This window comes from Mytilus galloprovincialis, chromosome 12 (genome assembly GCF_965363235.1).
Source record: "Mytilus galloprovincialis chromosome 12, xbMytGall1.hap1.1, whole genome shotgun sequence".
NCBI classification, from domain to species: Eukaryota; Metazoa; Mollusca; class Bivalvia; order Mytilida; family Mytilidae; genus Mytilus; species Mytilus galloprovincialis.
This window is the reverse complement of record NC_134849.1, coordinates 22,392,359-22,536,537: the sequence shown is the minus strand read 5'-3', so window position 1 is coordinate 22,536,537 and position 144,179 is coordinate 22,392,359. Positions and strand designations below refer to the sequence as shown.

At 31.0% G+C, this 144,179-nt stretch overlaps 4 protein-coding genes and 2 long non-coding RNA genes across 7 annotated transcripts; 3 read left to right on the top strand and 3 right to left on the bottom strand.

The window, feature by feature from the left end:
• Window positions 1-8,059: 8,059 nt before the first annotated feature.
• LOC143055256 (uncharacterized) lies at window positions 8,060-15,399 on the bottom strand. Its single transcript, XM_076228387.1, has 4 exons — window positions 13,615-15,399; window positions 12,561-12,758; window positions 10,727-10,888; window positions 8,060-9,697 (listed from the first exon to the last, which is right to left on the bottom strand). Exons 1-4 carry the CDS (start codon window positions 15,397-15,399, stop codon window positions 9,119-9,121), a joined length of 2,724 nt encoding a protein of 907 aa, XP_076084502.1. The 3' UTR covers window positions 8,060-9,118.
• A 12,731-nt stretch (window positions 15,400-28,130) lies between these two features.
• Window positions 28,131-40,394, top strand: LOC143054271 (uncharacterized). The gene is made up of 3 exons (XM_076227225.1): window positions 28,131-28,366; window positions 37,626-37,810; window positions 39,826-40,394. Exons 1-3 carry the CDS (start codon window positions 28,145-28,147, stop codon window positions 40,376-40,378), a joined length of 960 nt encoding a protein of 319 aa, XP_076083340.1. The 5' UTR covers window positions 28,131-28,144; the 3' UTR covers window positions 40,379-40,394.
• Window positions 30,924-33,272, bottom strand: LOC143054385 (uncharacterized). Its single transcript, XR_012971651.1, has 2 exons — window positions 32,962-33,272; window positions 30,924-31,111 (listed from the first exon to the last, which is right to left on the bottom strand). It is a non-coding gene; the product is annotated as an uncharacterized LOC143054385 (long non-coding RNA).
• Window positions 40,395-45,176: 4,782 nt separating the features above from the next.
• LOC143054293 (uncharacterized) lies at window positions 45,177-108,929 on the top strand. Of its 2 annotated transcripts, XM_076227253.1 has the most exons (8): window positions 45,177-45,222; window positions 63,256-63,350; window positions 91,040-91,157; window positions 92,355-92,776; window positions 97,745-97,913; window positions 98,727-98,923; window positions 101,638-101,686; window positions 106,078-108,929. In XM_076227253.1, exons 3-8 carry the CDS (start codon window positions 91,067-91,069, stop codon window positions 108,927-108,929), a joined length of 3,780 nt encoding a protein of 1,259 aa, XP_076083368.1. In that variant the 5' UTR covers window positions 45,177-45,222; window positions 63,256-63,350; window positions 91,040-91,066. The 2 variants fall into 2 exon arrangements, with proteins under 2 accessions (XP_076083368.1, XP_076083369.1); XM_076227254.1 differs by lacking the exons at window positions 45,177-45,222; window positions 63,256-63,350; window positions 92,355-92,776 and having other exon boundaries at window positions 91,038-91,157.
• Window positions 108,930-117,931: 9,002 nt separating this feature from the next.
• LOC143055253 (uncharacterized) lies at window positions 117,932-118,819 on the bottom strand. The gene has a single exon (XM_076228383.1). It carries the CDS (start codon window positions 118,817-118,819, stop codon window positions 117,932-117,934), a length of 888 nt encoding a protein of 295 aa, XP_076084498.1.
• Window positions 118,820-133,890: 15,071 nt separating this feature from the next.
• LOC143055007 (uncharacterized) lies at window positions 133,891-135,411 on the top strand. The gene is made up of 3 exons (XR_012971908.1): window positions 133,891-133,999; window positions 134,347-134,455; window positions 135,278-135,411. It is a non-coding gene; the product is annotated as an uncharacterized LOC143055007 (long non-coding RNA).
• Window positions 135,412-144,179: the final 8,768 nt, after the last annotated feature.

Genomic DNA, 144,179 nt, shown 5'->3' with positions numbered 1-144,179 from the left:
TTTATTAGTTTTATTAAAAACCCTAACTGGGCTTAATACAGAGAAACTAGGCATCAATACAGGGCCATTACAGAAAAACAGCGCCATTAAAGACAAACAGGGTCATTACAGAAAAAACAGGGCCATTACAGACAATATGTAATTTATAATAAACAGTCATATTTGGCTGTAATGTACATGTACTTAGTTGGTTAATAAATAACTGTACTCTTCCAATAAATAGCTACCACTATCGTAAGTGCTCTTATTATTATTCAAATTAGTTTTTAAGTTGTGACCACTATGAGGAAATTTGGCCTTCCTCTCTATAGCATTTTATTTCAGTTGTCCTAAGTTGTCAACATTTTAAATATTAAATTATTCCGTTATTTTTTTTAAATGTATACGAAAAGTTTTTATGATAATAGTGACGATAATAAAGTTGCAAACCGTTTATTCACACTGAAAAAACATAATTATAATGAATTTTTATTTTAAATGTTAATTTGAGAATTATGAACTGTGAATTAAATAGAAGTACGTGCATTATAATATCTACAAAAGTAAAATTTAATGTGTTTACCTGAAAATAGCTGAAAAGTTATATGTCCATATGTAGCTCGTGCGTGCTAAAGTGTGAACGAACAAACGAACGAACGAACAAACGAACGAACAAACGAACGAACGAATGAACGAATGAACGAACGAACGAACGAACGAATGAACGAATGAACGAACGAACGAACGAATATGAATGAACATACAAACGAACGAAAGGAATGTATGAACAAACGAATGAATGAATGAATTAATTAATGAAAGAACGAACGAATGAATGAATGAATGAATAAATGAATGAACGAACGAACGAACGAACGAACGAACGAACGAACGAACGAACGAACGAACGAACGAACGAACGAACGAATGAACGAATGAAAGAACGAACGGAGGAATGAATGAATAAAGGAATGCATCAACGAATGAATGAATGAATGAATGAACGAATGAATGAATGAATGAATGAATGAACAAATCAATGAACGAATGAATAAACGAACCAACCAACCAACGAACGAACGAACGAATGAATAAACGAACGAACGAACGAATGAATGAATGAACGAACGAACGAACGAACGGACGAATTAACGGACGAACGTACAAACGAACGGACGAACGAACGAACAAACGGTACAAGGACCGGACGGACGAACGAACGAACGATCATAAATGATCAAATGATCGAATGAACGAATGAACGAACGAACGAATTAACGAATGAACGAATGATTGAACGAACGAACGAACGAACGAACAAACGAACGAACGAATGAACGAACAAACAAACAAACACTAACGAATGAATGAATGAATGAATGAACGAACGAACGAACGAACGAACGAACGAACGAACGAACGAATGAACAAACGAACGAACGAACGAACAAACGAATGAATGAACAAATGAATGAATGAATGAATGAATGAATGAATGAATGAATGAATGAATGAATGAATGAATGAATGAATGAATGAAAAACGAATGAATGAACTAGTTTATAGCTGTACTCTTCTAATAAATAGCTACAAGTAACTAAAGAACTTTTATTATTATTTAATTTAGTTTTCAAGTTGTGACCATTTGAAATTGCCTTTTTACATTCTTTTCCAAAAACTTCTATAGTGCAACCTATATTCTATGCAGTTAAGCCATGTGAGCCATCTTGGTTTATGTGCGAGGTCATCAGATACATTTTTTTTAATAAGATATCCGAAGGATGATTTAGGCTAAGTTTGGTTTAATGAGGCTAGTAGTCTTGGAGGAGAAGATTTTTGTAAAAGTTAACGGACGTCGACGGAGGACCAAAGCTCACTTGCCTCTTTTGGGTCAAATGATTTAAAAAGGGGTTAAAATGGATAAGAAATATATTTAATGGTATGATTCTTCACTGAAATAAAATCGTTCTTCTCTCGAAAGTTCACCGATTTACTTGAGTAAAACACAATGCTATCCGGAAAATACATAAAAATAAGGAGATTTGATATGATTGCAATGACACAACTATCCACCAGAGTACAATTGAAGATGATGCTAGCAATTATATGCAATCGTACGGCCTTAAATTACCTACCGTGTTTTTCAAATCTGTATTGAAGCTGTAGTCTTAGTTTCCATCATTTTTAATACAAAGGACTTAAACTTGTTAATTGATGAATCATCTGGGCGTTCGGGAAGATTTTGAGACCAGTAGGTTCGGAGTTCAAAAATGCGTTTGGTATGGTGATGTGTATTTATGTGGTCTGTTATATATTGGAAGACAGCAACCCCATAGCCCAAAAACCAAGACATTTTATATCGCCCCTCGACAGTAAACATTCATTCGGGATATTTACCCAATCATCTGTACTTTTATCGGAAAAACAATATCAAAGATACAAAATATATGTAATAGTAGTGCGTTTAATATCTAAGGAATACTTATCAGCAAGAATCGAATCAACCCATTTGAAAAGCCAAATTTCTTACAAAAATGAAAAACATTAAAACAAAGCATAATAAAACATGTAAGTCGCATTAGAGCATTCAAGGATGAAACAGTCTTACTATTTCGAACGATTTTGATGTTTTCGGAAAATTAAACTACAGCTTAATCGACACTTCATAGTGCGGTGACAGAATGGGAAAAAGTCGATTATTAAAAGAGTTTAATTTCACTTCATGGTACACGGTTAAAAATTGGCACAGTCCTCTCAAGGCCATTGCAAAAATAATATTACAATAAATTTGGAAAACAATTACAATTTTTTTACATTTGTTGTTGTCGTTTTCAGTCTAGTGATTTACTAAAAGTCCTTGACCTAACTGGATGGTTGACTTGGTATATATTATCATATACTCAAGATCACAACAACGCACCACTTTTACCCAATAAACAGAATACTATAGTACTTGTATGTATAATTTTTTGTTTTAATGATAATTTTTTTTTATAGTAAACCCCTTAGATATTTTAAGCATACTAGCCTTGAATCCAACGGTTCAGCAGAGAAAATTCTTTTGTTAAAGTGGCGACAATGGTGTTTTCATCCATAATGAATTCACAAATTCAAAATGCTTTTTATAAAAAGTTAATCAAGAAACTGAATATCGAAGTAATTTCTATTGTTTTCAGATCGAATGATACAAAATTATAAATGGAAGTTTAAGTTGGAACAATAAAGTTCTGACAGTAACTCGTAGAATGTGAAAATCCCGTAAAATAGGAATATATTGTATTAGGGAAGATCGACCATTAAACCTGGGTATAAAAAATATAGCCATCTATACATTTTTGATCGCACTAAAAAAAGTGTGTGCGTTTCTTTGGTTGTTTAGTATAAACAAACTCTGTCAGACCGTACAGAAAAACATACACAAGTCTTACTGAATATTCCATCAACAGGATATGCAACAAAGGACATTGGGACAGAGAATAGGCACGATTACAGTCAATGCAAATATGGAACCAGTTGAGGGGACCAGTTTGACGATTTAACTTGAAATGTGTGTTATCTTTTTATCTTATGTTAGTTTTAATTACGATTTTGTCCAACTGATTAATTGGCTTTAACATCTTTTTCAATAATTGAATGTTGGACTTTTAATTGTATAATTTTAAGGACCAATTAAAACAGAATTAAAAAATACATGGAAAGCAGTTTAATTTTCAAGTCACATAAAACATCAATTATAACAACAACAAAATGCGTTTTATTTACTGGAATGACTGAGTTTTATTATAATCATGCACGTGTACATCAGTTTTCTTTTTAAAGAATATTTATTATTTTGTCAACTCTTGCTTTACTGATGATTGAATAATTGTTGTTCATTACTCTAATTCGACGACACATTTTCCTTATACAGTTACCTTCACCATGACAATTCTCGTTAGAAATTTATAAAAACAAAATCATGATCTTTATTGTGAATTATATGTTATCGTTATATTTAGTAAACCATTCATACGAGTAAAACAAAATCTCTTTGATTGACGGCCTATTTCGAAATGCTGCTAATCACCTCCTGAAGCCAAAGTCTTGATATTCAAGTCCTTTCAGGTGATAAGGTTGAGATCTCACAAAAATATTGAAACCGCCTCATTTTTGAACCTGCCTAAAGTCAGGTGCCAAGGCCTTTATTAGTCTTGTGTATTTTTTTTTATCATTATTGTGACTCAATTGTTCGTTTTTGTATTGGTGCCGATAGATATATTACAAAATATAAATTACAGCCATTTCCATTACATGGTACAAAAACGCTTCAAAAGTAATATGGCTTTCAAATATGTATTGTTTAGCGTTTATGATGAAAGTAAATACAGAAAAAAGCTTTGATTTACATTAAATTTATGGAGTATTGTTTTTATGACCTCTTTCTGTTAATAAAAAAAAACTTGTTTTGGTTTTATATACATACATACAATGTATGTATATAATTTGGAACATGGGGATGTTGGTTATCTTTTTTGTATTAGTTAGTATGTGCAACTATTGATATAGTTTATGTTTAATTAGAGATTATTAATCCAAAGTTCATACCTGATATGACATATTACGAAATGACAAAGATAAAAATCAAGGTGAAAAACAAAATCCGAGGGAATTGCATCACATACGAAGGGAAAGAGAAGAGGTTCATCTACAAGGTAATCGATCCTTTCTTTGCTTAAATTAACTGTCATACGAATCTACAGGCATTTTCAAAATTTCACAAACAAGAATAGGACACAATTGGGTATCTTTACAGATCATACAACTGTTTTGGTATACTAGTAATTGAGATCTAAGACTATGAAAACATGTAGCAGTTGGTTGAGACAGGGTCACCTGTTAAGTCAAGTCTATGCCAGTTTTTCAGTGAACCAAAAAGATAATTTGAAATGAGTAATGCCAATTTCAACTAAATGTATTTCGCAATATATGTTTACGTGAACGAATAATATCACAATTCAATGTGTTTACTTACAATATTATGGGATATTTAAAACAGGTAACTAAGTTAACACCTTAATTGCAATTTCGAAAGATTTGTCAAAGTTATATTATTTGGTCGACCATATTTAAGGAGGACGTCCTATAAAAAAAAAGTAAAGCTTTGAATTTTCTTTTGAAAACCAATTTATTCCTACCAATAAGCAATGTCCTTTAAATCAATATTTATGGGTGTTTTTTCTTTTTTATATAAATCTACTGTTTCAGTAGAATATTTTTTTTTAAATACTAAGGATTTTTATTTTATCCCAGGCATAGATTACTTTAGCCGTATTTGGGATAATTGGTGATCAGTGCTCTTCAACTTGTTTGGCTTCAAAACTATTTTGATCTGATCGCCTCTGATGACTAATTATGTATACGAAAGGTGCGTCTGGTGTATTACATTATAAGCCTGGTACCTTTGATAACTATTTAATACAAAAAGATCTTCCATAGCTACTACTAAATTTAAACTTTTAGCTTTCTCTAGGTCAGTAACATAAATTTGTAGAAAGCAAAATTGACCTAATATACAAATCATATATTCATAAAATAACATGTACATTTATCAAATGACACTAAGGAACTTTACAAATACGTATTTAGAATCTAAGAAAATCGAAATATTATCTTTAAAAAGTTAGAAACAATATCTAAATTGCAAAAAAAAACAAACATTAGGAACAGGTTAGGATCATTGTATCTTGCATACGATCTAATAATTAACCAATCAAACCAAAGAAAAGAGGTTGTCGATATAAAGAGAGATCAAGCAGAAACTATGTTTAAAACCGCCGGTGCATTGAATAACTAAAGTTCGTTTGTTATGCACTCTTTTTGTAACTTATTAAATTCACAAATCGGTAAATAAAACTCAAGCTACAAACTATTTTATATATCAGACTGAGTATGTATAAACATAGTATGTTTCTGTGTATAAATAAGAGTTGTTCCCCGTTTGCCAGTATCTTGTATTTTTGTTTGTAACGTCATCTTTGTCTAATAAAAAAACGTAGAAATTGGAAGCATTTGTGTTAATATATGTCCGCATATAATCGGCTCCGTCCTTGCTTCACGAGCTATTTCCCAAGTCTCTTTCATGGAGGAGACTCTAAACGATCAATGAATAAGGAATAATACATTTTTTGGAGGTTTTGTTATAAGAATGTTTGGCATTTTTACTGTTGAATTTAACCGACCGTTCATGATGCTGACCACAATGCTAGTAACATCGTTTGAAAGCAACAATCCATGACAAAAACTTATAACACAAAAAACAAATTACAATAGGTTCTCAACTCAACAATATCAGTTCAACGGAGTATATCAATTATACTATACAACAGTTCAACTGTAAATAATGTCTACATCTCAACATTTATTCAACTATGCATTTATATGAGCATCACGACCGGTGCTACATGTGGAACATGATCTGCCTACCTACCTAGCAAAGACAGATTGCTACGTTCTGTAAACCATGGGGAAATATGTGACCAAAGAGATTGATATTTGGTGCAAAGTCTGCGGAAGATTTGTTTGATGAAGCTATGCAATTCCGATATTCTTAAAACCGAGAGATGATATACTAATAGAAGGAAAAACTCTGGAGGAACATGATAAAACATTAGAAACAGTTTTGCAAAAAGCATGGGACTTTAAGGTTACCTATAAAAAGGAAAAGGGACAATTTTGAGTCAACCGAATTAGAATACAATACAGATTTACAACAGATGGGCTAAAATCAACAACAGACAAAGTGAAAGCTGTTAAAGATGGCAAAGAACCATAATCAAAAGAAGCTGTCCGGAGTTTTCTTTGATTGGATATTTCTCGAAATTTTTACCACGATACACAGAACTGACATCACCATTAAGAGAATTGACGAAAAAAGAAGTAAAATTCAAATAGGAAAAGCAGGGAAATGAAGCTTTAAAGACACTAAAGGATAGTATAACGGACGATAAAACAATGACATTTTTGATCTAAAAAGACCAATTATTGTACTAACAGAAGTTAGTTATTACGAAGGATTACTTGCACGATTATTTGAGCAACCTGTGTATTTTATCAGTAGACAAATGACAGACACGGAGTGGGAGAAAGTACGATAAAGTCAGACAGAGAAAGATGCCTTGGCAGTGAAATGGGCAAAAACCAGATTAAGTATTTATTTGTTAGGAGCGCCAATATTTAAGATAATAACTCCACATAAGCCGCTCATCCCTACGTTTAACAACAGTAAGGTAAAACTACCACTAAGAATTGAGAAATTGTTAATGAACATGCATAATGTAGATTATGAATAAGTATACAAGACAGGAAAAGACGAGCTAGATCCGTTGGATTATTTATCTAGACATCCATTGCTAGAAACCGAAAAAGACGAGACAGAACAAATAGTAAAACAAATATTAGATTTGGAACATGCAATAGTATTGAGCAAAATACGAGAAGAAACTTCAAATGATAAACGTTCTCAAGATGTTATGCAAAGACAAAAGAGAAAAGACTGGGAGAAACACAAATCGTGACTTGAAATAGCTACGAAATTCCAAAAGTCTGAAAAGACCAGTTTTTGTCTCGATTTGCATGAAATTCTCGACAAAGTCTTAATTTGTCTGAAATATGTATTTATATTCTCGACATTGTTCTCGACTATCTGTATTGTTTCTCGATTTTTCTCGACACTTTCTCGACAGTCTAAAATGTGTCTTGATTTGTCTTGACCTATTCTCGACTGTCTTGAATTTGTCTCGATAAGTCTTGACATATTCTCGACATTCTTAATGATGTCTGAATATGTCTCGACAAATTCTCGACATTCTTAATGATGTCTGAATATGTCTCGACACATTCTCGACATTCTTAATGATGTCTGAATATGTCTCGACACATTCTCGACATTCTTAATGATGTTTGAATATGTCTCGACACATTCTCGACATTCTTAATGATGTATGAATATGTCTCGACACAATCTCGACATTCTTAATGATGTCTTAATATGTCTAGACACATTCTCAACTATAAATTTCATCTGAATTGTGTATCGAGTAGGATGTGAAATGTGTGTTTTGGTTTCCACATTTTAAATGTTTTGACACTACGTTTCTGAATTTTTATAGAAGTCGTTATCCTCATTGCTTTTTAAATTGATAATACTGACCGAAACCAAATCAGGACATAAAATTGAGTGTCCAAAAAATAAATCAAACATATGCAAATTTATATAAAAGATATAACAAAAAACTGAATTCATCAAATATGGGTCCACTTTCTACATGATAACTTTTAAAAAGTACTCACAATGTTAAGGCAGATCATATGTAAGTTTCCTGAGATTCATTTTTTTTATACTTTGCTAAATTGAAGATTTTTATATGCTCTTTTAAAAAATATAATAGAAAGAATGGGCCTCTGTGCTATTTTTAAAACTATGAGTCATTGAAAAATTGTAGGATCATGCAAAAACACATTTTTGTGCAAAAAAAATCTATGAGATAGAACTTTCATTGAAAGAAATTGTGAGAAGATAGGTTTTATAATATGTATAAAGAAAAAAAAAGAAAAAGTGGTGTCACTGAACTGCTTTCTTGATACAAGTAAAATTTAAAAAAAATCCCAATCAGACCAGTAACTTTTTTTTACTACAAGAGTTATCTCCCCTTAAATGGCTCAGTTGAAAAAAAAATGTCTCTAAAACACAAAATGTATGGTATTTGTTTAAATATTTTGGATAATGTAATAATTATCTACCTATTGAAGGAACTCATTAATTACAAATTACTAAGAAATACTATAATAATATTAAGTCTTATATATTATTATTACCATTTTTTACAGGTGAAATACAGGTAAATGCGTTAAGGTGCAACTATTATTTTGGAAAAGTAATGCAAAAAAATGTTGGAAACGTAATACACCCTTTGAAAGGAATATCTCATAGAAAAAAGCAAAGTTGACTTCCATTTAAAAAATCTCTTTTTATCCATTTATTTTTTTCTTTTGAACAACTCGTTCTATATACAGCAAGAAAATACATAACAATGTACCTTTCCAAGTATATAAACTATTTATCTACTTCATACAAAATACATGTACATGTATAAATGCATACCTAAACATTTAAAAACCATATTTTATTGTCTTCTGAAGCAAATACAACTGGATTGCTTATTTTATCAAAGCTAAATATATGTGTGTCAATCTTTCTGTCATCGGTGACCAAGAATAGTCCAGATTGTTCCGGAATGGGAAACATCTCCAATTTTACCCACATGGTAGCTTTATCTAGATGGTTGTGTTTGAAAATCTTAGAAATTGTGCCAAAGCGACGGTTTGTCCTATGCGAAACACTAACACAATAGTCATGTGAGCGTGATGCTGTCGTCTGATGCTCTGTTGTTGAGAAGAAAATTTGTCTTTTTAACTCGGCATCCTGTCTTAGGCTGAACTTTAGATATGTGACCACTGGGTCTATGTCAAATAACTCATAATTTTGGTCATATATATTATTGTAATTGTCTTTTAGAATTGATAGATCCTCACTTTGCAATATGAATCTTTTCGTAGATGCTGTAGATATATCTTGATGGTGAATGGAGTTTACTTTTTCTGCCAAGCGACACAGACTTGTTTGTCTGCTGTAATTTATAATTTCACCACTCAAAATATTGTGAGAGCTCCAATCGTATATCTGAAATATGAATTAAGGAAATTAATTTATGCATACTAGAGTAAGTGAATGAGATGTGATAAATTGTATCTTAACAAGGCTGTATTCCTTAACTCTTGAAAGCCAAATCAGCAAATTGTATATAGATAATGTTAAATGCTGAAAACCATCACATATAGGGTGCTCATGTGAACCCTCATATGCAGTATCTCAAGAAAAATGCGACAACCATATAAATCATGTCCGTCTTGTGTTAGACTAAAAAAATTTGTGTTGACTTTTAAACCTGAAGCATTTGTTTACAACTGTCTTAAATAAGGTACCTGGTGTTCAGTTGTTGTCGTTTGTTGATGTGGTTCATTTTTCTTTTCATTTCTCGTTTTTTATAAAAATTAGACTGTTGTTTTCCTATTTTAATGGTTTTACACTAGTCATTTTTGGGAGCCCTTAGTAGAAGTTGTTTGGTATGAGCTAAGGTTTTTTGTGGAAAACCGTTCTTTGGTCTTTAATGGTTTAATTTTAGTGATAATTATGAAAATGCAACACACAATATAACTTGCTAATATGAACCTTGATTCAAATTTCACCAAGTATTTTGAGCGTATTGTAAGGCAAAACATAGATCCCTACTTATAAAATTTCATTACACGGCAACAAAATGCTTTGACTATCACTTGTCAAGGTGTAAAGTACAAACAAATATCAAGTCAATATCTTAAAGAAGATAAAAAAAAAAGGTAGAAAGTAATGATTTGAGTGAATTTTCAAAGTCCAAGGACGATAACTCTGCACATATTGTTTTCATAGTATTATTCATCTTTCTCAATACATTTTTAATCCCAAAATGAAAATTTGATGCAACTCAAAACGCCTTCATTTTATAACCTATCATCTATATAAAAGATGTTGTGGTCTGCTCGTTGTGGCTCATTATTGAAGGTCATACGGTGATTTATAGTTTTTAATGTTTTCGTCTCTGGTGGACAGTTGTCTCATTGGCAATCATACCACATCTTCTTTTTTATGTTATTCAATTCTGTTTTAACTTACCCGGTATGTCTGCATCACTGTTGATTCTTCATGTCCATGTTGTAAAATTTGTCTGGTCACCCAACTGTTTGCTCGTTCCAAAGGATAAAGCCATCTATCATACAATGGTCCATAGTCTTCATAACCCTCTGGGATATGATGTAGCAGGTGTGTTGTGATATTCTACAAATAAAAATATTTTAAACAAATGAAAAATTATAAATTCATTCGGTATTATATAGTACTACATCTGAAAAGAAAATTATATAAACCTTAATTCTGACTACAGTACTGACACTCGTTTAGTGTCTGTCTGTTATGATGTTACTGATGAAACTTAACACATCAGCTATACACAACTCCAGGATGTGTGTGAAGGAAATTATTGCAAGGGAAATAATTGAATGTGCTTATTTTAATTGATATTTCAACAAGCATCATGTTTAATTATTAACATCAAAGTCAAGGGTATCCCAAACTCTGTCTGAACGACAAAATGGCAGATATAAAATCATTCGGACAGACAGAAATTTTGAAATATTTTGTTTGAATATATATGTACAAAAACCCAGATTTCTCTTTCGGTCAGACAAACCCTAAAACAGTTTGGCACAGACTGAAAGTCCATTAATTGGTCACTGAGAGAGTTGGCTTTTTGAAATTATGTGACATCTTCTTACGTTGCATTTTTATATCATTCCACAATTTATCTGCCCTTTAATCGGTTTTTTTTAAATTATGTATACATTTATAAGGGTGCTATAAACAGTTTCATATAAACAACAGGGGTTATTCCCTGACTAAAAATAACCATGGAGGGAAACCCCTGTTTATTTACTCAATTAATGCTAAAGTAATTAGCTTTCAATTAAAAAAGGTTGAATATTGAAATAATTTTAAAAATTATATTAAATATACATGTTTTGAAGGCAGACAACACTGTAAACATCCTGTTTTTAGGCAGTGAAAAATTAAAACATATTTGCAGCCACTGTAGCTGTTTTCGGAGCAGGAGACCGTACTTTTCAAAGGCCTGGTTAAAACCTATAAATTTCATACAGTTTTGATTATATAAAATGTGCACGTCTGTATGGGTATGAACATAACCTGATTTCAGGTTTTTTATGTTCAAATTAGGCTTCTTTTTTAATATGATAAAAGTACACTTTCTATCAAGGTTATGAGAAGCTAGAGAACATTCTGATTCCAGTGATATCTAGTTTTATACAGGTATCTTTATAAATCAGTCCACCACTAAGGGTCACTTATGCATGGCCCCTCAAAATATGACATCATAGAAAAAACTGTTGATAGCACCCCAAGTACTTAAAATAAATAGTGCCTGATATTATTTGTTTTATTCAGCTCTCTAAGCATACTTTTGGAAAATTAGATCATAAAAATATACTAATTCTTATGAGGCAAAAATCTACAATCTGATTGAACAATTACAATTAAGGCTGTAAATAAAACTCCATCTACCTTAGCAGCTAGTACATGTAGTAGTAAGCAATCTTTAATTATGTGCAGAATTTTTTTTTAAACTGTTAAATTAATTTAAATGGTTAAAACAATCATGCCTTTTTTAATCAATAAACAAAATATCTTGTTTCAATTCGTTGTTTTTTTATCATTTACATTTCCTAGGAGAGGCATCAACAAAATGTTTTGAAATCTTATAAGAATTAACTTTATTTTGGTTGATCAGGGGTGTACGGATATTAACTGTAAGCCTCCTGCTGTAAATTGTGTGAGATAATTAAAATGATAAAGTAGATTATTATTGTTTACTTGATTCTTTCAATTGCAAATACGGATGAATATAGAACTCATACATCTAAGTAGATAAACTAACCTGCAAGGTCAAAGGAAAATCCCTTTCAAGTAACACCACTGCTGTACTTGTGTCTTCAATAAGTCCTTGAAGCTGCTCAGTTGTGTAGGATGGTTGTGTCAGTCTTTTGATCACTTCAAATAAATTGAATAAGGTTTCTTCTTGTGGCTTTGCTAGGAGGCCTCTGATACACCATGCTGCAATATTCTTGGTTACGAACTGAAATAAAGTATTTTTCTATATAAATATGAATAAAAGGAGAATATTCACTATTATTTGAGTTTGAATTAACAAATGTTCTAAAAAAAAAATACTTATATCATACAAGTATCTGTCATGACTGAATTAACTGTACTCTAATAAACCCAATACAATATTTACACATTTGACTTTTATCAAAAGTTCAAAATAATTTTTTATCTTTAATGACATTTATAATTGTCATAATTGATATTTTCAATAATTCTCAGTTTAGGGAACTTGACATATTTGTAATTGGTTTCCTTTAAATTCTATCTTCAAGTTAATCATTTTTTTTAGATCACTTTATTGAATATTTCATAGCATTTGTGCATGGTAACTGCATTTTGTTAAAATACAAAGATTCAAAGCATTTGGATGAAATGTCTATATATTACTAGATATATAGGGCATACTTTCAGTATATATATCAGAAATAAACAAAAGTTATACTTTTTTCCAGCTTTCAAATAATTATAATATTATCTAAAATTATTATTAATTATGAGTTATTATTCCCTCCCCTGAATGGTTGCTTTGACAAATACTAATTTTGATCATTGAGAAGCTCAATATTCCTTTAACAACACAACACTCTAAAATGTTTCGTCGATTTAAAAGAGTTATCTCCCTGTAGTGTAAGGTACCACCTTAACCTTGCATTTTGGAAATTTTGTATATATATGAATTAAACAGGATTTTTCTAAATATTGCTAAAATCTAAATTGCATTTTAGTCCCCAAAAAAAAGGTGCAATAATAAATGCAAGCAATAATTTCTGAACTTACAGTATTCATATCTAATTCATTAAATAAAATATTTTTATAATCAATACCTGTTGTTTGCCATGCATTGTACGCAGTGTCCATGCTCTGGTAAAATGGTCAGCAGGAGTATAATCAAAGCCTTTAGGGTATTTAACACTCTTTGCTCTGTTGTCAGCTAATTTAACATCCTGTTTTGTTAGTAACCAAGGAGCTGCTGGTAAAGGAGGCGCTTTTGGTGTTGGTTCAGGAACAGCTGTATCTACAGATGATTTCTTTGCCTGTTTGGATGGTCTCTCACATTCGATTGTTGATAATGATGGTCTTTTTGGCCAGGTTTCTTTAAATCGATTATAATCTTTTTCGCACTGGCGAACTTTAGGTCCATCAGATTTGCCTGTTATCAGATCAAGAATGTTGCTGATGACATCTGCTAATGTGTGCATGCCATCTGGTTGCATCTGATGCACCCTGTCAAAATATGGTAGGCGATGAAGTGGATGTATCCCTTTAAATCCAGTTTCTTTTTGTAGTTTACATTTTTGGTTATTGTTTTTTTTTTTGTCATATTCTTTTCTTATTTCCATTTCTTCTTCCCTTGAATATGCTTGTGGTTTGGGAGCAACCTCTTCAGTTTTCTTGGCAAATAATGTCTTGCCTTTCCGAAATGGCGAATCTGTGGGTAAAAACTCTCTGTTCGATATGTGCAATACTTTATTCACGGAACTGCTATGGACACCTGTATCTTTGCAGAAAAAACAAGCACGAATAGCTGCTTGACCAGAACAGTGTAAAAGTTTAGAAAAAGCTGGTATATCACATAAATACTGTAATAAAGCAATCTTTACATTTACTGGTGCATCTGTGTAGGCGTCATACAAGTTACATTCAATGTTTGATAAAAGTTCGTCAACTAAAACGTTAATATAAGGGTCCAGTGATTTTGGTTCTTTTCTACCATAGCCTGGAACAATACCTGCCAACATCATTGGTCCTAAAATATATCGCATTTCTTGTGGGAGTGTTATCCAGGTGATGATGAGAGGCCATATTGACTTCTGGACTGTTTGGTTCTTATTTGGATTCACACCATCAGCAAAAAGAGCCAATGGCACACAGTTCTGCTGTTGCTGATCTTTGAAGACTCCATCTGTCATCTGTTGTCGAAATATATTGCCATCTGTGTAGCTGCTTAGCCTGCCAGTTGTGTTAAGCTTGTTGGCATAAAGAATCTTTGCCAGGTTCCTAGTTCCATACCAACGAACTATGCGTGGTACTATAGGCATATATTGGAATGTTTTTTTGTTCCTGTTGTTTGAAAACACCAAACTTTCATTACAGTCTGGACAGGCAAGAATGGTACTGCTGATAGGAAAAATTTTACAGTCATTTGTACAGCATTTAAATTTTTCTATTGGCATCAGGTATGGTTGAATAATAGTGACAGCTTCACAATAAGTGGATGGCAGGTTGTTTGGTTGTGGTAGAACACACTTTTCGTGGTAAAGATACTGTGACAAAGCTGTCTTTGACATTCCGTTATTAGATGAAAATATGAATAAATGTTCGGCTATGGCATCTTTTACAGTTCTATTAGTTCCTTCATGGAGTGACTGATTTAAAATTAAAGTTTTTTTTAAAAGTTCCTTAGACTCTCTTACAATCTCAGGTTGTTCTCTATGAGTGTCTGATATTTCAGCATGGGTGTTATGGATTTTCTTTGAATGAGCTCGGAAAGTCTTAATGTTGACAAATTTTCCATTACACTTTGAACATGTGCATTGTCTCTTCAAGTTATCCATTAAGGTGATGGTATGGCTGTATACTTCATATGACAAAGATGTTGATGATGTCATCCTGCAATAGAAAAAAAAAATGACTGTAACTACTGCAGTGGTATATGGATCATGCAAATGACTTGAGAATAAAATAGAGAATTTAAATGGAAAATGTGTCCAGGTGACAACAACCCGATCAAAAATAACAATTTAGTCCAGTAAATCTAGCATAAATTTGACCCAAACCTGAAAGTAATTGCAACAGAAGATTCTAAACTTTTAATCTTTAGTATTATACCCCAAATATACACAGAAAAATTCCCATAAATTTTACTCAAGGAAGACTTAAAAAACTCTTACAAAAATGGTAGAAATATCAATAAAAATTGATACAAAATGATAATTTTTCCGCTTCTATTCATCAGAATGTTTGATTCTTGATTTTTTAGCGGTCTTTAGAGTATAACAAACAACTCTAAAGGTGTTTTCATATCTTTTATCAAGCTATTACCTAGATTTTTGTAATTCATTTTTTTACCATTTATTGAATTTTTCAACATGTCAAGTGGTCCGAGTACACAGTTATTTCGTAGTGCATTTCTTATGGACAATAAATAAAAATTAAAAAAATCCCACCTGCGCTTTCTAAATAATATTTTTACAGTGTGCTGTACTACTTTTGGGACAAATTATATCAAAATTATAGAAAACTTCATCAGCTCTTACTCAAAATATGGACAATTTTATGTTAAGGGGACTTGAAATGTTTTGACAGCTTCCGAAGTGCTAATTTGTGACCTTTTCAGCTGAACCTTATCACTACTTTACATTAATATTTATGACCCAAATTTTTTTACAGTGTCATTTCATCCCCCAACTTGCTATATGAGGCATAAAACATGGAGAAATAAATTTGGAAGGGGTATAACAAAAATTGACAAGTAACACACTGTCCACAATAAGGACTATATTCGTGGACAACGAAAATCAAAGGACGATAACTGTGTACTCGGACCTAATAGGATAGAAAAAGTTTACCAATCTTAATAAAACTTGGTATGACTAAAGCTTAATATATTCTAAGACTGCTTACAAAGTTTCATAGCAATAGGATATATATTAAAGACATTATGATTAATTCTATATTCAACTTTGCGCGTTAAATTCAGACGTTAAAATTGAGAAATTTCAACTATCAACATTTGAGGCTTTTAAAATTTAAATATTGCAAAAAAACACTTTCAAAATGCCTATTGCTATATATATATAATATGTCATGTAATTTAAAGCAATAGATTACTCATTTGATACATCAGACTTAGCATAATTATTCAAAAGTCAACTTTATATGAGCCTATGACTAAAAATGGAGGTTTTCCAATGAAGGGGGACCTTATATAAAGATGTAATATTTTCCAGCAATTTTAAATTTGTGAAGCTTTTTGATTAGAAATAATCCTTATACATGTTATATATGTATTTAATGTACTTTAAATGGACAGAACACTTACAAATAACATCATATTAATTTAAAAGGGTCTTAGGCCAAGTAAGACTAAAAATAATTTAGGGTCAATTTAGGCCGTAGCACATATTTACATTTAAAAATGCATATTTGAGCTATAGGAAATAAAAATTTGTGTCTTTTCTATCATTTCTATACTCAGGTGACATGATGCAATAAATCTGAGCACAAAAAGGCTCTTACATTCAACTGTTTAAGCAGACAGTATGGTCTGATACAAAGAATTTTCACTTTTTACACCGGACACAATTTTTAAACTAGATACCCCAATGATGATTGTGGCCAAGTTTGGTTTAATTTGGCCCAGCAGTTTCAGAGGAGAAGATTTTTGTAAAAGTTAACGACGCCGGACGCTGGACGACGCCGCCGGACGCCGGACAACGACGGACGCCGGACAACGACGGACGCCGGACGCCAAGTGATGAGAAAAGCTCACTTGGCCCTTCGGGCCAGGTGAGCTAAAAAATCAGTTGCAATTAGTTTGAGGTTAAAATTTAGTTTGACTGGACTAATTGAACTAAAATTATAAACTGAACTTTAACCATTAATTCCAGTGGATAGGATAGGATTAGTGTTTTTATACAAGTTATAAACAAAGTTTATAATTTAAAAACACATTTGGATCAAGACCACAGTGTATCAGTTTTTAAACAATCTTAATCTTCTTGTCAATTATTTTAATTGAAAAACAAAAATTATATCAAAAGATTTTTTTGTTGATGCATTCAAGAATTTGTATAGTTAGTCTAACTATACAAATCCTTGATGCATGAGATCTGAGTGTTTCTTGAGAAGACAACTAGCCCATATTTTCCTGTTTTTCATTAAAAATGTGGAAAATTTGTAATATGGCCTTAATGTAAATTTTTCAAACATTTACATATTTTTTCTTTAGTGGCTGTTATGTATACATACGGTTACCAATTGATGAGCTTTTAAATTCTAAGTTTATAATTTTAAAAACATTTGTGAAAAAAAATTGGAACTTTTTTGTAAATTATTAATTATGAAGGATTGAAGTGTTACATTTAATAATACATGTACTGGTTTGTTTAATATAGAGTAGAAACATAAACAAAAAAAAATCACAAAACCTCAAGGAAAAAAAGTCATTTTGATAAGATATAAAAAATAAATAATTATGAAACAAAATTAAAAAAATCAACCTACTAAATTGCTATACTAGTTCTGGTGCTCTTGTCATGGTTATGTGCCATATGAATATAACAAGGTAAAAATTATGGAAATATGCTTTCTAAAGGTTAAGCTTAAATTTTATACTTTTTTAATTTTGTGTAGAATTTGAAAGTAAAATTTAAGTTATAATCTAGCTTTTCTTGGACATAATGAAATTAAGTGAATCTCATCATCCACAGACTGACTGTGGATTTTCATAGATTACCAAGTCTTTTGATTCTGTTGAATTAATTTTTATTTGACAAATTTTGCAAATAAATTGTTTCACATAATCATATATTAAAGAATATTACTGGTTAGGGCTATAAACTTTAAAGTTAATAGTACTATTTAAAAATGTTAACACAAAACCGCTTTACATATAATGCACAAGGATGCAGGAAAATAAATAATTTACATTTATATTTATTCAAAAACAATTTAATTATAAATATAAATGTATTATAAACATAAAACTTCTGATTGTAATTAATGTATATCATTAACATTGCAAATATATTTGTACACAACATTTCAAATGTATTATACATAGTAAAATAATTTAAATGTTGTTTTGATAGCAATTAGGAAAAACAATCCAAACATTTAATGAATTTGCAAAAAACCTTTCATCATTTGAAGTTTCCTATCAGGATATATTTGAATGGCTTCACAAAGCCAATCATAAAATTAAAAACACAATAGAAATGGCATTTTCTATTTACAAGAGCTATACACATGTCAGCTTGGCATTGAAGCCATGTTCATCGTTATTATAACACCTGTAAAACTTCAAATAGAAAACACAAGTATATGTTTAACCAATCAATTATCATCTTTTTAACCTTATATAAAAAGTAAAACTGAATTCTTGCACATCATTGTTTGCTTGTCAACATGGAATATCAACGTCACTACCAGCCAACCTTTACACATCTTAACAATGTGAGAAGTAACAACCAGATAATGCATCAATACCAGCCAACTTATTCTCTGCCAACTAGTAGTAGATCAACAAGTCAGATGTCATACCAGCAAAATACGGTGAGTTGCAAATACACTATAGTAATTAGTTTAAATAATTAACATGTGAATAATTAATATAAGGCATCAAAATCTGTCTAGTAAAGTTACTTATTTCGGTTTTTTATTTGGGAGGACAGATAGAAAAAGAGGGGAGGAGTGTTAATTACTCTGTATAAAATAATAATATTCAAACACAACCATTATAGACCCAATAAACCATTTTAACTCATTTTAGTTTCATTATTTTCTCACCTGTTTATGAATATGAACATGAATATTGCATTTTTAAAAGTAAAGTTATTTTTTTTTATCATATTTTCTAATAATCAGATAATGTTGCTTTGCTTTATATATCATATTTTATTTTTCTGAGCATAAGCAAGGCCCTATTTTGCAATTTGATGTTGTTAAGTATAAAAAATCTTGATATTTAACATAATTGTATAATATTTGATTTAAACAATGATTTGTATAGTCTAACTATGATCCATGATTAACCTAAACATTAGTATCAAATTTGAGATACAAATTTTTTTTACCAAAATTGTCTTCAATTATATTTAAGGATGTTTGCTTGTCATGTTTTGGAAATTTTGTCAGCTTTTGAAATCCTCTGGTTTTATCCATTTGAATGCCTTAAAAAAATTTGACCATGAACCCCCATTTTTTCTTTGTATAAATCTTATACATGTATAATTATAAGCCATTTGTGACAGTCTTATAAATCTTAATTATATTAAATAGTTTTTGAGAACTTTTAACTGGTCAATGGTAAAGCTAGAAAAGTCAAGAGAGAACATTTCTGGCCAAAATTCCAATGGCTAATATCTCAAAAACAATCACATTGACCCCTATATTCTTTTTGATTTTTTGAATCCTCAACTTAACCCCTATCAATACATACTAGTTTTTGGAAAGTTATTTATTTTGAATCTGAGCAGCAAACATCCTTAACTGATGATATTCTGATGGTAGTTCATATCAAAATGTTTTTGATACTTATATCATGCTGATAGACCAACAGATATTTATTAAATGAACACTCTCTGTGTAATTATAATTAATTTTTCAACATGTTTCTTGCATTCCATGAATATAGGTTGTAAATTATAAAATATCCTTTTTGATGTTTATTAAAACAATTTCATCTCAGTATAGGTGTTGCTCATTGTTGAAGGCCATACAGTGACCTATAGTTGGTCATTTTGGTAGCTTTTGGAGAGTTGTCTCATTGGCAATCATATCACATCTGCTTCTTTTGGAAACATCTGTGCAAAAAATTATGATCTGATCTTCTAATGGTTTAACTTTGGACCCTTTTGGCCCCTTTTTCCTAAACTGTTTGGACCAAAACTCCCTAAATCAATCCCAACCTTCCTTTAACGGTCATAAACCTTGTGTTTAAATTTCATAGATTTCTATAAACTTATACTAAAGTTATGGTGCTAAAATCAAGAAAAAAGCTTATTTGGGCCCCTTTTTGGTCCCCAATTCCTTCACTGTTGGAAACAAAACTTCCAAAAACAATCCCAACCTTTCTTTTGTGGTCGCAAACCTTATGTCAAAATTTCATATATTTCTATTTACTTAAACTAAAGTTATAGAACGAAAAACAAGAAATTGCTTATTAGGGCCCTTTTTGGCCCCTTATTCCTAAAATGTTGGGATCAAAACTCCCAAAACCAATCCCAACCTTCATTTTATGGTCATAAACCTTGTGTTAAAATTTCATAGATTTCTATTCACCTTTACTAAAGTTAGAATGCGTAAACTAAAATTATTCGGACGCCACAGACGACAACGCAAACGTGAAAGCAATATACGACGTAAAAATTTCTATTTTTGCGGTCGTATAAAAATTTAATATAATTTAAATCATTGTGAAATTATTTTTAGTGGATATGTTATTTATGGATTTGCTTACAATTTATAAAATAGTATTTAAATAGGTTAAATTCTGATCAATACTAGGGGTCCTTGTTGAAATAAAGGTTAAAATGTAACAATACTTTAATGTTGTCATTAGTTTTTGTCGAGCCTTCGACTTTAGTCGAAAAAACGAGACTAAGCGATCCTACATTCAGTTGTCGGCGGTGGCGTCCACAAATATTCACTCTGTTGTTAAAGTTTTTGAAAATTTTAATAACTTTCTTAAACTTTACTTGATTTTTACCAAACTTGGACAGAAGCTTGGCCCGAGAACACAGTTATTTCATAGTGCATTTCTTTTAGACAATAAATTCAAATTAAAAAATCGCACCTGCTCTTTCTCAAAAAAATTAATTTTAAAGTTCACTGGTTCAATTGCTTTAAATAACTTATCAATTAAGCATATATATATATATATATATATATATATATATATATACTTTTGTAATTGCTTTTCTTAATTCAACAATTGGCCAGTTCTATTTGAAATATATTTAAATTTTTTTCACTGGTTAATATGGCAAGCCGTTTTGCTATTTAATCTAACTTCAAGATATCTCATAAACTTTATAAGATATCTTATATAATAGTTCATTAGATATTTGATATAGTTTGAAAGATATCTTATAAAGTTTATAAGATATCTTATATAGTTCACGAGATATCTGAAATAATTTATGAGATGTCTTATACATGTAGTTTATAAGATATCTCATATAATTTTCTCAATATGATATTGAATGAACTAAATAAGATATCTTATACAAAACATATTTACAAGATATTTCATATACTTTAAGATATCTTAAATAAATCTTATATATTATATGAGATATCATATATATTATGAGATAATTTGAAATTCGAATAAATAGCTAAAGGGCTTGCCATAGGTTTATGTTAGCTGGTACTTGTGGTATATATGTTTTTTTTGTAATAGGCCTCGTTTACCAAAGTTAAGATGATAGTGCATCATATGCAATGATATTCATGTATTACAACTTCCCTGGTCTGAATCCAATAATTTCTTCAATCAGTGTACAGAAGAAATTAACTTAATATTCATTTTCCGTTTTTACAGGAAAATGATATATTATTTCGTCTTATATTGTATGCATAAAAAAATTCCCAATTGGGATAAAAATTCCCAATTTGATATTTAAGGGACCCATTTGTAAAAACCTGGAATCATCCCTGCAATTCACTACTTAACAAAAAGTTTCAGCACCAAAATTTTTTTGACATGAATTACATCCCCCTACTTAATATTTCATGCATTTAATATAAAGAAATAAATTGGGAAAGTGTATTAAATAAAACATGTTAGTTATACACTGTTTACACTAGGGACTATATTCGTAGACAACGAAAACCAAAGGAAGATAACTGTGTCCTTGGACCTTATGATCATAAGATAGTATCCAGAAGAAAATTTTGTAAAAATAAAATTCCATTTTTTCAATATTTTACATGTAAATGGACTCAGTTTTTCTGCGGGGAAACATTACATTCACTCTGTGGTTAAAGTTTTTAAAATTTTAATAACTTTCTTAAACTATCCTTGGTTTGTACAGGAATTGGACAGAAGCTTATTTATGATCATAAGATAATATCCAGAAGTAAATTTTGTAAAAAATAAATCCATTATGTCCATATTTTACATTCGAATGGACTTAGTTTTTCTTCCAGTTAACATTACATATGTATTCTGTGTTTAAAACAAGTGTTGAATGTGATTTAAATATTCAAATGATTTTAAAGAGTTATCTCCCTGCTATGTTATACAAATGAACATTTTTAGGGCCTCCTTATAGCCTAACAGTGAAAAACTGAAGAAATAGCATAAAATGAGAACTAAGTTAACTAACAATACTTTTCAGATCACTAATATAACAAGACTAGTAGAAAGTTACTTTCACTTGAATGTCATTTAATCAAACCATTCAATAATGCCTCTTATTATTTTGTATATTCTGTAAACAAACTTATAGTCACAGATACTTCTTTTCACATTTAACTTTCTCTAGCCAGTTTCACAGTGATATAATTTCTTGTACTTTTATTATACATAATTGCAGTCCCCTTGATAATACTAGAGCAAGGAAAATTCACATAATTTAGATTAATTTAAACTTTAGAGATAAATTTGTGATCAATCCTGCAGTATATACAATAAATTTTACAATTTTAATGCATCTTTGGAATTGCAAGTTTGAACATGATGAGTCTTAACTGATTTTGATGAGTCTGGGACTCATTGACTTGCCTTAGAGAGAACCCTGATAAGAAATGCACTACAAGTATAAATAAAAAAAATCATTGAAAAGCAGGGGTGGATTAAGCGGGTTTTACATAGGGACCCCCCCCCTTTTTGTGGGAAAAATTGATTGCTTATATAAATCACTGAAGCATGACTGATGCAGGGACCCTCTTAGTTAGTCAGTGGACCCCCTCTTGTGAACATTTCTAGATCTGCTACTGAAATGGACACTTTTCTTTTCACTATAAATATTGACTAAATAAATAACTATGCTGTGTTTTGTGAGGCTGCAACCTTTTGATTATCGGGAGGGGGGATTTCAATTCAAGACAAACATCTTTTTTCTTTGGCAAAAACAATCTATATTTTTGGGGACTAGTCCAAAATCCATTTGTTTTCTTTCAATTTTAGCATCATATTACACATAGTCATAGTGGCAGCTGCATGAGGATGCAACATACATATCCTATTTACTGGTCAAAAACAAATATTTTTTTCTCTCCAAAACCTGTAAACAAACTTATAACCACCACCCCCTCCTAATCAAATGGTTGGCCTAAGTGCAACATTACCATTTCTATTTTCACCTGGATAAGGAGGTAAAGTTAGAAAAGGCTTTGTTTGAAAAACAAATGAAGAAAATCTCTAAAAATCCTACATTTATCCATCTGTCTAATCAATCTGTCTGTTTGTCAATGTTCACGAGATTGGCAAACACAGAAAAAATGTCACATGATACAACGTTTCAACCTTCACCTTGAATCAGCTTCTAGCTCTGTCGTCTGAACGACATGCAGCTAAGATGTCAGACAAAATTTCCTGTTTATTAACCTTTTTGCATAATAAGATGGGACTCAGTTATTTCAAAAAAGGTAGACAATATTCATTTGTTATAGTCACTGATAATTATGTGAGGGACTATCCACTGGTATGGGGGAGGGGGATGATTTTTCTTAAAAAAATTATCATGGTCAAGCAGATGACAAAAAAAATATATTCTTAAGCCAGTTTGTCCCATGCCGTTAATATACAATGTTAGTGTTGAATATAGAAAATTAATTTGAATAAAGCGCCTATAAGGGACTGTGCAATATTTATATGAGGGTTGGGCTAGTGCAAACATGAACGGGGCACATAATTTTTTTTAGGCGAATAATGAGTGAAGTTGATTAACTAACATATGGGGGGTGCACTCTTTTTTAATAACCCTTTCATGTGTGCATTTTAAAACAATTAAATCAGGGGCGGATGCAGGAATTTTCGAAAGGGGGGGGAGGGGGTGCTTACCCAGGGCAAAGGGGGGTGCAAAACATGTCCCGATACAAATGCATTGATCGGCAAAAATAAAGGGGGGGTGCGCACCCCCAGAAACCCCCCCCCCTGGATCCGCCACTGATTAAATCAATTCAATTCTATTCAATTCTTTATAACTTTAAGCACATTATGCTTATCAGAGCAATAAATACAAATACATTTCTATAACACAATATCACATAAATCAAGAGTGTAAAAGATTAAAACTATATTTTTTAAAATCAAATTGAATAACAGCACTTTAACAAATCAATGACTTGAGGATGATTGTTAGTTCATATACTTATACATTATCTGAATGCATTATGTTTATAGGTCTAAATGTTCTTATTTATTATACACATATTTGTTATTTCTGTGAAAAAAATGAAAGAAAAAAAAGCACAATTGAATGTAAACCAATAAAACCTAATACAGAGCTTCAATACATTTTTGTGTGTTTTTGTGTCTTCAACTTCAACAAAAACTACCTTGACCAAAAACTTAAACCTTAAACTCCCACTTTCATTTTCTCTGAAAAGTTGACCATGAAATTGTGATCAAAAGTTTAATTTGGCTTTAAAATTGGAAAGATCATATCATAAACAACAAGTGTACTTAGTATCAAGTTCAGCTTCCTTAAAAAACTACCTTGATCAAAAACTTTAACCTGAAGTGGTGCGAGCAAACTCACAGACATACTAACTGACGGACAAAGGAACGGAGGCACAGACCAGAAAACAAAATGCCCCTCTTTTATTGTAGGTGGGGCATAAATAATATTAAATTGCTTATAGTACATTATTATTAAGCATTGTCTGTAATAATTAAAATATCTGAAAACTAAAAATGATGTGAATTAAACATAGCATAACGTATGGTAAACAAATGCTTAAAGTAAACAGAAAATAATTTCAATTGTATTATAAACAAGCATTAGCCTTTCAAAAGGGCTAAGTGCTCTCGCTTAGTAGATTAATTCATTTACTAGAATAGCCACATGCATCAATCAACAAATTTTACTACACCCGTGAGGTCAAACGTTATGAAGTAGTATTTATCATTTAAAGTTGTTGTTTACTCCAGAAGATTCACCTATTTTAGATAAAAGTTACCTGTGTAAAATTAAATTTTTGAGCATTAAAAGAATGTCAACGTAATCTATGATACAGCTGAATTATGTCCCTTGGGAGTATTAATCTCCAACAAAAGTCCTTGCAAACAGTTGAAATGAAAAAAATGTATATATGCCTGATATAAAAAAAAAGATAGAAACTACTAAATGAAGCGATATTGAAATATTTGCTGAATACATTGCCAAGAATGTGAACAATTATTTACACAGGAGAATATAAATTCTATCCAAATTAAGCCTCAACTCAGGTTGGTCTCTTTTTTTCTTAGATGGACAATTTAACATTTCTTATTTTAATAGATTATGGCTATAGAGAAATATCCAAATGATACATTTAGGGAATTACAAAGCAAATATAAGGCAAATAACCCAGTTAAAATATTTGTTTCTACTTGAATTCTTGAGTTTCCAATTAAATTAATCATTGTGAAAGGTAAAAACAAATACAAAAGAACAATAGTTTGGTGCAGTTTATACAATATAGCTTATATTGAAATCCGAATATACAGTTTAATTATTTACCCATCAATTTGACGTATTATGATGACTTTGGACTTTTTTCTCGAAACAGTATTAATGTTCTCAGTGAAACATTTCTATACTTTGTGATAAAAATCAAATGTACTAAGCTTCAAAAAAGTAAAAACATAACTGAAGTCTGATGCCCACGGTCATTTAACACCAAATTAATGAATATTTATATAATATTTCAAAAGGTTTCAAAATTGAATTTGGAAATATACAAACTACAGATGACTCATAGATAGATAAAAAAAATATTGTACCCTTGGATCCAATCACAGTGCTCCTAAGTTGACTTCCTTCACAAAAATTAAGTCTTTATAATATTGAAATATATATGCATTTTAGTTGAAATATCAACTCTGATATGTACATGTATTATTGATTTCGTAAAAAGATATCATATGTGTACTTAAGTTTTTTTAAGCAGGGCAAGGACTTTTTTCCCATTAATTAAAGCCAAGCGAGAACTTTTTTTAATAATAAATATTGACAAGCATAATTTTCTTTTTATTTGCTCCCAGCATAATCACACTAGTGTTTCGAAAAGTAGTATCTACATTGTATTATCATATGGTGGAATTAAGTCGACAATTAAACATGAAATTCAGAAGTGGCATTATAGTAGACAAATATAGTGTTGCCAAATCTAGTACTTTTTATATCTTTTTAACAGAGATTATCCCATTTGTACCATCTCCCTTTTTCCAAAGATCTTTCTCAAAAGTCATAATTATTAGCTTTCTCTTTTACCAATGCATACATGTACCGGTAAACATGTTGTGCTACTTTTTTCTTTCACAAATAAATTTTTACTCTTTGGTCGGGTTGTTTTTCTGTGACATTCCTTGTTTCCATCTGTAATTTTATTGTTATTAACCTCATCCTATTTCTTTATATAAATCTGACTTTTTTAAATTTTCAAACAATGTATTATGATAATTTGTGTTGATAATTACTTAATACAAACAACTAACAAGAATGAAATTAAAACTCTGAGATGGGGAAATATGAACTTTTTGTTTAAAGAGTATATTTATATATATATAGTTAATTAGCTAAATAAACATGATAAATAAACTTAAAACTATTTTGTCCAGGGTAAAACAGTTAAGATGGTTACACTAAAGACTGGTGTCTGTGTAAATGGTGAGAAGTGAGGGTCTAGCATTGATATTAACCATTTATATCTAAAATTAATAAGTCATTTTGCAATAATATGTCATTATAAAAACAACCATTTGTTTTCAAGAAACCAGTCATGGTTACTTCTAGTACAGGGGTACTTCTAGTACAAGTTATTTGTGTCTACTTATAAGTAAATTTTGTTAGATTCAAATTTCATTGTCGATAAAATTAAACATACATGTTGAATAATGACATCTGTAAACATATGGTAAAGGACAGACACTCATGTTTGATAAAAAAAATCTCAAAGAAATTTAGATAGTTTGACTTTTTTTACTTGTATAAGTTAAAAAATTTAATGTCTATGGTACATACATGTAACTAAATTAGCCAATAAAATAATATATTAGAAAAATTAAATAAAATACACTTGTATCAAAGTTGTATGTATATTTTTAAAAGTACATGTATCTTACTAATAAATTCTTTAAATAAATAAAATAAAAGTAACTTGTACATGTATGTAGTACTCTTGACTGTGATATTTCTGTACATTTCCGCATCTTTGGCAAATAACAATTTCTTAGTTAATTATTATTGTTCTATTACAAAGGCAAAATACTCAAATAATTGCTATGACTGAGATAATAAAATAGTCTATCAAAAAGGATGTCTATGCTCAAGTCTTAATTTACTGAATCTTTTAAGAGTTCACTGAAATTATTATCATGTTTCAATATTTTATTATGCATACAAAAGTGATTTAATTTACATTGCAAATTTCTTATTTAATTTTCAGATGCTAAATCCTTCCTCTCAAGACATAACTATGGCCACACTACAGAACTTTAATACACAATCTGACAGAGGAGATCAGCCACCAAAATGTGATCTAAGATGCAAGTGCTGTGCTGTACAAATGGCTTTTGGACTAGTGTGTGCCTGTAATCTGACCAAAGAAAGTGTTGGTACACAGACTGATATTTTAGTTCTCAACATGACTACTGAAGACTACTTCAAACCAAAGACAACTGCCTTTAAGCTATTACAGGTAAGACAATTATGTATTTTATATTTTACTAGACCTTTAATTAAGAGTATCAGTTGAACATAATAAAAGTAATATTGCATTCTAGTATAGACATGATAGATGTAGTAATACTATCATACTTTGAAAAAATATAAAAAATTAAGGGTCTGTTCTAAAAAAAAAGTACTTTTATTTTCTAAACTAAATTCTAACCAATATTTTAAAAAAGGAAATTTGTATTAAAGACATTTATAATCAAAAGAATGTTGGATTAGATATTGTCAGATGTGATCTTAATATTATTTATTTCTATTAGAAAGTAAAACAAGTCTTATCATATCAGAAATATCCTCTCATACATTTAGAAGTGATATTTTCAAACTAATAAGTTATCAGTATGATTGATAATGGTCTATGCATTCGTTATAGAGAGTGTTCAATGAAAGAAAGTAACATACTATTATACTGTATTAGTCTGGTACTAATTTAGCATGATCAAAACTACCATTCAGAAGCATACTACAATTTGTACATTGTATATCAACAGAAAGAACACATTTAAAGTTGAAAAGATGATGATCAGCCTGAATAAACCATAATCAGAAAATCTTAACATTCAGCAGTCATAAATATATAAATTTATTATTGTTTTTCCCCCATTTTCTAGCATTTAAAAAAGTATAATTTAAGTTTTAAAGTTATCCAATAGGGGTCAAATTATGGATTAGCTTTAAACAATCAGTGGTAGTTCATATACATATTCAGGACAAGCCATGATAATGAGAAATTTATCAATTAGAATTGTTCTTATAGGGAAGGTGACTGTGACTGACATTGCCTAGCCTTCAACAATAATCAAATACTTCAATTTAGCATTAAGCCCCATTTATACAAATTAATATCTAAAAATGTTTTATTTGTTTATGTGTCGATATTTATTTAAATGACCTGCTAATTTTAAATACTTTTTGAATTGTAATTGAAGAAATTATAAGCTATTTAGGTAAAACAGGCAGTATTATGACCTTCAAATATATATATATTTTCAGTTCTGATACCATGCACTTAAAACTTTGAATATTTAAATATTTTAAATCCATGAAATAAAACTGAATTGTACATGCTGTAACTTACACAAGTTTGTCAATTCTGGGCCTTTTATAGCCGTCTATGCAATATGGGCTTTGCTCATTGTAGTAGACTGTACAGTGATTATTTAGTTAAGTGTCATTTGGTCTCTTGTGGAGAATTGTCACATTGGCAATAATGAATCATACCACATCTGCTTTTAAATATGAAAGAACTTAATTTTGATTCTTTACAAATATGTACAAAAGTGAAATTTGAAAAATCTTAAATAGAAAATTTATACTATAAATTTGGAAACATTATTGCAGAAAAAAAAGACTAAAAATATTGATAGGATATATGGAACTCATTTTCCTGATATTTGACACTTGTGGGGGTGACTGCAATTTAAATATGAAAAAACTTATATTATGATCAAGATGAAATAAATTGTATTTCTGTTTGTTTCATACACTGAATTACATTGTATGTCAAGAATTCAAGATAATTAAATGTGAATTTTCATTTAGAAGAAAAATTGCCAAAGTTTTAACTCGTATATTCATATTTTTACAAGTTTTTAAGGATATTATAATATATATAGCACAATGTTTTTTGTTTGAAAATGCATTTTGAGGGGAAGCGACTCTGAAAGAGTGCATTTTCTGAAGGAATCTACTTGTGTATCTTGCTGTTTGTATAATAGCCTTAACTGTGACCCTATTTATTCTTTAGATATTTTAAAAGCCTTTTCAAAGGTATCTCACTAATTGTTTAATTTTTTAACCATAAATTAACATCAAAATCTATTTAGTTTTGTCTCTGCAGTGTATATAATAATCAGTATAATTATATTCAAGTATGAGTTAAAAAAAATAAGTCTACTCACCATATTTGAAAGGAACTGCAACACCCATAGTTTAATACAAGAAACAAGATTAACAACATTTATGCACTGACAACCCTTGCAAGAATCTATTGGGATATCCTAGGATATCCCAAGAACTTCCTGGGATTTCCTGGGATATTTTCTTGGGATATCCCAGGACTTCCTGAAATGAAATTTCAAGACTTTTCAGGAATTTTAGGGAGAGTATTGGAACAGGACTTCCTGGGATATCCCAGGAAATCCTGATCCTAAAAGCATAGGACCAATTGGGACATTTCAGGACTTTTCAGAACTAGTAAACATGAAATATCCCAGGATTGTCCTGAGAAGTCCCAGGGTTTCAGGACTTTTCAGGACTAGTAAACCTGAAATATCCCAGAATTGTCCTGAGAAGTCCCAGGTTTAAAAAACTTTTCAGGACTTGTTTACATGTAAATTATTTTAATATTGTCCTGTGAACTCCTGGGATGTCCTGGGATTTTTCAAGACATACCAAAAAATCAACAAAAAAAAAGACATGGGGATAACATGGACTCTTATCCTTTTAATCTATGAAAAGACAGTATTCATTCTTCCGACTATTTTCTTCACAGCACATTTGATGGCATTTTTAAAATCAAATCACTTGAAAACAAATTTATTTTCTATAGTACAGTCACTGTTTTGTTCATTGTTATCATCTTCTATTCTCTCAAATTTTCCAAAAAGCCGTCTTGTCTTGACTAGTTTAAGCTGGTCACATAAATGTATCTTGGCCCTCACTATAGTTTGTTTTTATAAATCAGAGCTGCTGGTCTTTAACAGTAAATCTGAAACAAAACAAAAGTTTTGGATCTAAAGTTTGATAAAAAAAATTAAATACCAAATCTCATGCATTAGTATGTCAGATTTGTTTAAGTCAACATGCTTTTTTCTTTATTCAAATGAGTACATACATGTATATATTTTGTGTATAAATGTACCCTGCCATTAAGGACATTTGATTCATTCATATATCATAGACTTTAAAATATCTCCTGACAATTATTTTTAGCATTTTTCCCCCTACTCAATCATTTATTTAAAATTTGTAAAATTAAACATGTACTAGTATTCCAGAAGTATGTTTCTTAATGAATTAAGCAACTTATTTCAGAGATATTGCAGCAAACTGTTTGTGGTTATATATCTTAATGTGAGTTTTCTCACTGTTCTATGTTTAGGTTTTTTATATTATTATTAAAAGCATACCTATACAATTTAAATATTTTTCATTATAAGTACAGTAGACTCCACCTAATCGGATATCGGTTAAACGAATATATCGGCTATTGTAATATTATTTTAAAACACCGAACCATTCCCTATACATTTCAGTCAAAATACATCGGATAATCGAATATCGGTTATTAGAATATATCGGCTAATTGGATAGGAATATTCATGAAAAATGTGTGAAAACCATGTACAATCGAATATTTTGAAATAATTTCATATTTTTCTTGACAGGAAATGAAGCCGGAAGTTGCGCCATTACGAAGTTTAAGAAAACTTCAGTACAGAAATGTTTCATTTTATTAATAAAAACGATCTTTTATAGATAAATAAAACACATTTTTTCTTGTTGTCTTGTTTATTTTATGAATCTGATATTATATTTTGCCTAAGATGTGTTTGTTATGTGTTTATCCAAATGTGATCGTTATCATTTACTTCACAAACAAGGACACGACAGAAATGATAAACTGTGCGTGATGTTCATCAATGTTTATTAAATATGAATGAAATGTACCTCTTTCTCAACAATTTATTAAAATATATATAGAAGTCCCGTGTAAAAATAAGGAATCGTGTGTCAATAGCATATCCCAGGTGAAATTGAATTATGTAACTTGTACACACGTACGCCATTTTCCTAATTTACATAATATTCAGCCTTTTATTTTGAACCACGACAGATATGATAGAAAATCAAATTAATTTTACTCATCTTGATGTCCAATTTTATAATCATAAAAATAGTTGTATTACTTGAAATTGGAAATGTGTTTCATAAATAAAAAACTGTAGAAAATTAGATTCGAGTTCGATTATAGTTTAGAGTAGCTATTAATAGATTTACCTGTGGCCTACTTCCGAGAATTCATAGTTATTTTTAACTTTTACCTGTTTTAACACACAAATTAAACAAATCACGCAAAAACAACAAGTCTCATTATTTAAGAGGTACATATTTTATTCAGATAATCAACATATACTTAAAAAATCAATAGACTGACAGATAAACAAAATACATTATAATCAACTGATCGATCTATTACTCAATCAACCGAATTATCCGAACTTGTACCTGAAAAAACATTGAGATTATTTACAAATTTCCATTAATAAAGCAGCTATAATAGCTATTGGTATCTTAGGGTCGTGTCTGTCAATTTTGAAAAAAAACTTGGAGGAATATACGTTCATCGGCTAATTGAATATATCGGACAATCGAATATTTTTAGCTGACATTTTGGGTATCCGATTGGCCGGAGTCTACTGTAATAATAATGTATTGCTAATTCCTTATGATTGTGATGAAAGTAAATCTTATGTAAACATTCTATAACTGTTTTCTTTACTCTTATTGTAACATGCACATATTCAAAATGGTGGAATCTAATGTATTTGTACTTACCAAAAGATATTATCCAAAATGCATGAAATCATCAAATTAATGCTCCTTAAAATCAAAGTCATGTCACCAGAAGAAAACATCTGCACTATTAATATAATGTTAAAATATAGAACTGTTGGAACTTAGTTAATTTCATTTATCTGCATTCACTTTGTGTTTAGGATATATTAGACATCTTTGCTTGTTGTCCAAGTTCAAATTCTAATTGTGTCAGGGGTTATTTAAGGAGTTAAATTTCTATTTTCTTTGAAAGGTTCCCTGGTTGAATAAATTAAATTTATCTTGAATATTTGATATATATATTATAATAAAAAAATATCAATTTATTGTTTATTTACCATCTTAATGTTTAAAGTTATACATGTAATAGTAATTGCAGAACATGTATAATTTAGCCATATGTGATCCCCTGCATTTGGCCTCACACTTCCTGTCCAGTGTCTACACTAAAATAAGTATTAACCAGATGGCACATTTATACATTTCATTCACTCTGGCTCACATTTCAAAGATAAAGAATTAAATCATGAAAATTATTTGTGTGTTCATTTAGATACTTGCAATTATATAATTTAACCTGTTTACATTTAATCTATTATCTTGGGTATTACATCTATGGTTGTATGATCATGTCTTTAATATTGGGCTTTGAAAATAAATAATGTTTAATTTAAAAAAATCATGTTGTGTTGTTCATGTTGTTACTCATATTTTGGCTTGGGGCATGAGACATGATTTGTGATATGTGAGTTTTGCATTTTCCAAAATTGCGTTCTAACATTTTTCATCAATATGATCATATACAAGTTAAACTGTGCACAAACAATTCTTGGAACTTAAATTTTAAATGGAATTGTAAATATATTTAAGTGGAATTCAAATTGCAAAAAAAGACTAAGTTTTGAAAAGAAACCCATATCTTTAAAGTCTTGAAATATCCCAGTAATTCCTGTTAATAATCTAAAGTCCTCAGAGTTCTTGAAAAATCAGGATAAACTTGTGATCATCAAATATTGTAAGTCCTGAAATATCCCTGAAATTCCTGAAACAAATTTAAAGTCTTGGAAATTCCTGAAATATCAGGACAACAGATTTCAGGACTTCATGGGACTTCCTGGGACACTTGAAATTTCAGGATTTACAAAATTACCAGTGCTGGGATTTTTCAGGATATCCCAGGACTTCCTGGGATATCCTGAAAGACAAGATTTTTTCAGGACACCATTTTGCAGGGGAGGATTATGAGATATGGATTTCAATTAAATAATTGAAGTTATATTTATATGGCATTGCTTATGTTTGTGTTTAAGACTTTCTGATTGGCCAATGAGTTTTTAAACATAGGTAAAAGTAAAATGATGCTGTTTCATGATTTGATAAAAAACATCAATCAAAGGATTAAAAAAATATTTACCTTTGATCAGGTTGATGAAGTAATAAAATTTATTTTGCAAAAAGTTTTAACTATAGGTAATACACGAAAGGTGTGAAAAATTTTAAAGATCTAATATATTGTGCAATAAAGATGTCAAGGTTGTGGATGTAAATTAAGATCAAAATGATAAGATTAAACTCTTACCTTCATCAATTGTACACTGATCATTTAAAGGTGTGAAAATTACAAACGAGTGAATTAAAATGTAATTAAAGTAAAATAAAATGAATTGGAAAAATTATGATGAAATTATGAAAAAATAATAAAGCCTTTCTTTTAATGCATATTACACTTCTGGGACTATCATTATTATTATACTGAGGATCACTATTTTAAATGCTTAAAACACTTAATGATAGGGTACTTTGATATTTTGTATTTAAGGAGAAATTTTTCTTAGTTTTAAATAAATCTGTTTATTCTTTACATGCCATTAAGGTTTCACTTAATTTTGAATTATAACTTAATGAATGATATTTGAAATAAAATTGTTTGGCCCATGAATTAATTTTATTTCTTGAAAACTTTAAACAATACTAAGTTTTTTTATAAAGATTATGGTTCAAATGGATAATGTTTGCCTACGGCATGAAGATATGAAACTACAAATGTATTGGGTCAGAGAAAATTAATACACCTGAAATTTTCTTTCCACATACAAAAAAACCCAACTTTTTTTCAGCTTAACCTTGTACGCTATTTGTAAAGTATTGAACTCGTTGATAAAAATTTACTCCTAGCTTTTGTTAATAATGAAGAATAGGAATACATTTCATTATGATTATGAATAAATAGGTGTAATATACTGAGTAAGTTCCAGATACCTATTTAATCTTCTTATATTAATGATTAATATTTTTCAACAGGTTTTTTGGTAAAATTGTATGAGCATCTCCTAATAGTTAATTTGAAATAAAATTAAAAAGATTCAAAATAAGATTCAAAATTTATCAAGGAAACTCAAATGTTACTATGTGACTTTTAGGTAAGCAGGAAGAAGTCTAAGGACTTAAAGTCACAGAAAAAAATGAAAATAATTGCAGTGAACATATTTATTTCAAAATGCTTATGACAAAAATGATACAAGATTGTATAATTTAAATATATAAAAGCAAGATCTTTAAATATTGTCTTTTTATGACATATTCATTATTCAGTTTAGGAATTTGTTCTTAAGGAGGCTCATGCAACGGTACAAAAAAATCTGCAAAAATTGAAACATTTGTTTTTTTCATTAAACATTTCATTTATTACATCTAAAATTAATTGTTACTTTAAAACAGTTGTTTAGGCCCCAGATGACTTTTAAAATTTTTAGATAATTAAAAAAGCTCCCTCGTTGGTAAAAAATGCCCTTATTTGGCATAGAAATTAAAATAACTTTTTTACCTCATTAGTGACCTATATTTTTTTCAAATGAACTGATCTTAAACTTAATATTGTAAGATTTAAACCATTTCTGTAGTTTGATTCTTTTTTTGTTTCAGTTTTACCCTTTTTTTCTCCTATTAGTTCAACAGAAAAGTACTGTAAATTCAGAAATTATTGCGTGTGTATGATTGCGATTTTGTCATTTTAAACTTAAATGTGATTTTGATTTTTACGATTTTGAGAAAAGTCATGCTTTATTCAGTTAAAATATTACAAAAAGTGAGTTTTAATTATTGCGTTTACAACTCTGTCGCATTAATCGCAATAATAAAAACCTCACAATAATTTCTGAATTTAAAGTACCTAAAAAAAATGCATGCTGCTTTCAAAGGTAGATTGTGAGCTGAAATAAACAGTGACCCCATATTTTTATTTATTTATTTCCATTAAGAACAGGAAAATTTATTTATAGAAAAATAGTGAAATCCTTTGTTTGAAAAAAAATAATTATTTAAACTTGCAAGCCCCCTTAATAGAAAAAAAGAAGGTGTGGTATGATTGCCAATGAGACAACTCTCAAAAGGACCAAATGACACAGAAATTAACATCTACAGTTCACTGTATGGCCTTCAACAATGGACACACATAGTCCGCTATAAAAGGCCCAGACATATTTCTTGGTTTTCGACCCCCCTGGGAGCAAAAAAATAGCTGGATCTGCACCTGAATAGAGAGGGGAAAGGTACCAAAGGGATATCCAAACTCATATATCAAAAATAAACTGACAGCACAATGACTATATATATAACTGTAAACAGAAATAGGGGTCAGGTCAGTGAACCATAAAATTGGAGTAAAAACTTTCATACGTCATAATTACTCATTAGATTTAAATCTCATATTATACAAAACTGTTGTCTGCTCTATGGTTAGGTTGTTGTCGCTTCGACACATTCCCCATTTTCTTTCTCAATATTAAAACTGATATAAGAGTTTAAGTAATAATTCATAGAAAGTCTCATGAAGTTTTTTCAATTTATTGCAAGAAAATGATAAGATTGTCGCATATTTTTAATATTACAACATCACTTCTGACAATTTATCACTTATGGTCACATCTAAAAAAAAAAAAAAAAAAAAATTGGATACAAACACTGAAAATTGCAAGATGAACCTGGGCATGTAATTATGGCCTTAAATGGACCTTTAAGGGCAAAATGGATAATTCTTGTTGTTTTAAAATAAATGTCAATTTTAATGTCCATGATCTGCTATTTCTATGTTCTCTATTTTCCATGTTCCTAGATCTTTCTGTCAGTAAAGATTGTTGCATCTTTTCTTGTTAAAGTTTCCGGTCAAGGTAGATTTCAATGACGTTTAAGTCACAGCTACTTTAAACTTTTAGGACATATAAAAAAGAAGATGTGGTATGATTGCCAATGAGACAACTATCCACAAAAGACCAAAATGATACAAACATTAACAAATATAGGTAAATGTATGGCCTTCAGCAATGAGCAAAGCTCATACCGCTTAGTCAGCTATAAAAGGCCCGGATGAGACAATGTAAAACAATTCAAACAAGAAAACTAACGGCCTTATTTATGTAAAAAAATGAACGAAAAATAAATATGTAACACATTAACAAACCACAACCACTGAATTACAGGCTCCTGATCCTTATTAGTTGTAAGTCAAATTAGTGTTCTGACCAAATTTCATGGTTTATTGGACATTGAAAATATAGTGTGTCACACTAAGTGAATGTCAGTACATCAGAACTGTACTGTAGAACTTATTCCTTAATTTCTTTCTGTAATATTATCATTCATTTTATCATATTTATTCATCATTGTAGAACCAGATAACCAGTGTCCTCCATACAACCAAACTGAGCAGCACATCTGACAAAACTTTTGAGGACAGTGTTTCAGAAGTTATCAACTTCATTAATGATCTACCAGATACACCTAGAACCAGAGAAAAAGTTAGAACAAGGTTCAGAAAAAGAATGTACAACCAAAAGGGATATGAAAAAACCAAGTGAGTATAATTTTGTTTTAAGAAGTGTATGCATAATTCATGCTCCTGCCACCAGGTCAAAAGGGTGTTGTTTACCTTTGTCCTTAAGAATGTCAGTACATGTTTGTCTGTAATGTGTTTAAAAAATAATGGGGCGTAGCATACAATATTCTTGAGTTATATAAAATAGAAGATGTGGTATGATTGCCAATGAGACAACTATCCACAAAAGACCAAAATGACACAAACATTAACAACTATAGGTCATAGTACAGCTTTAACAATGAGCAAAGCCCATACCGCATAGTCAGCTATAAAAGGCCCGATAAGACAATGTAAAACAATTCAAACAAGAAGACTAACCGCCTTAGTTATGTAAAAAAATGAACGAAAAACAAATATGTAACACACAAACAAACGACAACCACTGAATTACAGGCTCCTGACTTGGGACAAGCACATACATGTTCTTTAAGGAGGCTCGAGGGTGTAAGATTTTCAGAAAAAAATTAAACATATATTTTTTATTACAAATTTTATTAATTATCCTTAGTAATTGTTACTTTATCATATGGTACAAAAATCATTCCAAAAAATCTTTCTGTGTTGGCCCCAGGTGACATTTAAAATGTAAATATCATTGAAAAAGCTCTAAATTATCTCCCTTTGATGCAAAAATGCCATTTTTGGCATTAAAATTGAAGTATTTTTTTTAAATCATAGGTGAACTATATTTTTATTGTTTTTTTCTTCGAATAAGCTGTTCATAAATTAAATAATTGTATAAGTTTAATTGATTTCTGTAATTTTTTTTTTCTATTTTGATATTACTGTTCCTCTTATTATAAGTTTGACAGAAAAAAAGGACATTTACAAAAAATGTATGCTTTTTTTTGAAGATTGTGAGCCGAAATGAATGGTGACCAAATTTTTTTATTTATCTATGAAGAATAAGATAAAGTTCATTTATAAATAGAAAAATATAGCGAAATCCTATATCATATAAATAAAAATGTTTTAGACCCAAGAGCCCCCTTAATCAGGTTATATATAAGCCAGGCTACATTGCAAGTTATAAGAAGACCAAGAGTAACACCTGTTTAACAATCCAATAAATGGTCTGAATAAATTTTAAAATTGAAAACAAATGACATGTATATATAAATCACAGAATTGCATGCTCTCGATTACTTTAGACAAGTGAATAAGTGACATAGTTTACTCAGGGAGTTGATATGAAAATGTTAATAAAATTAACAGTTGTTGATAGATATATCTTCAGTGAACCTTTGCCACTTCTGTTCTATATAAACAATTAAAGAAACAGGAAACAAATACTGGCAAATAAACTTACCTTACAGAATGAGATGATAATACCAGTTTCTTTTTACTTCTTAGAGGTCTTCTGAGATTTCTTGTTCAGTTGTTACATTCCATGTTTCCGGTACTGGCTTTCATGCAAACCGTGAATTAAAGGTGTACGCAATATATATGAGATATAGAAGTAAAAAAAAATCTTTCAGTTAATCAAATTAAGAATTCTGTTTATGAAATGTCAGTTCCTGATCCTAATAATAGAATGAAGAAGTCTGGAAGACTTGTGAACTTGCTTATTATTCCCAAATTTCTATAAAATTAAATGGTTTTATTATGAAAAATTAAAAAAGACCCTTTCACCCTCTGATGTTAATATTTCCCCATTGTGGCTAACATTGGACACCAACTAAAAAATGGAGATAATTGAATCTTTTATGCAATATGATAACAGTTATTATTATTGTTATTTTAAACACCTTTGTTGTTGTTAACAATTCAATATTTTAAGTTATATACTAGTGAAAGATGTGTGTTATAATGCAGCATATTCTGAAATATTGATGCATTAGTCATAACAGCTAAAACAAATAATAACATTTCAGTTGACGAGTTAACTATATAAAAAACAAATTACTTATAAAAAGAAAATCTGTATAAATATTTACAAACTTAGGTTTATAGAAGTACAGAGATACTAATTATTTATTTTTTTATTTCAGAGAGTTAGCCATAGCAACTGGCGGTAGTGTTAGAAAATTGCAGTGGAAGAAAGCCAGAGAGGCAGTAATACCACCAAAACAAGCCAGGGCATCCTTCAAACAAAGGAATATTTCAATTGTGAGTTCCGCAACAACATCACCCATATCTTCTCCTGCTGTGTCTCCGGTATCTACTCCATCAAATTCTCCACAAACTTCACCCACTCAACCTCCAATGATTTCTCCTGCTTTGTCAGTCTCTTCTCATACCCCAGAACAGCTTCCACAAACAAACAGTTTAGGAGTTCATTTTAAAGTAGGAGACAATGTCTGCATTGCAAGTGGCGGCAAGACTTATGACTTTGCAACTGTGGAAAAGATATGGACCTCAAGAGTCGACATTACCTACCTAAAAAAAGCTGGGCCTAAGCTTTCAACATGGAAGTTGGGTAGTGGTAAACTTTACAAAGACAGTATTCATAAGAACAGTGTCTTTCATTGCTTGGGCAAAGTAGATCTAGTAGAGGGTCAGCTAATGCAGACAATAAAGAAAAAACTAAATAGTCTTTTTTAGTAGACAATTTTGTAAAAACATGTAAAGTTTAACTTTTGAAATATGTTATCTTATTGTCATTGAAATTTTATTTTCAGATTTTATCAAAATTTACTAGTAATTTAAGGGCCCTTTATGAACCGAGGCTTCGTGTTGAAGGCTTTTCATTGACTAATAATTGTTTACTTTTTTAAATTGTTATTTGGATGGAGAGTTGTCTCATTGACACTCACACCACATCTTCCTATATCTATAAGTTAACAGTTTTGATTATAGGTTAAGCTAGCTGATTGTTTTTTTGTATATATTTATGTAAATATTTCAGGTTTCAATTAAGATATATAATATAAAATACTCATTGAATAAAAATATATTTAATTCATTTAAGACTGTTCTCTCCTCTTCTATCTTAAAAAACTTGCCAGTAATTGGGAATCCTATAGCTTTGTTTTAAGTTTATCCATGAACTACCATTTAAAAATTTTGCACACTAACTCCGACTTTTTTCCCTTAAATGTATCACGTAGAGTTAAAAATGTCATGTTTACAAAACTATAGAAATTTTTGTTATATTTTCATGGGTTTTGAAAGAAAAAATGTGCCAATGTTAAGTGTAGGAAAGTTGAACACAATATTTATTTTCTGACAAATTTTCAATACATGTATTTATCTTGAAAAAACGCACACAGACCAATTATTTGTTTTCTGCTTTTTCAGTCCCTTTATTTATATTAAATCAATTTGTAATAGTATTGTAAAAAGCTGGTTATTTTTACACTGAGTAGAAAATACCCTTTAACATGTTAAATTAAGGAGATGAGAAACACAAAAAATACCTTGTTTATTGTTGAACTTAGATGTCTTGTATTTTTATTGTTAACAGGCAAATATGTTTTGAATGTTGAATTGTCACTTTACTGTTTGTCATCTTGCAGGAAAAAATTAAATTTCTTTTTGTTGAGACTTTGGGTTTTCCCTGTGTTATTGTTATACTGTGGATTCATTATTATTCGTTGGATACCAATTTTCGTGGCTTTCGTGGATACAGGTGAACCACGAAATTAAATGTTCAACGAATAACAAATTTTCTATAGGCTTATATGCAGACTTCGGCAAAACCACGAAATTTAATATCCACGAACATGCAAGTTTTCGTAATCCACGAAAATTGGTGCCCACGAAAATAAATGAATCCACAGTAGTATTTATAAGTTCAAAAATGGTATAGTGAGAGAAGTTGTATAATAGGTTCTTGTTTTGGGAAAAAGATATATATAGGTAAAATATGCAAAGACGTACTTTGGCGGTTCAAAAGGTGGGGTTCAGTTATGTTATATTATTTTTTCACAGAATGTATGATTTACAAGATCAAATATGACTTCAGTCCATTTAAATAATGTATTGGACATTTTGTAATTTGTTTTGTTTGAATATTGTTGTTATAATATATATGTTTATTTATAATGTTATTAACATGATTAAAATTGCTAGCTAGAAAAGAGAAATGTTATTGCTAGCAACTAAACCTATACCTAGAGTTTTGTTTTATTTATTATACGAAGGATTAACAAATGCAGAAAAAATGTTTATATAGATTTACATATTACTATCTACACTTACACTTCCAAAGAAAAAATAATCTGCTTTAATTCATTAAGGGGAATAACTCTAACTTAACAATTGGAAAACTAGTTTGACCTAGTGTTAAGTACATTCAAGACAGATTTTAGCATGTCAAGAATATATCAAGAAAAATTAAGACACAATTCAAAATGTTAAGAATGTGTCGAGACATAATGAGGAAAAAAAAGAATGTCGAGAATCCGTCGAGACATAATGAGAAAGAAAAAGAATATCGAGAATCCGTCGAGACATAATGAGGAAAAAAAAGAATGTCGAGAATCTGTCGAGAAATTTTAAGACAGTATTCAAATGTCGAGAATTTGTCAAGAATTTTTTAGAAATTATTCAGAATGTCGAGAATATGTCGAGTAAATTTCATACTTATTTAATACAAGTCAGAATTTGTCAAGAAAAATTAAGACATAATTCATTCTTATTGAGATTGTCGAGTAAAAGTTCATGCAAATCGAGACAAAAACTGGTCTTTTCAGACTTTTGGACTTTTGTAGATATATTACATGGTAAGAAATGAATTATATATACTGGACGAAGTTGTATTCATGTTATTAAGTTTAAACCAAATTATAATACAGAAATCGTTACAAAGTAAACTGATGAAAGCAGCAAATTGTATGGGACATCTAGGATTAACAAAGACAAAACAGATTTTAAGATGTCAAGATACTGGTTTCTGCATTTAACTGTATGGTAGGAGATATAATAGGGCGATGTTATGAATGCAAGGTAACCACAAAAGAACATAGACAGGAACATATTAAACTAACTAAAATACCAGAAACAGCATATCATACTTTAGCAGCAGATTATAGAAGACCATATCCAGATGGACATTAAAATTAAGTGGTTATAGACAAGAGTACGAGATATCCAGTTGTTGAACAGAAAAATGTTTTACTTGTTGTCTTGTACATGCCTAAGTTATTTCAGCGCCCAACCGTTTTTATCTGATTTTCAGATTTACCAAGACTTAAAGACTGACGTCGCCGTTCCTATTCTGAACGAACGCGTATTGAATATAGATGTGTTTGAATTAGAAAAAAATGAAGTCCTTTGTTAAAAACAGTTTGAAACTGGAATCTTATCAATTATTTCCAAATAATATGGAAAAAAAGACCATCGTTTCAATGTCTAATTTTCAAAAAATAGCTTTCAAACTACATGTATGTGGAGTACAAATCTAATTTTATTCATTTTTATATACAAATAATGACATTAGATGTATGTTTCATTACAATACGTTATTCTGATTGGCTAACTGCACATCATGTGTTATTCCGTAAGCAGTTGTATCACTCAATAAAACTTCTCATTCATGATGACACGAGGTCCCACAATAAAGTGCACAGGTAAATGAAATAAAAACTTGATAAAAGGCGTGTTTTCATGATCCTATAGGAAAAATATAATTATAAGTATTGAATGTTTTTTTTTGTAACTTTATAGGGTTGTAAAAGCGTTGACCGTGCGCACATTTTAAGTATGAAGCGCTTCCGCAAAAAAGAGCATTCAATTCTTAACTGAAGTTGTGGACTTCCCTTTTGGATCAGTTTTTGAAAATTTTATAGTTACAAACATCTGAGGTTTTTTTTACATGGTCAATATAAACATCCTGCCTACATGTATGTAAAACATGCTCATGTTTAACATTTGATGCAAAGGCGAATTCACTGACCAGTAAAAATGCATCAAAATAATAGTAAAATGTTGTTTGAAACATAATGGTTTCATACCTAGAAGAGCACACATGCATCAAAGCCGCATTTAATCTGATAAAAAAATATAAAGTATTTTTTTTAAAGATTTTGTATATAAAATTGTAACAACAGCAATGCTATAAAAATTAAAAAAATATCTTCTTATTTGTAAAGTTTTCTTTTTATGTTAAAATAGATGGCCAAAGCATTAGGTATTATTTCCAAATACGTAATATTAAAAATTGAAAACAACACGCTTTATAATTTTATGCGTCCGAAGCGCTTTTCTGGATTAACTTTCATCAAGAACGCTCAAAGCTAAATATTTTAAAGCCGAGGATGCATAAGTACCGAAACAGTTGAAGAGCTTTATATAAAACAAAATACCTTAAAAAAGCCAAAGCAATCTAAGGTCAACTTTGCCTGAGGGAGTTGAATCCTTAGTTTCTTTAAAATTTCAAAATTTATAAACGGGCAAATTTAGAAAGGTTGGTTATAAATCATGTCAGTACCGAAGTACTGACTACTGAGCCGATGATACCCTCGGGGCCCGATAGTTAACCAGCAGAGGTATCGACCCAGTGCTGTAAAAAAAATGATTATCCACTTTTAATAATTTTATGCGTTTGACACACTTTTCTGGAATATAACTTATAAAAACTTAATCCTAATTATATGGCCATTTTCATAACTCGTTTAAATAAGCTACACAACACAATGAATGACCACCTGCACTGTCAGTATTTGAAACCCAGTCGTAATCTTAGATATATGTATAGCTATTAAATTCTTGAAAAAATTACTGCCACTTCCTTTGGTCAAATTGTAAATTGACATTGCGATAAGACGTGTCACGGTACTTGTCTATCCCAAATTCATGTATTTGGTTTTGATGTTATATTTGTTATTCTCGTGGGATTTTGTCTGATGCTTGGTCCGTTTCTGTGTGTGTTAGTTACATTGTAGTGTTGTGTCGTTGTTCTCCTCTTATATTTATGCGTTTCCCTCAGTTTTAGTTTGTTACCCCGATTTTGTTTTTTGTCCATGGATTTATGAGTTTGAACAGCGGTATACTACTGTTGCCTTTATTTATAAACTGATAAAGATTTTTAGCCATATACACACTTCAAACATACCTGCCAGAAAGAAGAACACAAAAAGCCAATGATCCATTCCTATTAAAGACTGCATTACTTTAAGAGTAACTTTTTGTTTTTTCAATAGAATATGTTTGATCGCTCAGTTTTACAATTTTATCATCTGGTAGTTTTACCAATATTCATCTAAATCAATTATCAAAACTAATTTGCAAGGAACCTAAAGTCCTTTAAAAATTAAGAAAAGATAACTCTAGTCTAGCAGACGATAATCTCAATTCATAAAATTGATTTAATGCTCAATAATTCGTATTACCTTTAAATTGTGTAAAAAAAACCTGTGACAAATATATTGATTGAAAATGCATACTCTATAAATATTGCCTCGTAATGAGTTTTAAATAGATTGACAGACGAAGAACACAAAAAGGTTGGTTCATTTTCAATATTATTATGCTTATCTTCTTTAAAAGGCGACAAAATGTGTTATTGTAAATTAACAGATTTTAAATTTTAATATATTTACGTAACCTCCACTAGAGTGTTCCCGAAGAAAATACAGATATGCACTTTAGACTCATAACATATATACAGATTCGTGTTTTTATGGATAGTAGGCTTACAATTTGTCAAGCTAGATATTACAGGTATAAACATACTCGGAATTTATAATCATTTGAACTATAATTTAGTGTCGGATCATATCTAGCATGCATTGCAGAATGACATTCTAAGGTATGATATATAGTTATAACACTTTGAGGGACACTCATCTGAAAAACATATTTATGGAAGCGTTAATATCATTCCTTAGTGGCTTACACCAATGTTGATTTAGTTATGATGTTTTGACCATGTTTGCCTATTGTCACATATTTACAACTTCGCACAGTTTCTGATGTTGTAATACTACAGTTTTTTTTTTACCTTAAAACCCCTTTACTGAACCTCGTCTTATTTTTCTAAAATGTTAACAATGTGTATAAACCGGTTATTCTAACCTTCAAATTGTGTTAAACACTGACTATGCATATATGGATTTCTGAAGATGCGTCCTTGTAATGCAGTTTTAGATAGATTGTCAAACTAAAAACACATTACGGTTGGTTGATTATTAGTTCATGTTTATTTATTTTGAAAAGATATTACCAATCTTATATCAACTGATCGGGCGGATAAACTCATGATAGTTACAACGAATAAAATTTCGTATTTACGCTAGACGCCCGTTTCGTCTACAAAAGACTCATTAGTGACGCTCGAATTAAAAATGTTATAAAAGGCCAAATAAGTACGCAGTTGAAGGGCATTGAGGACCAAAAATTCCTAAAAGCTTTGACAAATACAGCTAAGGTCTGACTACTGGGCTGATGATACCCTTGGGGAAATAAATCGCCACCAGCAATGGCATCGACCATGTTGTTGCAAATAAACTCATCATAAATACAAGGAATAAAATTTCATATTTACGCAAGACGCGCGTTTTATTTTACATAAGGGCAGTCTATTTGAAGATTTGTGTGATAAGGATGATTGCCGTTATAACTTTTATTGATTTCTAATAACCTACTCGTGTCATCAAACGATTTTACCAAAGACTATGATATGGTACAATCAAAAAGAGAGAGACAATGTAATCATCCAACTCGCCCCACACACTAAACACGGAGAGAAAGAGAGAAGAACGTTCGATAATTCATGAATATATGGTTTAAAACGAAAGATATTCTGAGAATTCAGCTGGTGGTGATTTATAAGCATTTGTTATTTAAGGTGGTACCCAACACTTTCACTAAAATTAATTTGGCTCGTTTGATTTTCATAAAATTTTGACAAAGTATTTACTTTGACCCTTTAACAAAAATATAAAAATTTCAAATATTTTGAACCAACCGTTTTGTGAGAAAAATTACACTGGTTATACAGCAGTTTGACAAACAACAATTTTGATCATTGAGAAGCTTAATATTCTTTTTACAACACAACGTAATTAAAACGTTTAGCTGACTTTACAGAGCTATCTCCCTGTAGTGTTAGGTACCACCTTAAACCTTTTAATTTCCTTACATCTAATATGCTTTCAGCAAAATCTTTAAGGAAATCTTTCAAAGAAAATTATTTTTGCTGTCTACTAAATAAAGGAAATCAATAGGGTCGAAGTACCATTTGCAAGTTATGCCACTGCCTCCGACCCAACACAAAAACAATTTGGATTTAAGGGAATAAAAGGGTACATCAAAATGCTATAGCATAACGATATATGTATATTTTGCATTTGCCGTCTTCATAGTTATACTTTCATACCCACAATTTCAAAAAATGTGACAATTATAACATGTTCTTTAACTCCGTGTTACAACGGATATGTCTAACTACTTATTTTGATAATAGACATACAAATATTATAGTGTTTACATTTTTAACCGGACCAGTAACAATAACTGGACACATCTGATGAAGACATAATCTTTCAATCAGTTTAATTGAAGTCTGGAGCTAGCATTTCAGTTAACTGCTAGTAATCTGTTGTTATTCATGTATTATTGTCATTTCGTTTATTTTCTTTGGTTATATCTTCTAACACCAGACTCGGTCTTCTCTTGAACTGAATTTTTATATGCGAATGGTCTTGCGTTAACTTTTCTACATTGGCTAGAGGTATAGGGGGAGGGTTCAGATCTCGTAAACATTAACATCGCCGCATTTTCACGCCTGTCCCAAGTCAGGAGCCTCCGGCTTTTGTTAGTCTAATATTATTTCAATTTTAGTTTCTTGTGTACAATTTAGAGTTTAGTATTGCGTTCGTCATCACAGTAGTATAGTACTTGAACGACTCAAGCGCACCCCCCAAAAAAAAAATTTGACCCCTAAAAAAATACCCACATTTCAAGTAAAAAAGCCCTAAATTTTCATAAAATAAGCAAAAAACACCCAAAAAACACAAAATTTTCTTACTCCCCAAAAAAATTTTTTTTTAACTTTTTTATAAAAAAAAACAACAAAAAAAAACCCAAAAAAAACCCCAAAAAATTCCAAATTTTTTTTTTAAAAAAGCCGAGAGATTTTGTGGGATTTAAGAGAAAAAATAATTTCCCCAGTGCGCCCCAACCTCGAGAAATGGTATAATTTTATCAATATAGTTTAGTAATAAAACGGATCAATACGACTACAACTTAAATAGCTTTTTACATTTGTGAAGTGCTATAGACTAAATCGATCATTGGAAATATTTACATGGTTGTCAAGAGTGTGTTTACATGTTGCCTGGGTGATGTAAACATATAGCAGACGTTTATTGACAGTGGAGAGAAGACTAGTATGTAATGTTCCAAGACAGATATACGTCTTGAGGGTAAAAACATTGGAGTATTTCACAAGAAGTCATGACTCTGCCGACGCTGTAAGAGGATACGCCATTTAAATTATGTATAGTACAATACTTGTTCTTGTTTGTCATGTACAGAACCACTTTACTACCGATTTCATAACATGGTAACGGTGACACTGCAGTAGCGCCGTTGCTAAGGATTCTGTGTTGACTATTAACTGATAATGGATTCTGTATTTCTACATACCTGAGTGACTGTTATAATAAGCTTAAATTCAATAATCATCATTTTAAAAATAGATTACCATTTGTTATATATTGTGATTTTGAAGCAAATAATATACCCATGCAATCATGTACTCCAGATCCTAATAAATCTTATATAAAACCAATAAGTAAACAAGAAATAAATAGTTATGGTATGTATGTTCATTCTGATTATCCAGAAATATATAAACCACAATACTTTTCTTATGTTGGTGATGATGCAGTAGAAAAATATGTGGAAAAAGTAATGAAGATATACAAAGAAATAACTTATAAGATCTACCTTAACGAAAATAAAAAACCAATATTAAATAATCATGAAGAAGATGAATTTCAAGAAGCAACCGGATGTTATATTTGTGGAGAAGAATTTAAAGAAAGCGAAAAAGTAAGAGAACATAATCATCTTTCAGGTAAATATAGAGGAGCAGCGTGTCAATCGTGTAACACAAAAGAAGTAAAGCAACAAAATTAATACCCGTGTTCTTTCATAATGGATCGAATTATGATTTCCACTTTTTAATCGAAGAATTAATGAAATATGAAGATGAATATAATAAAGTAAAACTTCTTTCTAAAAACTCAGAAAATTATATTTCTATAGATTATGGATCAAATTATAAAAAATTAAGATTCCTAGATTCATATAGATTTATGTTAAAAGGCTTATCAGATATTGCCAAATCAATGGATGAGTTTCCTATTTTAGAAAAAGAGTTTAAAGGTAATATAGCTCTTTTGAAACAAAAAGGATTCTATCCATATGAATACATAGATTCTATAAAAAAATTTGAAGATAAAAAACTTCCTGAAATAGAAAAATTTTATTCTAAATTAAAAAAAGAAACAATTACAAAAGAAGAGTACAAACATGCACAAAGAGTCTGGACACATTATAATTGTTAAACTTTATTAGACTATCATAATTTATATCTCAAAACAGATGTTATTATCTTAGCCGATGCTTTCGAAAAATTTAGAAAATTCTTTATAAAATATTATGAAATAGACCCATGTTATTGTTATTCTGCACCAGGACTTACATGGCAATGTGGATTAAAATATACAGAAATAAAATTAGAATTGTTAACTGATGTTGATATGTTACAAATGTTTGAGAAAGGAATAAGAGGAGGATTTTCTGGTGTTTTAGGACCAAGACATGTAAAAGCCTTCAACAAATATACTTCAAATTATAATAAAGATTATAGAATAATAGATGAACATGAAAAAAAAGAATGTTTAAAAAGATTAAAAAAAGGAAAAAACTTAAATAATTTTTTTGAAGAAAAATTTTTGTTATATCTAGATGCAAATAATTTATATGGTTGGGAAATGTCACAAAAGCTTCCTACAGGAGATTTTAAATGGGAAAAAGATCCAAATTATTATAAAAAAATTCCAAAAGGAAGAGGATGTTTAATTGAATGTGATTTACAATATACAAAAAAATGTAAAAAGAAAACATATAAATATCCTTTAGCACCAGAAAAGATGAAAATAAAAAAAGAAGAATTATCTGATTACCAATTAAATCTATTGGGAGACAAACCATTAGGTAATGAAGAAAAATTATTTTTAACATTGAGAGATAAAAAAAAATATATAATTCACGATAGCATTTTAAAAAAATATATAAAACTTGGAATAAAGGTAACAAAAGTTTACAGAACAATTTCATTTAAAGAATCAAATTGGTTAGCAAAATACATAAATTTCAATACAGAACAAAGAACTAAAGCAAAATCAGATTTTGAAAAAGATCTTTGGAAACTGATGAACAATAGTTTCTATGGCAAAACATTCGAAAATATCAGAGGAAGAAGTGAAATAAAATTATTTACAGACAGGGAAGAAGTAAAAAAATATATAAAAAAACCAAATTTGAAAGACTCAATAATATTTAATGATAACTTTGTTGCAATTGAAAATAATGTTACTTCTGTTAAATTTAATAAACCTATTTAGGACAGGCTATATTGGATTACTCAAAACAATTAATGTATAGCTTTTATTATGATGTTGCTTATGAATTATGGGAAAAGAATGAATTAGTTGCAAGTGATACTGATAGTATGATTTTGAGTGTAAAAACCAAAGATATTTATAAAGACATGGAAGAAATAATAGATGAACTAGATACGTCTGGTTATCCAAAAGATCACCCTTTATATTCAGAAAAAAATAAAAAAGTAATTGGTAAATTTAAAGATGAACTTAATGGGAAAATTATGAATGAAATAGTTTTTTTTAAAAGTAAAGCATATTCTTTTACATTAACAGATTTAAGTGAAGAAAAAAAATTAAAAGGAATTGGAAAAACTACAATAAATAAAGATATTAAATTTGATCATTATAAAGATTGTTTGTTCAATAATAAAACCAAAATGAATAAAATGTGTACAATGAACTCGAGCAAAAACAAAATGTTTGTTAATGAAGTAAATAAAATAAGTATGTCTCCATTCGACGACAAAAGATATATTTTAGATAATGGAATAGATACTCAACCTTTTGGATTTTAATTTATTTTATTATCCAAACAATAAAACCAGTTAATGCCATACCACCAACAACAAATGCAATCTCTCTATTTTTCTGGTCTTCTGATGGAGTATAAAAATCACTTAATGTAGGTTTAGGTGATAATGAAGTTAATTTTTTATTCGTGACACGATAGTATAGTTTCATTGCCTGGTCAACATCATCTGAAAAAGTCTGAACCGCATGATGTTCCCTTTGTAATTGTTCATTTATAAAATCTAATCTCTGTATTCTTTTTTTATTCCATTCTGATTGTGCTTTTTCTAATTTTTCTATAGCTTTATCATGTCTTATTTTCTCTTCATTTGCATTACTACCAATATGTGAAAATAAATAATTACTCCCTGAAAATGCAAAAGCATTTGTTATTGCCCCACCAAGCATCATTGTTAAAGCACTTGCCATTTTATAAAAACAAAAATTACTTCATAATATCAGCAGGTATAATACCTTGCTTAATCAACATATCTTTTGTTGCCATTGCAAGTAATATATCAATGGATAACATTACAACATCATTCATATTAAAATCCACTTTTGGTGCTGGCCTCCTTAATACCTTTTTACCTATTTCTGCATATCCAACTGTTCACAATGTTTCCACTCCAGCATGATATAACATATTTGCTATTTGTTTTCCGTCTTTTTGAGTTGTCATTTTAATGTACTAAATTTAATTAAATTCAAAAGGATCAATTTCTTTCTTTTGTTTTTCTGGTTTTGTTATTTCTTTAATCATTCTTTCTGGTTTCTTACTATGGTTGTAAAAAAACAATCCCAATCCAACAATACTTATAGGAAAAAGTACAAATTTGTAATCAACTAGGGAACTGGAGTGTTTCTTGACAGAAGGGATATGTTCGTTTGATTCATAATCTGTTTCTGTATCAGAATCTTTTGTTATTTGTTTGATTTTTGAATTTTCTTTTTTGAATTTTTCCACTTCTTTTTTTCTCAATTCTGCATTTCTTATTCTTACTTCTGCACCTTTCTTACCAGCAGCTACTCTTTTTGGGTCTTTTGGTTTAAGTTTTTTAAATACTTCTTTTTTTCGTCTTTGTTTTCTATTTGTTCAGGAGTTTCATTCATCATTTTTTATGTCATTATTTTCATCTTTTTTTTTGGAAATCGAGCGAAGCGAGTGGTTTGATATGTCTTGCTGTTGTTAATATTGTAGTAAAAGGTGCAAGATTCATTCCATATCTATAGTACAGTTCACAACATGTATTAGTTAAAGCATTATTGATAAAAGGATCTTCCTCTAAGTCTTGTATCAAAATTGGTGGATTAACAACTTTGAAATACTTTGATACACCCATGACATATAAATTTATAAAAGAGTTTCCTAATGTCTTGGTCATACTAGCTCCCAATCTTGCTTCATATTTACAGTATAGTTTGTTTATTTGTTCTGTTGTCATTTTATCAATATCTGACAGTTGTAATTCTTTACCCAGATATTGTTTACTACTCCCACCAGGAACAACGGATGATAATCTTTCGCGTTTTTTTTCTTGAAGGGAACCGTTCACTTCGCTCGCTTGTTTATTATCATCAATATTTATGTTTTCCACAATTTGCTCGCTTAATAATTCTTCAGCATTCATTTTATACGTTTCAAAAAACGGATATAATTTATTTTTAACTTTAAAAAAATTAAATACAACATACCCAACCAATGATAAGACTGCAGTGCTTGTTGCAATTGTTAGTATTTCTAACAGCATTGCTTTTTTTTATTGCTTATTTTGGTTAAATTACTTAAGCATTACTTAAGCATTACTTAAGCATTACTTAAGCATTACTTAAGCATTACTTGAGAATTGCTAAAAAAATTAATTAAGTAACCAATAATCAGTAGGTTGATCTGTCTTTAATATTAATTTACGATGTTTCTTTTTTTTAAGTTCTTCCTTTATTCTTTGTCTTTCTTCCAAAGTAGGAATAACATCATTTTCTCTTAGGCAATTATCAAAACTATCTCTATCTTTTGTGTAGAACATGCATAACCATTTTGTTTGTTCTCTTAAATCTTTTAAAACAGAGTTGTATCTCTGTGAAATGACCCACACTGATTGTTCCGCATGTCTTCCTGAAAATGCAAGCTCGGACAGCATATCTTTTTTCTTTGTTAGTTCTTTTGTTGCACTGCAGTCATCAATGATATATAATGTTGAATGACCAGCATATTTTTTAAAGAACATTCTTAATAGTTCTTGTAGCTTCTCTTCTTCATAAAGGGAACCGTTCGCTTCTCTCACTTCAACAATAGGATTAACAATTATTAAATTTTTTGTTTTTGGTTTTCTAACATCATCAATCCATTCACGATTTTTGTATGCTTTGTTCCATTGGATGGTTGGACAAAGAATAATTATATATTTGAAAACTCCACTATATTCTCCTTCTAATAAATCAAGAACAAACTCTGTTTTTCTACATCCTGTTTGTCCACATATAATAGCACAATGGGGATATTTTGGTAATTCATAAAGGGAATCGGAGTGTATCTCGCTCCGCTCGTTTGTTTCCATTTTTTAAGGGGAACCGTTCGCTTTGCTCGCTTACTAGTAATTAACTTCTTTAAATCTTCCATCTTCAAAATTAATTTGTGCATCTTGTATAACAAACAGATAAACATTTATTAATTTATTTGCTCCTGCTGTTTTAGTTATTTGGATAGTAATACCTTCAGAAGCATTTTCAATTCTTCTACCTGAACCGTGTAACGAATTGTCATCTGTTGAACGTAAATCTAACCATAATGCATAATTAGTTGTAAGATATTTTTCTAATGTTGTATAGGATAAATTTAAATCCTTTAAAACTTCTTCTGTTGTTTTATTTCTTTTTGAATTTAAAGCAAAGAATTTATTTATTTCATCCCATTGTTGATATGCTTTCATTCCTTGACTGTATAGTTGATTTGGAACACCTTCTTTTGTCATTTCTACTTTTGTTATGTTAGGATTATAATAAGTTTCGGTACTTGTTCTTTCAGGATCTTCGAACAACATTAGAATTCCTTTCATACTTCTAGCTGGAACATTTAAATTAATATTCCACAATGTATCAGATTTGTTTTTGGTTATTTTTCTATGTCTTAGTATTCTATCGTACAAAATAACCATCTTACCATCAACTTGTTGTCTTATCTGTATTGCTAATTCTGCATCAGTAACCATATCAAATTCTAAACAAATGTTTTTGATTGTATAACTTGCAGATGTATCTGTTGATTTAATAACATTGCTATAATTATTAAATGTAAGTTCATATTCAAGTCTATCACCAAGACCTGCTTGATAAAAAGGCATATGAGTTTCTAATAGTTCAAAATCAAGTGGGACACAAAATCTTGCACCATTTGCAGTTGCAATTGCTTCATCGCCTATGTCTGATGCTTTATCATCCGCGCCAACTCTGTGTTTTAACATGTTTGTTTCACCAATACCTTGGTATGCCATATTTAAACGTTCAGATGTAGATTTCCATAAATCAACATAACAATGATAAATATCACTATCATCAATTGACATAATTTCATTTCCACTTATACGAATTGTTGTTTTTTTAACTATTGCTCTTCCTATGTTTTGATATATAGTTGCATTGTCGTCTGTAGATGTGAGTTCTATTTCAAATGCCAATCTGGTTGTTCCAGGAACAATAACATCATTATTGCTTAGATTGGGGAATCTCACTAATAGCTGTTGATTTTGATTAATAGTTGAAGGATTATTTGTTATTGATACACTTTGACGAATACCTTTCACACCACGGGGTTCTCTTATTTTTCTGTAAGGATTTAATTTGTTTCCGTATGCCGACATTTTTAAGGATTAAATTTGTTATAAAAATAATTCAATTACCGCTGTTACTTGAGTATTGATACATGTAGAATTATTACTCATACTAATAAAACCTATTAAATCTCCAGCCTTAATTTTTATAGGTGGAGGTGTACTATAGTTATGATATGTGTGTGTGTCACCACTATTTAATAATAGTGCGTAACCAATTAGCATATTATTAACAGTTATCCAAACTTCTATATGATCTGTGTTTGTTCTTAAACTTAATAAACTTATACCCAATATTTGTCCTGGAAAGTTCATTACATAATTACCACCACCATCACCAAAATTAAACTTTTTATTTGAATGTAATGGACCATCAATTCCAGCATATATACTTATTATTTTTCTGTCTGTTTTTTTTTCAATATTACTAACTATATTTTCAACATTTAAAACTCTGATGGTTAGGGCAGCGACACTCCGGTGTAAATTTCTATCCTTAGTATCCATTGTTTGAAGCTCACTCTTCATATTTAATATTTCTTTTTCTACGTTTTTTTTTGACACCAAGTATGCTCATTTTATTAAATAAATTATATAACTTCTAAAACACAATTAATTGGTAAATGATTAATTATCTTGTTATTATTTTCATCTCTTATTTCTAATTTCAATTCTGTTATAACATCATTTACTAAACATTTATATTCCGGATGCTCAAATCTCGCTGTTATAACTTCACCAAACTCTTTATTTTCAACTGGAATAACAGCCAATAATTTACTTGGCTTACCATCAAGATAATTATGAGAAGTGCTAACTTGTTCCAAATGGATATATAATGATTTATGGATAGCAAAATCCACAAATTTGTTTCCATAATGTAATTCATTAGGTTCGAATTTACGTTTATTATTAAACCCTAACATATTTCCCAAACCCTTACTTATCCTTAACTCAGTAGTAGTGTTTAATGAAGCGATACCATTTGCTTCATTTACGGATAATACAATATTTTCTTTTTGAAATTCATCCACTATTTGTTGAAAACTGTAATAACCATTCATAATCCTTTGCTGTGTCTCTCCGGTTTTCTTTATAAACCCATGATAAACATTATACCAACATATACTGTATCTTATAAATTTCAAACCAATACGTTTATTTCCATTTCTGTTATTTATGTATTGTTCTAAGTTTATTGTATTATCAATATTTGAAATAGTATGAAACATTTTTAATATAAAAAAATGATAACAAAAGAATTTAAATATAATCCTAATGTTTCATATAATCCAGGTATTAAATATTCTGAAAAAGATCATCAATTAAAAACAAATCTTGTAAATCAAACAATATTTGTAAATCAAAAAGAGAACTTTAAAACAGCTTTTCCTGATTTATTTCAAAACTATCAAAACCCATCATTACACACCAACGAACCATGGAATACATGGATTCATTCTTCATTTGATTGGTTACAATGTCAATTAAACTTTGCAGTATGGTGTGCAAGTACAGGATGTGGGATTTCTTATAATGATCATTTGTTACATACTTCAAATCTTACAAAATCTTTTTATATGTTTCATTTTTATTATTGTATTGCAAGAATTTTAAAAGAACTTAAATCACCTTTACCAACAGATTCTTCTTTCTGTTATTATAAGAACTCATATGACAAAGCTGTATATCAAAAATTATGTAAAGAATTTAATGTTTCAATAGATACAAATTGGAGACAAAAACTAGAATCATCATGTCAAGGATTAGGAAGTTTTGAAATGTATTATAAACCAAGTGGTGAATACAGATATCATCATAAAAGTAAAGGTCCTTTCTTTAATATTCGTGATACACTTAAGCATGAAAAAGATATAAGTATGGCTTGGACAACATTTATATTAGAAAAATCAGAAGGTTTTACACGAGCAGGTATTGAGCGTATTAATGAAAGTATTAAAATCTATGTATGGGCTTTATTAGGTGCACAATCTCAAACAAAAACAGAAATTTTAAAAGTAGGAACAGGATTTGATGCACAAAAACAATTCTTAGCAAATGTACAAGATGTTATTAATAGTCCTATTGATTTACCCACTCAGATATCAAATTATCAAAATGTTTTAAAATACGCAAGAAGTAAAGTTGATTATGCTTATGGACTTGGTTTATATATGTCTCCCAGTGATATGGTTTTACAAATTGGAACTATTGTTGGTTATAATAATAAAATTATAATTGCAACAGAAAATCAAACACTTGGGTTTAATGATGATTTAAATAATAAAAATTTTGATCATGTTGATTTTAAACCAAAAGAACCTGCAAAACCACAAGAACCTATAAAACCTGAAAAGCCTAAAGAACCAAAAATAGATCCAATAAAAAAAATTGAACATGAAGATCATGAAGATAATAAACAAGCAATAATATTTGTAAGTATTGTAATAGGATTTACAACACTTTATTTTTTCAAATAATCTCTAGCAGCAGTAAACAATAAACTAACAACTAAAATAAACAATGCCCATAAGGTGTTTGCAAACCAATTTACTACGTCTTTTGTTGCAGACAATAACCAAGAAACAATAGAACCTATAATACCTGGTAATGCAGCTGCTAATTTTCCTGCAAGAAAAGATAATAATTTTCCAAGATTTTTTAATTGTTTTTTCATCCAATCTTGTACACCACCACCTTTTGATGGAGGAGAAGGAGAACCAGTAAATGCCTCAACAATAACACCAATAATCATTCCAAAAGCAGTTAAAACACTAACTATTGTTATTCCTTGTTCTCTGAATAATGTTCTTATTCTTTCACCTAATGTTTTGTCTTCGTTTAACATTTTATGTATTGTTTGTTTAAATCTGTTCACTTGACTACGTAGTTTTTCTTTATTAATATTAATTACTTCTAGTCTTGCACTTCTCTCAGATTCCAACTCTCTTATTCGACTACTTACTCTATCTATTTGAAATTCATCATTGTCTTCTTTAGCTTGTTCTAATTTGGCATTTTCTTTTGCTAAGTCTTTATTTGTTTCATTCAGTTTTGCTAATTCATTTGCAATCTCTTCTTTTACTGATGTCATTGCACTGATTATACCATCCATTTCTCTTTTTGTCATATATGTTTGTGTTTCTTCATTTATGAAAGATGTTCCTTGTTCAATAAATGAAGTTTCTATTTCTTTCACATGTGTTTCTTCATTACTTGCTATTTCTAATAATTCTTGTCCTTCTTGTTGTGTAGATATTTCTTGTAATGGAATTTCTATATTATCGAGTTCATTTAACATTCTCTGCAACCCTGCTCTACCTTCTATTATTCTATCAGATATTTTAAAAGCATCTACACCTAAAACATCCCTGACAAAATTAACACCGTATTCTCTTTGAAGAGTGCTAAATTTATAAAACTTTAATACTCCTTTTTGGTAATATGTTAATGCAATATCATTACCTTTTTCATCTTTTACATATAAGATTTGTCTTCCCTTATGATCTTCCCCAACAAAAAAAACCTCTTCATTACGCATAGTTTCACCATTTTTTTTTATAAAATCGTTTTATCATTTTTTTTTGTAGTTTCTTTTTTACGAATTTTAGCATCATTTTCTGATAAATCTCTTGATTTTTCAAATTCCTTATTTATATTATTTTGAAACTCTTCATCATCTTGAAAAGACGTTTCTTCTTCTTCTTCTTCATCATAATCATTATTTTTAAACTCAGGATTATCAAACTCATAACCTCCTTCAGCCATTTTTTTTAAAGAGAATTTAATTCATATTTTGGAGGAGGGTCATTAACATGATTAACTATTGTAATTTTGTTAAAAAAAATTAGATATTTTCCATTTTTTTTTTTTTTAATTCACTTCTTACTCTAGCTTCTGTGTCTTCAATCAATTTCTTTCTTTCACTGTCAATACTGTTTGTGTTAGTTTTGTTCGTATATTTTCTTTCATTTTGTTGTATTTTTCTAATTCATCCAAAACTGATTTAAATTCTTCTGCACTTATCTGTCCGTCAGTTAAAGATTTTGATATTAATTCTTTTATGCTGTTTAACTTGCATTCTGCCATTGTTTTAATTTCATAATGTTTTTTTGATTTTGTTGTCAACTTTCTTCTAATTAATTTAACTAGACCTCCTAAACTTCCACATACAACAGCTGCAATTTGTATGGGAAGTAAGATAGGAAAAGCTATTCCTATACCAGCTAAAACAACAGATGTCGAAATTAAACTTGTATCAAAACCATCAGTAACATTAACTCCGCGTTTATATTTTTTGTATAGTGATTTACGTTTATCTCTCTCATTTATTAATGTTATTTCTATTTCTGTTATTTTTTGTAGTCTATAATTTTGTCCATCTTCTATAGGTAATTCTGGATATAAATCAGGAGCTGTAGGTTGTTTCATTTTTTAAAGTAAAAATTGATTTTTTTTTCTCTTAAATCCCACAGAATTCTTTCTCTATCAGTTCTCCCGGTTTTTCAAATTTTTGTTTTTGGAATTTTTTTTGTTGTTTTTTGGGTGTTTTTAATAACGTTTTTTTTTTTCCAAAGTAAAAAAATATTTTTTTTTGGGAGTAAGAAAATTTTGGTGTTTTTGGGTGTTTTTTGCTTTTTTTATGAAAATTTAGGGCTTTTTTTTACTTGAAATGAGGGTATTTTTTTAGGGGTCAAATTTTTTTTTTTTTTGGAGGGGGTATAGGTGTGTGATATTGTGTCATCACTTAACTAGTATATATATTTGTTCGGGGCCAGCAGAAGGACGCCTCCGGGTGGTGACTTTCTGCTGTTGTTTGTTCTATGGTCGGGTTGTGTTTCTTTGACACATTCCCCATTTCCATTCTCAATTGTATTTATTACTTCATTGATGAGTTTATCCAAAAACACCTATCTGTAGATGGACTGGTCTATGATGAGCGAACAGATTAAACCCCGCCCGTTTATGTAAAATAAATCAAGTAATATCAATATGTTATCACACATTTGTAGCTTTAGAATGGTTGAGCTTATTTTAGACGGAGTATTTATATTTTCTTATACTCAAGTAAACTCATCTGCAATAACAGGCTAAAGGTCTCCACTACAAATAGTTTTTTTTTAATCCGTATTCATGTGACTTCAATTTGACCCCTTGGTTTGATTTGGACTACGCATGAATTATGCGTGTTCAGTTTTTTAAAGTAAAAGAATATCAACATTGAAAGTGAAACAAAAGTAATTCATTTGATTGACTGATTTGATTCACAAAAACTCATTCTTATACAAGTAAAAACGATGATTAACATGTATTTTCATCTATTAAATGGAGAATGGAAATGGGGAATGTGTCAAAGAGACAACAACCCGACCATTGGCATATAACAGACAAAAACAGAAGGTCACCGTATATAGTATGAGATTAAAGAGACATAAGAAATCCATTTGCACGATTTGCCATCTATTTATATTAATTAGATGGTGTCTAGATTAAAATACACACGATACGGTGTAACATATTATCGAGCCCATGTCTTGTATATTGTTTACGGCTAAATAAGAAAAAGACCAACAGACAAACAGACAAACAACAGTACACAAAACAAAACACAGTAAACTAACGACTTAGCAACCCAAACCCGATCAAAAACTGTTGGTGATATCAGGTGTTCCTGAAGGGAAGCAGATCCTGCTTAAAACGAAATCTTGAAAATATACAATTAGGATTAAAAAAATAATTAAGGGGGCTCCTGGGTATAAATCAATTTTTTTTTCTAATATAGGATTTCGCTATATTTTTTTTTTAATGAACTTTATGATGTAGTTAAAAGAAAAATGAAATAAAAAAATGGGGTCACCGTTCATTGAAGCTCACAATCTGCCTCTGGAAGAAGCATACATTTTTGTTAATGTCCTTTTTTTTCTGTTGAACTAATAGGAGAAATAGAGGTAATATCGAAATAAAAAAATAACCTAATTACAGAAATCGCTTAAATTTTACAATTATTTAGTTTATGTACAGCTTATTTGAAAATAATAATAAAAAATATAGGTCACCGATGAGCTAAAAAAGATATTTCAAATTTAATGCAAAAAAATGGCATTTTTGCTCCAAAGGGAGATAATTTGAAGCTTTTTCAATGATATAAACAATTTAAAAGTCATCTGGGGCCAAACCGAATCATTTTTAGGGGATGATTTTTGTACCGTATCATAAATAATAAATAATAGTGCAATAAACAAAATGTGTAATGAAAAAAAAATGGTTTAATTTTTTGCTGAATTTTTTGTACCCACGAGCCACCTTAAGTAAGATTGAGAATGGAAATAGGGAATGTGCCAAAGAGACAACAACCAGACCATAGAGCAGACAACAGCAGAAGGTCACCAACAGGTCTTCAATGCATAATCCGTGTTAGGTATCTTAAAATTGTCTTCTTGTCCTGTTAATGTGCTCCTCACAAGCGAAATAATTCTGAAAATACTTTTTATTTCGTACATATAATATAGAAAAAAAACCTTCTCTCGATTGTTCATTCAAATTTTAACAGTACTAGTGACGTGTTTAAATAATACATAAATATGTAAATTACAATATAATTGGTATAAAACATCAAAGATTAGACAAAGACTAATCATATTTGCAATAGTTCATATGGCGTAAAACCAAGTTTTCTTCCTTTGGTTTCTTTTTATAACAGTGTGTTTTTTTCTAAACTCGTATGATAATATTTTTTGTGACGTTTTAGATAGAAAGAGAAACAAAAGATACTAAAGGGACATTCAAACTAACAAGTCGAAAATGAACTGACAATGTCATGGTTAAAACAGAAAATTCCATCAGACAAAATTAAACATAGGATAAAAAATCACAACATATGCTTGGGAAGGGTAAACAGATCCTGTTCCACATGTCGCACCCATTGTGTATACGATATAAGTAACTTATCCGCTATCATTTGTGAAACGAATAGTCCATACCGGTCAACCAAATGAGTTTGTTTTAGTTGTTTTGTGAATTTCGGATATAATCAGACAGAAGACAATTATAAAATCATATCTCAGTTTCATTTGTCAATACCGATATGGATTGATGTTTTTGAACAGCGATTTCGCTTTCAAGAAGAACTTGGTGTATATATTTATCGAATAACGAGAAATAAAGAAAACTTTTCTCAGTAGCAGAATCTATGACAAACGAGACGATTTTAATTTTAAAAGTAGTAATTCCTCCCACCTTAGTAATAATATACTATTTTCAACTGCATATGAAATAAACATTTTCCAACTCATTCGGTATTTAAGAGATTGTGGGTGCTACTCAGACTTTGTAAAACGTTACCAGTGTCTGAGCAGAAAGTTGGTGAACCAGGGTTATATCATAGAACGTCTTCTTTAATGTTCATCGAAAGTTTTTTTTATAAAAGAGGGGCGAAAGATACAAGGACATACAAACTCATAGGACGAAACAAACTGACGTCCCCAAGGCTAAACAAATATATATACAAACAGACAAATAATAGTACACAAAACACAACATGTCAAATCAAAGACTGAGCAACATGAACCCTACCACAAACTTGGGTGATCTCAGGTGCTCCAGAAGGACAAGGAGATCCTGTCCCTAAAAAGGCACCCGTCGTGTTGCTCATGTTATATCTAACAAAAGTGAGAGGTTTAGCTAGCTATAAACGGTGTTTAATCCAACATTTTCTACCTAAAATAATGCTTATACTAAGTCAGGAATATGACATTTGTTATCCATTTGTTTGACGTGTTTGAGCTTTTGATTTTGCCATTTTCGTAAGGCCTTTCCGTTTCGAATTTTCTTTGGAGTTCGGCAAGTTATCATTTTACTTTTTTCTATGTCAAAAATTAATTTCAATTACGGTCAAATTAAGGGCTTCCAATTTTGTTAATATTTTAATCCTTTATAAAATTCAGGGGCTTTTGTACTATCTTAAAAAATACATTGTATTAAGAAATGACATATTTATTGAACAATTTGTATCTAAATTTCAACAAATGGAATCTTCTACCTTTTATTTGCAAATGGCATGCAGATACTTGTATGTTTTATGGATTTTTGGACCCACCAATATAGAGCATATAAAAATAAATATCCATCTTTGTTTCTTTATTTGAACACCACTTTTTGTTTTAACGATTCTAAAGTATTTGCTTGTAATTTTAAAAGAGTTTCCATTAACAAATGAGTATTAAACTATGTATAAGTTGGCATAATTTGTAGATACATAATGAACATTACGAATGCAAAATCTGAAAGATTATTCCTTATATTCCTATAATGATTGATTTTTGCACACACTTATCAATGTATTACCTTCTACTTCGAAGAAAAAATACTAATTAATTAATATTTCATTTTAAAACGCAATACCTCCGTATCTTGTACAGATATTTACTAAAGGGTTTACAATTCAAAAAGATCGTTTATAGTAAACTGCATTTAATTTTAAAACAACTACAACATGATTCTTTAATTATCTTTTACCTTTTAGATTGTGTAAATTAACAGTGACGTATGTAATGATGGAGATCATCCATTATACAAAATGCAGATTTCAAATAGATTAGGAGACTAAGACCACAATAGGTTAGTTTATTTAAATACATATGTATTGCTAAATCATTAGATTGGTAAAACCATGCGTATCCGTAGATTTAAAAATGTTGGTTTTATCTTTGGGAAAGCTGATCGTAGATTGCAGTTTTACAGATGAGAACATCCAACGAATGTTTGAACATTTAACAATAATTAAGTGTCGGATCCTATCTGCAATGTTAAATGGGTGTTATAGTATAGTAGTTTGACCTTTTAATGTATTTAAATTTAGAGTTATTAGACGATGAAAATGCCACTCCTCGGGGATATTTTTAAGAATTCTCTAATATGTATTGATATTATTTGTAATTATGTAAAATTGATTGATTGATTTGTGTTTCACGCTACTTTAAACATTAATGTGCTATTTCGTGGCGGTAAGTATTATTCGTAGTCAAAATAGACTAATTTGTCCAAATTGTTATTAAGTCCGCAGTGGCCCTTATCTGATCCCTCATTTTTTTGTTATAGTGTTTACAAAATGGTTTACAAAGAATATAGGTCGATTATAGTAAAATGCATTTCAATGATAAAAATAGCTATGTTAATAATCTGTTCTAGTTTTACATGTTGTATAAAAGACAATGACGAATGTTTTATTGAACATTCTAATATGACGTGCTTCCTTCGCTTCATGAATAAAACCATGATCTAAATCCAATATTTTTTTTGCACATATGCGTATATTGACTACTGCAAAATAATGAATTTTATCAAATTGGCATGCATTTAATATATTTCATTAACCTAAAACATTTCCAAACTCTTAAAAGATGCACATGTTATTACTAATTCATATATTATGACTGTAATGTGTCGCATCCCGAAATTGACATATTTGACCTAGATGCGACAACCGTTCATGCTGGCTGTTCCAACACTCCTCCCTCTATAAAATCACAGGGCCAGCTAATTGCTTCTTTACAAACAAAACAGGGAGGTTCAGGGAAGAGCCTACACAATCGCTTTACCCGTATACACATCGGACATAGACATTACCTTAATTTTTCTAATCAAAATCGAAATAATTGATACAAGCTATACTTTATTGTATTTTTAACATGGGTAGGAATTATATTCGTGTTAGTTTAGCCCTCACTATCGCTCGGGCAAAAATAATCACGAATATAATGCCTACCCATGTTAAAACTACAATAAAGTATAGCTTGCATCAATTATTTCTTAATTTACAAATTATAAAGATATCCTTGTCATGCAGCTGAACATAGATTTAGAGGAGAAAAGACAACTAAGGTTTATTGATTTTGAGTTCATGTTATTTACAGAAGAACATGTCATTTATCATTTACAGATTGAAATGTTTGGGTTTATTAAAGTCGAAGTATATGTATTTATTTAATTTAAGTAAAAACAATTTGTCATCCCGAGTTTTATTTGGATACAAATATGCCCCGCGCATCAAATCGTTTTGAAAATGTTCGAGTGTCGGATCCAATCAATCAATGGTTGGTTTCACAGTTGGTATAATAGCAGTATAACATTTCAAGGTGTATGCATTATAATACAAGGACATGCTAGATTTGATTTTGCAATTTTCTTAGGGACTCTCAGCTTCGAATTTTCCTCGGAATTCGGTATTTTTGTAATTATTTTTATTTTTTTCGTTGCCAAAGTCAATTTCAGTAATGGTCGGATTGATGTTTTCCTTTTTTAAAGTATAAACATCCTTTATTTTTCACAATTTAACTCTGTAAAATTTAGAATCGAAATTGGGAATGCGCCAAAGAGAAAACAACCCGCCCAACAACAGATAACAACCGAAGGCCACCAATGGGTCTTCAACGCAGTATCCAGCATCCGAAAGAGTGCTTCAGCTGGCACCGAAACAAAAATGTGTACTAGTTCAGTGATAATGCTGGACATCATACTAAACTCTAAAATATATAAAATTGACTAAAATTAAAAATCATACAAAACTGAACATTGTATTAAGAAAAGTACTATTTATCAAACATTTTGTATCTAATTTTAACCAAAAATATTCTTCTGCTGGTTTTCGCGAATAACATGAAAAGTTGTGTCTTTTATTCGGACCCACCAAAATAGATCAAACACAATTAACCAAAAAATAATACGATCTTTTTTTTTCATGAACGAATTTGTATGAAACTATGCATAATTCGGTATAACTTGTAGATACGTTGTTAACTTTACTAACTTTTGAATGCAAAATTTGCAAAATTAATCGTAATATTCAAATGAGTGATATTTGTACACACTTATCAATTTGTTACTACTTATTTTCAAGATAAAATTACTGATAAATTAATATTTCATTCTATATTGCAATCTTCTTCAATTATTCAATACAGGATTTACAATAAAAAAGATCTGTTAAAATAAACTGCATTTCAATAACAATTACAAAAGAATGTTTGAAGGTATTGTTTACCATTAGATTGTGTAAATTAACAATCACTGTGACGTATGTATTGATACAGAACAATATTTTTTTTAAATATATCCTCAAAATGCAGATTTGAAATAGAGTAGGAGACTAATAACACTGTAAGGTTGATTTAATTAAAAACATGTTTATCGCTTAGTCATTAGATTGGCTATAAAATATGTTAGCGTAAATTCACAGATTTAAAAATCTTTTATGTAGACTTATCTTATATTACCAGTTTACAATTTAGCACCCTAAATATCGACGATATGTGCATCGCAAGCATTTGTAATATTTTGTCAATAATAAAGTGTAGGATTCTTTTCTGTTGTAAGGGTATTATATGCAAACAGCTTAACCTTTTTAAGGTTATAGATTGTATTATTATGACACGCTGAAAACGCAACTTTGTTGTGATATGTATTTCAGAAATCTTTAATATATATTGAGATTTTTTGAAATTGTCTACATGTGACCATTCTTCAAATCAATATTGATTTGTTTATGAGCTATCTACATGAATATTGTAACAAAGTTACAATTCGGCACACATTTACCAACTTTTATGTAGACAACAATTTTTATTTGTCGAATACTTCAATTCTAAGGCCCTTCAGTGAACCCCTCGTTAAGTTGTACTATTATTAAGTGGTTTACAATATGTATAGTTGGGTTATAGTTCACTACATTTCAATAACAATTTAATTATCTAAACTAGCTGTTGTCTTTAAATTGTATAAAAAACGATGACGAGTGTGTTTATTGATTTCAATTCTATAAAGATATCCTTGTAATGCATTTTAAAATAAATTTAGCAGAGAAGAGTATATTAAGGTTGGTAATTTTGAATTCATATTTAATTTTATCAGAAAAAAATGTAATTGAACATTAAAAGATTTAAAATTGGGGTAATTGGATTTGAATTTGATACCCCGTATTTTATTTTAGATATAAACATGTCACACTTTTTAAATATTTTTGATTAATAACTAAGTATAGGATCCAATCAAACAACGGTTCATTTCATAAATGGTATATAATAGCAGTATACTATTTAAAGGTATGTGTAGTGTATAAGAATGACATGCTAGCGCTGTGAACGCCACTTCTATTGGTTATATATTTTCAAAAGCTAAGCTTTTGTGCTAATTTGAGTTTTTATATGATATGCAGGACATTTGCCGGATTATTAATCATAATGAGTCATGGATGAGAATGCCGAATTTGCGAGAAATACTCATAAAATTGAGAATGGAAATGGGGAATTTGCCAAAGAGACAACAACCCGACCATAGAAAAAAACAACAGCAGAAGGTCACCAACAGGTCTTCAATGTAGCGAGAAATTTCCGCACCCGGAGGCGTCCTTCAACTGGCCCCTAAACAAATGTATACTAGTTCAGTGATAATGAACGCCATACTAATTTCCAAATTGTACACAAGAAACTAAAATTAAAATAATACAACACTAACAAAGGCCAGAGGCTCCTGACTTGGGACAGGCGCAAAAATGCGGCGGGGTTAAACATGTTTGTGAGATCTCAACCCTCCCCCTATACCTCTAGCCAATGAAGAAAAGTAAATAAAGGCAACAGTAGTATACTGCTGTTCAAAACTCATAAATCCATGGACAAAAAACAAAATCGGGGCAACAAACTAAAACCGAGGGAAACGCATTAAATATAAGAGGAGAACAACGACATAACACTAAAATGTAACACAGATGCACACATAGACAAAATCCCACGAGAGTAACAAATATAACATATATATATATAACATCAAAACCAAAAACATGAATTTGGGATAGACAAGTACCGTGACACGTCTTATCGCAATGTGAATTTACACTCAAAAATAAGAGAAAACAAACGACACAACGTTATAATGTAATACACACAGAAACGAACTATAATATAACAATGGCCATATTCCTGACTTGGTACAGGTCATTTTTAAAGGAAAAAATGGTGGGTTGAACCTGGTTTTGTGGCATGCCAAACCTCGCACTTTTATGGCCATGTGAAATATAACATCAAAATGACAACACAGGACTACAATATAAATAAATTGGAGAACACAATTGACAAAGAATCACACGAACAACAGCCAACAAAAGGCAACAAGTTCAAAATTTTAATACGCCAGAAGTGTATTTTGTCCACACAAGACCTACGTGTGACGCCCAGATACAAAAGTTTGAAAACGCATAACAATACGCACATTAAAATTCAGTTCAAGAGAAGTCCGAGTCTGATGTCAGAAGATGTAACCAAAGAAAATAAACAAAATGACAATAATACATAAATAACAACAGACTACTAGCAGTTAACTGACATGCCAGCTCCAGACTTCAATTAAACTGACTGAAAGATTATGATTTCATCATATGAACATCAGCCTTAATCCTTCCCGTTAGGGGTTTAGTATCATACCATCATAACATATATGAGAAGAACATAACCCGTGTCATGCCAACAACTGGTTTTGGAATAAATGTGTTTAGTTCCGATGCAAAGACCCTATAAGTGAATCAATATTAACGCCAAAAATATGCAATCTTTTATGACCTGACAACAGTCTCGTAACTATATCCCTTCTTAATAAGTCTATTCAAAGGTTTTGTTAGTTTTTGAGGTGAATACTGACACCTTTGTGCTTTATAAAGAATATTTCCATAAAAAATTGGATGTGAAATACCTGAACGTATAAGAAGTCTGCATGTTGAGCTATATTTACGAATGATGTCCTTATACCGATGATAAAATTTAGTAAATTTTGTGACTAGTTTGTGATATCGAAAACCCTGGTGTAATAATTTTTCAGTAATACATAAATTTCTCTCGTTAAAATCTAAAACATTGTTACATACACGAGCGAATCTTACAAGTTGAGGTATATAAACACAGTAAGATGGTGACAAGGGAACGTCACCATCTAACAATGGATAATTAACGATAGGAAATGAAAAATCATCTCTTTTATCATAAATTTTAGTATTCAGCTTTCCGTTAGTGATATAGATATCAGGATCGAGGAAAGGGCAGTGGTCATTGTTAGTATTAGCTTTATTTAAAGTAAGTTCAACAGGATAAATTTCTTTAATATATATACTGAAGTCGTCATTATTGAGAGCCAAAATATCATCCAAATATCTAAAAGTATTATTAAATTTGTTTATAAGATGTTATTTCGATGGGTCTTTGCTTATTTTTGTCATAAATTGTAACTCATAGCAATACAAAAACAGGTCCGCAATAAGTGGTGCACAGTTAGTCCCCATTGGAATTCCGATAATCTGACGATATACGGAATCCCCAAAGCGAACAAAAATGTTATCTAGTAAAATTGCAAGGGCATATATAGTATCAAAGCATGTCCAATTGACATAGTTTTTTTTGTTTATTGCTACTAAAAAATGACCTAAAAGAGTTTGAACATATATATTCACATTCTGACTCTTTAAATGCCCATTTAATTAGGTGTGTGAATTTTTTCTTAATGAGAATGTGAGGCAATGTGGTATACAGGATAGAAAAATCAAAACTTTGAACAGATTTAAAATCACCAATATAAGCATGCAATTTATCAAGTACTTCCAACGAGTTCTTGACACTCCAAAAGTAATTAATTCCACTATTTTTGAAGGCCTTATTTGAACAATTTATTATCAGGTTTTTAATTGTACCAAGTGTGCTGGTTAGAAGAATAGACAATTTAGTAGTAGAACAATGGCTTGAAGACGAAATAAATCTATATTTGCACGGTGTTTTGTGTAGCTTCGGAAGCCAGTACATAGTTGGGACTTTCATTGTATTTGCTCTGCTTGTAAAGCGGTAGCTAAAAGTTTATGTTTGTTATAGATGTCGTTTTCTGAAAATGAAGTCAGTTGGAATGTTGGTAAATTGGTGATTATCTTTTTTCAGAACCTCAATGTAAAATTTACGTCAAACAATAATAATATTATTAGCAGCTTTATCGGCCGGGAAAAAACAAATGTCTTGGCTAGTTCTGTTAGTTTATGTTTGATACGAGAAATAAGTTTTTTGTGGTTATTGTTAATAGTAAAATGTTCTTTAAAATGTTGAATACGTATATCAACTATCTTCATTACTGAATTAAAAAAAAGAGTCCAAAGATTTTTTGTCAGCTTTTTCCCGTTTTATCCATTTCTTACAGTAGGTATGGAATGAGTCGTGGATGATATTACGAGACTCATTCCAATTAATAATTGACGGGGGACGATATTTAAGTCCTTTACTGAGGAATGATTTAAACTCTCGGTCTTGAACGATGTTAAGATCTCCTGTTATAACATGGGTCCATAAATATATTCGGAGGTACTACAATTACATGAAACAAGTGTATTTTCACTGATATTAACATCTTTACACAGTTGACTATAATTAAACACATATTTCCGGGTAGATGTCTTGTAAATATAACAAATAAGAGGTAGCTCAGTATTGTCAAAATATCCAGGAATTTGTTCTTTAACAGAATGGTCGTTAAAAATACCGGCAATATTTACAAAATCAAAACCTTTATTGACATACTTTATTTTAATAAAATGTTTTTTATGATCTTCAGGGCGATCAATTTTGGGAAATAGTTTAGAATAACAATATGCCATAATAATTTGAACAATTTCATACTTAGGACTGCTATATGAAATTGTGTTGCAATCCTCCAAAATTTTATTTAACTTATTAACCGGTAATGAACAGAGTTTTGTTAACAGATAATGTCTGCCGTTGTTTTTTGAAATAGAAATTAGGTCTGAAATATTGGTATGATTGGTCCGAAATTTTCTTTGATTGCGATTTGTCCTACGACCGTGAGAACGGTTTTTACGAACAGTTTTAGAAACTATCCAAAATGTTAACGGAATCGGTTCTAGATATATTACCAATTCCCATGATATTATCATTAAGACCGAGAGGGTAGACTGTCTGTACAGACCAATTTATCCAATTTAATTCAATTATTTTCCGTGATCGTACAAACTTTGAATGAGATTCACCAGGCTGCTTATTTACTACTTCTAAAGGTTGAACTGCTAAATATTTAAAAGGATGGTTGTGCTTCTTAAGGTGTTGGTAAATGATACTTTTGAATTTATTGGGTCTTTTAAAAACGATACAGATGTTCTTGAGTGCGTTTAGATAACCAGTAAATTCACTCATGTTATTTCTAAGTTTTGCAGGAGTGTTACGTTTTTGGCACTGTAAATGATAAAAAATATGAGAAATACTGTTACATGTTTTCATCGCTCAACCTAACTTCATTAGTTTTTATTGTTGAAATTTACATAATATATATTGATATTATTATAGATTTTTATAACTATTTGTGAGAAAAGAAGGAAAAGAATTGGTGTCCAAAAACCAAACATAATTGGAAAACCCGACTTCTAAAATTTATATCATAAACATGTAGGTTACAAAATCATCTCAATTTAGAATAAAAAAACATGAAAATGTGAATAAGACAATAAACCATGGCGATTGGTCTACAACGTTATATTTTGTCCCATATCTAGCGGTCTAATTTACCTTAAGCATTAACAGGATAGATATACACCCTTCATTTTTAATTTGACCTTCTGTCTTGTCTAAACAATAGACCTTTGTGGTCCAATTAGTAAAATGTACGTTGATGAAAGTTGTATGTGCAATAATGAGTTTTCAGTATGTTTACGTGGACTTTCAGAATAAAAAAAATCATAATATGTAACCCTTAAATCGATACATTTAAATGATCATTTTAATTAAAAGATACATTCAAGTATTTGTTTAACAACGTTTTCATAAGAATATCTATATCATGGCGGAACAAAATATGTGTGAATGTGAGCTTATGTAATATCCACTGTTAAACACACCAAATGCGCACAATTTCATTTTTTTAAACTTGAAAAGCGATTATTTATAGGATAAGTTGGAATAGTTTGTGCTTTATAAGCTTCTCAACTAACATAACCATTGCTTTGTTGGCATCAGGCATGGGTGAATTACATTGCAATTTAGTGCATTATATTACAGTTACTTTGACAAATCATGCATTTAATTACATGTACAATTACATGCATTTATCAAAGTAATGCATTAAATTACAATTATTTTTGCAAAGTAATGCATTCAATTACACATGACATTTGTAAATGTTATAATTAAATGATAAATATTTTTAAAACCAACATGGAAGTCATAAAAGATACTAGCATATGCAATAACTGTTACGTATCTATATAAAAAAGAACCAAGTAAGCAGCCAATTCAATACAACTATTACATTATAAATTTCAATGTACCAATATATGTGTTTTCTCTAAAAAAAAAAAAAAGAAATGACAGAGATGAACTTTAATATTCATTTTAACTTTGAATGTTAATTTTACTTTTATAAAATATGCAATTGCTTAATCAATTCCATTCAAAAATATTTACTGAGATTTTCTTTCCTAATTACATAAAAACATGTTCTTGGATTAATTTGCACTTCTCATAAGTGCAAATTGGAACCACACTTTTTTTTTGTCGTAGAATCATCAAATTTGGCAATAATGTACCTCTGGGGATAAATAACACAATACAAAAAAAAATTTGATATGGCTCGCCCGGTTCGGCAACTGGAGCGAAAACAGTGACAAAATCCTGTAGGATATTTTTTTCTCCCATAGGATTTTTAAAAATCCTACAGGATTTTGAGAAATCCTATAGGATAAAGTCATAATCCCGTAGGATATTTTAAATATCCTATGGGATATATAAATCCTATCGGATTTATTTATCCTATAGGAAAATTTATCTCCTATGGGATTAAATTAATATCCTATGGGATTTAAAATCCTGTAGGATTTTCAAAAAAAGTGTTAAATCCGATAGGATTTTTTTTATCCTATAGGATTATCATGAAAGACTTTTTGACAGAAACTAATGTCCCTTAGAATATTTTTTTCTCCTAAGGGATTTATTTTGTCCTGTGGGAAGTTTTTTCTCCCATGGGATATTTTTTTCTCCTACCGGATTTTTTTTCTCTCCCTTAGGATAAATTTTGTCCTGTAAGATATTTTGTTTTCCCTTAGGATTAACTTTGTCCTATAGGATTATTTTTTCTCCCATAGGATTAAATTTTGATACGTTTTGTCATCTAAGATGGATTCGTCAGTTTTGTTGGTATCTTACAAACGTTAACAATTGTTGCTACATAAATATTGATCACTACGTAGCTACTACGATATTGAACTCAACCTTTGTATTTAGCCTAGCTGCTACATAGATATTGATACCAGGGATCAGTTCAATATCGTAGCAGCTACGTAGCGACTATGTAGCTGCTATCAAAATCTAAGTAATAACTAGTCTATAGCTACACGTTCAATAGTCAATATCTACGTAGCACTACGTAGCTGCTACGATATTGAACGCGTCCCAGGGTTGGGTTCAATATCGTAGCAGCTACGTAGCGGCTACGTAGCTGCTATCAATATTTATGTAACAACTAGTCTATAGCTACACATTCAAGAGTCAAAATCTACGTAGCACTTCGTAGCTGCTACGATATTGAACTCGATCCATCTACGTAACCGCTACGATATTGAACACGACCTTGGGTTGTGTTCAATATCTTATCGGCTATATAGGGCTATGAAGATTTATGACTTTTGAACGGGTGGCTAGCCTAGCTGCTACATAGATATTAATAGCAGCTAAGCTAGCTTCTCGTTTAATAGTCATAAATTTATGTCGCACTACGTAGCTGCTACGATATTGAACGCAACCCTGAAAAGGGTCGTTATAGTTTCAATAATTATCGAAACGGATACATGGAAATATTACTTTATAGGATTGTGCAAATCTTGCCTTCGTATATGGTTTTCATGATATTAATTATTAATGAGTCTGTTTAATAAATGTTGTTTGTTTACGTCCTGTGGCAAATATTACATGTATGTTCATAACGAGAACACAATAGGTATGCTTTTCATAGCAAATATAAAAGGTCGACTGAGAGAATGGACATGTAACTTGGAATGGTAATGCAAAATGAGGATATATTGAATAAAAAACAGAGCTGCCTCAATTAATTGTGCAAGAGTACCAAATGTGCAGAAGTCTTCCGTGCATGAAATCTATGCTTAAATCGACCATCGTTTTTCAAGTACAGTTTTTAATAATATCAACTGGTTAAATGCATTTTGATGGCTTAAATAAAAGGGAGAGTTCTTTTAGATTGGATTATTTATAGCACTTTAGTTTTTTTGGTATGATACTATATTTCAGATTTCTCTTGGTTATGTTTTTGCACTTAGTGCGGGAAATCGTGGGTTCAAATCCCGGCCTGGTCAATCCAAATACGTCAACATTTAAAATTGCTGTTCCTCCGCTAAGCAAGTGGAATTAATAATTTAATTACACCTCTCCTCCATTACATGATATATCTGTAAAAAAAAGACTGGTATGCTCGAGTGGCTAAATGATGTCCAAATGCGGAGTGTTACCTTGTGAACTAGCACGTTAAAAATCTTTCTCGACACTATCAGTCTAGAACAGGGTTCATATTCAGTATAACATTTGGAACTTGAATTTGTCTCTGGACAGGTCTGGACTTAACCTTGCTGAAAAAGTAAAGCCCCCCCCCCCTATTCCTACCAACGTGAAAATTAGTTAACAGACTAAGATGGCCACTACGATGCTTTATGCTGTTGTTTTTTAATCGCTGCCTATTGCAGCTATCATTCCCGGTTTTGGACAGAATAAAAAGTAGATGTGGTTCGATTGTGAATGAGACAACTTCAAACTATTGCTTTCCACCAAGGTCCACATGAAGCTGATGAACGCAAATTTATATAAAAAAAAAGAAGATGTGGTATGATTGCCAAAGAGACGAATGACATAGAAATTAACAACTATACATGTAGTTCACCTTACGGCTTCCCACAATGAGCAAAGCTTTTGTATCTAATTTTATTTTATATGATTAATGTATTGCCTTGTGTCGTTTCTTTTGTTTACTATAGTATATTGAATGTCTCTGGTGGTATGAATCTTACTTCATGAAATTTAAAATTATACCCTTTTTCAATAATAGGCTACCGCAATAAAGATATAAGCTTAATAAAATAATTATTTGAGATTTTCACTCGTTCAGGAAATGTCATACGGGACAAGAATGCGTTTTAATGGCGAAAAATATTTTTTTAAACAAATGTGCATGTGTAAGCTGTTTTGTGATGTTCTATTCTATCAGGAGTTTCAGAAAAGGGGGAATAAAAACAATTATGCCAAAAAAACAGTTTAACTTGCGAAGCTTTCTTTGGTATTCAATGTTACAAAAATAGTTATTCTTTTGCAGATTTAGAACTTTGAACACAATTAAAAAAAATGTCTATTGAAATTGGTAGATGGCAAAATAGTTAAAGAGAACATTTTATTTATTATATATACTTTATGTAAAATTAGGTGAAATTGAGGACGAGTTTCATTATAAAGTTGAAACAAAACGAAAAGTGTATTTAACGTTTTTTTGTAAATAGCTTCTTAAATATTGAATTGATTTTATCAAAACAAAAAGTATAAGATCAAAAATTAAATTTTCTATCAAGATTCTTTATTTCTTATAAAACCAAGTTTAATGGTACAAGGAACGATATTTTTACATATAATAACATACAGATTTTGCGCATGACAAGTTTGCACAAAACGAGCAACAAGAATGAGAGATTGGGGATCAACCTGGAGAACATACGTCTATATTGATATTTCTAATTAATTTACACAAATTTTTCAATACACGAATATTTTTTGAAATAAATAAAGTGCCGAATGCATATCTATACCACATCTTCCTATATCTCACACTCACACCACATCTTCCTATATCTATAACTTGCCTTGGGTATACTTTTTATGTCCCTATTCGTACAGGAAGTCCTGTGTTGTTATTTAGACGTACCGATCCACAATATCTGACACACATTTGCAAAACAGGTCATTTGTAATATAAGCTGGAAAATTTTCATAGTTTTAGAATAAAGCGGAGCATCGCAATTGCGTTAAAAATTAATATTTAATTTCCTACCAAAAGATATTGGTTTTTGTTTTCAATTCTTTCTCAAATTTAGATATAGAGTTGACACTGCAATGTTTTGTATCAGGTTTATTCCACTCAGGAACTATAGAAGGAATAAACGATTCAGGGAAAGCCTGCAAAATAGAACCACAATTCAAAATTTTTGTGTTTACTTTGCCTTTGTTTTATTTTGTTTCTAAGGAAATTGCTATGTAAGCTTCTTTGTTTATTTAAAGAAGCCAATTTTGAGATACAAAGTGAGAAACAAAGCTTTTGCGATTTCATTTCCTTATTTACAACACTAGAGTTTTCAGACTATCATTATACCTTGAGAGACATATGAGAGTATGTGGCGTCTGTGGGGTTCTTCAAATTCGATTACAGATTGAAGTAATATAGAAAAACTCCAAGAGGTAAATACTATATTACGTTTTTAAAAGAGAATATAAATCATAACTGTCTTCTATGAACGATAACTTTAAAACTGATGTCAATGCTTTTTGTTTTAACAATTCATCTTTATTCAACAATTGAAGATGAATACCATTTTATTGTATAATGTAATAAGCAGTGATGTAAGAAATATAATTCACAATGTGCATGGGAGAACTAAATAATTTAGTTAACTTAATCATATGACTCTAAAGCCCGTTCTGTCATTATTAAGAGACGCTAAAGAACTGGACAACTGCATGTGGAAATATAAGATTTTAAGATTTGGAAATAAATGAAATTGGTGTCACAAATGGCATGTCTGCTTGTATTTGATTTTTTTTATATAAATATATATGATGCTCTGATACACAATTATTAATGGTTGTTTTACTTCGCTTAGTTATAGCATTTAACAAATAACTCTTCGTATTCTTATTTTCGGCATCAAATAAAATTTATAATGGAATATTATTTAAAAGACAAGGAAAATGAAAAAAAATATCTACAACAAAAATAAGCAAAAGGAGATGTGGTATGGCTGTCAATGAAACACCTATCCACAAACGTTGAAATTGAAGTAGCTGTAAGAAATAAATAAGTCATATTTACAGTCTAAAAATGTGTTTAGCCGGGGCCTGAACATCAAATTACACATATCTATACTTGTAATGCATTTGTAAACAAGTTCGTACCCTAAATATGTTCCTCTCCTAAACATGTCGAGGAAAGTGTTTAACCCTATATGTATTTAACCTGACCACATGTTAAAGATAAACATGTTTGGTACTGCCTCTTATAAATAAGTGAAACATTCTCAGTAAATCACATCAGAACTTATAGATCAGACTAAAACCTCACTTAAACTGAATATATTTGTTTTTGTAGAACAGGAGTTTAGTATCCCATAAAACATAAATCATTATATAGAGACCTAGGCAGCAAAGATAGTCATTAGAATCTTTTTGCATTTGCCTGTGTTCTATCCTTTTAAAAACCTTGCGGTGAGGCATGGTTTCTGACATCAGAAAAAAAAGTGAAGTATAGGCCACTGGACGTTAAGCAACCAAGTATTAAACCTCACCTTTCCGTGAAGTGTTTACAATTATTTGTATTTTTAAAATAAAAATAAAAAAGGATAAACATTTCCAAAAACTGAAAATATTTGAGAAGACGCTATTACCTGACAGAATAAACACGGCAGAAACAAACAAACGAAAAAAAACCAAGAGAACAATTTGAAATACCATATACATGTTAAAATCGGTATATACAAGCGGATTATAAACGGGACAGGGTTGAGCGAACATGAATTTCTACTGATTACACTAAAGGTGGCAATCAACCGATTGAAGCACGTGTCGAGAAAATATTAGATAACTTTCTAATTAAAAATGACATAATTATAAAATTTGATTTTATGATTTTTTACAAAGTCTTTTTCTAGATGCCATATCCGTTGTGATAGTATCTTTCCATCAGGTCATTAGTGTACAATTTTGTTCTTAGTGCACTAAGGAGGTCCTTTGTAGTATTTCTACGAATCCCATGATTTACATGTATGCTGAGGGAAAAGTCGCACATGTTTTTATAAGTAGGACGAAAGTCACAAAAATGTAATCAAAGTGTACACGTTGGGAAAAAGTCTGTGAGAAAGGTTTAAATAATTTTATTTAACATCTTCATATTGTTTTCTGCGAAATCATAACTTTGCTAGCCGTTAAGACGGAACGATATTCCATACCGCAGATACCATTTAATGATAGACTTTGTAAATTTTGTAGTTCGAACTTTGTGAAAAACGAAATACATGTTTTAATGGTCTGTCTTTTATATACAGACTTCCGATATGAACTTTTTAAAACATCACGTGAACATATTAACTTTGACAGAATGAACACAGAGAAAAGATGTATTGCTCATATGAACTGTAAATACAAACAAAAGTTTTTACAATAAATAGTTTTTTTATTAGAAGAAAAAAGTTTTTATGAAATTATGATTTACAAACAATATATCTTCAGTATTATTTTTGTCTTTCTTTGTGCATATTTGTTTCTTACATAAAGGTTACTGTGATGTGTTTCAAATAAAATCCCAAGTTTATATACCTTTATTTTCTTTTGCAAAGATAATTTCAATTGACAATTTTATTATAATATCCATCATCAGAATATTAGCATTTTAATAAAGATTTTATTCGTTTATTTTGTTACTTTTATCAGGGACATATAATACATATATGTATTATATGTCTCTGCTTATATCAAATGTGGATATTATTTTAAACATCAAAGATTTACTAAACAAATCCTGGATTTCATTGATAAAGATGTGTGTGTAACTATACAAATCCTTGTTGTAACTAATTCATAATTGTATATATTTTAATTGATTTTATTGTAAATTTAGTGTCTCGTAATTTTATGAAGGCTGGCTATCGATCTTTGTTTTAACTGTAAGACCAATGTGCGACACTATAATGATATAATCATTATATTCATCTTTTATATTTAATCTCAATTACCAGATTAAAATTTCACACCTAATTGAACATTGCAGATGTACGTTGACCACTATGTGTATATACCAAGAAACTGCTAGGTGTGAAAATAAGATGTGTCAATTGTATGAGGACCTGTACGGGGGTCCTTAATTCTATAATTGTTCAGTCTTTTTCTGTGTTCTTTATATAAGCACTTCGTCATTCTCTATTCCTTATCTTTTTCTCTATGTTTCTGTAGTCATTATTTATTTTCCTTTATTCGGCACTTTTAACCCATTATTCACTATTCATCGACCCCATCCTGACCCTCTTTTTTAATGAACCGTTAGCAAATACGAGCATACATCACAGTCCACGACATTATAAACTAGTAAGGCACACATACTGCTGGTGATCAACCTTTGATTTATAAACTAGAATAAATATACTAAAAAAATTTAAAGATAATATATATTTTTTACAATTTCGTTCGTCCGTTTTTTATCGACAAATGGTTCAGGTTTTTTTTTCGCAGTTTTAAGTAACGTTATAATATATATATTTTATAGAATAGCTTAAAAGCAGATACATATCTTTATTTCGTGTCAAACCATTTCTTGGAACTTGTGAAGCTTTTTATGATAAATGGAATATTTTTTTTCCCGATTGACCTATTGATATCCATAATTTGTTTTATAAACCAATTGAAATACCAAACACATGACGAAAAAACAGTCGCCGAAAAAACATATTCATAGTCAAACTGTTTGTACACACGTGCGTGATTAGCGGTCCATGGTTGAATGATCATGAATTTCAATCGATTACACAGACTGCAATCAATATTGAACGTGGCATGTGTCGATAAAACATTAAATTTTGTAATTCTTAAAGATGTTATTAATATAAAATACTGAATTATTTATTTTGAAATAGTTTACTTCTATAATTCATTCCCTAATGCCAATTATATCATATCGTCTGGTCCCTTGTACTTGCATCACTTTTTATTAAAATTGTCATAAGAATCTTTCGACAATTTCGATCACACAGATGAAGCTTTAAAAAGTTGAAAAATATTTTCACGAGTCCAACAGTTGACGTGCTTTCTTTATCATGTTTAAGCATGCGAAAATGTATTCTTAAAAAATCTAAGAGACACAGAAAACGTAATACTACTAGTATACGAAATCATTCAATTTTGCATAAAGATGATAACTCTAACTTTAAAAAAAAAACGTTCAGAAATATGAAAAGGAAAAGATGGACTTCTTTCTTGACCAAAATACAAAACTAGTAAACGGTGAATGTATATGTACTACTGTAGACTTTGTTATGATGACCTTTAACTTAATAAATATTTATTTTTTTATTATTTCAATTAACAGGTATACCTTAATTAAATTTTTTCCGGAATAGTAATTTCTTTTTCTGGAAAAGTAATACCAATTTGCGGAAACGTAAAAACGCCGCTACTTATTTCGGAAAAGTAATGCACGAAAATGCGGAAACGTGAAATTGGACTTTTGGAAAAAAAAATAACTACTAAAGGACATGTTAGCGCCGACATGAGTTGTAAGAAAAGATTTCCAAAACAACCATATCATTAAGAAGGAATGTTTGTTTACATGCTATACTCTCGTACTAGTATTACAGGGTTCTTGTGGCGTTCACCTTAGACACACATCTTTTTAACGATGTTTAACAAGAAAATCCCTATTTAGCGGACAACCAATTTTTTTTCTTTCTGTTATTGAATATCGAGAAAGAAAATAAATCCCGAAATTAATTTGGAACTTATATACTCAATAGTTTCCCATCAAAATATTCACAATTAGTGTTCGTCCAGTGGCATACATAACAATCTTATTTCTATATGCAATCAACAATGAGCAAAACCCTAACCTTGTAGTCATTTATAAAAGACCCGAAATGATAAATGTAAAAACAATTCAAACGAGAAAACTAACGGCCTGATTTATGTACAAAATGTGAAAATTCCTTGATAACCTGAATTTTTTCTTAATTATTTGCCTACAATATATAAGTCACTGTTTAAGAAAAATAAAAAATAAAATTCTGGGACTATTATATTAACGTTAGTATAATAGTCCAAGAATTAAAGTGTTGATAAAATAAGAGCCTCACATTTGAAAGTTTTAAAACATTTCGAAGATAAAAAAGTAAAAAATATACAAAACAGACTTTTTCGTTCATTTTGTAACATGAATGAGGCAGTTAGTTTTCTCGACTGAATTGTTTTACATTGTCATTTCGGGGCCTTGTAAAACAGACTATGCGGTATGGACTTTGCTCATTGTTGAAGGCCGTACAGTGACCTATAGTTGTTTATTTTTGTGACAATTTGGTCTCTTGTGAAATGTGGTCTCATTGGCAATCATACCACATCTTTTTTATATATTTAAATCATTTTACAAGACATCAAATTGTTATTTTGTGTTACTGTTGCAGACAATTCTTTTCAAATATTAAAAATTATTTTAATTAAATGGAATTTTGCATTTGCACCCGCTTGAAAAAAATAAAAACATATAAAGAAGCAACATCGAAATTCTCTGTACTTTAAGCGGCATTTTCACATGAGTAAAATATAAGGTCAACGTTTGAAACTTTTTCAGTCTTGTTCCGTCTTGTTCCATAACTTTCAGTCTTGTTCCGTCTTGTTCCGTATTTTTCAGTCTTGTTCCGTAACTTTCTACCCAGTCGTATAAACGAATCGTCGACAAGTGCGTACATTTTTTGGAACAACGTCAAAATCGTTGTTTTATTAGGAACGTCGTGTAACGCTATAAGTGTTCCGTGGCACCAATACCGTGCGTAACGTCAATATAAATCTGTGATTTTACTATGTCCACAACTTCGATGAACCAAAGCAAGTTAAACATCGACCTGTATCTAAATCAAATTGGTTCTCTTCTTCTTCTTCGTCTTCTTCTTTTGGTATACAATAGTCTATCGACATTCGATGATTACATACTGTTGGCATACGTGGACTAGTCTATTTACAAAACTTTTACCCCAATTTATTCAAAATATATGTTTTTTTCTTATGTTTAATGTATACATGTATATATTTTAAATTGCGCTATATAGTTCCGTAACTTTCTACCCAGTCGTATAGACGAATCATCGACAAGTGCGTACATTTTTTTAAATCAATATTTCTGGTATGTTCCCATCTGTCCTTCACTATTCACATCGAGTGTATATTACATTTTCCCAAAGTCAACCTTGGAAAAAATATTTAAATAGATTGTAATTTCATCAAATCTTATTTTTTGGGTATTATTTATATTTTTATTTTACACCAGAAATGTTATTTATAAACAAGCGTATGAGTTTAGTTATGACAAGTAAGACAGAGTTGTATATTATACATCTGATAGTTCAAAAGTTATCGGCCGTGTACACTGAATATTACCGGCAGAAGTGAACCGATGCATGAACTTGCAAGTCCGACAGGAAATCGCTTGAATACCTGGAAGTGTCACCTCACACCCCTTACAATACCTTTGGAAGTAATACCTTAAGCCATGCTGGTGATCAGATGAGGGAAGATCAGAATTTATTTGAAAAAAGTTTATTACTTTAAAGAATTATGAACAAATTATATTTTCGAAAACAATTTTCACGGAACACTTATTCATGATTTCAACTTTGACTCTTTACTTAATTCCAATATTAACAGTTTAAAAACAACAGACCATGGTAATTTAAAAAAATGCAAAAATTTTCCGTATAAAGTTAGTTAGTCGAATAAAACAACAGTACGATTGACAAGATATCGACACGCAATTACGACTACATCCTTATTCTTTCAAAAAGAGATTCCCAGGCAACCTCAGAATATAAAGTTTCAGGTTTTGTAAATGTTAGTAGACCTGTTACTATTCTTGCGGCCTCTAATTTGCAAATTTTCTAATTTCCAAGGATCCGTGTTGAAGGCTGTTCTTTGACCTATTCAATTTTTAAATAAAATATGTTTAAACTAAACGCAGCCTTGGCTATAAAAAGCCTCAAATGTTGAAGGCTATTCTTTGACCTATTAAATTTTTAATAGTCTTCAACTTTCAACAAAATTCCGCGTAAGGGACCACAACTTGGAAATGGAGATAGGTTTTTATAAAAAAAAAATCAAAGAGAACACAGAGTGTGTAAAGTTTAAAATTTTTGATGGATACGAACATTTTTCTCCATTGCCAAATCAACTGTAATATTAGCACTCATACCACTAATTATATTTATATCTATTTTCAGCATAGAATATCTCAGTTTGTTATTGTCGACATTTCTATTACATTTTCTTGATAAAACTTTTTAATACATGTACATGTATAAACATTTTAACAAGCTCACCATATTCTAATTTAAGAGTTGGCGCCCATCAAAGCCATGCACACGAAAATATTTATAGGAAGAGAAATAAAACAAAAGCAAAATGATTTGTCCTTTTAATCTCTGAAATTATCAGCAATAATGATTTTTTTTTTTTAAAGTTTTAGTTACGAATGATATTCTGGGTGTGTGCACTAAGGACTGATAACATGCCACTAAGAACTAGATGGAGAGCTGTTACATGCAATTTCTTTTCATATTACGGTAGAAATTGATATTTAATGCATAAATTTCAAATTTTATAGAAAAATAATAATAAATTAAGGAGATATTCAACATTATTTAGACACGTGCCTGTTTTTCTTTGATATGCCGAAAATCCATGAACCGCTTGACACGTGTCAAATTACATATTAATTGATTACACGGGAATCCTTTTGGTAAAGTTGGATACTAATAAATGAATTGTTGTTGAAATTTTATTAAGAATTTAATAATCTGAATGAAGAAGTATTTTCTCAAGTGTATATTTCTTGTAAATAATAAATTTGTCACCAGAGAAATATATCTAATGTCGGATTTTTATTTGATGTTCATATTAATAAGTGACTGAAATACAATTTTTTATAGATATTTAATTCACATTTATATATATTTTTTTTAAAGTACGTGTTGAAGTTTGGATAACCGGCAGATGCTTGTTGCGTTTTCATAAAATTCATCTTGTTATTGGGCTGTGATAAGCCCGGTAGTACCGAAAAATTAATCTAATATTTCGTAGCGTTCTTTGTCTCTTGAACCAATTTTATTTTTCAGGTGGTCGGACACATTATCTATAATGTGTTTTGTACCCGTATCTCTATTCTGTTTATTTTTTTCTTGCAAGCGTGCTTTAATGTGGTGACAGGCGACGACGGACATGCGTTTGAACAATAGACTGGTTTGGAGCTGGAACACTTTAGTTTGTTTCTTATGGTGCACTGTTCAAAATTTATTTTCATATATGTAGACATTTTAAGAAATGTATAACTGGACAAAACGAAACCAATAAGATAATGCATTTTTACTACATGCAACACACTAAGTTCATATATGACCCGTTTGAGTAATATATTTCGGGCCTTCAACAGTGAGTAAAGCGCATAGCACATAGTCATTATTTCATAAATTATTTCGTACGCTATGTTAAGCAGACAATTTGTTAAAAACAATACAAATCGGATTTCCTTCTGACATACTTGCCACAGGCATTTGTCTCAAAAAAAAAAATTCCTATATACCTTTTCTGAGACAAGTGCCTGTGATACTTGTTCTTCTTTAAGAAAAGTAGATTTAAAGAAATTATAGTTGAAAATATTTCTGTCGGCTTTTTCTTTTTTTTCGCGTGATATATTTAGGTTTAAATATTCTGATTATATTGCATTACAAAAAATAATGATTTACACATCATGTGGTAAAGGCATATTTTCAAGGCATTCATACGAAGCATTCTCTTTCTCTGTCAGAATTATATCTTTAGCTCTAAATTTACACATACTGAAAAAAAATTCGTGAATACTGTACTAAAAAATGTGGAACATTTTTAAAACATTTGTCTCTTTTATATATTTGAAAATGAAACTTAATCTGACTTAAAATCGGGAAATGATTTTTTTAACTTCGTTTACTTTTAGAAGAATAATAAAGTGTCGAAATATACAAACAAATAAGTACCGTATGAAGCCTTTGTAAACAAATATCAAGCTGGTTGAAATCTAGTGGTTTGGATAAACCCCAAGAACGACACATAATTTTCTCTCTCTCAATTCCATCGTATTGTTTTAGTGAAACCATTTGTATATATACACGCATCTTTGTCGAAATTAAAATAAAAACAAAACACTTATCAATATATATATTTATTTTGTCTTCATATCTCTTACATAACAAGCTGACCACACTCTAACTTATTAGTCATTTAGTAGGAGCACATCAAAGTCGTGCACCTGTGGCAAATAACTTTGTCGGGAAAGAAGTAAAACAAAAACAAAATTATTTGTTCTGTTATCATTTTTCATAAGAACAACACATTTAATTATAAATATTAAGCATACATTTTTTTAGATACAATTGTTTATTACCTAAAATAAAAAGATTATGATTGTTTAATGCATTTGGCACGTGTCAAACGGTTCATCGATTTTCGGCATATCAAAGAAAAACGGGCACGTGCCTAAATAATGTTGAATATCTTGTTTATTTATGATTATTTTTCTATAAAATTTGAAATTTATGCATGAAATATTAATCTCTAACATAATATGTAAAAATAATACACACAACAGCACTCCTTCTAGTCCTTAGTGGCATTGTATAGTCCTTAGTGCACTAAGGAGTCATTAGCAGTGTTTAGACGTACCGTGATATTCTAGCCTAACGTGTTGATGTGTCTGTTGTCAGAGATGCACATAGACCTAGGTGAACAATACTGTCTTTAGTTACATCTAGTGTTTAGTTCCATAAAATTTCAGTTATTATCAAATTTTGTTGAAGAATTTATTGGTGAAAGTTAATGTAAATGTTCAGTTGCAAATACTACATGCATATTGAGGACACAATAGAAGAAGTATGGTTACTGGCAAATCTATCCAGGCATCTCCACAATAAAAATATCTTCACGGAAAGCAAGCTATACTAAATAAAAAAATAAAAAACACTTATGTACGATTTTCAAAGTTGTTTAAGTAATTGTAGTGTATTGGATATACCCGTTGGACGCATGTTTCTGTCTTGTCATTACTTTCAATGAAAAGCTGGTGGTATTCTTAGCCCCAACACCATGTGTTGTTTTAAAATTGCTTCTGATTTTATTCACAGTTTTTGTTCAGATGGTGTCACAGTCATGTCTCAGTACCCAACAAGTCGATTGAGTACAGGAACCCTGATGAGTTCAAAATGATGAGTCCTCTATGCAGAAAGAAAATTCCGCACATAGAGGCGGGCCTATTTTGGTCACTAAACAATAATGAATAATAGTTCAGAGAAATGGTTGCTACACTAAACACTAAAATGCACTTTTGAACTTAAATTGAAAAAAAGCACATGAGATTAACAAAGGATAAAGGTTTCTGCTTTGAGACAGGCGATGGATGTATACTCATGACTTTTGATATCTCAACCGGCCCCTATTCCTTTAGCAAATGAGGAATAAACAATCACAATGCATTAAACAAGAGAAAACTCGATTTAAAAGAAGCCAGAGTCAAATGTAGAAATAGGTAACAGAAGAAACTACGCAAATGGCAATAATAAACATAAAATAACAAACGGACCAGTAGCAGTAACTCAATGCAAGCTCCATGTTTGAAGTACACTTATCGGTAATTTGTGTCATTGGTAGAAAAATTAACAATTCTTAAACAATAATATCTGGGAATATTTGATCTGCTCCAATAAAATAATATCCTTACCTACTACAAAAACATATAAAACTATTCTCTGTTCTTTGGTTGAGTTCACAAATAGATTTTTCTCTAAGATATTTCATTCTCCCATAGGATATTTGTTTCTCCTATAGGATATTTATTTCTCCTATAGGATATTTCTTTCTCCCATAGGATTTTTTTCTCTCTTATGAGTTGCTTTGATCTCCCATAGGATTTTTAATCTCCCTTAGGATTTTTAATCTCCCTTAGGATTTATTTATTACCCTTAGGATTTATGTATTACCCTTAGGATTCTTTTTTATCCCACAGGATATTTTTTCTGTTATGAAATCCCTTAGGATATTTATTAATCCTATCGGATATTTTTAATCCCATGGGATTATTTTATTAGACTAATATCCTGTAGGATAAAAAATATCCTATAGGAAATGCTTTTATTTTTCCTAAGGGATTTTTTTAATCCTAAGGGCGAAACTATATCCTATAGGATATTTTTATTCTCCTAAGGGATTATAAATCCCTTAGGATTTAAATATCCTGTAGGATATAAAAAATATCCTATGGGATTATGACTTTATCCTATAGGATTTCTCAAAATCCTGTAGGATTTTTAAAAATCCTATGGGAGAAAAAAATATCCTACAGGATTTTGTCACTATTTTCACTCCAGTTGCCGAACCGGGCGAGCCACACCAATTTTTTTTTTGTATTGTGTTATTTATCCCCAGAGGTACATTATTGCCAAATTTGATGATTCTACGACAAAAAAAAGTGTGGTTCCAATTTGCACTTATGAGAAGTGCAAATTAATCCAAGAACATGTTTAAAGAAAAAACTTGATTTATGACCAAGTGTCAAAATGGTGAAAAAAATTATTGGAGAACAAACCAATAAGAGTTTAATTAAAATGGTCAATTTTCGGTTATTCAATTGTGAAAAGGTATTCATTGAAGTTTTGACAAGAATTAAACACATTTACAGTAATGCTTTTCAAAAAGAAAAAAATATTCAAGAAATGATATTTTTAATTAATCCAGAAATTTTAAATTCTACTTAATTGAAATCTCAAACAATAGGAAAATATATATTGTATGTGAAAAAAGTAATGCAATGTAATGCAATGTAATGCAATGTAATGCAATGTAATGCAATGTAATGCAATGTAATGCAATGTAATGCAATGTAATGCAATGTAATACAATGTAATGCAATGTAATGCAATGTAATGCATTTTAAGCATGAAATTACACAACTTTTTCTCAAGTAATGCATTCAATTACAAGTACATATAATACAAATATTGCTGCATTACACATGACATGCAATTACTTAGAAAAATTTAATGCATTACCTTGCATTACATTTCCAAAATTCAATTTCCCCATGCCTGGTTGGCATATTTCTTTGTTTTTAAATAGTGATTAAATTATAACACAATGTTGACTGCTGGGTTCCTATTTTTGAAATTTGTACCTATTATGTTTGGGTTTTTAGTTCAACATTTTTTTGCGACTGTCATTCGAGTAAAAGGTTAAGCTAGCTATAAAAGCAAGTGTACTCTGCCATTTTATAATAAGGAAATACCTGTACCCAGTCAGGAAAATGACAGATGGTTTCAATTCGTTTAAGCATTTGATTTTGCCCTTTGATAAGGGACTATCCGTTTTGCATTTTCCTTGGGGTTTTGTTATCATCTTACTGTTTTTGTAAGAAAAATGTTTGCAGAAATATAAAAAAATAACATATAACAAAGTAAATGCGCCATGAAAGCATAGAGCGTAAACTCACCAATGTGCACAATTTCCTTTTTTTTTAAATTGAAATGCGATTATTTAAAGGATCAGTTGGAACAGTTTCTCACAATAGTTGCTTTAGAAGCTACTGAACAAGCATCGAATATAGAAGAATTTCTCGTAATTAACCCTCTCAAGTTACGAAACATATTATATTATTAATATTAGTTTCCAAGGAGAAAAAGACACTCAAAAAGTTGATTAAAAACGATAATTGTTTAACAAATGACAAATAATGACGTGATGTTAAGACAATGATTAATGTACCCTTTAACAGGCTGACCTGCAGATAACATAAACTAACAACATAAAATCGATTGAACATCTAGTCGAAACCAAAATTCAAAGAATAACAAGTCGTATTTTCCCTAAAAAAAAAGGGGGGCGAAAGATACCAGAAGGACACAAATTTAATTAGGTAGGTCATGTGAAAGGGAACGGATTGTCGTTACGATGAGGAACATATCTAATATCATCTATGAAACGGATATTCCATAACGGCCAGTCAACTTGTGATTACGTCCGTAAAATTTACGAAGAGATGATTTCAACTTCACCATTTGACACCCTTGTTGTAATAGCTACCTTAAGCATGAAAATACGGATTTTTTGTGTTATTAAAATTTACTGTTACAAAATGATAGAAATTATTATAAATTAAGGAATGTATCTCCCTCATACAAAGTTCTGATTCCTTTCACAGATTTGGCTATACTTTTTGAACCTTTTGGATTATAGCTCTTCATCTTTTATATAAGCTTTGGATTTCAAATATTTTGGCCACGAGCATCACTGAAGAGACATGTATTGTCGAAATGCGCATCTGGTGCAAGAAAATTGGTACCGTTAATTTTATTAAGAGAATCAACCCTCTTTCAGGAAATTATGGTAGGACATAAAACCCCGGGAATATACTAGCAGTTGGGATATATATAATCCGAATGCAGCAGCTGCTTGAATGTTGAAACATAGAAATGTCAAGTTCACAATTGGGAAACTGAAATCTTCTTTTTCGTCGTAAAATTTTGTTTGCAACAGACTCTCATTATCAGTTTCTAGGTGCAAGTCAAGATATGAGCAGTACTTAACTGTATATGTTTTATCCTTTATCTCTAGTTCGTTGGGATATACGCATTTAACATATTCACCATATTTTGAATGATTTAGTGAGAAAACAACCTCTTTATAGCGGAATTTAAACGGATATTGCTAACTTTTTTTCTTCCTTCCTAAAATGTTCCTGTCTGAAATCAGCCTCATTAGAATAAAGGAACAAGTCGACAAGAAGAGGAGAACAATTGGTTCCCATGGGCTTGCCGATAGTTTGTTGCAAAATACGTTCCTTAAACTTAAGAAATATGTTGCCAATCAAGAGATAAGCATCATGATAATGTAAATGTCAGAGAGAAAAATTAATCGAATCATAGCAATTGGTAGTTTTTTTAGAAACAAAGCAATTCAAACTCTTTCACTCTCTAAAATTGAAACCTTTATTTGCAAATGGTTAGGTAAAGGTATGAGAAATGATTGGTACAGACTGATCTTTGAAATTAGGAGGTATTTTCGATAGAACTGATTTATGATGTGGGATATTGCCCAAGTTGACGCCATCGAGACCTTTGTTGCCAAAAGGATGTTTAAGAAAAATATTTTTTCTTGTTTTCATCTTTTCCAATGCGGAAGGATAGCTGTAAGTTTTTGTTGGTTAAATTGAGGGTTTTTAACATTAGTTACAAAACATAAATTAAACAGAGAAGGAAGTTTTGGAAGGGGTAATGAAAAAGATTCATGTGAACGTGATGAATACTTCACGCTTTTTTTTTTATCAATGACAGCAAGTCCTTAATAGAGATATTATGCAGAGTAGATGATGTAGAATGACGATGACCATGACTGTGTCTACGTCGAATAAAGTTGAATATTCATTTCATTCATCGATCTGCCGTCTTTTATCTACTGTACTTTGTCTCAAAATCACCATCGAAGAAGAAAACCAACACTATATAATCGCTTAAGGAGGCTCGCGGGTACAAAAATTTCAATAAAAAATCAAACATTTAAGTTTTGAATTTCAAATTTTATTTATTACACTGTTAGTTATTACTTTATGATATGGTACAAAACTCAACCAAAAAAGTCGATTCAGTTTGGCCCCCAGATGACTTTTAAAATACTTATAACATTGAATATCATTGAAAATGCTCTAAATTATCTCCCTTTGGTGCAAATATGCCATTTTTTGGCATTAAATTTGAAATATCATTTATAACTCATCGGTGACCTATATTTTTTATTAATTTTTTCAAACAGGCTGTACATAAACTAAATAATTGTAAAATTTAAGCGATTTCTGTAATTAGGTTATTTTTTATTTTGATATCACCGATATGTCTCTTATTAGTTCAACAGAAAAAAAGGACATTAACAAAAATGTATGCTTCTTCCGGAGGAAGATTTTGAGCTTAAATGAACAGTGACCCCATTTTTTTATTTCATTTTTCTATTAAGTATATGATAAAGTTCATTTATAAAAAAAATATAGCCAATCTTATATTAGAAAACAATTTTGATTTAAACACGGGAGTCCTCTTATGATTATCTTACTAATCAGTCATGAAATAAATACTTTTGTGTCAATCGAATTGTATCTCAATTAGGCGAGTGACCTTTTTGTTATAAAACTGAATCAAACTGGTTTTTTTACAGAAATACTTGTGTTTTTGTTTGCTAAACATGGCTACACAAGCACCAACTCCTATACAGAGTTCAGTTTCAGCTGATTTGGAAAGAGAACTACGTGAAATACAAACTTCATCACATACAGGTAAGAATATTTCAGTCTTATTTAGATCAACAATCATAATTTGTATTATTGTTTTTATCATCAATGACACATTGAATGAATGGTCATGAAATTAAACCTTATATAAGGCTATTATAGATTATCAAGCGTTTATCAAAATGGAAGGTGTTTCATATTCAATTTCATTGAAAGACGACTGCCCTGAAATGAGTTGTGGCCTCGAGTTTGAAAGACCTTGATAATCTGTTTATTGATATTTTTCCTAATATGACGCCGTTAATATTTACAAATGACAATGGTAGATGTGCCTTTAGTTTCCAGCGTTGATTCTCTATCTCAAGTGAGAAGCATAATATGATAAAATTACCACACAAATATCTCAAAGGAAAAGTTAAACAAAAGGCGACATCTGATGACAGGATACACTTCGACTCAAATACAGTTCAAACTGTAAATTCTTACATACACTTCTTTTGTACTCTGGTTAATACCTTTTGCATACCATAACCCCTTTTTTTATTATTGAAATATGTTTACGATAATTTTGAATTATAAATAAGGAATATAAATAATCATTACTAAAATTAAAACCATTGAATAACAATTCATATTAAAAACATAACATTTTTAATTATGCTCTAAAAACACATTTACAATATCAAATAGAACATTAAGTGTTCACATATTTATTTACATATTCCTATAAATTGTATAACTCCAATATACGCGTCTGGCGTACTAAATTATACTCCTGGTACCTTTGATAACTATTTACACCACTGGTTCGATGCCACTTCTGGTGGATGTTTCTTCCCCGAGGGAATCACCAGCCCAGTAGTCAGCACTTCGGTGTTGACATGAATATCAATTATGTGGTCATTTTTATAAATTTACTGTTTACAAAACTTTGAATTTTTCGAAAAAATAAGGATTTTATTATCCCAGGACTAGATTACCTTAGCCGTCTTTGGCACAACTTTTGGGAATTTTGGATCCTCAATGATCTTCAGCTTCTTACGCGTACTTTTTTGGCTTTATAAATATTTTGATATGAGCGTCACTGATGAGTCTTATGTAGACGAAACGCGCGTCTGACGTACTAAATTATAATCCTGGTACCTTTGATAACTATATATGTACATTCATCTAAGCTATATAAATATAATATAATAGTGTAAACTAATTAATAATTATCTAATATGCAAGTTATTTCATCAGGTCAACAATTAAACTTAGATGACAACAAGAAAAGATGGCTTGTGGTTGGAATTTGTTTGCACGATATTTTATCGCCATCTTTGAGAATATATGTGGACCCCGTTGTTAAAACGCTTTACAACGCACTCAAACGCTCTGATCAGATCGACATTCAAACACAGACAAAATACCTACGAAAATATGGTGCGACAAATATCTACCTCAATTATGAGGCAATCAATAACAACAAGGCAACTCATGGTTTTCGTTCACTTCTCTATGATTACAAAGTACAGAATGCTGTTGATTTGTCAAAGTTGTTCCTTCAGACACACATGTCCCATTATACAGCGTTTGATGAAGCTTGTGATTCTTCGGCTTTGCTTGGGATGATTAACAAGATAGACAAGTTTCCTTTAATTGTTCAGACGGCTGCAAATGATGTAAGTATGTACCAAATGTCTTGCAAATCATAATGCCATATTATAAGTTCTTCCATTTTCTGTAAATATATGTTCGAAAAAAATTCATCCTAGATCCGACAGCGCAATCTTCAAACATAGGTCTGGTCTTGACGACATCCTCCAATGTAAAGATTGTTTTGGGGTCTTTTTATGTATATGAGCTTTGTGACGTCACAACTACACCATCCTCTTTCGAAAATAATTTAAATGTGTACTTAGATCAACAACAAAAGATTTATGCTGCTTAGCTCAGATTTCCGTTAAATACAAAATTGAATAAAATACCCACAGAATGGGTAAACAAGACAAAAATTCCGGGAAACCTTATAAGAAAAGAACATCTATAAAGCAACATACAAGGATATGTTTGGAGTTTTTTTTAACTACTTGCATGTTCATACAAATATAATAATTTAATATAAAATATACATGTTTCACGGACCCGTTGTTGCATGTTCGTAGAGGCCAAGTCCATGCTCAATTAATATTTAATGAGGGACAACATTCACTTATTTTGATAGGGATACTTAAAGAAAATCACCTGAGCATATTCAATAAAACTTTACTAAGTCCCTTTCTGAATAAATAACAATTTCTTCGTTTTACTTCATCCTAAAATATTAATTTGAATATATCTTTAACAGCTATGTTAAGTGTCGATACGGATTTTCAAAATTGTAAATATTCCCATGTCCTGTGTTCGCAGCCTTGGGGTTTGTCTAAGAACAATTGGCCAAATTCAATAGAAAATATGTCGGTTGTAATGTTTTTTAGTAGTAAAATACGTGGTCGGTTGAAGTTTCGTTTAGAACTATTGACATCTCTTTACTATAAAGTTCGATATTGTTTGATATAAACACTATGTAATTTTCAGCTGTTTAAATACAAAATATGCTTACAAATTCTTATTCATATCCAACAACTGCTTTTTGAAACCTTTGATTAATCCCTGTTAAACCCAATTTCTAGTTAGGTAAATAACAATATATATTCGTTACATTAAGCTTGAAACAATCGCCTCTCTGCCTATTTCTATACCTGGTACACTTTTTAGACGATGCACAGATATTGAAAGCATACGCATATCATGCAAATATTACTAGTTAGTATAATGTGTTAGTGACCTAATACGACAGAAATGGAGTCCGTAAACTTCATCTAGTGTTAAAGCGAAGCTCGAATCCCCATATGGAATTAACTGACCCCATATATATCGAATTATGTTACTAGCACACTATTTAACGACTTAAGCTCACCGACTGTCGTAATATGTGGTATTTAGAATAGTGGCCTATCAAAGTGATAAAGTTAATATAAAGAACCTTCTCCCATTGGTCTATACAAAAATAAATGCCACCAGTAATAAAAGAGAGATAAAAGATACTAGAGGTACAGTCAAAATCATCAATTGAAAATAAACTGACAACGCCATGGCTAAAAATGAAAAGGACTAACAGACAAACAATAGTACACATGACACAACATAGAAAACTAAAGAATAAGCAACACGAACTCCACCAAAGGGTGGGTACATCCTGCTCCACATGTGGCACCCGTCCTGTTGCTCATGTTATAACCAATTCGTTAAATAGTATAATTCGGTAGGTCACATTCATGAAAGGGAAGGGGATTGTTGTTACGACGTAAGGAATATATCAGATAGCATTTGTGAAACGGTTATTCCATAACGGTCAACCAACTCGTGATGGCGTCTGTAAAATTTGCGAAGTGATGATTTCAACTTCTCCATTTGGAACTCATTGTTTAATTTGTTACTTGTGAGGAGCAACCCTCTATCAAGAAAATCATGATATGAAATGCAATCACGGGAATATCGTATCAATTGGGAGATATATACCCCTTATGCAGGTGCTGCTGGAATGCTGCTACTTAGAAATGAAATGTTCACATTTGGAAATCTGAAATCATCTCTTTTGTCTTAAAGTTTTGTTTTTAACCGACCCTCATCACTGTGTCTAAACCACACCGGCAAAATTTGCTCGGACTCGATGGTATCTAACATCCGGCACAATGACGGAACACCAATAAACAAATGAAAGGTAGGTTTCTCCTTATTTTTTTATTTTGTTTATGATATCGAGGAATATATATACATATACAACTATTTTCTATTGTGAGATGCAATATTTTCTACAACCGTTCTATATTAACGGAGAAATAAGTCAAAATGCATGTCAAAATGACGAATTGAGTGAACCTTGCCTCGAAATTGTTTAATTTCTCGTTAAATTGTTCACATTGTACGGAAAGAAAGGTACGGGAAGATAGGTATTGACACGGAGATTGCAAATGTAGTTATTATGAGCATCTCCATAATTGTATCTCTGTGTATGGAACGAAAGAAATGGGTCATGTCAAAATGGAACTGGCCGGTTTCGTCAATGTATACAACCCGGTTTCGTCATAGATTTCAAAATGCATAACCCGGTTTGGTCAAATAAAAAAAATCATAATTGCATTACATTATAATTGATTATTTAACTTCAGCGTTCAAAAGGAGTTTTGTGGGCCGTTGGAAAACAAGTTCGTTCACCGGACAACGGCTTATTATTTATATGAGTCTCAGATTCAAATAAATTATAAGCAAAAACTTGAATTCCTACTCTTATAGAACACAAATATTTTAATTTACTTTGCATTCCGAAATTTTTGAACAGCATATTGAGATTAAAGCTCTCTAAATATGCGTTTTCTGTATGAGTTATGGGAAAATATGTTGAACATGTTTAAACTTGAAATTAAAGTTTACGGTCTTAAAAATTGAAACACACAATTGATATGTGATTTTCTCGCACAAAAGGATGGACACCTTTGTAAGTAATCTAATCATTCTATGTATGTAATCTTTTCTACAATCGTAGAATGGCTCCTTAATAAATATTAATACTAGTTTAGTGATAGTGGACTTCATAGTAAACTGTGAATACATGTATATTTATTATATTTAAGGGATAATTTTAACTATGATACAAGTTTTGGCACACATCGCGCATTTACTATACAGGCTCTGTCATCGGACGAGTTAAGGTTTTTTCATCATTTTTTTTTATTTGTACTTTTGTTGTACTATTTGTGTCAGCGACAATACTTTGACTCAGTCCATTCCCGAATCACACGCTTGTAATTCCATGGTTGTCTTTGGATGGTTTATACCATATGCGTTTTGAACATAAAATAGGCAGGTAGTTTTCTTGTTTGAATTGTTTTACATTTATAATTTAGGGCCCTGTTATAGCTTGCTTTCATGCAGTTTGTGTGTTTTTCTCATTGTTTAAGGCATACGCTGACCTAAACTTGATTAATTCAACATAATTTTTGTGTCTAAAAGAAAGTTGTCTCATTGTCAATGTTTATGGGATAAGTGGTTGCTGTCACTTCTTCTTAAGACCTAGATATAAATGACGGTCATGTTTTGCAAACCAACTTTTATTCACATTGAAAATACGAAACGGTCAGATATTGTTTTCGAAAGTTATCTTGAAGTTTCAATTGAATTTGAACTGTACAAAAAATTGTAAAAATAATGTGAAAAACATGCCAAGAAAATAAATGTGCCTACAAGAAACGGGAAGAAAGTTACAAATCTCACTGCTATGTTATGGATGCTTAAGTTTGAAAACTCGCTTTAGTGCGCAAGTAACACAGTATATATAGTACCAGAAAATCTAGCAGGACTGCGTGCATGATTAATTTGTGCAAAACAGTATAGACTATAGTCGGTTTGGGACTGTTCGTCAATGATTGAATGCATAAATGTATTAATAATTGATAGTAAATATTGTAAACTAAGTGTATATAATATAGTATAGTAAATTAAAATTATGGCACAATCAAAACACATCCTTTTATTTTTTATCTTTACATACTACTATTATAAACAAAGAAAATATAATAATGTTACAAAATAATTAGATACCAGTGTTTGCTATTCAGTATTTATATTCCATTTAAAATTAGTTAAGTGAAATAAGGGATACGTCTTTCATTAGGAAAATGTGTATTATCATAATTAACTATGTCCAAAAGTGCCCGTTTAAAATATATTTTAACACGCCAAGTTTACTTTACAATAAATATATATTTAAATTCTCGAAACTCAATGTTCAGATCCGTGCCAAAGTTTCTTTTCATAAATTTTTTGATAAAAAAAAAAAAAAAAAACCGGGTGATATATATAGACGAAACCGGGTGATTGTGCAGTAACAACATTGACGAAACCGGTTTATTTTAATTTGACATGACCCTTTTCTTTTGTTCCATACACAGAAATACAATTATTGAGATGCTCATAATAACTTAATTTGCAATCTCCGTGTCAATATCTATCTTCCCGTACCTTTCTTTCCGTACAATGTGAACAATTTAACGAGAAATTAAACAATTTCGAGGCAAGGTTCACTCAATTCGTCATTTTGACATGCATTTTGACTTATTTCTCCGTTAATATAGAACGGTTGTAGAAAATATTGCATCTCACAATAGAAAATAGTTGTATACGTATATATATTCTTCGATATCATAAAAAAAATAAAAAAATAAGGAGAAACCTACCTTTCTTTTGTCTATTGGTGTTCCGTCATTGTGCCGGATGTTAGATACCATCGAGTCCGAGCAAATTTTGCCGGTGTGGTTTAGACACAGTGCTCATTGTCAAATAATAACTTCTTAGCTTTAAATGTGTTACATGATTGTATTTCAATCGTTCATCATCAATTTCTTCGTCTGTTGAAAACTTCAAGATTGTTCTCAACACTGTGTTAAGTTTATAAAGGAACGTGACACAACTACTAACCGTGTATTAAAATAAGCCATGCCTACTTACCTAATATGGAATAAACACTGTTTCCACTTGATTACTTTTAACCAATATTCATAGAAATGTATAAAAGGTAAGATAATAATAGATGTATTTCATATGTATTTCAGGTCAGATCTACGGTTAGAAATGAGTGGGCTCACTGTAACTTCACAGTCTGGGATGATGTGAAGTACGTCAGGTCACTACAGCTAATTGAAGACTTCATTTATCTTCTGAACTTGAATGCAATTAATGAAAAGCAGATGATTGAGGAATTAGACAAATGGAGAAAAAATGGTAATGAACTGTTCCATGGTTTATTAATAGACTATTGTTGTTATTCATTAATTACTGTTAACCCTTTTATGAACCATTTCGCTTTTAAAATTATCAAAAAGAAAATTTTCACACGTACATGTATTTATTTGATACAAGTTTAATTAGATTTACCCTCATGTTGACTAATCACTTTTTAACTGTATCCGATTGAAAATAGATAACAATAATTTGATCATGACACAAACTGTTATACAAGGGAGACAACTCAAATGAATTCTGAAAGAATGTTCGGTCCTATCAAAAGTTGTCATATTCGTCGGAATGGGGAAGTTATTATTTTTGTACTTCTAATTTCATCAAGTTCTTATTGCCAATGACTATCAATCAATCAATTTGTCCGTATAGTGTGCTATCAGTCCTTGTCCGTTGTCATTTATCCCCATTCCGCTTCCTTTATTTTGTTATGTTTCTTCTTTGGTATTTATGTGTATTGTTCTATTTATTTATTACTATGCAACGAGTTTTGACAAGAGTAACTGAGTATAAAGAAATCAGATAAAATCAATATAACTAAAGCATGAAATAAAACTGAGTAATTATTTTAACATATGATCGATACCATAGACTTTAAATGTACATACCATTAAACTTATCAATCGAAATATGAATTTAGAACATCAAAATATACATATTCATATGATCACTCTTTCTTAATTACGCCTTTAGAATTAATATGTATTTTTACGTAGTTCAATTACTGACAATTTTGTATATTAAAACATGTCGTAGGTTGTAACAATTTTAAAGTACTCATTTACATACTTATAATAGGAACAAGTTTCTTGCAAGGTTATACCATTAGCTTAGAACTAGTCAATGAAATTAGACAGAAACAACAGGTACTTGTGGAATATGCTAAAGTTATATCAAAGACTGCTGATATAGAATTTGCAAAAGTACACGGAGCGCTGATAGATATAGGGGAAACTCTCAGACAGTATGACAACAGAATATCAACTCTTGAGAATGTAAGTTATACACTGATAAGAAAATACACACCATGACATGTCTGCAGTAGTCTCAATCTTAAGAATTTTATTATAATTTTGTGCAGTTGATGGTTTTTTTTTCTTTCGAAAAGGTCTTTGTTAATTTTACCAAAGGCAAGTTTAATCAACAGAAGCGGTAATATTATAATATAAACACAAAGTAAAGCACGACAGAATTTTGGACTTGGGTAATTGTAATACACAGTAGATTAACCGAACACTGAAAGCTCTCAACAAACTGCTACTCGTACTTCATATGTCAAAATCAAATATTAAGTATTCATTCAACAAAATGTCTTTACAAAACCTGGCAAAGATTCCCGTCCTTTATTGAACAAAGTCCTTCTGTGTCAATTGCCATACTGGTTCTGTCAACAAATAGTGAACTATAAATGTGATTGTAATAAGTTTCTGCTGAGAACATCTGGTAACATGTTTATTATTTGTGTATGTATATTGTAAATGTACTTTCAATTAATTATTTCAAAGGGAAAACAACAAGAAAAACTTGCTTTCACTTCTCATTTAGATACTCTTTAAAGTCTTTTAATTTTTAAAATCAGTTGTTTTGAACAAAAAGATAAGCTTAATACTAGTGATTTTGCTACAGATTGAGGGCACTATAATAAAATCTTTGACAGATAAATAATGAAATTCAGACACCACAGTCTTCCAAATTGGCTCGCTATACTAACGAATTTTCTAGAAATATATTCAGTACATGTACGATGTATAAATAAGAGTATTGAAAATTCATCGTTTTACATACAATAAATTTACGAAAAATTAATGCATCATTGCTAAATGTAACATGTAATAAAAAAAACCACAGAAGCATCGACTAGGGGGGCATTGAAAAATGTACCCTGCTGATAATTTGGTCTGCATGATGCGAGTGGCTTAAGAATGGCACTCGAATCAAACATTTAGAAGACAAAGCACATAATTCAGTTTAAGCTACTTTACAACCGACAATTCCATCACGAAGAGCCAATATGACTAACAGCATGCCAATATAAACCAGGGGAGTTTTTCGTATAAACATTTTATTGAGTAAAAATTAACAGAAAATGATGAAGAGCATACAATACCAAAAATCTCGAATTTTTATTATTGCAATGAAATGTAGTATAATTTCCCAAAACTGTCAAATTTATGGGATGATTTGTTTTCTACCCTTTTTCGTTTTCAACCGGATGATCCGTACTATGTTTAGGTGGCAAACACATAAAATATGACGGTGCAGACGATCTACTCAGTTTTTTTTTCTAATCTAAAACGTTGCAAGGGACACAGAAATAACGGGCGTCTGTCCAGATTAAAGTGTTTTGTCATGGTATTTTTTTATGAAGATGTAGTCCAATCATCTTGAAACTTATAAATGTTCCCTATAATATGATTTTCCTAATTTTAATGCCAAATTAAACGTTTTGCTTTAATTTTACGGTTCACAGAACCTAAAATTGATAGTGCGACTGGTAGAATTTGTGTACTATGAACACATTATTGTTCATGTGTCTTTTCAAATTGACAGTTCACTAAAATTAACTTGATATAAAAAATCATTTTTCGAACCCGGCTGTGAGGTTTTAACACGCAATCCATCTTCAACAAGATTGCTGTACTTATACTGAGCCTCATTGATAAAAGCATGTAATATAAGTATGTAATAACATTTAGAATGGAAAAAGAATGTGTCAAAGAGACAACAACCCGACGAAAGAGCAGAACACAGCCAATTTCCGCAAAAGCGACACAGCGAGAAAACTCCACCCCTGTATGCGTTCATCTCCCCAAAAAAACTTTATAGTGAAAAAAAAACATAATCTATAATCTTTCTAGGAAAAAAGAAACCATTTTGTTTATTCTCAAGCAAATATAAATAAAACAAAAATGCTTATATCTTTAATTTGTATAATTTTAGTTTTCCTTTATTTGAGACATACTAATAATCAAGCGCGTGAGAAATTAATTTGTAAATGCTATTCAAAACTAAAATTCGGGAACAATTGTTAGGTATAAATTATAGTTTGGATAATAGTCTTGGAAAAAACACAGCCACAATTAACTAAAAAATCATATGATTCTTCAAGCCAATGATTTTTTTGACATTATTCTATGAACATATTACATTGTATTATATTCAAAATTAGTAAATAAAAAAAAACGTTTCAACACATTGACTTAACACATCGAATAATAGAAATGCATTGACTATTCTACGACTTTTGAATAGTGGTAATTAAAACATAAATTATCACCTCAAACAAGAAAGTATTAACCCATGTCAAAGCGATTTTAATGCATACGTGGTACGTCCGTTGTATATAAAAGGGGCCAACACAAAGGTTGTGAGTTCTAATTCTGAACATTGCAGGTGCGTTCGACTATTATTAATTGATTAGGATAGTCAAGTTTCCTACCGAAGGTCGGTGATTCTGTCCGATATATGATGCTTCAACTAGTCCACAAATAAAAACTTATCGAAACGAAATAGCACATTAGTGCAGTAAGTGGCGTAAAAACAATCAATCGATCAATTAAGTTAAGTGGTACGTCTTTGAAGACGGTGACTTTAGTTCATAAAAGCAGTTGAAATTAGTCGTTTGTTCCTTGTCTGTGTAATATATCTTATATGGGGGTATCTTCTTCAACCTATTGTCGCTGTTTAAAGACTTCTTTTATTTTTACAGACAGTTGCTACACAAGGGAAGACATTACAGGAATATGGATCAGCAAATGGTATGTTCAATTACACGATCAATAACTTGCAAAATTGATTTCAGTTGATGAGAAAATAAAGAGCATTTTAAGTTTTAATTTTTTTCTAAAGTAAATACCCTTCTTTATTCAAGTTATTCAAAATAAAGTCACTAAAATTGCTAGTTTATATAGATATGATTAAAAAAGAAGATGCAATATGCATCACGATATGAAAACAATCCTAATAAATAACTCAAGATCTTATTGGAGGATCGTTTAGCAGTTGAGAGTCCGTTCAAAAAAGATAAGGCACAAATGGGAAAAAGGCTTCGGAAATATAAGTCTCAGCAAACAGTCTGAAGGATACGTTGAAGGCCATTCATTGGCATCTGAAAACCTCGAAATCATATTTGATAACATGAATGATGTCTGTTTAAGAAAAAGTCCAATTCATTATATAAAAAATATTAAAAACCTTGGTCTGACAGTAACATTAGAAACGTTTGAAATTATAAAAGTTTTATAGGATACAATTGAAATTTAAGCCATTTGATAAAACATCAATACATCTAGCAACGACAGCTTGCAAACCAAAAATTTACTAATAGTTATCAAAAGTACCAGGATTATCATTTTATACGCCAGACGCGCGTTTCGTCTACATAAGACTCATCAGTGACGCTCAGATCAAAATAGTTACAAAGCCAAATAAATACAAAGTTGAAGAGCATTGAGGATAAAAAATTCCTAAAAGTTGTGCCAAATATGGCTATGGTAATCTACTCCTGCGGTAAGAAAATTCTTAGTTTCTCGAAAAATTCAAAGTTTTGTAAACAGAAAATTTATAAAATGACCATATAATTGATACTAAAACACTTCAAATAGCAGGGTGACTGGATAAAACCTGAAAATGAAACACATACAGAAGGGATCGAAAATAATATAATGCAATTGTTAGAGCCTGAAAAAATAATTCTTCCTTGGAAAAAACTTTATAGACAAGAGTCCTCCTGAAAAAAAAATACGTTTTGTGAATTTTATACTTGAAACAAAGAAATGTGCTAGTAATATTGCCTCATCATCTAAATTTCCCCTTTACTGTTTCATTGCCACGCAGTCACTTTTGTATGAAGATCGACTGTTGTGTGAAGAAAACATCTGATTTACTTGAAGAGTGTTACTCTCTTACACAGTCACTTCATGATCAAGGTATATTCTCATGGCATCTAAATCATATTTGATCCGATAATAATATTAGCAAACCCAAACATTAAACAAAAACAGAGACTAAGAATCTCAGTTAAAAATTCTATAAAAATAAATTTCAGCAAAGACAAAAAAGAAATTATATGACAATAAGATATCAGCTCTTGTCCAAAATAGCAAACTTCTTTTGTTGAACAACAGCTGAATTTAGAATAAAAAAATGAGTGACATACCCTTATCTTGCTGCAAGAAAACTTAAATGCGAATTTAAAATTAGTGATCTTAAACTGGATTTTGAATCTGGAAGATATAAATAAAGGCAACAGTAGTATACTGATGTTCAAAACTCATAAATCGACAGAAAAAAAACCAAATCCGGGTCACGAACCAAAACCGAGGGAAACGCATTAAGAGAATGACAACACAACATAAAAATGTAACACACACAGAAACGTACTAAGCATTAGACAAAATCCGATGAAAATAACAAATATAGCATCAAAACTTAATACATGAATTTGGGATAGAAAAGTACAGTGACACGACTTCTTTCGTGAATTCACATTCAAATATAAGAGGAAACAAACGACACTAAAGAAACAACGTTAAAATGTAACACACATAGAAACGAACTATAATATAACAATGACCATATTCCTAACTTGGTACAGGACATTTTTTAAAGGAAATAATGGTGGGTTGAGCCTGGTTTTGTGGCATGCTAAACCTCCCTCTTTTATGGCAATGTTAAAGATAACATTAAAAAGGCAACACAACATTACAGTACCACACTACAAATAAATAGGAGAACACAATTGACATAGAAAGACACGATTACTAGCTAACAAAAGGCACCAGGTTTAAAATTTAATACGTCAGGAGTGCGTTTTGTCCACACAAGACTTACTAGTGACGCCCAGATCCAAAAGTTTGAAAGTCAAAACAAGTACAAATTTAAACAATACGGTTTTTTGTTAGGTACCAGAACATCCCTATTAATTAGAAAAACTTATAATTTTGCAAACAGTATATTTTATAAATTGACTATATAAAAAATATACATGATAAAACTGCAGTTTAAATTATTAAAGAAAACATCGCATACATTACATAACCCGACAAAATCCAACACAATCCAACACAAAAATAGATAAACCCGAATTAGTCAAGGCCTCAACGCAAAGTGACGTCACATTTGAAATTGTAAAAAAGGACAAAACAATTAATTCACATTTGAATTTTTAAACAGCACACCAAAAAATGAAAAATGACGTCACATCTGAATAAATAAAACTGTCAGTCAAAAATAAAGATTAGGATTGATTTAATATTATATTTGTACTAAATACTGATATTACATTTAATAACAATGAAAATTGCAATAATTATTAGTATCAAACTAAGGTAGCAATTAGAAAATTGCCAATATTCTATGTCCGGTAAATTCAGAATCAAACTGCAACCGTAGTAAATCGTACAAATTACGTTGAACCAAATCAAATGTAATAAATGAAGGCGGTGATTAATTTTCTTTAATATAACACACGAATATAACCGAAAAGACGTCAAGACATTTGACAAAATCCGATGAGAATTACAAATATAACATCAAAACTAAATAGTTTACATGATTTTAGGATAGACAAGTACCGTAGCACGTCTTATAGCAATGCGACTTCACACTCAGCAAAACAGTCACAATCGGGAACAAATCACGTTTGGTAATTAAAGGATAAGACTAAATGACAAACCACAATCTAACAGGTGGTAAAAATATCCTTAGCTAGTTTGGTCACTGACACATCGTATGGATCAACCAATTCGTGATGGTGTCCGTAAAAATTACGAAGTGTCAATTTTAATCTGTCATCTTCATTACTTTATTGGAGCAGTTTCAGAATATAAAAATATTACACACCCTTGAAGACTTTGTAATAAATGCAAATTTCTGGATGACAAATCCCATTTACTTTCATTATTTAAAATAAATGAACATTTAAGACATGTCGTTTTTTGCGATTTAAAAACTCAAAAGATTTTTTTAAATGTAAAATGAAACATATCCTAAATATAACCACTAGTAAGCAAGTAAAATATTAAGGCTACTTTATTAAACTTTTTTTACGTCTATGGAACTGAGGACAGGGGCACTTGAGGTAACTTGTTGTGTAATGTGTTACATGTTTGTTTTATTTCTTAGTAAATGTAAGTGTCATCATTATATTGTTGTTATTACATATAATTGTTATGCCTCTACCCCTCTTATTTATGTATTTTTTTCTTCTAAAGAAGGTTTATTATAATGGTTTACTTTTACAATTTATGACTTGGAGGGATATGTCTCATTGGCCCTCATACCACATCTTCTTATATGTACATAAGCCAAAGAAAAATAAAACGTAGAAAATAACGTTGTAACTGTGCACGATACATACAATGCTCACAGCAACAAAAAATGGACTAAGACAAGAAAATACGCAACCTCAACAGAACCAGAATGAGCTTTCAAATGGTAGGAAATTTTACAACTGTAATGTTGTCTGATATTTCGAAATGTAATTTCATTACAACAAAACAGTTAATTTTTCACACTCGTGTAAAGATTGATACAAATAACAAACGTTTTGTTTTCAACTATAATGCAACGTTATAATACATATCTGATATGCGCATCGTAAGTCTGTGAATGGGAACAGCAAATACTTTCCCCATGGAACTTGTAATGTCCAGCTATTGTCCAAAAATTTCTAAATAATTACTTAAAAGTCAGCAACTCAAAATGAACATTCATGCCATGTTTTATTTTATTTCATTCCATTTAATGGTTTTCTCTGCTGGCCCTCTTGAATATACATTCAAAAACTTAAGCATTGTCAAAATAATCACTTTTATGTTAATGTGAGTTTAAAAAGAAATAGTCTATATAATAACTAAAGCTGTTTGCCCTTCTTTGGTATTGGCTTAATTTTGTTTGGAAATCAGGGGTTGAAATTGCTTGTTCAAAGGTTTATATAATTGACATGTTTTTCCTCAGAATTATTGATGTTCAAAACCTTACTTTTAAAGAGCTCTAGGTTATATTCATAATATTTCAGAAACACTTTACTGTCAAAAACGAAACATTTATATGGCATACATCAATTTATGAAGTTTTAGATCAAACATCGGTGCCTGGTTGACTATTTAATCTATATTTTTTTGTTAAAACTCGATTGCTTTTGCAGATGCTGATATTCCTGAAATTGAACGGTGGAAGCAGAAAAGTAAAGATTTTATCAAAACAGATATATTCACAGATATATTAGGAATCATAAAAGACAACCATGGCGTACTTTTGACAGGAGTATCTGGAATGGGAAAGACCCTGACAGCACAGAATATAGCATTGCAGTTATGTCAGTTAGAGGGGTATTCGATAGTTCCCTGCAATACTGTGAAGGATATCAAAACGCGATATAGAGATAATGTTCGTCAGGTGTTTTTTGTTGATGACATATGTGGAAAATATACAGCAAACATCAAGTATATTGAAAACTGGATGAGAATCAAAGAATTTGTAAACTGTATTTTATGTAAGGGTCTGACAAAAATTTTAGCCACTTGTCGTACTGAAATTGTCGAACAGGAAAACGTAAAAGAAACATTAACATCTTTTCTGGAACTGTTCGATTTGACAAGGAACTATTCAGCTGAAGATAAAATGAAACTAGCTAGAAAATATCTGAAAGTGGATGACGAAATGTTTACAGATATTATAAAAAAGGTTGAGTTCTCGCCGTTAATGTGCTTTCTCTACTCTAAGCATGACGGATTCAATCTTAATGAATTGCTAAACAGTCCTTTGAAAACGTTTTCTGATGAATGGGATACTTTGAAAACGTTTGACAAAGAGAAATTATGTGTCTTATTACTAAGTGTAATATACAATGGCACAATCAAAGAAACTATGTTTGATGTTCTAAACGATTTTGACAAAGAGGAAAAAAGGAAACTAAAAAATATTTTTGAATGTTGCAATTTAGGTCGAGACACCCCTCGGTCCGCAATTAAAGACAAACTAAACGCTTGTGTTGGCACTTACTTTACTACAGTAGATAGAGAATACAAAGTTATACACGATAAAATGTTTGATTTTTTATGTGATTATTTTGGTAAAGCTTTAATCGCACCTATTCTTAAATATGCAGATGACAAATTAATATGTGACCGTGTACAACTAGAGTCAATAAAACAGACCCATGGTGAGTTTACAATAATCGTTCATTCGACTGATGAGCAGAAATACTTAGATAGGCTTAAAATGGACCTTAAAAATAGAAAATTACATTGGTGTTTGAACAATGCGCAAATGAAATATAAAGAATACAGGATTATGTTTCGAGATATCATTAAAGATTTAGATATAGACTTGATTAGGAATTTGATCAACATCAAGGACGACAATGGGATTAATTGCTTCATTATTTCATGTTTACGTGGTTATGATGAGCTTGTTGAATTTTTTATTACTGTTGGAGCTGATGTTGACGGTCAGATTGGATTTTTCACACCATTAACAGCTGCGTGTCAGGCTGGACACTTGAAGACTGTTGAAATTCTACTAAAAGGAAGATCAAACATAGACGGTGCTAATACTGAAGGTGAAACACCACTGTATACTGCTTGTGTTGGAGGCTATTACAGTTTGGTTAACTTTCTCATAGAAAAAGAAGCCGACATTAACAAACAAAATAAATACCGTCGCACACCTTTGTACGCTACGTGTTTAATGGGTCATGTAGCCATAGTTAGCCTTTTGGTTAATAAAGGGAAAAACGTTTTCCATAATAAAGATTCACTTATAGCTGCCTCCTTAGGTGTTAACGACACAATAGTTGAAAAACTTATTTCAAATGACTGCTGTGTAAATACTGTCGATATGAATGGCAAAACTGCTTTATTTATTGCATGCGAGGAAGGCTATACTGAAATAGTGAAGTTGCTTATTGAGAATAATGCTGACATTTATAAAGTCGACAGTGAGGGTAAGACGCCACTACATGCCGCATGTTGCGTTGGAAACAATGATATAGTCAGCATGCTGATGAGTAAAGATTTAGATTTGAACATGTTTGATTTAGATTTAGAAACTCCTTTACATAAAGCATGTAGGAAAGGCTCTATAGACGTAATATCAAACCTGTTGGCTTTTGGAGCAGATATTTACAAGACAAATAGAGACGTACATACTCCTGCACATATAGCAAAAACAGAGGGTAGCATTGTGGATGTACGCATTTTAAAAGCTTTAGAGGAAAAAGAAATAGAACAAACTGAAGAGCAAAATTTAACCCCAAAAAACAAAAATAAAGTAACAAGCGATTTGATACAGTATGGGTGGACTCCTTTATATGAAGCATGTATTAATGGCGACATAGACACTGTCAAATTACTCATCAGAAACAGGGCAGATGTGAACATGAAAACAGACTCTGATGAAATGCCTTTGGTTGCTGCTTGTCAACAAGGCCATGGCTTCTTAATACAAATGTTAATTGACAAAGGAGCTGACGTGGATGATGCCTTGTGTTGTGCTGCTCATAAAGGCTATGATAGAACGATTAAAATTCTGTTACATAAAGGTGGAAATATTGGCTATAAAGGAGTTAATGGGAAATCGCTTTTGTCATTGGCCTGGGAACAAGGTTCTACTAAGGCAGTCAAATTTCTTTTAGAAAAAGGTGCGGATTTTAGAGAAATAGATGTGAAGGGGAAAACTTTGATGCATGATGCATGCAATACAGGTAGCGTTGATTTAGTGCAGATTCTATTAGACAAGGGCTTAGATCTTATCATTTGTGATAAAAACGGAAGATATCCTCTTGCGGATTCAGTGAAGAAGGGTTTTAATGATTTATCAAAATTTTTAATTAAACAACGTTGCCCTATAGCAACATCAGAAGAAGATATAGAAACAGCTATGATGTCGGTTTTTAAGAGTGGAAATAAAGAGCTGTTAAAGTTGCTTGTAGAGAACGGTTATACTGCAAACTTATCACATTTAATGAAAATGTTTTATACCATGCATGCAAGTTAGGACTGGAAGCAATTATTGAGATTCTCCGTAGAAAAGAACCTACTTTGAGCGTAAAATACAAGTATGGATACACTCCTATGATATTAGCCGACATTGGCGGAAATGATGATTTATCGGAGAATCTACAAAATTCAATATGCGGTATAAGGAATTCCAACAATAGTATAGGACTAGAATATGCTTCATACAAAGAGGATCAAAAACGTTTTAACTGTATCAGACATAATCACGTTTACATAAATGTAACTAACGGTTCTTGGAGCGTACAGGAGTATGAATATCTGTTTCGAGCATGTATGTACGGAGAAATGAAATTGGACAAATTTGAGCAACTGCTCAAAGGAAAACGGCTTGATTTTTTTATCAAACCAATAGCACCCCATGTACCTATTCTGTTTGAACAAACACCGTTGTGTTTAGCCAATAGAAGAGGACATACAAAAGTAGTCAAATGTCTGATAAAACATTGCGTAGATGTGAACTTGACTTTCGAAGAATGGAGCACTAAGTATGATCGTTGCTTGTCTACGACTATTTTATATGGATATACTCCATTGTTTGCAGCATGCCAAAGAAAACATTATGAAATAGCCGATATACTTTTAGAAAGTGGAGCAAATTTAAACAAAGCTTTACATGACGCATCCCTTGAAGGTTATTTAGATACTGTAAAATTTCTTCTACAAAAAGGAGCAGATGTTTATTCAATTGGTCGGTTTGGTCAGACAGCTTTGTATGCTGCTTGTATCGGCGGAAACTATACGATAGTAAAATTCCTGATTGATCAAGGAGCTTTTATTGATACGAAAGTTAGGAGGGCAAGTATTTTAGACGAACCTACATGCATACATGCTGCATATCTGAGTGATAATCATGATATAGTTCAACTTTTAATAAATAGAGGGGCTTATGTTAATGCAGTTGGTAACTTTGGGCGAACGTTGCTGCATAAAGCGTGTAGTGACGGAAACTATAAAACTGTTGAAATACTTATTGGTAAAGGGGTGGATTTAAATGCCTCTGACATGCATGGCGCTACACCTCTAATTATGTGTGTATTACAAAATATTGAGGATAATCATGGAGAAAATGCCTTTATTTATTTAATGAAAAATAATTATTATTTTTTGGAGGAAAATGGTTTAAATCAACCGCTTGGAGATTATTTTGATCAACTGCATAAAGAGTGTGTTCATGGATCAATATACAAACTTCTAACCGATAATCACTATAAAGTGATTCAACTGCTTATTGAAAATGGGGCCGATATTAATAAGGCTGATAAGAAGGACAGAACTCCGTTGTCATTAGCTAAGATGATCGGGGATATGAAATTAACTGACATATTGTTACAAAAAGTGCCTTTATCGATTAAAAAGGATAATTCACACGGACGAAACTTTACCCTCGATGAACATTTTTTACGGGGGTGAAATTTTCATCGGGAAGCCGCACGTTAGACGCGGACGAGCTAGGAATCTTGAAAATAGAGAGGATGTAATTTCAAACAAGTGAATATAAAAAAAATAAAAATACACTTTTTGGACGATTGTGTGCAAGACTGTATCCTAAATTGTCCAACAGATTGTTTCTTACCATCTTTTACATGTCTTTTATGATAATGATTACATACCGTATAGCGGGTTATTTTCCGCCAATTTAAAATTGCACATGTAATGGTATTGTATAAAAATTTTGAATCCGCCAAAATATTAGTTATTCGTTGAAAATCTAGTTTTGAAACTTTTTTATTCTTATTTTTTCGGGTCATCAATCCTCTTCAACTTCGTATTTTATTTGGCCTTTTAATTTTTATGATTCGAGCGTCACCAGTGAGTGTTTTGTAGAGGAAACATCTATTCAACTTCGTATTTTATTTGGCCTTTTAATTTTTATGATTCGAGCGTCACCAGTGAGTGTTTTGTAGAGGAAACATCTCTTAAACTTCGTATTTTATTTGGTCTTTTAATTTTTATGATTCGAGCGTCACCAGTGAGTGTTTTGTAGAGGAAACATCTCTTCAACTTCGTATTTTATTTGGCCTTTTAATTTTTATGATTCGAGCGTCACCAGTGAGTGTTTTGTAGAGGAGACATGTATACAAACCATTATTATATAGGTATGATTGCCAATGAGACAACTATTCACAAGAGATCAAATGACACAGACACCCTGAGGCCTTCAACAATGAGTAAAACCCATATCGCATAGTTAGCTATAAAAGGCCCCAATACAAAAATTACATCTTACAAAACACAGAGAGGACGTGGCTAGGTACTTGTTCATTCCAACAACAAAAAGACACTAAGTACAGATCTGAGAGTACTCGCAGTTACTGACAGCTTGTGCAAAGCCAATAACAACTAATAGAATAAATCATGCATCTAAGACTAAATTATCAATCAGTACAGATCCAACATCTAATGGATTTAGTGTAAAGACGTCATAAACAGTCAGAGAAAACACATGCATTTGTTCAATGCCAAGATACAGGTATCGACAGATTGTAGATGCATGACACTGCATATGTATGTAACAACAACATTTAGTTTGCTTTTAATTTTACAAAATCAATAATAATACCAACATAAACAAAAACAAAAAACATATCAAAAGATTGAATTACAGTGTGGATTTGGTAACCATTTAACATAAGTTTATTTAAAGAATCGATAAGTTTACCAGGATCGTTGCTAAATTTCGGGGCACGGTTCACGACATCTCCGTAAAAATGAGGATGTGCTATCCCGATAGAAATAAGTTTTCTACAGGTACAACCAATCATCAAAACCAAATCTTTATATGTAAGCCCGGTATCTATGAAGAGTTTTATATTCTGAAGCTGTACAATATTTATGTTTTTTTTATCTCAAATCTCAACTCTAAACTTATACAAAATACCCAGAGTACCAATATACGAATACTTGAGGTTATTGAAAATGGAAGCTAGCCCAAAACCATTAAGAACTTTAAAAAATCTGGTTTACGGACAAAAATAAAAAAGTAAATATCCAACTTGTGAAGACGTCAAGAGGTTACTCGATACAAAACAGGAGATTTCTCGGCGAGCGCGCTTTCGTCCTATTTCTTTATACAAATACATTTTATATTTTTCGACAACGTAAATAAATTGTTTACTTCGATATCAATTCAATATGATATCACCGACACGTTTAAATTTATCGTTGTTGAATGGATTGCCCTTTATTTGGTTTCCTTTTTTGGAATACACAACAATCAAGGATCAGATTTCGGTTTAGAATCATAAAAAGTTACTTTGATATAAAACATTTGCAAGCAATGGTGCTATGTTAAACTCATTCCGATTCAAGTACGACCAGCAACAATATACGTACATAACGAGCAGCACAATAGCACATAAAAACGGAATAGAAATTAACCACGTTAAAAGGCGTAAAATGAAAGGCATAGTCTTAAAAAATGTAATTACCGTTTATATATATATGTCGTGTACAAGTTGCGATTTTGTACAGGTTATAACATGTACAAATATATTGTACATGTTATAACTTGTATAATGCAAAAATACAAGTTATAACATGTACAAAAGTACCTCATACATGTTATAACCTGTACAAAATATTGCTTAAAAATGGTTTTAACTTGTACAAAATTTAATATAAATCTTAATGAAGTAAAATATACATTTAAATTCACCAATGCATAAAGAACAACAATGAATAGGCCAGAACGAGTCTTTTTCTGTAGAGGACAATGATCACAAAGTTTCAGAAATATATGTATCATGACTTATGTTGGCAAAATGTGTTTTCATATAATTCTATGTTTTATGCAGTCCATCATGGCTTAAATAAGTGTTAAACTATTTACTAAAAGCTTGCATTCCTCTATGACAATTACATTAGATACTAGTAACTAAATTCTTCCAAAAAATTTAAGAACGATTCCTTATAGTTTTGGGAAATACTCCTCCCTCTCGTTTTTATAGCATGCAAAGACTAAAACAATATAGTATATGCTTACTCTGTAAAAGCAAGAGAGAGCTGAAATAGTTTTCATTGGACCACGCTTCATTATCAATATCTTTGGATCTACTCTTCAACATTTTTGGCCTTCAGCATGACTTATGTAAATTTATAACTCAATTTTTGTTTATAAACTATAAGATCATTGCATGAGGCGAATGTCATTTTGATGTTTTAAATATATATCATCTACTTTGAAAGCATGTATTTGTGGCCTTTGGATGTTGTCTGCTCCATGGGCAGGTTGTTGTCTTTTAGACACATACCCCATTTCAATTCCCAATTTTATTTGTAGACACATCTATCCTGGCTATCCTCTTATGTCTTTAAGTGTCAACTAGAAAGAAAGTATTTTTTATTGCCTTCAAAGTGGGCACTCACAATTATAATTCCCTAAATAAAGATATGTCCATAGATAGTCATAAGAGGATCATAAGACATGTCCTAAGATATGTCTTATGACAGGTCTTAGGAATGCTTCGTAATACCGACCCCTGGACAATAACTGTATCAAAAAAGAACAAAACACACTAACATGAAGGAATAATACAAAAGTTATGAAAATGTTATTGAGGTGAATATCATCTGTTGCGATAATAGAAAAATATCCTTATTTTTCGATTTTGTACAAGTTAAAACCATTTTTAAGCAATATTTTGTACAGGTTATAACATGTATGAGGTACTTTTGTACATGTTATAACTTGTATTTTTGTATTATACAAGTTATAACATGTACAATATTTTTGTACATGTTATAACCTGTACAAAATCGCAACTTGTACACGACATATATATATATATCCAAACGGCATCAATAAGAAATACTAGCGTTTTTGTTTTTTCACTCATTTTTATTGTTAATATACACAGTCACGTATATTGATTTATAGTGTTTTGTTTATATTATGATATTCAGGCTTTTGGATTAAAAATCAATCGACCAAAACTTACCTGTATTATTACTGATCTATTTTTACACCTTATACATTATGTATCAGTATTGTTAAAACTTGTGACACTTGAAGAAGGCCATTTGTTGAGCCGAAATATTTGTCAGCACGATTTAATAACAACATTTTCGTATTATAACATCTTATATCAGTACCGTTGTGCAAATCTTTAGACTGATATAATTTTTTCCTTATCTGCATAGTATCGCCTATTCTAGACGATCCGGTACATAGTAAATTTGCTGGTTGGTCGTTTTTATAGACTTTTATATATATATATATATATACAACTCGTCTAAACATCAACCCAACAATGTTAAAGCAAATTTACAGATCTAACATTGTTGGATCTGTAAATGACCAATAATTTGCGAAAGCAAATTTACAGATCTAACATTGTTGGGTTGATGTTTAGACGAGTTGTATATACATTATGTACACAGCCATGTATCACCATCATTGATGGCGATCCGATGGATACATCTGTTGTAGGGTTGTCACTGACTCAGACGTACTTATGTATATATATATATATATACAGCTCGTCGAAACATCAATATATATATACAACTCGTCTAAACATCAACCCAACAATGTTAGATCTGTAAATTTGCTTTCGCAAATTTTTGGTTCTTCCCTCGCCGGGATTCGAACCCATGCTACTGTGATATCATAAGAGGATCTAACATTGTTGGGTTCTGTGACTGTATCTTACATTAATTTGTAGGATCCTTTACTATAGATTATTTAGCTGATCTGTAACAATAACATCTTCATGCCTTATATATCATGTACTGTAGTACGCCGCTAGATTAAAACTGACGTGGAAAGGTAACACATGCCCACCGAAAGCTCTTTTTTTAGAGAGCCCAGGTGGTCGTGTGGTCTAGCGGGACGGCTGCAGTGCAGGCGATTTGGTGTCACGATATCACAGTAGCATGGGTTCGAATCCCGGCGAGGGAAGAACCAAAAATTTGCGAAAGCAAATTTACAGATCTAACATTGTTGGGTTGATGTTTAGACGAGTTGTATATACATTATGTACACAGCCATGTATCACCATCATTGATGGCGATCCGATGGATACATCTGTTGTAGGGTTGTCACTGACTCAGACGTACTTATATATATATATATATATATATATAGTAGTTAACCATCTTGAAAATTGTTTTCTGTATGTCTGTTGTATATGTTAGCGGCAATAAGTTAAATTAGACATTAAGCTTAAATCCTAGGCAATAAGCTACTGCATAGGCAGTAAGAATATTGCCTAAATGATGTTAGGCATTAGTCTTAAATCATAGGCTTAACAGAAGATGTGGTATGATTGACAATAAGACAACTGTCCACAAGAGACCGTAATTAAATTCACTAATAAAATTAGTTATTTATATTAAATATCAAATAATATTTTAAAAGTAGGAAAACTTGATAAATATTTGTGTAGAAATCATTTTGTTATCACAAGTTGTGAATAAAGAAAATTGACTTATCCAATAACAAAATAGAAAATGGTGTGAGCAAAAAATCATATCTTAATTTTGTTTACTTTTGACCAGCTCAAACCAGCTCGACTAACTATATATACTGAAGTGTACAAAGGAGTAGGTTCAGTAAGACCCCTTTTTGGCCTCAAAATATAGCAGTTTTAGAAAACTGTGAAAATGTAATCCTTTAGATATTTATTGCAAAGAAGAATGCTTCTGCTACATAAATATGGGCTGTTTTTGACAACACAATGCACATATATCGGGTACTAGCATCATTAAGTCATGCTAAATTACTGAAATCTTCACAATTGTAGCATTTTAGTTAAATTTTAGACGGTTTCCGTCTGAAATGAAAGTGGCCGCATTCGTGTTCATTCATAATATTGAAATGTAAGTTGTATTTTATGATAATACATAATATATATAAAGGTTAAGGATAAACACGGATGCGGCCACTTTCATTTTTGACAAAAAACATCTAAAAAGTGACGATTTTTGGCATATTTGATAGATTTTTCATATTTAAGGTTGAATCGTGGCGTTTTAAATGACTTATTAAGTTAAAATCTTCCACATTAACTAATTGAATCAATTGAAATAGGCACTTAAGTGATTAGAAAGTGTCTAAAATCTTTCGTTAGATGAACTTGAAAATTTAGGCCGAAATCGGCCCTTACAGGACCTACTCCTTTTCAAATAAATATTATAATTATTCTATAGAATCTCTCCCTTTTTAAAAAAAAATCTTTTTAATGTTTGTAATACCACAAAAACACGAAATAGGTATGAGTTAATTCTGTTCTTTTACTGCTAAAATTAATTTACTAAATAAACTTACTAAATTTGAAGATCTGTCAAATAAATGAATATTTATACATGTAATATTAGAAAACGAATTTATATCAATAATACAACACCAAATATGCATAAGTTCCAGAGTTTACTTATTGCCTAAAATTATGTTCGGCAATAGAATGAATAATCTTCATTAGATTTCAGGTAATAAGCTTAATGCCTGAAGACTTCACTTATTGCCACTAACATATATACTATAACGATAAATGTCTTGTTTTCGTTATTAAGCGCTTGTTAATTAAATTTTTCTTAATATGTTTGACAAACAATTTCTTCCGTCTTTTGACAAGAGCGGCATATGTCTTTTCAGTGTCTGTTAATTTTGAACTCCGATGTCTACATAATATGCTTATATGTTCGCAGATCTTAAAACCCATCAATCTGATGTTCAACATTATGTTCTATTCAGTGATGAACAATTAAATTGTTAGCATTTATCTCAGATCGCCGGCTAACGACATTAAGTTTGAATAAAGTATCGTAAATGGCGGTAAAATAGTGTGACGATTTGGGTATACCAACAGTCCATGGGCTCGTGATGGCGATCAAAAAATCTACAAAAGGTTTAGCAGAAAGGGACAACAAACTATGTTTTGAGTCAGCAGTTCAGCCCTGTTCATAAAATCTTGTTTATTGCAACAAACTCTCCTAGTTGAAAAAATAAACTCAATACGCTGGTGTTTCTGAAAATTGCTACGTAAGAACGGGAATTTGATCATAGTAGTCAACCAATATATTAAAAAAGTATCTCAACATTTAAAAGACCAAAAACAAGAGTAGAATTGCCTTTCCAAATGTTAGCTTGACATTGTCTTGTCCAGGATCATTTAAAAAAGAATTGGCGACTGTTACCTGTAACCTGTCTGGTAGGTTCACCCTTTCTAAGGGTCACTCCCAATGGGATTTTTTTAGGTTAGTATTAAATATGTACATTATTTACAGTTGTACATTTAAACTTTTAAAGTAATAATACCTGTACAGTAACACCATAAACCAAGAAACTCATACTTTCACTTGATAGACTGATATAGTTCATTTAGGCAAGTTTAACTCTTGTTCAACAGGGTTGTTCGTTTTGTATGTAGACCATAGCATAAAGTTCGTGTGATATTCTCAATATCTCTGATATTTTGATATTTGATGTTAACTATTTGCTTGATCTTTTCAGATGATGAGTCTAGAATAAACTGCACCATTTGTCCTTCATTCACAATTTTTTCGAATATCTTGTTGCCTATATTGTTTTTCACATATGATATTAGTGTTGTCAAATGTTTATCTCTTTCAGTTTTCAGTGCATTGCATTCTAGCATAAAGTGTTCAGTATCTTCTGTAGCTGAATTACATAATAGGCACATATCCTGCTCCACATTTCTACTAAACTTGGCTCTATCTACTTTGAGTGTATAAGTCCTTGTTATAAGCTTTGCTTTTATTTCTGCTTTTCTGACTTCTAAGGTATTATTTGAGGTGAATTTCCATATTTGGTGAGAATTTCCAATTGGCCTTGCTTTAATGTTAATGTATTTCATTGTAGATTTTTCCGATTTTTCCATCTCCCATTTCTCTGCCCAATAATCCTGAATGGCACACTTGACAGTTGTTTTCCATTTTTCTCTAGTTGGTTTGACTGATACATGTAGCAGTTCATGAGCTTTTGGTAGTTTTTACTTTAATAGAGCAGTTTCTAATCTACTAATGAACGTATTTGCATTTTGTTTTGACATTACAATTAAGTTGCCTTTCTATAATTCTGTATTTTATGCTGGTATTGTCTTGAATTATGCCTCCAAAGAAAGTGAGTAGCAGTCGGTCCACAGTTGACTGTATTGGTTCTATACCATGTAGACAATAGAAGCCAGCACTAGCAACTCTTTTTGCCAGTCCTTGTATCTGTCTGCATATTTGTAGTTGTAGTCTCTCCAATTTTGTGATGTCAGCCTTTGTATAGTTTAAGACCTCAATACCATACAGGCTCCTTGGCAAGGCGTAAGTTTGCCAGAGTCTTGCCGAGACAATTGGTGTCATTCCTTTTCTGGCACTCAGTCCAGGACCAAGTATAGCATATATGATACGTCGTGCAACTTTTAACCGGTCTTCTATATTCACTTTGTTCTTAATAGTTCTAATAAGACCCAGATGTTTAACCTCATTCTTTTCGTCTATTTTTTGGTCTCCTAAATAAACATTCAGCTGTTGTTGTACTTTTGTTAACGGCACAATTGCCGATTTTGTAGGATTGATTGACACAAAGTCTTTGTTTATCATATCATTGACTATATCTAGTAGAGCCTGAACCTCATGCTCCTTGCTGGCAAGTATGGCAATATCATCCGCACATGTTGGAGCGACAACGTTAATGTTTCCTATATGTGCACCCATGTTAGATCTTTCTAATGCTTCTAAGATGTTGTTGTTATAGCGTTTGGATAGAACAGTCGATAACTTTGCACCTTGTCTTACACCTATTTCTTGCGTAAATTTATCTGAAATGCTATTATTCCACTTGACTTTAACAGTTACATTCCTGTACATATTTCTTAGTAATAACCACATATTTCCCACAATTCCATCATGGTACATTTTGTTAAAGAGGATTTCGTGATGTAGTTTATCGAAAGCTTTTTGAGCATCTAATGTAAGTAATATGAGTTCTTCTATGATCTCTTTGTAAAAGTCTGCTGCTGCAGATACAATAAAGGCGGTATTCAATGACGATGATTTTTCCGTGAAGCCTCTTTGTAGCTTACTTTGAATTTTTAGTAGTTTGGGTTCTAACCTGTGTTGTCTTTTAAAATTCCTTCTATTAGAGTAGAAAAGGTATTGGTTACTGTAATACCTCTATAGTTGTCTAGATGTAGTTTATCTTTCCCACTCTTGTGTACAGGAGAGACAACTCCTTTTTTTGTTTCTTGTGGCAGATCTTTATCCGACTAGTCCATTCTATATTAAATGTTTGCGTTAAGTATTGTAACGATTGGTCGAGAATCAGGCAATTTATTGTCGACAAGTATGTTACGGACGTACTTTTGCGAAGAAGTATTCCCTTTTCAATGGTGTTGAAAGGGGAAAATGAAATAAAGAGACAAAAAAAAAAGACATTTCGAAAACGGGTTATTCTTATAAAGGAAAACAAAAAGAATTCGGATGTGAATTGTTTGCAGAATTTGTTCACTTGAATATTTATATTATTTTCCGCGGCATGTCGTATTACATGAGAGAAAGAAAAAAAAACAGGAACAGCCCGCAAATAGCTTTTTTCTTCTTCAAATAACTTAAATTGGATATTCAATGTTAAACCTGAATGAATTTACCCTTCCATTTCACATGTAAACTGTAGGTGACAATATGCGGTGTCTATATGTATCTAAATAATTATTAAAAAATTCTTTTCGCAAACGGAAGTACTGATGAGTAAACTAAAATAATTTGTAGCAACACGCATGTATTACATTTAGTAAATACAGGTATAGGTTGTGCGCATTTAATTTCAAAAACAAATATTTCATTTCTAACGTGTTCGTTTTATTTCAAAGCAAATGATGTTTATTTCTTTCTACAAACTGACAGTATATTCATCTTTGATATAGTTTAATTTTAAGGTACAGTGTTATAGCGAAATACGAAATCACATTTGCATCGTAAGCAGAAATTGTTAGAATGTAAGTCAAGTGTTTACTCGTTACATGCCAGGTAGAAAGTCACTCTTTGTTTTTCTGCAACAAAATCAAACCCGTTCTTTTCAATGCAATATTTACCCGCTTTACCTCAACGAAACACGAGAAAGTACAAGTATTGTCTGTGATAAGGCATTATTATATTGCCAATTAGTACTCGCAAGACCTCAGAGAATAACCAATTCCCGATTTTAATAATTTTGGTTATCTAATCGTATGTATAAAGCTGGTGACATTGGAAAAAAACCAACTCCAACCGTAAATTCTTCTAGTAGTTGTACTAGTTTTCAGCACATACCGACATCTTGCTCACTGGTATTCATTTTTTAACGAAACATAAATCATTTTTTTAGTTTAGCGAAATAGATATTTTGCTTTTCACCAAAACCTGGTTCAATGACATATACTGATGACAGCGATATCAATTTAGAATCATTTAAAAACCATAAAGAACTGATATAAATCATAGAATAGGAGAGGGTGTGGCTACTAATGTGAGAGAAAATATTTACATCGAAAAAAAATTCAAATAAACGGTTAAAAGTGTTTGGGTAAAAATACATTGATAAGGAATTTTTATAGATCGCCGGATTCAGATAACCAATTCTGGAAAAAAAAAAAAAAAAAACCTCCTTAGTATTCGCCAAAAATTCAAATACAGATAAAATCATAATATGTGGTGATTGTAACGATAGCGTACTTAATTATACCAAACTGAAGCTTGGAAAAATATGTTACCAAAATAAGTTATATTAAACATTAACTGGTGCTTACAATTTTTTTAAAAGGTCTGTGTTGTTTAAAGATCAAATGATGGTAAATGATACCGATATACTTTTACTTGTACTCTGATGTTGGTGAAAACATCTTGAAAATCTGTACGATAGTGCTTGTTGAACATGAATGAGTTTTACATAGCAAAATGGCTTGCAAATGTTTTAATAAAAGTAACTGTTTATGATTCTAAACCGAAATCTTGTCCCTGACTGCTGTCTACTCCATAAAAAGAGATAAGAATTAAACCAAATTAAGGACAAATCATTCAACAACGATGAGCACGTTCCGCCGCTGATATCATATTGAACTGATATCGAAATAAACAATATATGTACATTGTCGAACAATATATATTTTTTTATGAGATTTAGAAACAGGACAAAACGTGAGCCTTTCTTCTATTTCGTAGCAAGTAACTTCTTGTGTCCTTCACAAGGGACCCTTTTTTTATTAGTAAACTGGATTTTTTTAATTAGTTGTTAATGGTTTTGGACTAGGTTTCAGTTGCAGTACCTGCCAGGATTCGTATATTGGTATTCTGAGTACCTTGTATAAGTAAATATTTGAGATTCATGCAAATTTAATGGAGTTTACCTATTCATGTTATATTTGATAACCGTACCACTGGTGTTAAACTGATCACCGTAAAACATGGCGGAGCCCAAAACAGGTGAAATAGTCTTTTTGTAATTTCTCCGTGTACACGCATTGTTTTAAAGAATTACTCAGCCGTTAGGTTGATACACAGGTAAAATAGCTACGGATATTTTACGTCCGTAAAAAATCCGAATACGTCCGTATTATACGGCACTTCTACGGACGAATAGTACCACGGACGTAAAACGTCCGTTGCTTCTCATCCGTAAAACGTCCGTAATACGGATGTTTAATACCACGTCCGTAATACGAATGTTTTGTACCACGGACGTATAACGTCTATTATTATTATGCATTATAATATATATATATATTATAGTATATAACACACTTATCGTAGTATATATAACACACTTATCGTAGTTTATCATATATTTAGAACAAAATACAGCAATTTTGTATATCTAATACAGGTTCCTTTTTCTAGTCTGTATCACCTACCCTGTATCGCATGCCCCGTATCGCATAGCTAAACCTGTATCGCATACCCCGTATCAGATAGCAAAACCCGTATCGCATACCTGGCGTGACGTCATAATGGGAATGACGTCAACGTTTGACCTATGACGTCCAATTGCTGTATTTCCTGGCATAGGGAAAAAATGAGTTCCCACTAAAAAAAAATTCCTATCATCCAAATTAATTCGATATTTTTCAAAAAGTTATTACCCAGTAACTTTACAGAGCGATTTTTATAAAAAAAAAAAAAAAAAACACACAATAAGATGTAAAAATATCTGAAGTTTTATTGTTTATTTGGTCACAATTTTCGTGAAGTTTGTTTTCATTTACTGATTAGTTAAACACAAGGCAAATTTTACATTTCTACATCGTTGTATTTTTTGTTTTTGTTGAAATAGTAGGACAGTATTGTAAGTGGATGCATTTTAATACATGGTCTTAAAAGTATATTGAGAATGTAATAAAGTTAAAGGGGACATTACCATGTGGATATTAAGAAAATAAGGAAGTCTATAAAAAAAAAGTCAGCTAGAAAAATACAGCAAAATCATAATGTTATTTTCTAAATTATGTTATAATTTCGGACGATTTAAAAAAAATGGATATCCCATGATTCTGATTCAATTAAAATATATGATAAACAGAATAATACATGGCAAAATCCGTATCGCATGCTGTATCACCACTCGATCAATATCAGCCCTCGGGATCTTCGGCCCTCGGGATCTTCGGCCCTCGGGACTGATATTGGTTTCTCGTGGTGATACAGCATGCGATACGTATTTTGCCATGTATTATTCTATATATATATAACACACTTATTATAATATATAGTATAGTTGTATTTTTATGTAACAGTTGCATTGTATTGCTGCAACTTTTAATGGAACTGTCAATGACAAAATGCTACTTTATTTTAAGGTGATGATACTTTTTATCCCTGCATTTCCTTATATAGTCTTTTGGTGTTCTATCTAAAGTTTGTTTCTGATGCAATACACACACAAGGATGTTGACATAGAACTTTCTGTCATACAGTGCCTTGTTGTTTAGCAAGTTGAATATTGATGATATCTTTTCAAACATTTTACATGATATTTCAAGAGTAAATCAACAATAATCAGAAGTATTTCAGTGGTGGTCTTTGGTTCATATTTTGCTTTCATGTATTAACTTGATAAAATAAGGCTCTTAGTTTTCTCTATTTTTCATGTCCAAACCTTTTCACAACACTCTATATACATGTAGTTGTTTTTTTTCATTGTTGGAGGACATATGGTGACCTATAATTGCTCACTATCACATCAGGTTAACTCTGGTGAATATTTTTTCTCATTGGCAATTCAACCAAATTTCCTTACTTTTATAAGATCTTTTAATTATATATCAAGAGTAATTGATCTCAAGAGTATAAATTGAGAATAGTGTAATGTTTCCTTTTTACAGTTTTGAATGTATCCTTTTTCTTCAAACTTTCTTAGAACAAACATAATCTTCAATCTTCTTCAAAGTTCAAAATTTTATTTCCAAGGATTATTATTCACATTCTAATTTCTTTACTTTCCAAGTCTATAAATGTCAAAATAAATGTCTTCTTTGTAAATTTAAACGTTCTATTTTTATTAAAACTCCCAAGTTTGTGAGGTAGTCTTCTATGTCCTGTATTCATGGTATTGGTTATTCTTCACCATGTTCACCGTGATGGTAACTGAAATAAAATATTCATAAAGAATATAAATCTAACTTCCATCAATTACATAAGCTAATTGCTATATGTTTGCAAATTCATTCTGTTAATGCAAAATCATTAACTGGTTGATTTTTTTTTGCTTATTTGAACGTCCAGTGGCAAATATTTTATGTTTTCTAAATGATAACAACGTTAACTTATCAATACATAATATAGGCCAGTCTGACTAGGTAAGTTTGTAACGTAAATGCTATGATAGTCTGAATTTCTGACATCTCAAGTGCGTGTGCATGGAGCAGTAGGAGGGGAGTAGAGTAAGGCTTGATGCATGCATTGAATCAGAAAGTGAGAAAAGTAAGCAACAGTGAACATGTAGATTAAACTTGAAACAGTTTTAGGTAGAAAACATCAAATTATTTAAATTAACTGCAATTCTACAGATGAACTTACTTTGATATCAGTTTTGCAAGACATTCACACAGTCACCTACATGACATACATGTTCACCAGTGATATCAATTCTTGTCAATAATGTCTTGTCCTTTCATTTGGTAACAAGCTTAAATACATTTAGTATGTATATATATAAATTAATCTAGAAGTCCAGACAAAAACTACATGTAGTATGAACCGATGCTCACTAATTTATACCTTTACTATATACTTTTACTTTTAAGTAAATTGAAACAAAATGTAAGCAAACAACAGAAAGAAGATCAACAGCTTATAAAACAATCCTATATATGTGCAGATTTTGATAAAAGAACAACCTTTCAATGTACCTTGGCAATGGATAAACTTTAATTGAATAACAATTTCCTGTCAATATGCACATCTACGCACTATGTCCTTATTATCTACAAAGTTTCATGAAATTCTGTTGTGTGGATTCAGAGGAGTTGCAATGACAAACTGTTGAAGTAGTAATAAAGCAAATAAGTTCAAAGGGGCATAACTCCTAGAGAAAAAAATTGAATCGTAATCAGGGGCGCCGCTAGAATGAAACGATGTGCAAGCAACTACTGCCGCGTGAAGCGAGGCGAAACATTTTTGGGACCCTTTTATGCAGAAAAATGTTTTTTTTTTCGGTTTTCGGTCATAGGACGGTTAAAGAGGAGCTACATATAGATAGGACTTATAAACAATTTATGAATGTAAAACTATTAATAAATCTTCTAAATAGAGTAAATCATGGTCATTTGAATACATAAACAACACATTTTTGTGATACCGAATTTACTCAAAATTGTCCAAAATCTGCTCTTCGGGTTTAGGCAGAAACGCACTGAATTCCCGATGAATATGCAGTAATGCTAGCGATGATAACCTGTCGTTGTTCATTGTTGATCGTACATTTGTTTTCAACAGACGTAGTACCTTGACATAGATACTCTACGGTAGCACTCGCGAGATGTTATAAACCAGCGTACGTGTTCGCCATCGAGCGACATCCCAATTAAATTCGTCAAAATTACATGCCAGGTCAGTTTCGTATGTCTCAGACAAAGTTGAGATTTCTTCGTTTGTTATATTTCCAACAACACAAGGAAGCAGATACGGCACAAAGAAGCGATTTTCTAATAATACCAGACGCGACTCCACTCTCCAGTTCCTTTATTATATTGATTGGTCTATGAACGCAAAATATAATGAGACTTTCCAATACTGTTTTGGCGTGTTTGCAGAGTGATTGGCTCTGGTAGTGTGACAAACATGCATCGGGTTCTGATAAATCAAATGCCGATTGGAACATCTCATTCCAAACAGATAAACCGTACTCAGTAAAATGTGCTCCGAAACTACATGTCTTAGGCTGAGTCTGAGACTACTATAACGTGTTATAGTTGTCTCAGACTTGAGTATAACAAATTCTAATCTTGTAAAAGACACAAGTTACTGTACGAGTTTGTCATTATCTCTAATAAAACTTTTATTTTGAAACCAAATGACGTTATTTAATGACATTTCATCAATTAAAAAAGTGACATATGTGTTTCCTTTAAACATTTAATTTATTATAATTTTTTATTTTGTCATTTTTTTTTTGCATGCCGAATCGATGTGCACGCAACTGCGTGTTAGCGTATAGAGGGAGCTACGCGCCTGTTACAAGTTAATGTTTGTAATTAGGTTTGGGAACGACTTATAATAAGTCAATGGTATTTGGTATGCAGTTTATAACAGTTTATTCATGTTATTACACCGTTACATTTTCAAATCTCTTAAAGTTACGATTTTCAAACATGGAATCTAATATGATCACTGTGGGTATTATTTGTACAAAAATTTATAGTACAAAACACTATATATAAAATACATGTACCGTACCTAAATGTTACAATAATTTAAAGTAATAAAAGTAAAGAAAGTAATGATACTAAATATCAAAAGTAAATGTCCAGTACTACAGATTTTGAGTACAGCAACAGTACCTATGCAAAAGTAACAGTGTATATGAATTGAAGAATTGAATTTATATTCAATTAAAGATTTCTCTGTTGTGCAATACACTGGGCTGCTGCGCAATAATTGGTTAATCTGTTGTCAGACTGTAAACATGTGTAAACAAACAATAATTTTTCAATGTTATACAAAAATTTATAAAAAAAAAACTGAACCCAGGTTTTCTTAATAGCTATAAATCATTCATCAAAGTTTAACAAAACTTTAAGGATATTTCCTAAAACTTGAAAATCGCCCCCTTTCTTATGATATGTATGAAGAAAATCTTATAACTCAGAAACTAAATAACTTAAATTTATAAAAATCAAATGGGAGCTTACAACAAAAGATATGAACAATTTAACTAAGTTTCATGATATTCAGCATTTTTATGTCCCACTCAACGAAGTTTTGGAGGGTATAATGTTTTTGACCCGTCCGTCTGACGTCAGTCCTGTTTCTTGTCATCACAACTGTTCTCAAACCACACAACAGAATTTCATGAAACCTTTATAGATAATAAGGACATACTATGTAGATGTGCATATCGACAGGAAATTAAGATTCAATTTTATTTCTAGGAGTTATGCCCCTTTGAACTTATTTGCTTTGATGTACTACTTCAACAGTTTGTCATCTCAACTCCTCTGAAATCACACAACCGAATTCATGCAATTTCATGAAACTTTGTAGATAATAAAGACATACTACGTAGATGTGCATATCGACAGGAAATTACGATTCAATTTTTTTTCTAGGAGTTCTGCTTCTTTGAACCTTTTTGCTTTAATGTACTTCTTCAACAGTTTGTCATTGCAACTCCCCTGATTCCACACAACAGAATTTCATGAAACTTTGTAGATAACAAGGACATACTACGTAGATGTGCATATCGACAGGAAATTAGTAAAACTATGTAAAAGTTTCAAAGTCAATGAACCATGATGAGGGGGTGGGGCTATATAATCTCCATGGAAACAATACTTGCAAGTGCCAATGAATTTGCATACCAAATATCATTGACTATATATATAAACATTAGCAGTTCATTTTAAACTGATATAATCAGAAACTGCATATGAACTAATACATGTAAAATAAGATAAGTTTCAAAGTCATTAGACTGTGACTGAGGGGCGAGGCCAAATATTCTCCATGGAAATGAGATGTGCCAATGCTTATACAACTGAATACCAATTAACATTGCCCAACCACTAATGCTTCCCCTTGAACTGACCTAATCACAAACTAATACATGATAACTCAGATAAAAAAATCAAAGTCAATAGACAATGACTAAGGGGGCGAAGCCAAATTATCTCCATGGAAATGAAATATACCAATGCCTATACAACTGCATACCAAATATCATTGAACTACCACTTGTGGTTTCCCATAAACTGACCTAATCACAAACTAATACATGTAAAATAAGCAAAAGTTTTGAGTTAATAGACCATGACTGAGGGGCAGGGCCAAATAATCTCCATGGAAATGAGATGTGCCAATGCTTATTCAACTGCATACCAAATATGGTTGACCTATCATGTGTGGTTCGCCATGAACTAGACCTAATCACAAACTAATACAGTGTTGACGCCGTCGCCGCCGACTATGTCTCGCTTTTTGACTCCGTCAAGACGAGACAATAAAAAACTGTAGAACTTAATTTTCAAGTACAAATCAAGTACTGTAAATAACAGGAACTTAATATTATGATAATTTTAAAGTAACAAAATGGTACTAAATATTTCCAGTACTATACATATTTTTGGGTTCAGAAATAGTACCTATGCAAAAGTAGCTGTGTAACCAATTTCAAGTTCTTTGAATACATGTATTCAGAAACCTATAATATGTCAAATATTTATTTACAATCCAAATTGAGACCTGTATCAAGGAATTAGAAACTTGTCAACATTTAAGTTAAGCATTGCATAGCAATATAATATTTCCCACAGAAAGTTACCAAAAGTTAGCATGCAATAATATCAGATTATTACATGACATTTTTCATATATATCGCATGTATTATCAGCCCTAGGTTCAATATCAGCCCAAGAGCCGCATGGCTCGAGGGCTGATAATACATGCGATATAAAAAATGACATATTATGATCTTTTTATCATATGCTTCAACAATGGAGAAAAATAACAGATTCATTTATTGATCCTTTACGTGGTTCCAAAATAGAAGTTCAAAGATTGATGTCGGAAAACGGATTTAGTACATTCGATATGATATCGTTCTAGCATATGCCTCAACAGAGAAGAACATATTTTAATATGGAATCAACAAAATTAATAATTCATCAATATACATAATGAACACTGTTAGGAAGAGTCAATTGTTTTTAAAGTAACTTTCTAAATTATGTTTGAAACTTTTAAAATAATTAATATTTGTTTTTGTTTTTATTATTTTACACAATCATAATTTCCAGTATCCAAATAATTATTTTGTATACTACTTCGTAATGATTTTCACTGAAAACGTAACATTGAGGTGTATTTTCCGGAATTTGCCGAGTAGCACCGGAATGCCATGGCGTCGCGCAAAATACTGGTGATAATAACGTAACGTCGGAAATATAGCAAAAAGCCGTCTTATTTTCTTGTTTTTTACGTAACGTTTTTCTAATGTGATTTCTAATGTGTAAGCATTGATTCATTCAGGTTTTTTTTCATGGGAATATTTTTTTTCAGTAAAGATATTCATGTATATTTTATTTAACGAAAAATGTATATTATACAACTCGTCTAAACATTATGTTTAGACGAGTTGTATATACATTATGTTCACAGCCATGTATCACCATCATTGATGGCGATCCGATGGATACATCTGTTGTAGGGTTGTCACTGACTCAGACGTACTTATATATATATATATATATATATTAAGTACGTCTGAGTATTTGCGAAAGCAAATTTACAGATCTAACATTGTTGGGTTGATGTTTAGACGAGTTGTATATATATATATATATATATTTTATATTTTTTAATTATAAGCAGAGCCACGTTGAATCATTTCATTTGAATCGGAAAGGTCTACTAAAATATTTTATGAGTGGCTAAACAACAGTGCATGATGTTTTATAATTTAATTCTTATTTCAATCCAAATTGTCCAATACAGAAAGAATGTCTAGATGGGTGTCCTCTGAAATAGTTATACGATAAGAGGCATCTACATCAGCAAGTATGTATAGCAGAGATTTCGTCGGTACCAAAGCAGTCTTTGTCTTTAAAAGTTTATATTTTAACGGATCATTGTCACTAATTTTGTCATAATAATGACCCCGGAAAACCTCGAATCCAGGGGGATATGTAGCACCCCAGCTGTCACTCTCTGCTGAATTCAATACGTGTGAACCTTTGGAAATTTTCATTAAATAATAGTCAAAGTTATCATCGTCGGTTTTGACAGCCACAACAGAGTTTATGGATACCAAATCTGATATGTCTTCTGAAAGAATGTCAGTGTCTTGTGCTACTTCTTCTTCGTTAGAAGTTTGTGTTATTTCGCGTGGCTTAATAGTTTTCTTTACCCCGGTATTTTCTACATTTAAACAGTTAAGATAATTCCCCAAAATGCATTGATCGCACGTGTAACAAGAGAGATCGGAAACAATGATTTCATTACATGTACTAGTAAAAACATGATGTATTTGTCTATTTTGCTGGATCGGCTTAAATATTTTGGAATTGTGTCTATCAATTGAGTCCACATATCGAAATACCCTTCTTTTAAATAATGCACTTCTTGGCTTTTTAAGGCTACTTTCGCAGAACGTAAATAAATCCTTCGCATTCTGAATCACTGTATTGCCACGTAGAACAGATATGTCCGCCTGTCTTTTTATAAATCCCCCCGCGGCATCTTGAGGCCCTTTTGCATGGCTTGTTTCAAAGAAATTTCTATGGAATGTTTTATATCCGAAATCAGGGATGGCAGTAGATAAACTTCCTAAACAGTGCCGCGATTTATATTGGCTAGAACAACCGTCTGTGAATTCATGCATATGATCAACTGTGTATGATATTGAATCTAAATATTCCTTAACTTTCTTTTGGACATATTTTGTAAAATCATTATCATGTTGCAGGTCCGGGGAAATTACGAAAAAAGATCCGTAATTATTTCCGGAAATTCTTCTGTACTGTCTACACCATCGTATTCTAAAATGGCGTGTCGGTGCATGACGGTTACATGAATGCTGCATTCCGTTCTTTGGAAGTAATTGGATTGGATTTCTTCTTTCTCGACACAGCGATAATTTTCCGAATAATCGTGGATGCATATGCAATGATTGACTGGCAAGTTCTGAACAAGACTTTTAAGTTGATTGCTTTGCCAGTTTGATCGGTGCTGGTGAGCGGGGAAAGTTTCGAGAAGCTTTTTTAAATTGAGAAACATTTCGTTTACGCTAGTTTTCTTTTTTATCAGGGTCAGTCGGCGCCTTACATTTTTACCCTTCGATTTTTCAGTTATATATTCATATTTTTGCCATTCAACAGTTGAAGACGACTGTGATTCGTTGGGTGAAAGTTTGAAATTACCAACTCCGCAAAGGCTACATTTTCGGTCAAGACAATTTTTTCTATAAAATCCATTTACTTTTGGACATAGCGTAATATGTATAAGGTCTGACATTTTCTCAAATACGGGATAGTCACTTTCTTGCGAATCGGTTTCCCTGTCACACGATTTTCTGAACTTCATACATGCTTTGAAAACAAGGTTTGCTTCCACGTGATATCTACAACAGCATGTATTTCTATCTTTTTCAGATGCAGGTCTTACGAAAAACGGTCGAAGTTTCTCAAATGCTCTTTGTCCAATTTTAATTTCCGGATATTTGGCGACAAAATCTAAATACGCATCAGTTTGTGTTTTTTCCAGCACGTGTGTCATATGCGAAGTATATAAGTTTGGTCCCAATCGTTCTCTTTTGATATCGGATTTGTTGCCGGTCGGGTGTGATATGCCATCAGAGAGCCAAAAGTTATAAACTGTTTTCTTTGTTTCTTCTGAAATGGAATCTTTTCTTGTTTTCTGTTGCGTAAGAGCCCATGCAGACGATTCACTTTTAAGAATTCTAGACCTAATACGCTGGCCTCCAGCAACCCTTCTTGCTGGCAAACCTAAATTTTTACACAGTTTAATTTTACCTCTCGAGTTTGCTAAATTTTCCCCGCTGATTGATGCAGTAACAGAATTCATTACCGAACGTGCATTCTTAGATCGCTTTAATTTTGTAGATTTTATTATTTCTTGAATATCTGCAACGACGGCCATTTCAACTGGCGAAACTGAATGTTTCAGATTAGCTATTGTTGGCGATCGAGGGGATCTGCGGGCCAAATAAGTCGATATAACTGCGCATCGTTTAGATGGAGATTTTGGTAAACCTTCTTTAAATTTTCTTAGGGCTCTGGCCTTTTCCATTCTGTTTTTGAAAACATTTGAACCTTCTGGTACAACAAGTGACATTGATGAAAGTTCTACATTTTTTTTACCTCTGTGTTTACGGACATTCATTTTATTTTTCAGTTTTCTTTCATTTATTTTCTTAGATTTCTCCCTTTGTTCTCTCATTTTTCTTGCATTAATCGTTTGACTATATGTTTTTGTCTCGCTCTCTTTATTCTTGTACAACTTTCCATAAGATTTTCTACTCGTTTCATTTTTCTGAAGCCTTTTTCGTTCTCTGTTCCTAATAAGTATTTCCTTAGCCGAAAGTTTACTTTTTTTTCTGTTATTCATATTTCTGAAAGCATATTTATATTTGAATGTACACAAAATTTTGGTCTGATTTTTTTAAGTCCGATTATTTTAATTGATTGTTGGTTTATAAATACATTCAATAATTAAATATGAGTCTTTTTTGTCTCGTGTTTTATTTTCTTGGAACTAATCATTCTCCTGAAACACCAGAGATCATTTCGGTTGTTTGAAGGGATTGGTGCCTCTTGTTTTGTCTACGAAAATTATCTAATATGGTAACTCTTCTTTTAGATTGTTCCAGAACTTCCTAAAGTCAAATCATTTTTTACGAATTTTAATATAGATAATATTTTTATTTCATTAAGGGAGCAACCATTTGATTTTAATGGGGGGGGGGGGGGGGGTTGCTAGGATGAAAAATTTTGTCCGGCATTTTTTTTAGTTGTTATCTCGGTCCTGCCTTTTTATTTTCACTATATTTGGTCCTTTCTTTTTTTACAAGTTTATCCTGGGTTTGTTTGCCAACTGCTCATCCTGCCCTTTTAACCCCACCGCAGTTCGCGCCTGTCCTAAGTCAGGTACCTATAGCTTTTGTTAGTCTTTTATATTTTTTTACTTTTAGTTCATCTCTGTGTTTCGAAGTGAAGAGTGGCGTCCATTTTCTTGATCTAGTATACATTAGGATTTCGGGGCCTACTCAAGACCTCCTCTGGGTGCGGGATTTCTCGCATGTTGAAGACCCATTGGTGGCCTTGAGCTGTTTTCTACGTTTTGGTCGGGTTGTTATCTCTTTGACATATTCCCCGTTTCCATTCTTATTCATTATTTTTTTACTCGAAACTCCTGTCTGCCTTTTTTTTACACTCAAAACCCCTGTCCTCCCTCTTTTTCAAATTTCATTCTAGCCCCCCCCCCCCCCCCCCCCCCTTAAAAATCAAATGGAAGCTCCCTAAGGCAAAAACATGCCCATATCGTTTCATGTTTGGAGATCGATTCTTTACAAGTTCTTCTTATAATTTCTTTTGCGTATTGACTCTGTGTGAAATATGACGTTTCATTATTTTTCGACGTTTTTTGTCTCATTGGACATTTTTTCTGATTTTTCTTTTCTTTATTTGCGAAAAGGATAAAATATAAAAACAGCCAGTATTTATATTATCATGTTCAGTATTTGTTGTAATTTTTGAAATCTGTATCAGTATTTTTCTTCTGATTTAATCGCGATACATCGTAGATCCCGAAATCGTCAAAATGGAATATTTGTTTGGATTTCAGATGATACGGGACATTTTTTCTGATTTTAAATTTTTTCAATAGTTTTTTTTTAAAACAAGTAAACTCAAAAAGTTTGGTACCAATTTAAACAGAAATGTTTGTAATTTATAAATTATAAATATAAACGATATCCTTTTAAAATTACCTTCAGTATATGAATTTGATCTTCAAAGTTTTTTTCTACATGTATGACGTCATATATGTAAGTAAAATTATGTAATTCAAAACTTTACATATGTTTCTTAATTCCTTCCAAATGAGAACTACCTTTGGCTACTCAATCCATATTTCATTCTCAAAAATGTTTGGAGATCTCAATGTTCAATGTTACGCATTACACGGCAAAATTGCCTATTTCATAAAATTTAGCGCTTCAAATCGAAACCTATTCGTGAAAAAAATATCATGAAAAACAGATATTTTGTTGCCATTAGATTGGGTAACGAAAATTATTTAGCGATTCTGCAAATTGTTGCGTCCTAAACGGACAGTTAGCCTTTTCGCCGATTTTTCTCGAATCACCTTCAAATTGTCACCAGTATCTTGCGCGACGTCCATGCGATAACGTTACGGGAAGGCATGTGATAATGTGATAAACTTTTCATATAAGCCCGCTAAGCACCAATTCGAAAAAAATGAAATTTACGTTAATTTAATGCTATTATCGTACAGTAAAAATCATATAGTCTAAGTGTGGCAGAGTCATATTTGATTGATATATCAAATATGACATTGATGATATTAATTTTATTGGAGTGTTTGATAGTTTGGTTATTCATTGTTTCTATTTCTAGCACTATTGTTCTAGTATCATTCTCTTTTCCCTTTGGTGAACCTCTTTTCTTTCATATCATTTTGGTGGGAAAATTCTAACCTTTTGATTGGTCAATCTTTAGGTCAAAGGTCTTACTATAGGTTTTCATTGTTTCTGGTAGATTTAGACTGCAGACATATTGGAATGCAGTGATAATAACCTGCTTGATATATTCAATTCTGACATTGATGATATTTGTATTATACTTCTTGGATTTTCAATATTCTTATATTCAGGTCAGTTGATTAACCTTATTTCTAATTAACAAACTAATAGTATGTCATTTAAATACTTTGTGAAAGGATTGATTGTATGTATTGAATGGAGGAATATTTGGAGTATGAAAGAGTAAAAGATTAAATCATTTTATAAAAACACAGAGTCATATTAAACATTTTAATATAAAACATTCTAGTACTTTAGATATTATAAAGTTACAATAAAAGTGAAAGACAGATAAATTTGGTATTTGAATAATACAGAACTCTGAAACTACATATTTTAGATGTAGTTGTATATTTTATTTAATTGGTGAAATAGTCCTGCCACTGGACTTATGAATGTTATATTTGTATTTATTCAGGATATGGATTAATACCTTGTCAAGTTGTCAAATGAGTAGTGCTCAGATTTTAATGTACACAGCACTGTGATATTCCAGCTAGTACACTGACCTTTGTACCATATACATGGTAAACATTGTGTTCTATGTTGTTTATTTGTAATGTCTGTACTGTCTACAAGGAAGCTATTAAACCAAGAGTTCCAAATGGTGAAGTTGAAATCATCCCTTCGTAAATTTTACGGACGCCATCACGAGTTGGTTGACCGTTATGGAATAACCGTTTCACAAATGATATTGGATATGTTCCTTACGTCGTAACTACAATCCCCTTCCCTTTCATGAATATGACCTACCGAATTAGACTATTTACCGGATTTGTATTCACTTAAGCAACACGACGGGTGCCACATGTGGAGCAGGATCTGCTTACCCTTCCGGAGCACCTGAGATCACCCCTAGTTTTTGGTGGGGTTCGTGTTGTTTATTCTTTAGTTTTCTATGTTGTGTCGTGTGTACTATTGTTTTTCTGTTTGTCTTTTTTATTTTTAGCCATGGCGTTGTCAGTTTGTTTTAGATTTATGAGTTTGACTGTCCCTTTGGTATCTTTCGTCCCTCTTTTATTCAAGTAATTGTCTGTTTATGTGAAGTGTAGTTTATGTAATATCTTTATGTTGGTCAGAATTTGTATACTTTGTATACAAATATATTTATAAAATGGACAACTCATTAATAGATTTGAGATGTATATAATTATTAATTATTATGCGATACATATGAATAATGTATTGGAAAGTGAACCAAAGAGTTAGATTTGAGTGCTTTTAGGACTTATTTCAGTATATAGATATTTAAAGGAATAAATATGAATTGTAGTTATTCCCCTTTGCCCATCTGTTATATGTACTGTCTTGTCATGTGAATATTTATTATTTGTTATTATATGTTGTAGGGTCTTAAATATTTGTGTATTAAAAGAACAGAACCCTAGAATAGTTTTCGTTGTATTTGACCAGAAAATACCCCGTTACATTTGGCGCCCAACGTGATTTACCATTTGGAGCCTCACAGAAGCTGTGACCTGAAGTGAACCGTGAACCGGAAGTGATTGTTTCACACATGGAGAGATGAGAAAAACAAGACAGTTTCATAATATTGTTGTGAATATGATAAATTCTAATATTGCACTAGTGCAATAAATCTTCAAAATTATTGCATGAATATTGGGAAATATTGTACCTCGTAGAACGTAAATTGCACTTGCAAGCTCGTGCAATATAAAATTCTACTCAGGACAATATTCATGCAATAACCCTATATTATTACTACAATTGCACAATATTAATTACTTTACCACAAGTTATTTCTTGGTTTCCTTAAACTGACCTCATCATCAATATCAACAAATTGTTTATGGTTTTGTAAAAAAAATAATTTGTCACTTCTACCTGTTAACATGGATAATTTTCAAACTTGCCCATAACAAGAATCAAAACTTGGAACTCTATGACCTCAAATTTTAAAACAAATCTTGGAAACTACATGTACATTATTTACCAAGTTTGACAAGAGAACAAAATTATCAAAGAAAGTCATCATTTTAATATAAACATACCTCTCATCACAAGATTATTCATTGACTACTGCTCCTCTGTGCTCATATGCACATAAATCAATATGACAATCTATGAATCCACTATATAATCTAGACAGCAATGACCCAAATGAATTCTGTTCTGTTGCTTAGCTTCTCCTACTTTTCAAAGTACTTGTACTTGTAAAAATGGCGGACAGGACAGACAGGGCTTCGGAGCTCCCACAAAAAAGTTATTAGTTATATGTTTTGTGGAATATGTATATTGGATTTTTGTGATATATCATGTCGAACATTATGTCCTTGATCAACAATGGGATCAAAAAAGGGAAAAGGAAAAGTACAGAAAAAAGTACCGAATGAGAAAAAAAGGAAACGAAGTTCAAGTAAGACACCGCCACAATCAAAAACAACAAAAATGGACGCCAATGTAAACAAAGTACAAAGTGTTAACCGCAATACACCATATACACCATATACTCCAGTGGCAGATCACTTAAGTACATCTCACAACATATTATATGGTAACCCGAGTAATTTAAACCATTTAAACACATACGGTCAAACTTCAATCGGAACCCCGTATCAATCTTATCCTATGGCTCCCCCAACAACTCCTGCAGATTTTCTTATAGCGAACCAACCTCTTCAAACTCATCTCAGCTTTAGCTCGCCACAATCTCAACCAACTGAATTCTCGATGTATAGTAAATTTGAAAATTTTATGATAGACTGTTCACAAAAACTTCAGAAATTAGACATACTCGATGAGATTGTTGTGAAAATGAATGCTATGGAACAACGGTTTGAACATTTAGACAGAAACGTAACAGGTATACGACAACAAATTAACAATCACAATACATCTATACAGGAATCATCAATACGGTCATCGGTCATTGAACAGAATGTAGATTTTATAAAAAAAAAAGAGAAAATGATAAACTTCAAAATGAAAATTACGAATTAAGGGACAGGATAGTTGATATACAAACTCGATCGATGAGAGACAATTTGATATTTCGCGGGATTCCCGATGTTTCTGATACCAAACAACCTGAAAATACGGAAGAAAAACTTCAAATATTTTTAACAAATGAACTTGGAATCGAAAACAATATTCCGTTTCACGTGGTACATAGACTAAAATCGCGCCGAGATAGAGGTCCGAGGGGAATCGTTGCCAAATTTGAAAAAAGAAAGGACCGCGAAATGGTGATGGCGGCTGCAAGAGAAAAATTTAAAGAAAGGGACACTCAGTTTCGTGTCCATGAACAATTCCCAGCGGAAGTTATTCAGAAAAGACGTGAATTGGTGCCGATCATGAAGGATGCAAGACAAAAAGGACACGTTGCACATTTACGTGATGATAAACTGTTTATCGACAACAAGAGATTCTTCCCGCATCCACCACCACAAATGCCACATAGACCACCGTTCCAAAACCAGCGACCAATGGAGCAAAGACCACCTCCTCCTTTTCCTGGTGCATAGGGATGTTGTGCAAGAGGAACAGAAAGAGATATCAGCACAAGTGAAAATCGAACTAACAATGCGGATCCTATTTTTTCTGAATTAAAAATTTGTTTTCTTAACGTATGTGGTATAAAACAAAAACTGTTGTGTCCTGAATTTATAGAGATGATTAAAAAATATGATATTTGTTTGTTTACAGAAACAAAACTGTCTGACATTGATATATTAAATATACCTGATGACTATATGTATCTATAATACTAAAATTACGAGGTCCAATTTGTTAGCCGTCATCACGTAAAAACGACGAATCACAGAATTCAACTTTATATATAACTAATATAGTACAAAGGTGTAGATTAAAAATTACACCACTCCAGGCCCTTTTGTTTTCCACGTAATTAATAAGGCAATAATTAAGAAGTTCCGGGTCGAGTCCGCTACCGATACCAATAGTATATTCACATGTTACCTATTACCTTATATGTACGTTCCGCATCTGACAGGCGCACCATCAAACGTTGTATTCAGGATTAATATGCTATATACATGGGTCATAACCACAGGGTTGACACTACTAAATTGTCAAATTGTTACCTATTGTAGTATTTTAATCAGTAAGACTTTCTAAGATAACAATACGAATACTAAAAATCTGGACTAAAAATAAGGCGTATAGGTACAGTTTTCAATTTGTTAGTGGGCATGACGTAAAACAGAGAAGCAAAGAATTCAACTTTATTTATAACTTAAATAGGACAATGCTGTTGATTAAAAAATACTCCATTCCAGGACCTTTTGTTTTCCAAATAATTAATAGTATTGTTTCAGTTCGACGGGTTCAAACAGAAAGACTTGAAAGCAGAGAAAAACTGTGTATCTTATAATCGGCATGACTTTATCAGATGACAATACTAATACTAAAATAAGGCTTGGGCATAGTTATATACTTTAATTCAGTCACGGACCCGTGATATCACGGGTGTGTTCTAGTTATTCTAAAATTAGAAAAAAATGTAAAAGAAAATCAGGGGGGATTGTAGTAATGTATAGAAATAAGTTAAAAGGTTATTTAAACTTTATAAATACAGATTGTGAATTTGTACAGTGGGTTAAGATTTCAAAACTTATTATAAACCAGAAAACTGATAGTCTACTAGGTTGTGTTTATATTCCACCATCGAATTCGAAATATTCAACAGTGAATCATTCGATGAGGTAGAAAATGAGATGCTTAATATAAAAAACATAGAGAGTCTAAATTGTATTATTTTTGGTGATTTTAATGCCAAAACTGGTAGTTTACCAGACTATATTATACCGGACGAGAATCTGGTTGATATTTTTGAATTTAACTCAGACGAGGATATACTTTCGTATATGTTTGACTACGAAAATTTACCTAGAAACAGTATTCCATTACACAGAGTTACAAGTTGTAATTGTGCACCAAATAATTACGGACACAAACTTTTAAATGTATGTAAAAGAAATAACATGCATATAGCAAACTCAAGAGTAGGTAATGATAAAGGTATTGGTAAAAAAACTTGTAATGATACAAGTGTTATTGACTATTTATTATTGTCATCTAATTTATTTCCAGTTGTTAAAGAGTTCGATATTATGGAATTTGATCCATTGGTCTCAGATGTTCATTGTCAATTACATGTAGTTATTCAAGCTCCAGTGATTTTATATAATAGTAACGACGAACTATCACAATTTTGTAGTGAAAAATATGTCAAGTGGAGAAAAGAAAAGTGTTCAGAATTTTTAGATAATGTTAAAAGTGATCATGATTGTCAGTTAGAACAACTACTGTTAGAATTAGATAATTTAGAGGTACAACAAGGGATTCATCAAAATGAGATGAACAAAGTTGTAGAGAGAATTAGTACATTTTTTCAATCAGTTGCTACAAAAACTTTTGGTAAATACAAGCCGTTTAAAAATCGCAAACCAAAAAGCGACAATAAACCTTGGTTTAACAAGCAATGTTTTGATAGTAGAAAAAAATTTCACAAAGCGCGGAAAAGGTACAGTTTTATAAAAAATGCTGATAATCGAAAACATATGAAAAATGCAAGCAAAAGCTATAAAATTGAAATTTCTAAAGCAAATGAACTGTACCAAAGAAATATTGGAAATAAATTACGCCAGACCAAAAAATCAGATAGTAAAAAGTTTTGGAACATTTTGAATAGTATTGGGTCAAATAAAAAAAAAAGGCGTAGACCCTGAAATTTCGATTGAAGCTCTCTATGACTATTTCAAAGATATGAATAGATGTGACTCAAATACTGAGGAACCAGAAGTTAATTTTGATGTACATAATTTATCAGATGAATTGTATAACTTATTGAATGGTACTGTAACCGAAGATGAGATTTTAAAAAGTGTAAAAAACTTAAAAAACGACAAAGCTAGTGGATGTGACAAAATAATTAATGAATATATAAAACGTACTGTACATGATCTTATGCCAATGTATGTTAAACTTTTTAATTTAGTATTAGATACAGGAATAGTTCCAGAGTTATGGTCTCTTGGTATTATGATTCCTATTTTTAAGAATAAAGGTTCAAAAGCAGACCCTGCAAATTATAGAGGTGTAACATTAAACTCTTGTTTAGGAAAGACTTTTTCATCAATAATAAATGAGAGATTAAATAGTTTCTCAGATGAAGTTGAACTTATATCTGAATCTCAGGCTGGATTTAGAAAGGGATTTTCAACTACCGATAATATTTTTGTGTTGCATTCAATTTTATCTATATTTTTTTCAATGGGCAAAAAATTATTTTGCACATTTGTGGATTTTAAGAGAGCATTTGACACTATTTGGAGAACAGGGTTATGGCAAAAGTTACAAAAATCTCACATGTACTGGGAAAATTTTTACAGTTATTTATAATATGTATCAAAATATAAAGACATGTGTTCGATATGGTAACCAAAGTTCAACTTTCTTCAACTGTGGTGTTGGTGTTAGGCAGGGTGAAAATTTATCACCGTTTTTGTTTTCAGTATTTTTAAATGATTTAGAAAACTTTTTTGTGGAAAATGATGTTAAAGATTTAGAATATATTTCTAAAAACTGTGAAGAGTTGTTACACGTATTAGTTAAAATCTTTGTAATTCTGTACGCAGATGACACTGTTATTATGTCTGATAGTAAGGAAGAACTACAACATGCACTCGATGTTTTTGAACAATATTGTAACATATGGAAACTCGAAGTAAATATAGATAAAACAAAAATTATTGTGTTTAGCAAAAAAAAGGTACGAGACAACTTTGATTTTCATATATATGGTAATGCTATAGAAGTTGTAGATTCTTACAATTATTTAGGAATAACTTTTAATTATAACGGTAATTTTTGTACTGCTAGAAAAAGGATTTTTGATCAAGCACAAAAAGCAATGTTTGCTCTCTACAGGAAAATAAAACATATATCATTGCCTATTGATATTCAGTTACAACTCTTTGATGCTGTAATCGCACCTATATTATTATATTCATCAGAGGTTTGGGGTTTTGAAAATAAACAGAATATTGAGAAAATGCATTTGCAATTTTGTAAAAATATTCTTGGTGTTCGGAACAGTACACCAAATTTTATGGTTTACGGGGAATTAGGGAGGGTTCCGTTAGATATCACTATAAAACTTAGGATGGCATCATTTTGGTGCAGAACTATTAAAACAGAGAGCAAACTGTCAAATATCCTTCTAAGACTTATGATTAAGCTACATGAAAATAATCCTACCAAATTTAAATGGATTCAATATGTAAAATCTATATTTGATGATACAGGTCTAAGTTTTATATGGAACGATCAATTAGTTGTAAATATTGATTGGTTAAAAAGTATGGTTAAACAGCGATTAACAGATCAGTACTATCAGCATTGGTTCTCGCAGATACATAATGCATCTAGGGGTGAATTCTATTCTTTATTCAAACTCGAGTTTGGTTTGGAACCGTATCTATTGCGATTATTACCCAAGGACAGATATTACATATCTAAACTTCGATGCTCGAATTTGAAGTTACCTATTGAGACGAGTAGATGGGCGGGGATCGCTAGGGAAAATAGAATATGTACATTATGTAATGAGGGAATAGGGGATGAGTTTCATATATTGTTTACCTGTAAAAATGCTGATGTTTCTGCTCTTAGATCAAAGTTTATACCAAATTACTATGTAATGAATCCAAGCAAGAACAAGTTCACTGGCTTGTTGTCTATTTGTAACGTACAAGTTCAAAGGAATTTATCAATTTTTGTGAAGAAAATCATAAAATACTTTATCTAATTATACCAATTGTCTTTTAAAATATACTATGTATTTGTGTTTCGTTTGTCCTGTCTCGCTATGTATTATCTTAATATGTTTGTATATATTGTCCTCTTGTACACAAGTATGTGTCTGAGGTTATGAATAAAATCTTGAATCTTGAAATCTTGTACATTCATTGAAAATGCTAAAAGAAATAATGTTTAATGAAATGAAGTTATAATATCTGCCAAAATTGCATTTTAAATGTATGTTTGATCTTGCAAAATTGGCTTAGTTTTGATCTTTTAAACTAGACTAACAAACTTTCCCTGAAAAAAAAGGATAGCTCTTCTTACCCGTAAGAAAAACATGACACGTACTCCAGCCGGACAGTAGCCGTACTGAGAACCGTACTTATAATAATAATTTGGACTTTTCTTTGAATTGCTTATAATGGATACCCCGGCTGGACTTTCAGCGAAATTAGCCGTAAACCGGCTCGAAATATTTAAATTAGCAGGAGTCCGGTTCAGAAAGTCCAGCTGCACTTTCATAAAAGTACGTCTGAAAAAAGAAAATGCCGGCCGGCATTTCTGGCAAAAATATGGCCTCTTTAAGGCTGAACTTTAAAAAGTCCAGCTGAACTCTAAAAAGTCCAGCTGGAATTCAAAAAGTCCGGTTTGACTTTTAAAGATGATCCACAAAAAATGGGGGGGGGGGGTCCAACCCCCCCAGACCCCTCCCTCTGGATCCACCACTTCTCAGTTTTTCTTCAGATGGTTGATTCTTCTGATTTTTTGCATCATGCAACCCTTGTTATAATCTGAAAATATAATAAAATAGATGGCATTATGCATATATACTGCTTATTTCTTTTTCTTTTTTCAACTGTCTTACTGGCAAAACCAAGAAATGTGGAATTCAGAAGCTAAATGCTTACTCCTAAAAATGTGTGGTTATAATTATGTATTCAGCCTAAATAACTGTAAAGTGCATAAAAATAAAATAAAGTTAGCTTGGAAAATCACTTACACTTACAGTAGAAATAAAAAAAAGTTCAAACCAACTCAAAATAATAAACATTCCTTAATAATTTTTTGGAATAACTATTCAAAATAGGAAGTGACTGTGACAAAACCTCAGGACAAAACAGACAAGATGAAAATGTTTGCATGAATAAATATTTATTGTAGGTTTTTTTTATTCTTTTTACTCCTCAAAAATAAAAATTAAGATATTTATAATACTGTAAATATTTTATTAATATGTTGAATAAAATGAGCATATCAGATAATATCACCAAAATGGTTGAATTCAATTATTGTACTTACCAGAATATGCAATCCAAAATACATGCAAACAGCAATCTTCCTAAATTTTCATTGATGCACGGGGGAAAATATGCTATTGAGAATTTTACATTATTAATGGTCAATTACCCACTAAAATCTCGAGCTCACACCCACTTAAACATGCAGTTTATCCAACAATCCATGCGTATATATAACGATAAAATATATGTGCACCAAACGATGTCAATTCATATATAAAAACTTAAGGGTAGCTGGTATATTTATGAATTATGAGTGATGATGAGTTAATGCTTATATAAGCATGGGTCATATTTTAAATATTGTATATAAGTATAGGTCATTCTTTCTTAAATATTTATATAACTATAGGTACTGAATTTCAGTGAATGTTATATTAAAATTGGTACGTTTTTTGAGGCAAAAATGGCACACCCCTACCAAATAAATATCGAAGTTAACCCCCCTCCCCACCCCCACCCCCTCGTGCATTGATGCCAGTCAGAGGGGTCCATCTTCTCTATTTAATGTGAAAAAAAAACAACTAATGTAAAATTCTCAATTTGTTCAAGAAAGAAGACACCTCTATGGCATGGTATTGGTTGCAAAAATTCGATATTTTTCATTTAAATGCAATATTTTATATTTAATTGGTATATTTCTTCATTATAATGCAATATTTCTTCATTATAATGCAATATCTTTTCATTCGAATGGTATATTTTTTCATTTAGATACAATATTTTTTATTTAAATGGTATAAACAGAGACATATATACACATATGTATATATGATGATGTGTATATATGATGTGTATATATGTCTCTGGTATAATTTTTCATTTAAATGGTATATTTTTTCATTTAAATGCAATATTTTTTATTCAAATGGTATAATTTGTCATTCAAATGGATTTTGTTTTTTAGCTTATTGGTAGATTTGCAATATTTTTTTTATTTGAATGGTATATTTTTCATTTAGATGCAATGTTTTTTCATATAAATGCAATATTTTTTATTCAAATGGTATAATTTGGAATTTAAATGGTATAATTTGTCATCTAAATGGTATAATTTGTCATTTAGATGGTATAATTTGTCATTTATATGCAATATATTTTCATTCAATTGGTATATATTTTCATTCGAATGCAATATTTTTTATTCAATTGGTATAATTTTTAA

What these genes read in the sequence shown, in the direction of transcription:
- LOC143055256 (XM_076228387.1), bottom strand. Translation starts at nt 15,399, where the DNA reads ATGACATCATCAACATCTTTGTCATATGAAGTATACAGCCATACCATC. An exon ending in ATTTTCCTTTGACCTTGCAG is followed by an intron (nt 10,889 to 12,560) that starts GTTAGTTTATCT and finishes TTTTATTTGTAG; the next exon opens with AATATCACAACACACCTGCT. An exon ending in CAGTGATGCAGACATACCGG is followed by an intron (nt 9,698 to 10,726) that starts GTAAGTTAAAAC and finishes TTCATATTTCAG; the next exon opens with ATATACGATTGGAGCTCTCA.
- LOC143054271 (XM_076227225.1), top strand. Translation starts at nt 28,145, where the DNA reads ATGGCCACACTACAGAACTTTAATACACAATCTGACAGAGGAGATCAG. An exon ending in CTGCCTTTAAGCTATTACAG is followed by an intron (nt 28,367 to 37,625) that starts GTAAGACAATTA and finishes TCATCATTGTAG; the next exon opens with AACCAGATAACCAGTGTCCT. An exon ending in AAGGGATATGAAAAAACCAA is followed by an intron (nt 37,811 to 39,825) that starts GTGAGTATAATT and finishes TTTTTATTTCAG; the next exon opens with AGAGTTAGCCATAGCAACTG.
- LOC143054293 (XM_076227253.1), top strand. Translation starts at nt 91,067, where the DNA reads ATGGCTACACAAGCACCAACTCCTATACAGAGTTCAGTTTCAGCTGAT. An exon ending in ACAAACTTCATCACATACAG is followed by an intron (nt 91,158 to 92,354) that starts GTAAGAATATTT and finishes TTATTTCATCAG; the next exon opens with GTCAACAATTAAACTTAGAT. An exon ending in GGAATATGGATCAGCAAATG is followed by an intron (nt 101,687 to 106,077) that starts GTATGTTCAATT and finishes TTGCTTTTGCAG; the next exon opens with ATGCTGATATTCCTGAAATT.
- LOC143055253 (XM_076228383.1), bottom strand. Translation starts at nt 118,819, where the DNA reads ATGTACCATGATGGAATTGTGGGAAATATGTGGTTATTACTAAGAAAT.